The sequence below is a fragment of the Oryza sativa genome, chromosome 5, assembly GCF_034140825.1.
Source record: "Oryza sativa Japonica Group chromosome 5, ASM3414082v1".
Taxonomy (NCBI): domain Eukaryota; kingdom Viridiplantae; phylum Streptophyta; class Magnoliopsida; order Poales; family Poaceae; genus Oryza; species Oryza sativa.
The window spans coordinates 24,564,415-24,672,996 of record NC_089039.1 but is presented as its reverse complement, the minus strand read 5'-3'; the positions used below and the strand labels follow the sequence as shown (position 1 = coordinate 24,672,996).

At 42.8% G+C, this 108,582-nt stretch overlaps 8 protein-coding genes across 20 annotated transcripts; 4 read left to right on the top strand and 4 right to left on the bottom strand.

The window, feature by feature from the left end:
• The first annotated feature begins 2,840 nt into the window (after window positions 1–2,840).
• Window positions 2,841–5,506, top strand: LOC4339218 (B2 protein). Of its 2 annotated transcripts, none has more exons than XM_015784763.3 (6): window positions 2,841–2,953; window positions 3,165–3,792; window positions 3,927–4,027; window positions 4,706–4,789; window positions 4,873–4,983; window positions 5,105–5,506. In XM_015784763.3, the coding sequence occupies exons 2-6, from the start codon at window positions 3,186–3,188 to the stop codon at window positions 5,144–5,146; spliced, it is 945 nt and encodes a 314-aa protein (XP_015640249.1). In that variant the 5' UTR covers window positions 2,841–2,953; window positions 3,165–3,185; the 3' UTR covers window positions 5,147–5,506. The 2 variants fall into 2 exon arrangements, with proteins under 2 accessions (XP_015640249.1, XP_015640248.1); XM_015784762.3 differs by having other exon boundaries at window positions 3,050–3,792.
• An 8,006-nt stretch (window positions 5,507–13,512) lies between these two features.
• Window positions 13,513–17,057, top strand: LOC4339217 (uncharacterized). Its single transcript, XM_015783879.3, has 3 exons — window positions 13,513–14,044; window positions 15,045–15,149; window positions 15,235–17,057. The coding sequence occupies exons 1-3, from the start codon at window positions 13,664–13,666 to the stop codon at window positions 16,780–16,782; spliced, it is 2,034 nt and encodes a 677-aa protein (XP_015639365.1). The 5' UTR covers window positions 13,513–13,663; the 3' UTR covers window positions 16,783–17,057.
• A 1,045-nt stretch (window positions 17,058–18,102) lies between these two features.
• On the bottom strand, window positions 18,103–20,157 carry LOC4339216 (protein translation factor SUI1 homolog). Its single transcript, XM_015783880.3, has 5 exons — window positions 20,070–20,157; window positions 19,148–19,252; window positions 18,612–18,823; window positions 18,479–18,532; window positions 18,103–18,375 (listed from the first exon to the last, which is right to left on the bottom strand). The coding sequence occupies exons 2-5, from the start codon at window positions 19,182–19,184 to the stop codon at window positions 18,331–18,333; spliced, it is 348 nt and encodes a 115-aa protein (XP_015639366.1). The 5' UTR covers window positions 19,185–19,252; window positions 20,070–20,157; the 3' UTR covers window positions 18,103–18,330.
• A 3,471-nt stretch (window positions 20,158–23,628) lies between these two features.
• LOC4339215 (DNA mismatch repair protein MSH5-like) lies at window positions 23,629–35,069 on the bottom strand. 6 transcript variants are annotated; one of them, NM_001420688.1, is made up of 34 exons: window positions 34,736–35,069; window positions 34,143–34,174; window positions 33,957–34,051; window positions 33,683–33,763; window positions 33,538–33,610; window positions 32,908–32,971; window positions 32,159–32,310; window positions 31,820–31,921; window positions 31,718–31,745; window positions 31,612–31,643; window positions 31,471–31,528; window positions 31,284–31,370; window positions 30,691–30,747; window positions 30,372–30,473; window positions 30,187–30,231; window positions 29,082–29,159; window positions 28,375–28,425; window positions 28,219–28,300; window positions 27,819–27,892; window positions 27,655–27,751; window positions 26,995–27,091; window positions 26,813–26,902; window positions 26,631–26,695; window positions 26,487–26,545; window positions 26,319–26,395; window positions 25,997–26,083; window positions 25,860–25,921; window positions 25,703–25,764; window positions 24,853–24,906; window positions 24,666–24,748; window positions 24,540–24,571; window positions 24,438–24,461; window positions 24,031–24,146; window positions 23,629–23,952 (listed from the first exon to the last, which is right to left on the bottom strand). In NM_001420688.1, exons 1-34 carry the CDS (start codon window positions 34,784–34,786, stop codon window positions 23,872–23,874), a joined length of 2,430 nt encoding a protein of 809 aa, NP_001407617.1. In that variant the 5' UTR covers window positions 34,787–35,069; the 3' UTR covers window positions 23,629–23,871. The 6 variants fall into 6 exon arrangements, with proteins under 6 accessions (NP_001407617.1, XP_015639364.1, XP_066166371.1 ...); XM_015783878.3 differs by lacking the exon at window positions 30,372–30,473 and having other exon boundaries at window positions 23,684–23,952; window positions 34,736–35,054; XM_066310274.1 differs by lacking the exon at window positions 34,143–34,174 and having other exon boundaries at window positions 23,684–23,952; window positions 34,736–34,866.
• A 33,836-nt stretch (window positions 35,070–68,905) lies between these two features.
• On the top strand, window positions 68,906–74,276 carry LOC4339212 (glyoxysomal processing protease, glyoxysomal). The gene is made up of 14 exons (XM_015785116.3): window positions 68,906–69,063; window positions 69,179–69,225; window positions 69,337–69,517; window positions 69,596–69,646; window positions 69,821–69,895; window positions 70,774–70,890; window positions 70,968–71,099; window positions 71,203–71,306; window positions 71,954–72,039; window positions 72,139–72,233; window positions 72,312–73,005; window positions 73,151–73,352; window positions 73,639–73,727; window positions 73,827–74,276. The coding sequence occupies exons 1-14, from the start codon at window positions 68,998–69,000 to the stop codon at window positions 74,054–74,056; spliced, it is 2,169 nt and encodes a 722-aa protein (XP_015640602.1). The 5' UTR covers window positions 68,906–68,997; the 3' UTR covers window positions 74,057–74,276.
• A 590-nt stretch (window positions 74,277–74,866) lies between these two features.
• On the bottom strand, window positions 74,867–77,214 carry LOC9268339 (uncharacterized). The gene is made up of 7 exons (XM_015785122.3): window positions 76,847–77,214; window positions 76,575–76,658; window positions 76,249–76,389; window positions 76,026–76,091; window positions 75,727–75,894; window positions 75,311–75,640; window positions 74,867–75,206 (listed from the first exon to the last, which is right to left on the bottom strand). The coding sequence occupies exons 1-7, from the start codon at window positions 77,186–77,188 to the stop codon at window positions 75,108–75,110; spliced, it is 1,230 nt and encodes a 409-aa protein (XP_015640608.1). The 5' UTR covers window positions 77,189–77,214; the 3' UTR covers window positions 74,867–75,107.
• Window positions 77,215–79,113: 1,899 nt separating this feature from the next.
• LOC9272357 (putative E3 ubiquitin-protein ligase RING1a) lies at window positions 79,114–84,916 on the bottom strand. Its single transcript, XM_015785121.3, has 10 exons — window positions 84,473–84,916; window positions 84,217–84,325; window positions 82,084–82,142; window positions 81,556–81,637; window positions 81,295–81,415; window positions 81,154–81,195; window positions 80,498–81,025; window positions 79,945–80,052; window positions 79,645–79,842; window positions 79,114–79,551 (listed from the first exon to the last, which is right to left on the bottom strand). Exons 1-10 carry the CDS (start codon window positions 84,657–84,659, stop codon window positions 79,519–79,521), a joined length of 1,467 nt encoding a protein of 488 aa, XP_015640607.1. The 5' UTR covers window positions 84,660–84,916; the 3' UTR covers window positions 79,114–79,518.
• A 3,480-nt stretch (window positions 84,917–88,396) lies between these two features.
• On the top strand, window positions 88,397–104,742 carry LOC4339210 (zinc finger CCCH domain-containing protein 36). Of its 7 annotated transcripts, none has more exons than XR_003242345.2 (8): window positions 88,397–88,774; window positions 91,291–91,474; window positions 91,596–91,765; window positions 91,874–93,306; window positions 93,391–93,521; window positions 101,542–101,624; window positions 101,837–101,964; window positions 102,887–104,742. XR_003242345.2 is itself a non-coding variant. In XM_015784737.3 (5 exons), exons 1-5 carry the CDS (start codon window positions 88,651–88,653, stop codon window positions 93,418–93,420), a joined length of 1,941 nt encoding a protein of 646 aa, XP_015640223.1. In that variant the 5' UTR covers window positions 88,397–88,650; the 3' UTR covers window positions 93,421–93,708. The 7 variants fall into 7 exon arrangements, 1 of the variants encoding a protein (XP_015640223.1); XR_001546193.3 differs by lacking the exon at window positions 101,837–101,964 and adding an exon at window positions 98,810–98,921; XR_001546192.3 differs by lacking the exon at window positions 101,837–101,964 and adding an exon at window positions 98,775–98,921.
• The last annotated feature ends 3,840 nt before the right edge of the window (window positions 104,743–108,582 follow it).

Genomic DNA, 108,582 nt, shown 5'->3' with positions numbered 1-108,582 from the left:
CGTATTATGCACCCTACCTTGCATTGCATCTACAGCTTACCTAACAATTAAAATGGAGCAAAGCAATTCTGCAACTAACTCATTTGTCTGAAATAAAAGAACAAATCAACATCAACCATCCATGTATAGCTAAGCTAGCCCATGGATGCAGAGATATATATTTATGACCAAAATGAATACTCCTACTACACAAGATCTAATCCACATGCATGGCATATCAATTCAAAATTTGAAATTTATGCATCATAAATTTTTATATTATAATTTGTGTACTTGGTCGGCATCATTGAAGGGCATCAGCTCAACCTCAAGCAACAACCATCACCCATCCATCCATCCAAGCCGACCACCAACCAGAGCAAACAAACAAATGGTAGTACACCACCAGTGGCAGTCCACGTAAATAACATCCAAATCGAGGCCCCATCTCGCCGCCGCTCTCTATAACTAAAAGAGGAGAGGACACCTCACCCCTTTCCTCTCCCTGGCTCGCTGACAGGAGCAAGGTGGGAGCCAGCCAAGCTGCCAAGGTCTCCTCCTCCTCCTCGCTCGTCGATTCTCCTCCCATCAGCGGCGGGGGATAATTGATAGCGCAGACCCGTCGATCGATCGACATTTCGGAATTTTTGATCAAAATTTAGAAGTTTTCGTTCAAGGCTATTTCGATTATTACGATAAAATTATATAATATTAACGGAGGCTAACCGAACGGCGATGGTATATTATACTGTGAGTTAAGCAAAATGAAATGATATATTAGAACTTGACAAACTCAGTGACATATTGTAAAATATGGATAAAATTATGGTTGTTCACTTAACTACCTATTTACTACTCCCTCCGTCCCAAAAAAAGAATCTAAGACCATATGTGACATATTCTAATGCAATAAATCTGGACAAAGGTATGTCCAGATTTATAGTACTATGATGTGTTACATGCAGACTACGTTATTTTTTAGGATGGAGGGAGTATGGTGCAACATTTTTAGAGAAAAAAACCAAATATTATACTATAAGTCCATATCTTACACGTTAAATTACATACACTTATAATACAACTTTCAAATTATACAATGCAATATTTCACATTTTAATGGAGAAATATGGAAAAACGATCTGTTTACTATTTAATTATGAGAAAAAATATTAGTCCAAATTAACATATAAAAACTAAAAAAACAATATGAAAGAATTAGGAAAATACCAATATAATTATATACATATTGATGAGAGATAGTCATCATATATCATGCAATGAGGAAATGAGACTATTGATGGTATTATTTTTATCCTTTTTTAGTCAGTTCTATCTTATCATAATTAATGAGCCTGTGTTAATAGAATTAACCATCCCGTATTAGTAGAAGTTTATATCGTCATGTATCAATATATCATGAGATTATTAGTAATAGCTAAGTACACCGATCCAACCATACTGTGCAGAGATGATAAAACTGCAGTGGGCTTAGCATATCACGAGACTATCGGATAATAGATAACTCATCGTTAATTGTGCTAAAGAAAAAAAGGTAAATTACAGTTTGTACTGTATATTCTTAAAATTTTTCATATTATATCACCATTTAACCATTCTTTTCATTTACACAACATCTAACTTTATATTTTAATTTGGACCTTCCCATTCTATCCATCTTCGGATCCGGTGACACTACAACCATTCCGCACACTAACTCTCTTTGCCTTTTCTTCTTTCCTTCGACAGTTAGGGAATTGTCAAATCCAGCAAGGAGGAGCCCGATCTAGCGTCTCTGATCTTCATCGGGTCGACTCCTACCTTCCCATGTCCCGACAAGCCCGACACCCCTTACCTCAACGACGACCATGACAATAGCGTGCATAAACGATGGTGGAGGAGAAAAGACATCTCAGTGACTAGGGGGTGTGGTTGCGCATGTAAAGGCGGAGAGGAGGAACGTTGGTGGCTCATGGAGAAAGAGCGATGGTGGCGGTGCGTGGAGTGTCAATTAGTGGTTATTGGTGGTCTAAGGAGTTTGCTCTTGACACAATCCCCAACCTAGTTTGTTGGATTTTTTTTCTCTGAGTACTGCTGATATGTTGGTCATCAGTCATCGTAAATAAATAGCTAGTTTTAAAGTAGTAAAAAAATTGAGATAAAAGGTGGAGTACTCGAGTAAGGATGAAAACGCTTTAGAAACGGAGGAAAACCACTTTTATTGTTTCCGTTTTCCATATTCATTTCGAAATCGGAATTAGAATCGAAAACCATGGATACGAAAACGGAATCGAATATTATCGAATAAAAAAATGAAGCGAATACGATATCGGAATATAAAAACCCCTTAAGCTGAACTTCTTAAAAAATGAATGAAGACATGTAGCTTAATATATTTTTTAGACAATAAATCGATATTTATAATTTATGTCTTGAAGCTAGAGCCGTGCCAAACAAGCCCTAAATCGATACTTCTAATTTTTATTAATTAATAATAATACAATTAGGTGTACACTTTATTCTTTTTTGAAAAAAGAACTATATTCATCTATAACTGCATTAGTACTATGGCACGTAGTATAAATCTAAATATTTGGAGCAGAAAAGTATGGAGCTAATCAACTGAGAAATACTTCATTTCCAGTTAAAAAAATTCTAAATTCGTTTCCTGAAATTTTCCAAATTTGTTTTGAACGGATAGTAGCATTATCATATTCGTTTACATTTTCGAATAAAAAATTCGAATTCATTCGGTTTCTCGGATCCAGATAGACTTGGCAAATACTGTAGTTAAATATTCCCTGTAACTCTCCCCATTCCTTCCCTTGGCGTAAAATAAAAGAGAAATCTCCCCCCGTCTCGTCGTCTCCTCCGCTCCTTGCGCCTCCCCAAGACGAGTCGCGGCTGAACAGAAGAGGGGGAGTAGGCGGCGATCTCCATCTGGCGACTCGCGAGCAGAGCAGGGGAGGGGATCCTGGTGAGCATCTACATCCTCTTTCTTTCTGATTCATCTCTCTTACTTTTTTTCTGGAATTTGCTTGCGTTTGTTCGTTAACCCTAGCTTCTCTTCTAGATCTGGAAGAAGCTCTCCTCTTAATTTCAGCGCCTTAACCTTAATACAAGTACCAGTTTGAGTTTGTTTGTTCCCAAGTTGGATCCGGCCCTGGGTAATTTCTTTCTTGCTGAAGGTGGAGAGACTGAGCTGAGCTATGGACAACTTGTGGCATCTCGGGGATGAGTTCCGTGGGCAGTCGAAGGTAGTGGAGGACCGTCAGTGGTCTCTCATGACATCGAAGTTGGCTGAGATCAACAAGTCCAAGGCGGAGAGGACGAATGAGCTTGACTATGCGCGGATGAACACCATCCCTGATGTCAAGCAATGGGATAAGGTATCCTACCACCAAGATGAGAGCAAGATGGACCACCTCAATCTTGGCCTTATGAATCTAGATCTTAAGATGAACGACATCAGGATGAATGACGCAGCTATGAAGAATCCTTTCCGCGGCATGGCCTACAACATGAATCAGCTGTACCCCAAGGGAGGCAATGGCAATGTTAACTCGTTCAAGATGAATGTTGGGGTCAACAAATATTTGCATAGTCCAAATGGCAAAGATGTCAATGGCAAAAACAGTGGTGCCAACAGCAATGGAAGTAACAGCAGCGGGAACAACAGCAGCAACTCTGCTGTTGACAAACGATTCAAAACATTGCCAACAAGTGAGATGCTACCAAGGAATGAAGTGCTCGGTGGATATATCTTTGTTTGCAACAATGACACCATGCAGGAGGATCTCAAGAGGCAGCTTTTTGGTATGTGATCCAACTTACCTTATCTTCTGAATCATCACTTGGCATATTGTTCCGAGAATAAATTCATGCTGCTATTTACGATGATCAATATCAAATAACCTTCTGATATATAATCATATATTGCTGTTCTGCAGGGTTGCCAGCAAGATATCGTGATTCAGTCCGAGCAATTATTCCTGGTCTACCTCTTTTCCTCTATAACTACACGACCCATCAGCTTCATGGGGTATTTGAGGTGTGTTAATTTCCTTTTTCAGATACTCATAAATCATCTTATGAATTTCATAAGGAGCTCTTTACTTGAAAACGAAAGATCCATAAGCAGCCATGAAATTAAGTGCAAATGTTCACTTATAGATTGATTATTCTAGCATCTTTTTAAGTATTTATATCATTGTTTTGGAAAACATCTGATGCTTCAGCCTATTTAACCAACAAGTATGAATATAGCTTTCGAAGTTTGAACACCTCGCCCCTCACACTTTGTGAGGCACTCCAAATCTATGTTACTATGTACCATACTCTTATAAATGAGCCAGATTACTGTTTCTGTGCATCATTTGACTGGCCTACTCCAGTTTTCATTACGCACATAGTATTTCACTGCATGCATGTTAATTGTTATACTGTTACACAACATTTCTGGGGTATTCATCATTGTTCTGTACTGAGCTACTACTTTTTAACGCTATCTGGGTTCTCATTTTTATGCTGCACTGTTTCTGCCTGAAATTGTTTTTGCCTAATTATTATGAAATACTTTTGTCTTTAAATGAAATTTGTGGAACTTTTCTGTGACATGATAATACTTTTGGGACTTTATTTTGCTCATAAACTTCTATTTGTAATCAACAATGTACCCCAATAGAAACTAACAGGTTATTGTTGCTATAACTGTTTTTGCTCATATCAGGCTTCTAGTTTTGGAGGATCTAATATTGATCCCACTGCATGGGAAGATAAGAAGTGTAAAGGTGAATCTAGATTCCCAGCGCAGGTAATGGTTACAGCTGGCGTGTGTTTATTTCTCATTTACTTTTGGTTTCATGCACTGATATTCTGCTATATTCATTCTACTAGGTGAGGATCCGCATTAGAAAGCTCTGCAAGCCTTTGGAAGAGGATGCTTTCAGACCAGTGCTGCACCATTACGATGGTCCAAAGTTTCGTCTTGAGCTCTCCATAGCTGAGGTATGTAGGTTATTACTATTACTGTGCACATGGTTTGACTATAATGTTACTATATGCAGTATTGAATTGCACAACAAAAATGTGGCCATGCAAACTGAGCAATATCATCTTAAATTTACAGACCTTATCACTGCTAGACCTTTGTGAGAAAGAAGGCGTCTGAACTGTTGAAGAGGTGGTTGCTTTGAGGCTTTAGTACATATCGCTCTTGTATGTTGTGGAAGGTGGTTCACTATGTTCTCATGTTCGTTAAGCGCAAGCTGTTGGTTGCCCCCTGCAAGGACCTGGTACTTGAAGGCCTCTAATACGTGTGCCTGTCTGTATTGTGCCGTCCGTAATCTTGAAAATGTGTATGTTTTGCTATTTATGTATTTTGGTAGAGTACACCCAGAAGGGAACCCCAAAATGGGGGGATACTGTAATGCATCATAATGCCCTAAATAAGGGCAGTTGATGTTCAGAGTGTATTCGTGTTGTATCTTAAAAACCTTGCATTTGCCTTAATGCTGCTTTGCACTTCAAAGTTGTGTTTTGCTCAAGTTTTGCTTAGTAGCAACGTAGCATGCCTTTTATTTACTCCATCGCTTGGCAATTTGGCATGCCTACTGATGATTATTTGGCTTTGATATTTTATTGGTCTTGCATTACTGTTACTTTGGCTGGATGCTGTAGAGTGCAGACACAAGAAACGACCTGCTGCTGCACTCAACTAAAAATGTTTGGTTGCACTGGTTTTATATAACATTGAATGACGATTGAATTGTGGTTGCGCTGCACCAATTTGTTACACAGCTGTTGATTGCATCAGTTCAACTGCTCCCAAACTGACAAGGAGTATCACCTGATTTATTGGTGGACTGTCTCAACCTGTCTCAGTTGGAACCTCGTGTAAAGAATGCGACAATCGATAGGTATAATCTCACCAATTGTCAAAGTTCAGTTGTAAAACCATTAAACAAGCTTGGTATGTCAAAACCCAGGATCAATATATTCTGTTCATATCTTAGCTAGAGCAAATGATAAATGATTCAATGCACAAATGTTTGTTCATTTACCAACCAAAAATGTTAGACCAGTGCTTGTTCATCTATCAACCAAAAAATGAGTACATGAATTGTACACCAGCGTGATCCATCATGGCTCGCCGGCCTCCGGGATGCTTTGCAGCGTGGGCTGCCAGTGCCGTTGTTGGTGGTGATCAACCACCTCGCCGGCGTTGATGATACCCGCAATCACCTTCTCGTCGCCGGCGGCGGTCATGGACGCCATCTCCAGCAACTCCTGCAGCTGCCTCTTGCTGATCCTGATCCTCACCTCGACGCCCGTCATCTCCTCCCTCTCCGGCGACCCAAGCTCGCCGTCGTCTGACGGCGCGGCGGCGCAATTGCCCATCTTCTTCTTGCAGTCTTCTGAATATCGAAGAGGCCGTTCGTGCGAGAGACGACGTATTTGTAGCTTCTGAAGAAGGCAGAGAAGCGGGTCAGAAAGGGTGGCTGCTGCAACGTGCAAGCTGCGGAATTTATCCACTGCAATACAGTGCAAACTCTGAATTCCAATGCCAGGTTAGACCTGCTATTTTCTCTCTCTCTCTTTCCTGACCCACAGAAACTGGGTTTAATGCAACTGTTCATGCACAAATGAGAAATGCGCACTCAATTCCAAATTTGTGCTTTTAATACTTGTTTGTTGTTTCAAAAGTGTACATTTTTTGTTCAAAAATACCTGTTTCAGTCTGAATAAAAGGTTGCAGTTCTTGCACGGAGTAGATAGCAAAAACTGGGAGTTGCAAACCGCAGCCATCATCGTGTGAACTTTATGGGGGAAAAACTATGGCAGATGCGATCAGGCAGTCTGATTTTCTTAATGTTTACAGTTTAGTGTTGAATTTTATTGATGTTTTCTTGGAAGCATACAGACATTTCACAGCATATAAACAATGTTTTACTAAGTGGTAGAAACACGAGCATTTAACAAATCAAACAAGGAAGCACTCGTAGTTTCTTTCTGAAGCATTTCACCTTAAACAAAAGAACACCACACGTGCATCTTTGAAATACAGCGTACTTTCCTCTGATAAGTTGTCACAAGATGGTCACAAGATGAAATTCTTGGACAAGGAGGCAAATTTGACCATGCTGACAAATTGTCCTCTTAGATCATGGTTACAGGATGAAACTCTTGGACAAGGAGGCTAAATTGTTTACAATGATAAATGAATGCTCAGCGTCAAAAAAAAAAAAATGAATGCTCAGTTTCAACTTTTACTGAGTTGCACTCCGTTCGTGTACAAAAGTTGATTTATTTTAGAACAGAATGAATACTATATTGTATTCGTCGGTACCCACCTTAAACAATAGGATTTGTTCCTGTGTGAAAGGAACTGTTCATCATCAGAAATATTTGTATGCAGTTCTAGTAATCTCAAAGCTTCCAGGAAAGCAATTATATAGTTGGCTAAGCCCATAACTGCAGGTGATGTGACTGTACCACCTAACAGCAATCTTTGTCAGATCCAATTTTTATTCGGTTCAGGAAAAGCCCATCAATTCGATAACCACTAATCTTGAATCTTTTGCAACTGCACAGTGGTTGAAGGAAGTCAAAATGGTTCGAATTTATTGTCTGAAAAAAATGGTGCTAGGATCGTATAGAAGGACCTTGCTTCGTCAGATACTTAAACTTGGAAGTCTTATAACTGGGACTTTAATTTCTAGTAACAAATTGATCTAGCAATAGAGCTAGTAAAAACAATGGTCTAAGATTATTGTTTGCAGTGATCCTTGATCTGATGACCTCTACCAGTATCAACTCAATTGAAATTCCAAACTTGAAATAGTAGTATATATTAGAATGAGCGTACACTGCAGTACCAAAAGTGAATAGTATCCAATGCTGGATACATCTGACACCTGATAAGATTAACAATCCGAAAATGCAGGTTCTTTACAAATATGATGAGCACCCTGAAATAAACAACTATTACAGCAGCCACAAGATTGAATAAACTCATGTGCACAACAAACTATAGATCTTTGACATTCTAAGAACCAAGAGAATCTTAAATATCAGCAGAAGCATCTATGTAAGAATCCAACAATGCAACTGATTACTGATCAATTAACCACACTTACTAGATACAGCCAGTGTGTGTGTAGAGTCTAGAACTGCCTATACAGCGAAGTTAAGAGCTAGCCATGTTCATATGCCCACCATTTTGTTTGTGCCAAACTACAAGATAAGCTCCAATCAATGGAGCTGAAAATGAGATACAGTTGCAGAATCATAATTTATGCTTCGACCCAACTGCCTCTGATCAACGAATTTAATTGCACCTTTTGATCCACATAATTGATAGATAGGAGAGTACCACCGTACTAGGCTTGGTGATCAGATGCTAGTATTGCCAACGCAGATATTATCTATCTTTATGGACTACTGATGGAACAGTAGTTGAAGATCTCTGAACATTAACTGTTTGTAGAGGATCTCTGAACATTAACTTGTGAACCAAATAAGTCAGGAGTTTACGGCTCGACATTAACGACGACCAGTAAGTAGAATACAGCCTGCATGGAAATTTTCAGAATAAACACTCGTACAGGTACAGCAAGTGACTTGAATCCTTCATTAATTTCCTGAACTGCTCTGCTTAGTGTTTTCTGAATTTACAGTTAACCTAGTACTCTACTATATGATCATCTCACGAAAATCAAGGTCAAAACTACACATGAGCATTCAGACATCCAAGCTTCCTTTCCCTCCTCCCAATGACATATATAGCCACCGTGATTAAACATTATTCCCAACTTAATTAATTCATCCATTGATTAATCAAGCTATTGGAATTCTAAAGCACTACTGGATCGATCCAAAACATCCGCGATTTTTCCCTCATCCCAATGGTCCAAGCATCGATGCTCTGAAGTCTGAACTTGGCCCAAAAAACCCCCACATTTTCAGATCCCTACGCAGCATCAATCACAAGATCCAAGAAAGAGAAACAAGAGAAATAGTGATACAACTCCACTACTCCAGAAACAATGAAACATGCAGTGTTCAGATGCTCGAGCTCAGATCACTATGCTTCGAGCTTGCAGCTTCCATGCAAACCAAGAGCAAGCTCTGCTCAGCTGGCAAGACTGAACTTTCTGAAACTTCACCACTCATTCTGAAGCTCTAGTTAATCCTACACACTATAATTTATTTGGCAGCAAGGATCATGCTCGGATTTTGTATATTAGAGAACTATATCAATCATCCCAAATGGTCTCTGTGGGGGCCAACCAGCCACTGTGCTGCACACATGGTGGCGTGATGCTCTCCTTGACCATGCCAATGGGAGCTGCACATTGGGTACCATTTAATTAGGGTGGTCTGGCTAATTAAGGGAGTGTGCTGACATGATTGCAATGGCTTCTCTTTACGATTATTCATCTCCCCAACTTGGAGCTTGCGGCTCCACTCAACCAATATGCTGCTGATACTAGTAGATGTCTAGAAGAAAGCAGCAGCATCCTGTATGCAAAAGCTTTGCATCTGCTTGCCTTCTCTGGTTTTTCATTTGAGGCAAGTTGATAGCCCCCTCGTGCACTCACATTATTAACCCCAGTTTGCACCAAAGGAGAAACATGGCTGATTAGATTAGTTTTGTAGGGTTCTCTAAAGATGTACTGATAGGTTGCTACCTGCTAGTAACTTTTTATGAGATAGGAGATATTGGTGTCCCCAGCCAAGTATAAAAATAATCCTCCTACTATCAGATGTAAGACATTTTAGAGATGAGCATATGAGTCAAGAAGAAAATTGAATCCATTTTACTCCCTCAAACTTATACTATCGGAGCACTTAACATTCTAAACAATTTTTCGGCTCAGTTTTATACCTTAAACTATTCACCTCACTCCTGGTATTTCTCTCTTTCGCTATAAGTCGTATTTTACACTAAAATTATGATAATGCATTATAACACTAAGACCAATTTAAACATCGAGGTTTTACCAAGCATATAATCATAAAAAAAATACTCACTCTATCCTAAATTGTAGGGCGTATATCATCAACGACTACAAAGTTAGCATCACATGAAAGTCAGTAGATAAACAAAACTTGCGCAAATCAATTAAGTCACTTCTTCGGCTTCTTGAAAACTCCTATCAATGAAATTGATACGTTCCAAACAGAAGTATACATAACATGCACTATTGTCTAAGCTCAACTATACGAAGAACTTTTGCTCATGGTGACTTTGTTAATCTTACGATATACCGGTCCGGTCTCTGGGGGTGCACGTATAAACGTGTGTTCATAGAAACGAGTGTGTACACGAAAAAGAAAATCCAAAATATGTAAGTATTTTTTAATTAGAAGTAGATGAGAATGATTGTAGAATTGATTGATAAGAGAAAGTAGATAAAAGAGAATAGTTGTGATTGATTGAGACGAGAAGATAGGTGAAGAAATAATTTTATTTGAAATAAGGTAGTACTAAAAATAGCTATAATTAAGAACAGTGGTAGTACGTGATTTTCAATACATATTTTTCCGGGAAATTATAGGTGGACAGTGGGCTGGCTCCACCGGGAGACCGGCGGCATAGTGATAACTGATAAGGCACACGCACAAGCAGCCAAGCACGGCATCGGGCATCCCCAACCCCAACCCCCACCCCACACCACGGCGCAACGCAAGCAATTCGTCCGCCCGCCCCCGCCCCCGCCCCCGCCCCGCGGAACCGGACGCCGCGGCGCCATGTTCCCCGCCCTGTGCGCGTGGCCCCGCCGCCCGCACGCCGCGTTGCGCCTTCGACTCGGCGTCGTCTTCACCCTCCTCCCACCAAGGGGTAGAATCGAGCCACGATTTTGGTCGGTCTTTTGGACCAGTGGCGTACGAGCTACCACCACGATGCACGCGTCGGCATTTATGCAGAGGCGCTTAGCCAGCCTACCACACACGTCGGCAGCCGACGGCGTCCTGATGACCACTTTCATGTGACGGGCCAGCTCTCTACTCTTCCCCCCGTACTAAAGGGACACGCCACGAACTCCGTGATCCACCACCAACGATGTCGTTAGTTGGAGCTTAACCCATCTTGATATTTGGTCTCGATTAATTAATTACTCGTGATGATCTCAATCAACACGTTTGCTGCATGATTTTGCTACAGGAGAACGAAAGGAATGAACGAACGAACGGCAATGCATATATATGCTACAGTACAGGCACAGTTTTTCTGTCCCGTGGCACGTGCGATTTCACCGTGACATATAGTATTGGCTGCCATTTGGGTACTACTAGTACTAACCGGTTGAAGTGTGTCATATGGAACTTGGCAGTTTTGACAGGACACGGGCGCATGTGCTGCGACGCGAACGTGGGCAGCACGTCCTCCTGCGCCCGCCCAACACCCGGTTTGTTCGCCGAGCTGGCACGCTCAGGCGTTCCCAGCTGTGACGTGCCGTGACAAGCTTAGATCCTTATATTCTGGTTAGGTGGGGGTAAAACTTTCCAGGCCCTATCACATCGGATGTTGGATATTAATTATAAATATTAAACGTAGATTATTAATAAAATGCATCTATAATCTTGGATTAATTCGTGAGACTAATCTATTGAGTCTAATTAATTCACAATTAGCCTAGTAAACATTCTCTAATTATATATTAATTAGACTTAAAAAATTTGTCAAGCGAATTAGCTTTTATTTATGTAATTAGTTTTATAAATAGTCTATATTTAATACTCTAAATTAGTATCTAAATACATGGACTAAAGTTAAGTCCGTGAATACCAACACCACCTTAATCATGCGATGTAATTAAGGATGAAAAAAAGAAATTCATGTGTGGTTTATCGACGCAGGATGAGAATTATGACGAGATGAGGTGATCGATCGCTTCATGCACCGCAGATCTATCAATACTGCCTTACCAGCGTTTTTGCCCAGTGAAGTGAATCCATGTATGCCAATGGAAGGGAAAATTAGAAACCTAAAATAAGGCGGAGGAAGACAGGTTTCGAAGTGATATTTTGCCGATACATTTCTTTGGTCAAGGGGCAGTTAAGGCCTACACATAACAGCATATTAGTTTATTGGAGTGACATGTAAGGGGTACTACCATTTTAGAAATGATTTTAGGTTGGTTTCTTACTTTACTCTATCAAAGAAAGGAAAATTGAACAAGTGCAATGCCCAGCCAAAAAAGTCATAGGGTTGCTAGCATATCTTAGGACAAAAATTGAAGGTTGCAATAAAAGCTCATCCATTACAACCAGCAGATATGGCATCATTCCCTCTTAAACTCCGCTTTCATCCTAGAAAAAAATATATCGGTACTTTTTTAATGGATAGTAGTAATTTTTTAAGTATACTTAGCGTCGTTTTACCTCAACTAAAACTAATGTTGTTTCGTAGTACTCCAGACCTTTAAATATAGAAAACCACTCGAAGCTTGCTAAAATAATATTGATTATATTTTAAAATATAATCTACCAAGAACAATATATACCTTTAAAACAAGATTTCATACTAATACATTTTATAGTTATTTTGATGAAAGAAATATATATATGTTTGAACTGATAATGTTTTTTTTGTGTGTGAGAGAGCAAAATGTTTTAGTACTAACTATTTCGCCTTTTAAAATTTTTGAACGTATAACTTTTTGAAGTATTCAGAACTTAATGTTCCCTACATGGGGCACAATGTTTCAATTAGTGTTCCACTCAGATACTAGATCAGCTACTGACGGATTTACGCCATTCCCAAATTCTATCTTGTATTCTCCTTCGAAGCCAGAATGAGAAATGGATAGTGTCGGATATCTCATCATTTATCTCTTATCCTATTCATATTTTTTTAATCAGACAGAAGAACAAAAATCTATTTGCATATCTAATCCATACCATAGAAATTAAATCTAAGGAGACAATTAAAACATAAAAAACTGCATCAAGAAAAATATGTTATATTACTCGTTAGCTATTTTACCATGTTTATAAGTGGACTCATAATATATTTTAGTATATATTTGATAATAGGGGACACAGTCGCTATTCTTATACCCTAAGCCCATATTTTTCGGTAGATATAGAGTTGGATTTTGGATAGTATCGTGTATCTTTTTTCTCTTCCATATCCTTCACGTGAGCTTCAAGTCTGGTGGGCAAAATATTCATCTCATTTTATCCACATCTATTTATCTATAGTGTTATTTTGCTGCATACTATTTTTATCATATATTTTCTTTCCAATGTTATAGTAAGTGATCTTTCACTGATGGTTAACTGAAACATTTTAAGCGCTTGATTTTTATACTTATATCGACATCTATGCTCAAACAAGGCTAATTCAACTCAAACCATTTCTCTCACATATCCTAAAAATCATAATAACAATAGTACTAACAAATAAGGAGTACATCAAAATACTTGCAACTTGACAAAACCCAAATAATTCCAGCCTCCTTTTCACTTTCCCTTTCCCTTTCCCATGCATGTTCTTTAGCCTCCTCACAGGCCTACAGCTACACTAGAGAGGAGTACTCCACTGCCCGTATCAAAACCACCACTGCCTGCTGCTTAGATCTCGCTCCGCGCGCTATTCACGGGAATGCCACTGCCCTCGCCGCCGTCTCGCCGTCCCGCCGCCGCCGCCGCCCAGTGACCCGCGCGCGCCCCGGCGATGGCGCGCCCCCGCCCGCGCCGCCCGGCGCCGGCGAGGTCCCCCGACCCAGCCGCCACAACGCCGCGCCAGGCGGCGCCCGGCTCCCGCCACCGGACGCCGCGCCGCGGTGGCCGTGGCCGGCTGCTCGTCCAGAGCCCCTCCCTCGCCTCCGCGCGCCGCGCGGCGGCGGCGGCGGCGCCGTTGCCGGTGGCCCCGCCCCCGGACACCCCGCCTCTGCGGTGGCCCGCGGCCCGCGGCGGGGACGCCGTCGCGCCGTGCGGTGCCGGAGCGGGCGCGGGCGCGTCGGTGAGGAAGATTGCGGCGGCTCTCTGGCGCGTGCATCCGCCGCAGGCGCCGCCGCCGACGGAGTCCCGGGAGGCGCCGCGCCGACGGTTCGAGGTAGGCGGCCTTGTCTTTCAGATCCGTGTGGATCTTTTGTTGTGAGGTTGCGGTAGACCTTGATGCGTTCTAGGGTTCTGATTCGGCCGCGCGCTGTTGGAATCTGCGATAACGTCGCCGCCTTGCTCCCCTTTCCTTGTGCATTTTCCGCAGCTCAAACTTGTAATTTTGCAGAGTCGCTGTTGAGTAGTTGGGGAATCGAGTGGTCTGGTGCTTTGTCATACTTGTTCTTTTGTTGTTCTTTGGAATGTTGCAAATTTGGAGCTTTTCAAAAAGTTTTTGAGCTGATTCTTCTGAAAGCTATGAAAACACTCGCGCATCCACGGAGCGGATCGAGTGTGTTTTGGATGCGAACTTTTTGCGCAATATGTCGCTATCTCCCCTAAAGAGTGGAAACTTCAACCGTGTTGCGCCACCAATTCAAGGGACCTCATGTTAATGATGAAAACCGGAGCTGGAAGTCTAGCATCTTGCATCCATTTTGAAGCTAGAACTCACATCTTGCCTTGATTCGGGACTTTAGGATTGCATTTTTCAGCATTTTTTGCTTATTAGGTTGGAGTCTTTAGTAATTCACGCATTATTTTGGCTGGGACATTATGGTTTTAGGGCGAATGGCAGTGTTCATCTCTCCAGATCTGTCTGAAACAGTTGGCTTGCACGGTATCATGCTGGATTTTTGTAAGTTCATTTTCTGCATCGTTCCAATTAGTGATCCTAATCGTTTCCAGATTACTTCTATTTGGCTGCTTCTCCATCAATTTGGGGCAGAATATGTGATATCCGCATATTCGATATGTTATCTACATAGCTGTTGTTAGGACATAGGACGCAATCCATGTGGTCCCCGGATATTAGCTGCATCTAATGCTATTGGGCAATGCAATCCTTCAAATGGAGAGTTTTGGACAAGCAACATCATTTTGCATACGATTTTCATTGTTCTGTTTTCAGTTTTCAATTGTTGTTGGTGAACTAAAAGATATAACAAATTTTGCAGCCTAGCCCAAAGCAACCGCATACGCCTGATCGTTGTAATTATTATAAAGCGCTTCTTGAAGGTAGGACAGGAAGTAAGCCTCTTGGCAACGACATCATTCAGGAGGTATTATTTGTTCGTGAATCAGTACAATTTGTCACCTTCCATGCTGTTTGGTTTGATTAATGAAATGCTTGTGAACCATTATTAGGTGGGAGCTTACTCTCCATCCCCTCGAATTGAAATGGAGGTGGCAACAAAGTGGGACCGTCGGGGCCTCAACAATTTGAGGGGTACTGATGGTGCTTTGTGTGACCGTTATCCGGTATCTGCCGATGCAGAAATCTCTGCGTTAAAGGCAGAGCTTTTGCAGGCCCACAACCGGATCCATGAGCTTGAAGCTGAGAGTCGATCTGCAAAGAAGAAGCTTGATCACCTGGTGAGGAACCTTGCTGAGGAAAAGGCATCCTGGAGGAGCAAGGAGAATGATAAGGTTAGAAACATCTTAGATGCTGTTAAAGAGGAACTGAACCGGGAGAGGAAAAATCGTCAAAGGGCAGAAATCATGAATTCCAAGTTGGTCAGTGAGCTATCTGAGTTGAAATCAGCAGCGAAGCGATATTTGCAAGATTATGAAAAGGAACGGAAGGCTAGGGAGTTAATGGAGGAGGTTTGTGACGAATTAGCGAAGGAGATTGCGGAAGACAAAGCTGAGGTTGAGGCCCTGAAGAGTGAATCAATGAAGATGAGAGATGAGGTGGAGGAAGAAAAGAAGATGTTGCAGATGGCAGAGGTTTGGCGTGAAGAGAGGGTACAGATGAAGCTTGTTGATGCAAAGCTGACACTGGACAGCAAGTATTCACAGCTAAGCAAGCTTCAGTCTGACCTTGAGTCTTTCCTCAGTTTCCACCAAGGCAACGGTGTGAACAAAGAAGCATTAAGAGATGGAGAAAGGCTCAGGGAAGCAATTTGCTCCATGAAGTTTCATGACATCAAAGAGTTCTCTTACAAACCACCACCTCCTTCAGAGGACATTTTTGCTGTGTTCGAGGAACTCAGAGAGAGGGATGATGCTAATGAGAAGGAGATTGGGCAGTGTAATGGAGGTACCCCCAAGAGGCATGCAACGAAGATCCATACAGTTAGTCCGGAAACAGACATCTTCTTGGAAAAACCATTGAACAAATATTCCAATCAACTGTGTGATAGAAATGAGGAGGAAGATGATAGTGGATGGGAGACTGTCAGCCATGTTGATGAGCAGGGCTCTAGCAATTCACCGGATGGAAGCGAACCATCGGTAAATGGGTTTTGTGGTGGAAATGATGCATCGGTGAGTGGAACAGATTGGGATGACAACAGGTCAAATAGCGAGATCAGTGAAGTCTGTTCAACAACAGCAGAGAAGTACCGGAAGAAGGGGTCTTCATTTGGCAGACTGTGGAGATCGTCGAATGGTGATGGCCATAAGAAGACGGGATCCGAGTTACTGAACGGCAGGCTCTCAAGCGGTCGAATGTCAAATGCTGCACTTTCTCCTAGCTTGAAGAACGGAGAAGTGTGCACAGTTTCACCAAGCGTCGGAGAATGGAGTCCAGACCTGCTAAACCCTCATGTGGTTCGTGCCATGAAAGGATGCATAGAGTGGCCCCGGGGCGCGCAGAAACAGAACACGCATAACCTCAAGTCCAAACTTCTGGAGGCAAAGCTCGACGGGCATAAGGTCCAGCTGCGTCAGGCACTGAAGCAGAAGATATAAGCAATGCCGAATCAAGCAATCTCATGTGTTCAGTGGTTCAGAAGGAGAACATTTCCATGCCTGATGGACGGTGTATCCTCTTCTGGAGCAGGCAGGCACCCTACCGGGTATATGGTAGAGGAGGAAGTGTTGCAGCACTGATCCTCAAAGGGGGTGCTATCGGTGGCTGTAACTAATTGATGATCCGATAGCACATTAGCTTGTTTAGAAGAATCAGGTGCTCCATGTAATCAAATGTAAAACTAGTAATTTCAATCAAATGCATTATTCAACCATGTTTATTACTACTACTAACTTCTTGGGCTACATACACCTCTCATGTGATTCAGATATGTAGCATGGCTATGTTAATTATACTCCTTGATGATATATGTCAGGTGAACCAAACCGATCAATTTGCATGATGGATGTGGCCATCTATTGCAGGGAGCTCATCATCACTCTCCGTAAGTTCCCACCGGAAGGAATGATAAGCCTTCGGGTGGCAACTTGGGCAGGGGGGGTCCAGGAGGTTTACACTTGCTCAACCACAATGATGCGTAGGATGGTCTGGTTCGCCACGCTTGCGAGCGATGTCGCCTCCGTGAACGGCACGAAGAATGCGTGACAACTCTCACAGGCGTGCTGCTCATGACGTTCTCCGTTGCCGAGAGCGTGTTTGCATGGCCAGGCGTGGTGGATGAGCTGAGCCGAGTCGCCGCCTCGCCGGTTTGACGCTCAAAAATCTACGTCGTCGTTGCTGCTTGCAATCCTCGTCACTGGCTGCATTGGCTCTGGTACTTGCATAGCATTGCACAATCCTCGTCACCATCACTCTGCAACAGCTGCTTGTTCTGGTACTTGCATAGCCAGCAAAGATAAGCTTTCTTTTCCACCAAGTGTCTGCCACTGCGTACAGTATAATTAAAAGCACAACAAATCGCAGGCAAAAGCACTCTTCACCTGCGATGTAAATTGGAAGGGGAGAAAACAATCTTTACATCACATGGACATTGCTTCCAAGATATTGGATCCGTGGGACGGAGGAAAAATTTGATGGCTGTACTTAGGAAAAAATTCTCAATATTCTGGGACGGAGAGGTAGTAGAAATTGCCTTCTCCTAGCACTACCGGCGGGACAAGACGCACAACGGCACAGCTTACACTCCGATACAATTGAACCATAGGAAAAAAAAGCAAGGACATCACGGAAAATTAATACCGATACAAGGAAATTCAAAATGGCGCCAGATGTTGAAATATTACTATGACAGATCAACAGGTAGCCAGCATGTTGGAAGTAACCACGATGATAGCAGACACAGGAACCAAAACCAGATGTATAGTCAAATAGCAAGTACTTTTATTAGATTGACAATATCCCAGACAAACCATACTCATAATATGCCGGTAGTGCATAATGAGGACACAACTTGCATCAAGCAAGAATCGCTTTAATAGCAACAAATAGTCTTATGACTTCAAATATAGAGAACAGTAACTGGTAGCTTCAGAGGCTTCCCAATATCTGGCAGCACACGATATTGCATACGAGCATCTATAGGCAGCTTAGAAACCGTGAATCTTGATGTTGTCCTTCTTAGCAATCCCAGCCTAGCAAAAAGAGATAAAAAATCAGATTCAGAATATAAATAGGTCAACTTAGCAGCATTAATCTCTTGAGAAGTCATAGCTCTGCTCTGATAATTCTCAATACCTGAACTAGGAACGTGGCAACATTCTTACGCTGATCACCTTGAAGCTGAATGACCTGCAACCACAAATTTACGTTACCAGCACATCCTCATAGCAGAAAACTGAGAACCAGTTAAGCATTGCTAAGTGCATACCTGGCCAAGCTCTGGATCTTGGACTACAGTACCATTGCAGCAGAACTCCTTTTTCAGATCCTTGAGGATCTTGTTGTAACTGTACTCCTTCTTTAAGCCCTGAACAGTAGTTAGACTCTTTCTGCCGTTGCGCTGCTGGATGCGCACATGCACATAATCCTTTGCTCCAGGGCCAGCGCCGGAGTCCTCAGCATTTGCCTCAGCAAACGGATCTATCAAAACAATGCAACATCATCAGAACACAGATAGGATATCACCAGAGAACAGATAGGAATTTCAATACAGCTCATCACATATGCTATGTACGCTGTTGATCATTTTACAATAAACATGAACCTCTATGCCATGCGCACATTTTGGTAAATTAATTCATGATTCATTAATCCAACGTTGACAAGTTAGAAGCCCATTAGTTTGTATTACAACGAAACAAGAAGTGATCAAACTATACAAAGTTTGCTTCATTCAGGAGGAAGTGATCAAATTATACAAAGTTTGGTTCATTCAGGAGGTAGCATAGATGAACTGAAGCGTACCGAAGGCAGATGGAAGCTGAACGTCGAGATCAGACATGAAACTTGTTTGTTGATTGGTTGGCACCGGACAGATCAAGCTTTTACTCGTTGGTCTTTATGTGGAACCTGCACAGATCACTCACATCAATATGCTATACCAAAGGCACAATGAAGAAATTAAATTGCAGCTAGCACAGAACAATATCCAGCAAGCCCCCCAACATAAAATTTTCTATAGCAGAAGCGCACAGCCTAATCATGTTCTTCGTATTCGATCAACCCCTACACATGGAGTTCCCCCAATTTCTCGGCGGGAAGGGGCGATGAATTCAAGGTCATGGTTCCCAAATCGTTATTGTACGGGGCTTATTCCCTTCGATGCCCGTACCTTCCATGCTAATAAATCAACCACCAAACATGAGTTCCCCCAATTTCTGGGCAGGACGAGGCGACAGATTTTCAAGGTCACGATTCCCCCAAATCTTACTCATACGCTGCACAAATCGTAATATGAAACTCCAGTGAACGGATCACTATATCTAACCATCTCAAGGTTGTTCATGAATTCCCCAAAGCAAGGAAGAACGAATCAGATCGTATTAGGGTTTCCACCCCACCCCAAAATCGCGAAATTAACCATGAGACTCCCCAAATCCCCCCAAATCAAACCACCCATCACCCCCAAACGAACACATCCAACCCATCTACGCCTCCTCCGACGCCCCAAACACCCCTGAATCAAAGCAAAATCGCACCAAATCCGTTCCGCCCAAAACCTCCACACCCACGCAACAACTCCGAAGCTACGAGATCCGTTTCTTCACCGGGACCAACGACCTATCGAACCGATCGAAAATTCATGACCAGATGCGACCGAACACCCAGAGATCCCCAAATCTGAGACATGCATGCACCTGATTAGGAAGAGAGGAAAGGGGAATACCTGTCCTTTTTTTCGGTGGTGGAGCGCACGCGAGGCGGAAGGCGAGAGGAGGGAGGAAGGCAGATAAGACTTGACCAGGAGCTGCGTTGTACCGACGCCTCCGGCCGGGTTGCTTATATAGAGGGGAAAACGTGTAATTAGGCAAACCGCCAACGCTAGAGACGCTAATTATACATGCCCACTTTGTACACGGTTCTTGGGCCTCTGGATTCCAGCCGACCTATCGAGATGGAGTATTTCCTTCTTTTTTTTCCCTTCTAATATACTTGTATATACAACTACTAATACTATATAGTAGTAGTATAGTACTGGGACCCACAACAAAAGTGTTTAGTATATTCATCACGAGATACATGACCGACAGTTTATTTTTGTCTGTCATTTTTTCCTCAGCCTTAAGATGTATCCAACGGCAGAGAGTGGGTAAGTAGCCTGTAGCTGATGTTAGGCTGCTTTGCACCGATCGACCTGGACTAAAGGCTGTTCAGATTGATAACATTTTCAATCATATTATTTTTTTTTGTCATAGTTGATAAAAATGTGTCTACGTTTAATTTGTTGTCAAACTTTAGTAAATACATCAGAAATCCTGCTAAAATTTTAGCAATATTATCAACTTGCCAAAATTTTGACAATGTTAAAATTTGATAAGGTTTATTTTGACTACAAAATAAAATCCAATAGCCATGGGCCAGCCGCCAGCACAATTCTCAGCTACTAAGGCCATCACCAATGCGGTGCTTCAGCCCGTCCCCATGGCGCCGGCCGTCCCCTTTTCCGTCCGCGTCGTTCCCCTGGGACGGAACGCGTTCCTCGGTTGGGAAAGGGTCGTTCGCCGCGCCTCGCCAGCTTTTCGTGGGGAGACGCAGCCAGGCGCCGCGCTGTGCGCGTGTGGAGCTCGTGGACACGGCGTCGTCCCCCCAAATTTCCCCTCGCACCCTCGCCTCTCTCGCTCTTCCCTCGGTCTCATCGCGCCGCGCCCGACACCGCCGGGACCGCCACCGTCGGCCTTAGAGTGAGAGAGAGAGAAGATAGGCAACGGCGACGACCGGATCTGGCCACCGCGCACCGCGGCAGCCGTCGGCCACCAGCCGGCGACGAGCGGAGACGGCTTGAGGCGCCCATGCTCGCCACCTCGCGCGCCTTGCCCGCCACCGCCGACGCCGCGGGGGGCCCAGATCCGCGGCGGGAGAGAGGGAGAGAGAGGGGCAGCGGTGGACACCAGCAACGGGAGAGGCGGCCCTCCTCGTCGTCCTCGCCGCCGCTCCCCGGGTCCGACGAGGCCGCCGCGGCCGAGGACCGCGCCATCGCCGAGCACGCCTCGCGTCTCCGGCGAGCGGCGGCGCGCTGGATCTGGCGCGGCGCGGCGTGGGATTGGAGGGGGAGCGTGGGATCTGGCGACGGCGGGGAGAGTGGCGAGCGGCGAGAGGGAGAGGAGAGTGGTGAGCAGCGGCGGCGAGAGGGAGAGAGAGAGAGGCGAGCGGCGGAGGGGACGAGGCGAGCACGCGTGGAGGCTTTTTGGCTAGGGAAGAGAGAGGGAAGAGAGGGATGTAAATGAGGACTTCTTTGGCTAGGGATGTAAGGGTGCGTTTGGTTGCTCGTATCCCCCTAGCCTGGCCCATCTCTCTCATCCAGGCTGAGTTTGGTCTGGTTGAGATGATGCACATGCAACTGTTTGGTTGTTTGCATTAGACTAGCCAGGCTGACACGAGATTTTGTTTGGTTACTCGCATATGAGATTCGCATATGAGATACAGGTTGAAAGAGAATTTGTTTGGTTGGTTGCATGGACAGTAGGGGTAGGTATCTCTTTTTCTAAAAGGTGAGATTACCACCTAGAACTTGTGGACTACCATTTAGATAAGCTAAAATTTAACTCAAGAAGAGTGTAAATTTCTAAGTACTAAACATTTGATTTTATCTTCTATATTAATTATTGATATTGAAGTTCGTGGCAACAATTATTTTAAGAATCGTCAAATGAGCAGGATATATATACACCGGTACATCTGCATGGCACAAAGTTATAAAATAAGTGAAATAATTAGCAATGCATACAGTAAACATCATTATATTCCCACATTTCATGGTCATGGTTTGCCAGTCGGTGAAAAAAGAAAAGAAAAAAAACAGAAAAAGAAACGGAGAGGAGAGGAGCTTCGTTCATGTCGCTAGGCCTGCCGCTCCGCCGAAGCCCCGACCTGCCGCTCGCCGTCGTGTGTGCGCTCTGTTCGGAGCTGTCAGGGCAACAAGATCCGGTGGCCATGAGCCCGCGGCTGCCGGATCTGGCAGAATCCAGCTCGTGGCCGCCGGATCCACTGGTATTTTGGCTGATGAAGGAAGGGAAGAGAAGCAGCCAAGATGGGGAATCCGTGACCAGTGAGGAGGAATCCGGTGGCCGGCGAGGTTGGAGGCGGTGGCGCAGAGAGGGGCAGTCGCCGAAACCTCCAGCGAGCTCCTTCACGCCTCCCTCTATTGGATATGGCGGCAGTGTCCTCCGTCGAGCCTCTATCTGCTGGATCCGATGGCGAGTGGCGACGTGCTCGAGGCCGTCGGTTCTAGCCCGTGAAGTAGAGACGGAGACGGAAGCTGTGGAGAAGTCGGTGAGGGTTAAGGATCTCGAGGTTGGAGACAATGGTGCGCGGCGACGACGACGGAGACGAGGGCGAAGAGCGGCGAGGAGCAATCGGATGGGCGAGAGAAACAAATGAGAGATGGGGGTGAGCAGATCGACCGACCCCTACGCGTTGCCTGCACCCGCTCGTGCGCACCTGCATCCGCTCGTCCCCACACGCTGCACAAGTCGAGCCTGGACGAGGAGCTACGAAGGAATCGGGCGTTCCCCCTCAGCCTGGCTGGGAGGCGGATTTTGCATCAGCGCATCCTGGTTCGCGCGTGCAAGCAGGCAACCAAACACATGCACCACATCCCGCTGGATGCGAGCCACCCTATGTACAGGCAACCAAACACACCCTAAATGAGCACGCGTGGACTTTTTTGGCTAGGGATGTAAATGAGGAGAAGAGAGAGAGGGGGGGAGAGGGGTAGTATAGTTAAATACCTACGTAGACTTTTTGGCTAGGGGTACTCGTTAGGCTATCAGGGTATCTTTCCTATTCTTAGAGTGTCCCTGATTGTAGATATCCTAATAGTGTCCATTAAAACTCAAAAGTCCGGCCCAACCCTTCCATCTGTACACCCCTAGTATCAGTCCATCTCATCCGAGGTTGCCAAGGAAGACAAGGTTAGTACTCCCTTCATCCCATGATATAAGGGATTTTGGATGGATGTGTCACATTTACCTAAAATCTCTTATATTATGGGAGCGAAGTAGTATCAACTAAGCACGAATCTCTCAACCGCAATATCCAAGTTGAAGAACTGGTTGCAGCCTTGCAGGCGGTACGTCGTAAGATGTCCCAGTGTATCACCATTACTGGCGTAAGATAGCACGGTGCACAAAAAAGGCACTACTAGTATAAGCAGTTTATTCTACAACCTTTGCCTTCTCACATCATGTCACAATGTCATGTGCAATGTCGGATGAAACACAGGAGTTACGAAACTACAGAATATTCGTTTAATGGCGATGACAAGTCTCATCCAAACAGAAAAGACGCAAAATTTGATTTCTCATTGCCAAGCAAATATGTACACAATGTCCCAACGCCACTGATCAAGTGAGGTTCAGCATTTGTTTTGTAGGTTCCTGGAGCAGGTCGCGTATGATCTGCCAATTCCATGTTTTAAGCAACTCTTTTACATCATTTGTTTTGTAGGTTCCATGCAGCCTGGTCTACAGCTAGGACGGAAAAACTTCCTGGAAGAAGTTGACCAGATCACCTTTGTGTGGGTCGAAGGCCAACAGTTTAGTCACTGCATCCTGAAATTATTCACACAAAGAATAGATCACTTTCAGATTCGCGTGCCTATATTGCATTTAAAACCAGCGGATAATAACCTGGTATTGTTGGTCCTTTGCTGCTAACTTCTCCCAGACCATGCGCCTTATAGGTCTCTTTGAGTGGATGTCCCCCAAAACAGTAACAGCTCTCTGAACAACTTCACTCGGAACACCTGTAAAAGAGTTGGAAACATGATGATCCTATTCGTGTGGACAATCTGGAGTAATATGCCATCTAGTTTCACTATATATATCTCCTAGAACCATCCACGTTCCATGTTACAGAAGGAACTTTTAGTAAAAATGATGCTACTCTTACTGCATAACATGTCAATTACTGAATTATAATGACAGTAACTATATCAACATGATATTTCAGCAGTTTATGTCTGCCTTGGAAAGAATCGGAGTAACTTATCGCTGTTATCATAATGCCAGCTGACCGCAGTTTGTTCTGAACATACCAGCAAGCTGTGCACAGTGTAGTCCTGCGAGAAGATCAATTTTAGTTGCATTTGACTTGAAAAGATGGAGTACATGTGTATAAATGTAGTGCATAAGCTTACCAAAGCTCAAGAGCGCTTGCCCAGGTACAAGTCTTCAACGTTTGCATTAGAATTTAAGATAGAAATTAGTACAAAACATGACATAATGGGTATGAGAAATACATAGCAGCTTCCATATCCACTTACCGATAAAGGAATATGACATCTTCGTTGTCTGTTTGTTCATCAGGATTCAGAACACTCATGGTATAACATTTGATATGTTCAGACTGCAAATTTCCATGTCAAAATTTTTTTATGAACAGGGTAAAAAAGGATCCAACAAAAAATAAAATAAATTGCTTTTACACAGTAATAACTAGATATTTGCTACCTGCGGCAGGTAGCTTTCTGTGAAAATCTGTGTCAGATGTGTTGACAAAAGGACCTGCAAGAGTACCATATCCCAACATAATACACTGGTAAATGTTAAAACTGCAAATTGTCGGTTCTTGTAGCATTATTGAATAGAAGTGGCTTATTGCATATCCAAGTTTGAGTAAGCTATTTATGAGATGTAGAAGAGCAATGAGCCAATAACTGTTGCTTTTACTCAATAAAACATAATATCATCACAAGGATTTTTTCATATATGATGCAGGTTGGAAGTAAAACCACATTCCCTCATGTTTGGAGAAGGTAATGTCAAGTTGATTGTTATTTGTAGAAGTATGGAGCAAAATAACCATTTAAGGGTATTAAGGCTGTGTTATTCCCCCACCTTTCCCAACTCACCTCCCTCGTGTTCCGCGCGCACGGGTGCGTTTTTTTGCAAAAAGTTTTTATACGAAAGTTGCTTTAGAAAATCATATTAATCCATTTTTCAAGAAAAATTAATAAATACTTAATTAATCATAAGAAAATGTGTCGCTCCATTTTGCGTGCGCGGGAGGTGAGTAACATAGCCTAAGTGATTTAGTATGATTTCAATAAACCTATAGTCTTAACTAATTATAATATACTAGTCAAGCAATACTTGGATGTATACATATCCGCTTGAGTTTAAATAATAGTAGTCTCCACGAAAAGGTTTAATAACGTATGAATCAGGCAGGCAACCCTAGCACATTTACATTTATACTTCTTTTTCGAGAATATGCAGGAGAACTGCGTATTATTTTTATTGAAGTATGGAGAAAAATAGCACATTCATGCTCAGTAGCAACATTTTTCCAAGCTAGCACCTTTGGAGGACAATCGTAGTCTGTAAAATGGCTGATAGTTCCTCCAAGCAGACCAATACCATCTAGAAAGGATCAGAAAAGAAAAGCCCCAACTGTTACAGTGGTGATGGATTTAGAAGGGGGAAGGCAGCGAATTTAAAATTTTATGTACTCTTGCCTTCTGTTAGAGTGCCTTTTCCGAATTCATCCAATAAGCATAGGGATCTCGATGTTGCGTGCCTGCAATACTTAGCTGCATGTTCAATATCATGAGGCAACAAAACCTTAGGTTGAGATTACCGTGTTAACTCTTACCTGAGCATTGTTCCAACTTGATGTAAATCAATCATAAAAGTTGACTGTTCACTTGTCATGGATTTGCTGCCCATTGCACAGAAAATCCTGCAAAGCATTATTTGCAATGTCAAGGATGCCATGTGTTAGTCTAGTATTATCTATTATGTATTAATAACAGATAATGTTTGATTCTAATTCATTGTTCAGCATACTCAACAAGTCGATACATTATTGGCATCTGGTCAAAGAATATTAACACATCAATTGTTTCCTAGTTTCTAGTTTGTAGCATAGGCCATATGCGACATATAGACGGTGTGCTTTTAAGTGATAGACAGACCTATCTGTCAATCCAACAATGGCAGAATCAGCAGGAACAAAGCTTCCAATATGAGCAAGAAAAACCACCAAAGCCACCTTGAAGGCAAATGTCCAACATAGTTAGATCGTTGTCGTGCAATTCACTGGTTTATGCTTCAGTAGGAAATATACACAATATCAAAATTACCTGCTTGATGTAAATGCTTTTCCCTGAGTAGTTAGGTCCAGTTATTATGTTGATTCGTCCTAGTATAAAAATAGTATTAAGTCAGAAAGTTCAAAACTATTACAGTGTAAACTTGTTGGTATACATTTCACGAGAACTAATTACCTGAACTGCGGATTTTAGTGTCATTTGGAACGAAGGTATCAACAGTCATTTCCTGCAAAGCATGTCTAAAATTGATTCTGGAGTAAGTTTACGAACTTTTGGATAAAAATATCTAAACCATACACTGTTAGTAATACCCATCAAAGATGTAACATGAGAGTATACTGTGGATAAATACTAACCTGCCATTCTGTATCTCAAGTATGGAATCCTCAGTTAAGATGGGCCTCACATAATTGTTTTGGCGAGCAACAATTGCCAACGATAATATGCTGGTGTAACGGTAATAATAAGAACACATTAGATAAGCATGAAGTAACTAAGTTGAACAATACCACTATATGCACAATAATTGCACGCATACCAATCAAGTTCTGCTGCAAAGTTTACTGCTTTCGTCAGTTGAGGTATAAACTGGCAAACACGACACACTAAATCCCTTATAATTGCTCTCTCCATGTCTGTATCAATATGACCCCATTAGAGTAAAAAAAATCCATTGCATCTATAGTGATAATAAATACTTGGGAGTGTTTTCTAAGAAATTCTACATTATGATTTTGGACAAGTAACTAATATTTCATGAAGCATTAATATCATCGGAAGGTCATTTGAGATTGATGACATACCAACGGGCTTATGCAACCAAACTGAAGCAGTCCATAGAGCACAGAAGAAAAAAGCCAACTAAACTTTGATAAAAACTGTACAATCTACCTCTTAAAGTACACCAAGTTATGGAAAATATGGTGATTACTGGAGTATAGGAGTAATTCTAAAAATCCTTTTGCAATTAACATTTTGGGTGTAACTGGAGTATGACAGGATCTGTTTGTAGGTAAAGTACTAGCTGCCTTTTTATTCACGGACTGTAACATTGAAGGTAAACTGTTAAAATACCCTAAAACTACCCCCAAAAAAGAAAGTTCACACAACATTCATTCGAAGAAATTAGGATGGTTTTGTCTTCATCATCAGCAAGACAGAAAAAAAAAGAAGTAAACAAATCAATGAATGAAACTACCAAGAATTTTATGGTAAATATCGCCCAGAAGATTGTCAAGTTCTCTCGTCTTTTGAGTATGATAGTAGAACCTTCTCTCCTCTCCTTCCTCAGAAAACTGATAAAAAGGGAAATTATTACATACTCAAAACTTAAACCCAAAATAAAAATAAGACAGCGCATACCGCAAATTCAAAATCTGGAAGTCCTATCAACAAGGCATCACTTATCTTCTCATCGAAAAAACACATTAAATATCCTGGGAACAGCAAGCATGAAATACATAAATAGTGGTGAATACGAATGTTCAGATGCAAGATTTTTTTCTCAAAAAGAGCATGTTGAACATTACCATCATTATTTAGCAGCTACATATTTCTAACTAGCTTTTGCCTCTATTTTCTTTTACTTGACAACTATCAATGTCAAATAAAAAAACAGAGGGAGTATATTTCAGGTGGTAGTGATGATAGTTGGTTCTACATCCATGCTAAAATCATATATAGAAAGGTAGGTAATATCAAATTAAATAGCACAATAAGAAAAAGGCGGTATGAAAATGCAACAGATGAGGGAAAAAGATACCTATTTGGTGTACATAGACGATTAGAGGAGCTTTTCTGCATTCAAATGAGAAAGGGAAGGAGGCAATTTCATTGGCTGACACCTAGAAACAACTAAGTTATTAGAAATTATGAAATAAAGGATTCAAATTAATTTTTGGGTCTGAAGATTCATTACCTGCTCCAAAAAATCAGGCAATTCTTCATAGACCATCCTCAGTTCGTCTAACTATTTTTCATTAAGAGAAATAAATTTAGACAAACCTTTATAATTATGATCATAGCAACAGGAAAATGTAGACATTTCGAAGAACCAAACAAGTTCAATAATTTAATAGCAGTAAAATAAACATAATCTGGCGAATATTTTTCTAAACAGTTCAAATTTACTAGTTAATACGAAGCACTAAATATTAGTTATAGACGAACAGCTAGGAAAACCATAATGATGAAAGCATGCAACCACCCTCCCACTCTCCCACACCCAACATGTGCATTGTACAAATTCCAAACCATGACCTGCGCCTGGTCTCCCCAATATGACTAGATCCCTGTGAACAACTGAACTATAAGTCCATAACCAGGTTTGAAAATTTCATATGTAGAACCATTGGTAGATAAACAGCATTTGAGAACAAGGGAATACACTCAGCAGAAAGTAGCACCATGGTGAGAACTACAACTGGAACATCTGAGGATGATAATGGCAAAATCTATATTACTTTAAACAGGAGTTGCTGGTACTGATGATGTCTGCCCCCCCCTCCCCCCCAAATCCTCACAATACCTTTAAAGTGATGCTTAATTACATGGAACGAGAACCTAAAAATGTAATTCAAGAACAGAACATGACTCCGGCATAAAGAAAGAAGTGCAAGGTCCAACCTCCTCACATAATCCGTCTTTCACCAGTGTGTCGTAGCCTTTTTCTTTACCCCGTTGCACATCAATCACACCAACTACCTATGGATAACAGATGTATACAACCATTGACCTCATATATGAGAAAGAAAAAGGGCTAAGTAAAGCTCCACAGAAGCCCAGATAAATATGCGCCTTTACGGTGAAAAAGTTCTGGAATTATCAGCATTAAGTCCCATAGGCTCAATATTCCTTGGAAAAAGTTGCCAGTTGCAGAAATAGCCATTTAAGTCAGGAAGATATTGATGACAATACCAAAGTGGCAAACTGCATACATGGCATCTGACAAACTAATAATATGGGAACAGGTCTCTAGCGGGACTGTGCATATTTGCATGGAAACGTGTAGCTCACTACCAATACCAGTATGAATACATCTAGGACCTCCATAACACTGCCAAATTTTTAATCTTAATACTTCAAAAGAATAAACCTGCAAATAATCATGCTCTCTTAATATTATCAAGCATCAGTCCACTACACAGTCAAGGCCCACACTTTATGGTGATAATCTCCATACTGCAGTATGCTGCATCGTTAGAGATAAAAACCCAGGAGATGAGCACATGCATCTGTATAATTCACTGCTAACAATTGTCTCATCAAGCTATCAGGAGAATAAGCTCAAGCAGTCAAGTAAAACTATATGGTCTAACACAGGCTACATAAATCAAAAGTTCCATTGTTGGTATTGTTGTATCCAATGATCTAATGATCTATCACACTACATTCTAAAGGCCTGTTCACTTTGATCCCAAAATAAATCCTACCGAATTTTGGTAAAGTTTGGCAAATGCTAAAAAATGGTAAGGTAGAGGTTTGGCGCCTTACCAATTCTTTTGTGTGGAGCTATGTGAAGATTCTAGAAAATTACCAAATTTTGGCATGGTATAATGTGGTACGTTATTCGAGACACGTTTAGACTGCTATCTTACCAAAATTTGGCAATGCCAAAACTTGGTAAGGTTGAAAATGGTAGCAAAGTGAACAAGCCCTAAGTTAAAGGCAAAACAATGTATCCGAATTTCCTTGTTCATTTCAAGTAAGATGCAATTGTGTTGCAACTGACCAGATCTGATACATAATCCAGCTCTTCTGTAATGGAAGAATTGGCCTGAAAACATTAAAGTTTCATGAATGTGGAGAAAGCATTATTATAAAATAAGGTTTCATGGATGTGCAATAACACTATTGTACCAAATTTCTATTATTTAAGTGATGATGAAAATTAATAGCCCCTACTTGGAGGCATACCTTTCCAACCAAGTCAATGTTCATATGTTGTAATTTGATTGCCAAATGCTCTGATATTCCTACTTCAAAAATCTTGTTTATATGCAGAAGAGAGCAAATGCACTGAAATAAGAGAAGTGAAAGAAAAGGGATATTATCAGCAAGAGAAATGAAAGAAAAGAAAATCATGCACGTATGGGTGCTTCGTATCTTGCACTTAGGGCAGAGCTTCAAATATGGAATAGCTAAGTGGGAGAAGGAAAACGCAGGAGCATATTCAAAGTGATTGTGCATTTATAAAGTAATAGCCAGATCCATATGCATCATTACAGGTAGGTACCTTCAGAAATGCATGCCAGTCACTGCTTGTACAGAATGAACTTGGAGAGTTGAATTTCTTCAGAAAAATATAAAATGTCAGTTATGCACATTAGAAAAACTGTGAAGAAGAATAATGTGTGCTCAAAGAGAATAAGAATAACCACGACATGTTATGATAAGCATATAATTATCATGATCCGTTGATTCAATTATTTCACAGTTAACATTACTCTTGAGTCTCTTCTACTTCAAATAGAATAATTGCTAACTTAAAAAAAGCAAGGCTTTGTTCCTTCTTATATGTACAACAACGACAACATATATATCATTGAGAACAAAACTCACAATGTGTGCGAGTCCAAGAAAACAAAGCCATGAGCAATGACCAAATACTAAAAGAGAACTACAGAATTTATACATTTATGTGAAGGGTAAAACACAAGCAACACCAACATACTCAACACAAAAGGCAGGTTTAACCTCTGTTTTTCAACAGAGGACTGTGAGATACTATCATTTGTTTACTTTATTTCAGCACACCTCTCTTTTTATAACATGGGGAATGATAAGAAAAGGAGGTACAAGTAACATACAGAGTAAAGATAATAGCACCTTGAGCATGTGGGGAATATCTCTGACAGACTTCAAAGTCCCACGCAGTGCAGACATTACATCTTCACAGCAAAGAAAGAATGATATCTAGCATGTCTAGGAGAAACAGTTCAGAAATCTACTGGTACCTTTTTGGTATTGAGCATTGGGGAAATTGAGAAATGTGTATTCAACAAATTAAGGATACTGTATTGAGGCGATTATTTATGACATCAATATCGATTATAGGACGTAAAAACCATGTCCTGGAATGAAGCATAAAATTAGTTAAGACGAATGCCATTCTTACTGCAAATCTGCAATCATGATTATAGAAAGTAACAGTGACCTCAAGAGATGTTTTCCCATAGGAGTGACGCACTACAATCCACAAGACCACAACATAATCAGTAAACTGGTAGAAACGAAGAATAGAAGAGAAATATCTCATTTACCTTATTGAGCATACCAAAAACTGAGAACCTGTAATTTTTTGTTACTATTACAAATCAGAACCATGGCTATGAGAAAGTACAAGGTTTAGACAAAATCCTTACCCTTCTTTAGCCCTTCCAATTCCCATGTAACTGGGGTGTTTATCTACTTGAAAAATCTGTAGCGCCTCGTGAGCTGTTGCATCAAGTTTCAGGAACTTGTCCCTGAGAGCGTGTCAAGGAATATAATACTAAATACACAAAAACATGAGAATACCAGCCTGTTAAGAATGCATCGAACACTATGCAACAAATTGTCAAGATATAACTTTACCCTGAAGAGTACCTACAATCCTACATAAATAGCTTTCTAACTTGTTTCCAAAGTAAAACCACAAAAACATGCTGATCAGTACATTAGCACATTTAGTCCGTATAATATCATTACGGATAAAAGGATAAAATGATATCTGTGCCACAGAATCAATAGCAATGGATGCTCCACCTTCCATCTGATCAAGGGTATCAAGAAGCCTCTCGTTGTCTAATATAGCAAGAAGACCTCCAGCAGCACGAACTTGAACGTCACTTCCAAGATCCATCATGGAATTAAGCTGTAAACAAATCCTAAAATTATTACCACTGCATAATAACAAAACTTGAAAGACAAATCTGAGTGACAGAAACAAAAAATTGAGCCAGAAGGGCGAGTGATAGAAAAGGAAATAGAAAGAGTGTAACAGCAACTTGTGTGAGACAAATAAAGGATGTCCAGTGGAAGATGCAAACAGATCTTCACACAGAAAATGCTACTCAACAGCTCATTACAATGAAGATAAAAGATCTGTTTCTAACTATGCAATTGAGCATAATGGACATGTACTTTCTTCACCGTAAATGAGAGTGTGGGTCCGAAGGTTCCACCTATCAGCTCAAAGGTGTATCAGAAATTAAGAGATGAGATATGTAAGTGATAGAAAAACGGGTTGATGACGTTATTTTTTTTAATTCTGTTGCAACGCATGGGCAATATGCTAATATTCATAAATTGTGCATGCTATATGTGACAATGAAGAAATGTCAGAAAAGGAATATATGGCTTTAGCAGTAGTTTGAACAATAATTCATAAATGCTTAAGCTCGTGCCAATGTAGATGATCTAAAACATATAAGTACAAACGAGTAGAGGCAATCTCACTTAAATCACTTACAAAACAGATCCTTTCTTTTACACTTAACCCTTCGTCCATAGCTGCGACTTTCAAGTACATTAATCTGAAATTTACAAACACAATGATATTTCATCATCACATCATCAGAAATATAATGATTGACAGGTGAAGGTACTATTAGCCTACAAGGTTGTTGCTTGTAATGAATTTTTCCCGGAATTGATAATTCTTGGTTTCCTCATTGAAAAGGGATCGGCCAACATCTATGCATCACAAGATCGCGGTATGTAACATAAGTTACCAAACACCTCTGTTAATGAATACTCCCTCTGTTTCATATTGTAAGACTTTTTGGCCTTACCTAGATTTATCCATTGATCAATGTATATGTTTTCTATATATATCTAGATTCATTAACATATATATGAATCTAGGCAATGCTAGAAAGTTTTACATTGTGGAACGGAGGAAGTAGTACTTTAGAAGTTTCCAAACCATGCACATTTAGCTTTGATTGCTCACTTGATCAATGTGGTTGATTTCATATGCAGATGCAACATGCGACACAATTTAGCATTTGTGTATTAAGTCCTATCAATTCTTGCGAATCAGGTAAAGCATATTATGTGGTGTGGAAATCGCATGTATCACTTTAACAGAGCTGCTAACCTGTGCCAGGCTTGCTCATAGCTGAAGGTTGAGCTTTTCATGAGCTTCACAGCAGGGGCCTCATCATTACAATCTGAATGATTTTAACCAAAATCATTAAAGGAGAACTGAAGATATTGGTTAAAGAAATTGTTGCAGTTCAAACCATTTCGTTGTAACGCCAACAAAAGTGCCTCATCTGTTTTAGTACTTGTGTATATTGTGCTCGGTTTGGATTGATATTTCACTGTGACAGCAAAAAACACCACAGATTGTCAGCTATATAACCATGTTTCCTCTATTCGAAGTGTTCAAAATAGTTGACAGTGGACATGATGTAAATTGTTTGTTACCAAAAATGCATTATATTACAAGTAAATTTCCGTTTCATATAGATAGAGAAATTAGTTGGTATAAGTGTGGTCATATGAGCACCATACCAAGATCAATCAAAGGAAAATCTTCAGTTATGTCTTCCCAGATTTCCAATACAAAAAGCTGGTGCATACTTGAATCATAGTATGCTATTCCAACTCTGAGAATCATTAAAGTAGCATGGATTAATGTTAGATAGAGAAACAGTGGTATCTCAGACTCAACAAATCAAGTATGCATCAAAATTTTACCTGCGTCCTTGCATTACACAAGCCATATGAACCTGAAATGTAATCCTTTGACACTCAGTACGTACAGTGCATTAGAACAAAGACGTGCAAAATTTTCTACAGCTATAGGACCTGTTCGGCTGTTCCTCTTAAACTCAATACATCGATTCGTCTCATCATGAGAAATACAGAGGAATGCATTTGCATATCAAAATGTGCATCTGGTCGGAAGGTGGTTTGAGGCTTGTACAATGAACAACATTACAGAAATCATCAACTAAACTAGCAATGTTTGATTCGCCTTTCCTAAGCATCACCTGAACCAAATCTGAGCATGGCGCCGCATCCGCATCAGATAAAAGGAAAATGTGTGACGCTCGGGAAGGTGCCGTAAAAGCAGTACAGCTGATGTCTACAACTACTAAGCTACATTCCAGACTAGAACACGACATTTTCGTTTAAAATAAAATAGAACCCGGCATCGCGCGGAACTGGGGTTTCGGCAACACGATTCGATCGGATTGCAGCGGGGTGGGGGAGGGGGGGGCAGAGAAATCTACTCCGTGTGGCGCAATAAGAGGCGAGGAACTCGGAAGGATCGGGCCAATACGCACCTGGGAGTCGACCTCCCTCTCGGACATCTCCTCCTCCTCTTCCTCGTCCATTTCGCCGGCTCGATCGCTCGCCCGGAGTTCCACCGTCAACCCCCGGCGAGAGCACCGACTTCGCCTCCCCCTCTCCTCTACTCGGCGGCTCCTCGCCTCCTGCTCCTCCTCCGAGAATGCGGTACAAATAGAGCGCAGATGCGGAGGCTGGAGGAAGCTAGGCAGCGACGGCGACGGCGAGCGCAGCTGCGCGGGCGCGGAGGATGGAGCAAGCTAGGCGGCGAGGGGCGAAGTGCGGCGGGAGCGTGGCTCGGGCACTGGCTTGTACGGGAAGGAAGTTGTTGGTTCCAGGCTTCCAGCCTCTTCCAGTTCCAGGGCAGGAGCGGTCGAGGATTAGCAGGCCAGGCTGCATTGAACCAGCTCTACGGCCCACCTCTGTTGGATCATCTAGGGCAGGAATAAGTTCACCGGAGGTCCCTCAAATTGACACCGAGATTTTTTAAGGTCCCTAAACTAGAATACCAGAAACGTGTGCCTCTAAAATTACTAAATCCATCCGTAGAAGGTCCCTCGGCAGTATTGACTCAGTTTTTGCCCAGTTTTGCTGACGTGTCGCGTTGTGGGACCCACTGGTCAGTCCGCCGTTGGGGAGTTAATAGACGGGGCTAAAGGCTTTGTCCTCGCCGTTTCCAGGCGTTGGCGCGACATTTTCCTCTTCTCGAGCTAAAACCCTAGCTTAGGGCGGCGGCGGTGGGGGCAACAAGAGGAGGTGAGGCTAGGCGATGGCGAGTTATTGCAGTGACCGGTCGTCAGGGTCGTCGCATCCCAGCAGTCGTGCTCCCATCCCGGCGTGAGTTGGGCCCTATGATTATCAGCCGACGGTGATGTGCCGGTGTGGTGCGAAGGCGGCGCGGTGGATTTCCTGGAGCGTGGACAACCCTGGTCGACGGTACTACCAATGCCACAATCAGGTGAGTGATGAAAATTTCGTTTGCTTGCTTGTTTTTTGTTTGAGCTTGCCATATTTTTCTGCTATCCTAATAGATGAAACATGTCTACTGTCCCTCCTTGGTGGGCATGCATGCATACTGTCATAAGTGGCAATCTGCCAACTATCACTTCTTGTAGTCTTGGATAGCAAACACACCCAAGGACAGCTAGCCCAGTCACACTTTGCCCTCACCCACTTGTGATCATCTTTAATAAAATTAATCACTTTCCTTTCAGCCAGGGCATATTTTATAATGGTCTTCTTGAACTGATGCTTAGAGCTGAACTTCATTCCTAGCTCAAAAACAGGAACCCCTGGCTGCTTCTGAAACCTTGGGAACTTGCCATTTCTTCTGACAAGCTCACCATCACTGCCAACCTCATCATATGAGTCTTCATCATCACTATCTGCATATGGGGTGTCATTGCCATCTTCTGGACCTCCAGCAGTTCTAGCTGACTGACTTTTAAACCCCTCAAACACAACCTCATCTAGCTCATGAACCTTTCCAGCTCTCATCTTCCTCTTCAACTCTTTGTAGTGTCTTTCTATCTCCCTAGCCTCTTCATCATCCTCAGAAGGGCAATCATCTCCTCCTACATAATCACTATCATCCTCACTGTCAGAAGGCAGGACAGTGTTTATGGGTGAGGTATCCCTAGAAGGTGAGTTCTCCCTCATAGGTGCATTTTCCCTCAAAGGTGACCTTTCCCTATAAATGACAATCCTCCCGCTGCTGACAACGCCCTCCCCTTCTCTTGTGTCGTGGCCGGCGCCGCCGGCAGCCGAACCTCTCGTGGCCCGTGGGCCGTGGCTCCGTGCTCGTTCGCCATCCGCTCCGCCCGCAGCCCGCCCACCAATGCTCTGCCCGCCATCGTGCTCGCCCGCCGCCCGCTCCGCCCGCAGCTAGCCGCCGTTCCACTGCCGTGCTCGCCCACCGCCGCTCCGCCAGTGAAGAGAAAAGTAAAGAGGAGAAGAAGAAAAGTGAAGAGGAGTAAACAAAGATATGTGAAGCTGACATGTGGGCCCCACAGAATTTTTTTAATTTTTTTGCTGACTAGGATGCCACGTCAGCAAAACCGGGCAAAAATACTGCCAAGAGACCTCCGGCGAACGGTTTGAATGAGTTTAGGGGCGAACATTTCTGGTTTTGTAATTGAGGGATCTAAAAAAAATCTCGCTGTTAAGTTGAGGGACCTCCGGTGAACTTATTCCTCTAGGGCACATGTGTGAACTTTCGCCCCATTCTCTTCAAAGCGATTCAGAATTTCCCGATCGGGAGACGTTCTCATTAGGGTACAATCTTTCGTATTTGGCATTTTGTAACGGGTACCAATATAACAGATTATTTATTTTTTATAAGAAATATTAGTTAAATTTGAAAAAATATTACCAAACTTCTTTAGAAAATTCAAAAATTCTGGCCAAAATAATATGGGGGTGGTTGGGGGCGATTGATAGAACCGAAATTTTGTTATGGAATTTTAAACCATGCTCGTGGCACGCTGGCACACATCTACAAATATTGTTTCTACAAACAACCTTGGGACTACCTATTAATATTTTGATAGATTTGGAGCTTCAAATCTTATACTCCCCCCGTTTCACAATGTAAGACTTTCTAGCATTACCCATATACATATAAATGTTAATGAATCTAGACATATGTATGTGTTTGAATTCATTAACATCCAAATAAATGTGAACAATGCTAGAAAGTCTTACATTGTAAAACGGAGGAAGTATAATTTTGAACCAATAGATACAACCAATTTTGCATAAATAAAAAAAAAGATAAACTTGTCAAAAATCATAAATCTAGAGAAAAAAGTTGTGAAATCTAATTTTGATGCACTGTAACTAAGTATAAGTGCACTGTAACTGAGTATAAGGGGTTGTTCAGATTGATGCCATTTCAAACCATATCAATTTTTTGGTAAAGTTGCCAAAGATGTGTATCCATTTAGTTTTTTTTTTATCAAAATTTGGTAAATATATAAGAAATGATGTCAAAACTTGATAATATTTTTTAGCTTTACAAAACTTTGTTTACGCCCTCAATTCAAAACCCAAAAAGGGGATGTGCAACCTCTAACAATGTTACATTTCGTCATACTTCCTCCGTTTCATATTATAAAACTTTCTAGCATTACCCACATTCATATATATATATTAATGAATCTAGACATATATGTATGACTAGATTCATTAACATCTATATGAATATGAGCAATGCTAGAAAGTCTTATAACCTGAAACGAATGTAGTAGCGTTTCAATCCGTAAAAATATTGCCATGGAAAAATGTATGGAGTGCGCATGCCGCAGAGTTGTTTTCCACTCGTTCCGAAACTCGATGTGCATGCATTGGAATTTGCAAGTATGCAACCGTTCGGCGCGCACGCCGGACGCGCTCCGCGCCGGCCCGGCCGGCGGTAGCCAGCGCCCCTCTCTCGCCGTCGCGTCGTGCGACTACAAATACCCACGCAACACAGCGTCAGCGTGGCCATCGCGTCCGCGCACACGGCACAGCCAGCTTAGTACGTTTGGCTACCTATCACGCGCGCGCTAATCTCCCGCGCTCCCGGCATGGCTCTGTCGACGCGGCGCGTCTGCGTGCTCCTGCTGCTGGTCCTCCTCGGCCTCGCGGCGACCTCCAACCGCGCGCGCGCGGCGCGAGTAGTCCCCGCCGCAGGCGCCGCGGCTCTTCGTCGCGAAGAAGGCGAGGCGCCTGCGGCCGTTCACCGCGGACGCCGCGGGGTTCCTCGCATCGGCCGCGGCGGCGGAGTCGGTGGCGGTGGCGTCACCGTACCCGTCGAGCATGTCGCTAGACGGAGACTCCAGGAGCACGAGCACCTCAACGAGGAGATGCTGCCGTCGTTCAGCGGCGGTGGCGGCTCTCGCGGCGGCGGCGTCTCTTCCGGTGGCTCTTCCCGTGGAGGCGGCAGCTCGATCGGCTCCGGTGGCGGTTCACGTGGCAGCGGTGGCGGCTCCAGCTCAGGTTCACGCGGCGCCGGCGGCACTGAATCCGGCCGACGCTTCATCCCGCCAATTATCCCCGCCGTCCCGGGGGGCGGTGGCGGCGGCTGCAGCGGCAGCGGCAGTAGCTCTGGCCGCCGCGGCGTTTGGAACGTGGGAGTCGCCGCAGCCTCGGTCCTCGCCGTCGCCTGGCTCGTGTAGGATGCTGCTGCGTGACTCGGGCGGTAGCTGCGACGCCGTCTCGCCGATGCAGAATCATCAATAATTGTGGTGTGATCGCCGTATTTAGGTTTGCCATGCACACGGGCAGTGTACCGACGTGCATCGGTGCATGTAGTGGTTTTAATTTTCGCCTGGTCTGGATGTGGCTGGGTAGGTCATATCGTTAGTGCGTCGATGTGGTTCGGTAGGTCATATATATATTGTTAGTGCGTCGTTGTGTTAGATTAGTGCATGTGTGCGTGATATATAAATTTTACTCTAAGAATTTTGGTTTCTCGAGTTATCGAGTATTTAGAAGTATCATATTTTATAATAGAAAATACGATACCTCCTGATACTTTTTAAAGTATGCTAAAAGCATACATCGGGTACGTACCACAATATAACCATAAAAAAGGTCATAAACCTTTATAGCCTAACCTTATAAGAAATAGCCTAGCCCTTAAGTTTAAAATTGGCCTTTAGCTTTTACAGCCCATTCACAAGAAATAAAAAAAAATTGTTATTTCTCTCACTTCTTTTCACCATGTTATGGTTTATATCTACAAGCTTCACTGTTGTAGTGATGTGTGGTAATTTTTTCTCGTAGGACCCATCCTATGGTGAAAATTGGCATCAAACACTGATGCTTGTTTTATCTCTTAAATAACAATCAAGGTGGGAATGGGATACACCTTAAGATTGGTATGACCTCCATATATACATTGAGGATGCTCTAAGAAGGTACAATAGTCCTACTCTCCAAAAAAATTTATATCATTAAATTCATGCATGAAAGAGAGAGAATTGAAGAGAGAGAGAGAGAATGAAACGGACGACTAATCTATCACCCGGCGGTAGCGCAGTTGCACAGGCGATTCCGCGATAAAAAAAACTAGCTTTGTGGGGCCACACCGAACCCTATAGATCATGTGTGACTTTTTTCACTGTATCGGCTCTCACCTCTCTTGCTCTAGATCGCTTCTTTCCGCACAAATCGCCTACTTCTCCACCTGAGGCCCACCACTGTTCATCGGAGTCAATTTCCACCGCCATCGGAAACCGCGTATGCCGCGGAAGCTCCGCCACCGTTGCCGGATTAAATCCCATGCACCTTATGAATCCTATTCCTCTCATGCTCAGCCATCAGATCGATGCCAGATCGATGCTCTCCTTATGAAGAATGCATTGTTGCCATGCGAGATCTCCTGCCGCCTTGTGGCTGTTCCGTTGATTGAAGCAAACAAGCAGCTATGAGAACCACGAGAAGTGGTACGAGAACCATGAGAAATGGTTCTGAGTTTTGCTGTGTCAGTGGATTTGGGGATCTTTTTTCTCTGTCCTTTTCCCTTCTGCTCTTGATATATGCATGTCCTGTTTAGTTCAGTCCAAACTTTTCCCCAACTTCCAACTTTCCATCATATCACATCACATCTAAAACTTTCCTATACACATAAACTCCTAACTTTTTTTTTAAACTACCAACTTTCTCCAAACTTCTCCCCCAGAAACTAAACAAAGCCGTTGTTTATTTACACAAAGTAGATGGAATTTTTAGGAGTGATGCAATTGTGATAAGATTTGGATCTTCCCATCAACATTTCACTAGCGGTAGTTATGTAAAGCCTAATCAATTCTTTTACTAGTTCTTGTTGATATCACAAGTTCACAACATACAGATGGCTACACAGGTATAGTTTAGTTTTGATCGTACACATTTATGTGGACATGTATGACTAATTATTTGATTAATAAGGTGCACTCTACATAAGAGCTAATCTATTGTACTAGTTGTCTTTAGCATTAGCTACAAAATAATATAAAGGTAAGAGGATCTCATGTGCATTATCTTCTCCTCGTTGTTAGCATACGGTTGCAACCCTTGTAAGGCCTCCTCTAACAAGGGTGAGTCAGCTAACTCACAAATCTCCACATCAGCTTTTGTATGATGTGGAAGAGAGAGAATATAAGGAGAGAGAATACACTATCTCTTCTTCAAGAGCTAAGCTCTTAAAAAATGTGAGAGGGATTGTGAAACCCAAAGCATTTTGAACAATATGCTATGAGACAATCTATTAAAAAGATATACTTTTTGCTATCTCTTGTATGAGGTGTACAAACATGAGCTAGTGCAGGAGGCCTAAGTCGTAATCTCCCGGCTGTCTCTGAGTTTCCACATGTCGAAACAAGATTTCGGCAATACTTAAAAGGGGGTGGCTATCAAGCTAGAAAAGTGAATGGGTTTGAAGACAAGGAATTTTACACAGGTTCAGGCCTTCTTATTCAAGAAGTAATACCCTACTCCTGTCCGGGGATGATTCCGCCGAGTATATATTGATCGTATGATCTAGGGAAAAAGAAGTGTCCCGAGAGGAACCCGGACCCCTCCTTATATAGGGGAAGGGGTCCGTATTACAAAATACAGTCCATATCCCTAACGGAATATATGATTACAGATGAAATACAATCGTAACCGACTAAGATCTCGGGTATTTCCTTGATGTACAAGTTTAGAAACTAACCCGAATCCTCATAAAGATATTCTATCTATATTTGGTATCGTGTACCCAACTAAACTATAACTGCCATGTAGATATGGGATATCCATAATCTCCACAGTAGCCCCCGAGACCTTTGCAGTCGACGAAATAGCTTTTTCAGAACAAAAAGCAATAATCTGAGTGCTTCAATTCCTCTTGCTCTGGCCCGCCGAGTACTAAAATCAAAGACTGTGAAGGACAAAAATAAAACATGGTGCATCGAGTAGATGCACCTAATTAGGTATAACCCCCGACTATGTGGTTAGTTGAAAAACTAAACGTGTAGTCAAGAACCGAGTGGTTTTACAACCAAACATCATATAGCAAAGCACGCATGGTATTCAGTAAAATACCCAGCCGACTGCTTCTCAACTTGAATATATCAAGAATAAAAACATGAAAAGGGCCCGAGTGATAAACACTCAAAAGGTCCACAAAAAGACATATTTGACAAGAATCCGAGTAAGAAACTCTTAAAATGATCTACCAAATATGATAAAAATCATGGTAATTAAGAAGTTTAATAGCCTAGGCTATAACCCTTACCATAATCAAAATAAGCATATAACATGCCAAGAGAATGACTCTTAATAAACTAGCCATCTCGAATCAACCCAAACAGCTTTTGCAGCCTAATAAAGCTTACAAAAATAGTATAACACCTTTCTGTCGGGCACCTTTTTATTTGCATCGTGGTAATTCCAAAGAATTATCAAATTGCGCTAAAAAGGATTTTAACAGCATCGGGTCACATCATTGTGAGCACAAATTGCCAAAGCAAAAAGCGCCTAAGTCCCTAGGGATCACAACGGGCCACGCTGGTAATAATATTGGGCTGAAGTACTGTATAGGCATAGACCCATTAGCACTCCCGATACCCTAACAAAACACCGAAGTCCAAGCGACGCTTCGTCTTCCCCGCCGAAACTCTCTCCATTTCCCCACTCCTTGCTACAGTACAAAGCTGCGCCAACGAAGCTAGGGTTCATCAATCCGCCCCAATCCATTCTCAAAAATCCACGAAACTTCTCCACGCGTCCACCGCACCGATTCCCCGTTCCCCTCCAGCTACTTTTCAGACCGAATCAGACCGTTCGACTCGCATCCATGGCGGAAGAGAGAGATAGTTTCGAGAGTCAGTGGGCGCCCTCCGACGTGACGGAGGAGAATCTGAAGGAAATGGTGGCGCACGGCGTTCTTCCGGCAAAGGAGATCATCGGGTGGCGGCCAGCGTTTGGCGAAGCGTTCCCAACCCCCGATACACACGAGGTCGTGGTATTTTCTCACTTCTTTTATGGTGGATTTTCTCTTCCAACTTCAAGATTCTTCCGAGGAATTCTGAGCTTCTATGGAATTAGCCTGCATCACCTGAATCCAAACTCCATAGTGCACATTGCCAATTTCATTCATGCCTGCGAAGCTTTTCTGGGCATTAGGCCTCATTTCGCCTTATTCCGCCGAATCTTATTCCTCAAGCCCCAACCGAACAAGAGCAAACCATGCGTGGTTGGGGGTGCCGGCTTCCAACTCAGAGGAACACTAAGCCAAAAGTATTTCTCCATGCCCTTCAAGACCTCAAACAAAGGCTGGCACACAAACTGGTTTTACGTTCAAAATCCTGAACCCGTACTCCCCGAGTACTCTTGTCTTCCTCCGATTTACCAGGACACATGGAATTCATTGCCTATGGGAGATGAAGCTGCTCAGGTAGTGGAATTGATGGAATGCATGCTAAAGCTGAAGGAACAGGGTTTGCAGGGAGAACAAATCACTCGGCACTTCATCAAAAGTTGGTTAGCTCCAATCAAAGAGAGGTCCCGCACGGCTTTTGAGTTTGACGGCAAGTATGATCCAAATCGTGAAGATCCAGACTCTCTTGACTTTAAGGTCATGAAGGAAAGAATGTACAAGATCTTCTCAAATGCCATTGTCGTCAGCTATTCACATTTGTTGCCAGTTGTGCCATATAATGCATCCAACCCTCCTCCACCGGTATGTACTCAAACACTTCAACCTTCCTCAAAATATGATATCGTCTTTTTGTTAAATCAATTGACAGTGGAAGATATTATGTCTAGCAATTTGCTCAGCGCCGATCACCTCGCCGTCAGACTGGTCAGGGGAGCGGGGGACCAAAGATCCGGTCCGAAGCTTAGCCCAACACCTCTAATCCAGCCGGCCAGTCAGATTCCCATAAGAGGAAGTTAGTGCTGAGTGACGACGAAGGCGAAGACGGTGAAAAGCCTGGAGATAGAGAAACAACCAGAAAACTGCCGAAGCAAGCCATTCCAAAGAAGAAAACATCCAGTCATCCTATGCCGAAGATCAGGAGGTCTTCCAGGTATAAATCATATAACATTCTTGTTCTGATGCTCACTTATCATGAAAACAACGCTGACAGTACAACTCAAACTCGTAGGAAACCATCTGATATAGACCCTTCTGTGAAGGACTCTGATCCGACTAACATGGAGACGAGTTCTTCCAAAGAAACCGGGCCGACTGCCGCGGATCACCCGAGTGACAATCAGCCGGCAACCAATCGGCCGAAGCTGAAGCCGGAGTTAATCAGGAGCCCCCGACTGGAAACCAGTCAGACACAGGGCCAAGCCAAGAGATCCCAGAAGTTGAAGTCCGAGCAGACAGCCCTCGCGGTCAAGATGCCAGCAATGACCGAAGGTCTGGATCTCCTTCAAAGGCATCTGAGTCCACTCGTCCTCGTCCAGAAATCATCACGGGTAAACACTTTGTCCGAAACCACATTGATCTAACTGACTCTATTTGATTGTCTGACCTTTATCCATGGATACATTAGGACCAATGATTGGTGATGAAGAGGAAGTTCTCCGGATACGTGCGACTGAAGACTCGCGCCCTCCCATTCTGGTCAAGTGGTGGGATGATGACTTGCAACCTCAAGGAATTGTAATAAACCGGCAAAAAGAAGACGAAGAGGTATGCCTACTGAAAAAGGCGCTCGGCCAAGCGACTCGTATTGTAAACGTAAGTTCCTTGATGCCTGACCTCAACCATCTTGTTTGCCATCTAGCTCGAGCGCTGATAAAACTGTTTTGCAAAGGATTCACCTTAGGAACGAAGCGAAGACTGCAACCCTAGAGAAATTAGTTCCTCATCTTGGAACCCTTGAAGCTGTCAGAGATCAATTGCACGAAGCAAAAGAGCTTGCCAAGAAAACCGAGCACGATCTAAGGGATCGGATCGCCGAGCTCCAGGAGTCTAACTTCGAACTAAGTGGTTCATCAAAAGGTACACACAAAATCCGTCCGACTAACTTGTGCTGTCATCTTTGTAGCTTCAATTAACCGGAGTTAATGTAGTGCAAGCCGTCAAGATATCTCAATTGGAGAAGCAGATTCAGGCTCTAGAAAGCGACAAAGCAGAGCTGGCAAGACAGAGGGACTCGGCTTTGAAGGATGTTGAAGGTACCATCAATTGATACTCCGAAAGCCATTGCCTTCTATATGCTGACTCATTAATATGAATCTGTTGGTGCAGACCGCAAGATCAAGTCGCAGGCTCAATTCGACGTCCTGGTTGGCAAAATCAAAAGACTTGAAGGGGCCAGGGATGAAGTTGCTAATGTTGCTACCCCACTCGTCCAAGCGATCTTCTTCAATAACAATGGCCCGAGTACACTTGATACTTCCGAAATCTTCGACAAGCTGAGAGTTGCTCCGGATACATATTTCAAGAACATCAAAGAAGCTGGAAGTATGGGAGCGAGTCTGGCGTTAGCGATGACCAAGTCCCTTTACCCAAAAATTGACATTGATGCCATCGACGGCTTTGCAGACGGGACAAGCGAAGAAGCTGCTCTCAATCTTATCAATGATGCACAGAAGGTTGCTGACAAGATAGCAGTTGATGTAGTGGAGAGATTCCAGGACACCGATCTTCGACCGACTGGTCCTGATGACTCTGATGATGAGAAAACTGATACTGATTGATGTAATGTAATGACAATGATTCTGATGATGATGATGATGATGATGGAGGCACAATTTGTACAATACTGATGAATTTATGTTGTGCTCAATGTTTCATACTTAGCTTCTGATTTCTTAAAAGTTTTTGTCAAGCCTTATTGAGCCTAAAACCCGCAAAAGCTATTTAAAAACTTTCAGTCCTCATGGACTAAGCCAAAAAATTAAGCAAGACAATGATAAATCGAGTAAGCAAATTGGACTTATAAAAATCACACTCCATTATTATGACAATAGCCCCCGACTGATAACTTCAAGGGGAAGCTTGATGTTGTCAGTCAAGACAGGGAGATACAGAAGCAAACTTAAGCATAAAAACGACGAAGATGTTCGATATTCCAAGAGTTGTCGATAGGTGTACCGTCTTCACGCTTGAGTCGATAGGAACCTGGCCGAGTGACTTCAGAGATTATAAATGGCCCTTCCCATAAAGGGGATAACTTGTGCCGATCCCGTGTACTTTGAATTTTTCTCAAAACCAGGTCGCCGACTAAGAAAGCACGCGATCGGACGTTACGATTGTGATAACGACGCAACCCTTGCAAGTATCGGACCGACTGAATTAAGGTTGCTTCGCGGGCCTCTTCCAGTCAGTGTAGGTCATCCACTCGGTCTTCCCCGTAGCGCTCTTCACGAAAATTGCGAAAACGCAATGATTCAAATTCTACTTCACTAGGCAACATTGCTTCTGCTCCATAAACTAGGAAGAATGGCGACTGGCCCGTAGCCCGACTGGGGGTGGTGCACAAGGACCAAAGTACAGATGGCAGCTGTTCCACCCATTTGCCGGCATAAGAATTCAGTCGGTCAAAAACTCGTGCCTTTATTCCTTGGAGTACCATGCCGTTGGCTCGTTCAACCTGCCCATTGCTCATAGGATGCGCTACGGAGGCGTAGAAAATTTTGATGCCGAAGTCTTCACAAAAATCTTTAAATACTCCGCCAGTGAATTGAGTGCCATTATCAGTAATAATCTGATTAGGTACCCCAAACTGATGCACAATGTTGATGAAAAAATCTCTAGCTTTGTCTGCCGTGATCGTGATGACCGGTTTAGCTTCAATTCACTTGGAGAATTTGTCGATAGCCACAAAGAGATGTGTGTAACCGCCGACTGCCTTTTTGAACGGGCCGACCATGTCAAGCCCCAAACCGCAAACAGCCAGGACAGCGGGATGGTTTGCAACTCTTGGGCTGGCAGATGAGTTTGTCTGGCGAAAAATTGACAACCTTCACATGTCCGCACGATCTTGTCGGCATCGGACACAGCGGTGGGCCAGAAAAAACCTTGCCGGTAAGCCTTGCCGACAATGGTGCGTGCAGCAGCATGGTTGCCACAGATACCAGAATGTATGTCCTTCAGCAATTGTCTCCCTTCTTCTAAGGATACACAGCGTTGCAGAATTCCTGATGGACTTTTCCTGTACAGCTCGGTCTCATGAATAATATAAAGCCTGCTGCTCCTGGAAATTCGCTCGGCTTCGTCTTTATCTTGAGGGAGTTCTTGGGAGGTCACAAATCGTATAAGAGGCTCTCTCCAGTCGGTTTCGACCATAGCTATGTCTTGAGTGTCCGCGGCTTCAGCTATTTCTCTCTTGGGTACGGTTGGCTCATGAAGATGTTCGACGAACACATCAAAAGGGGCCGCTTCGCGTTTGGATCCAAAATTCGCTAGTCTGTCGGCTGCTTCATTATTGTGCCAAAGAACGTGAGTGAGTTCGAGTCCATCGAACTTATCCTCCAACTTTCGTACCTCTTGTCGATAAGCGATCATATTGTCGTCGAGGCAGGACCACTCTTTCATAACTTGGTTTACAACTAACTGTGAATCTCCGCGAACTATCAGATGCCTGATTCCCAAAGAGATTGCGATCCGTAGTCCGTGAAGGAGAGCCTCGTATTCTGCCACGTTGTGAGATGCAAAAAAATGTATCCATAACACATAGCTCAGTCTTTCTCCAGTTGGGGAAATTAAAAAACCTCCGGCCCCAGTGCCTGAAAGTCTCTTTGACCCGTCAAAATGCATAGTCCAATACTCCATCTTTTCCTCGGACGTGTCCTTTTGGCACTCGGTCCACTTGGCGACAAAGTCGGCTAAAGCTTGGGATTTGATCGAAGTTTGTGGCTTGAACGATATATCCAAGGACATTAGTTCTAAGGCCCATTTTGCGATTCGCCCGTTTGCTTCGCAATTATGGAGTATATCGCCGAGTGGAAACGATGTAACCACCGTGACCGAGTGGCCTTGGAAGTAGTGGGATAATTTCCTGACGGTGATTAGAACACCGTACAACAACTTCTGAACCTGAGGGTATCTCGTCTTGGAGTTGGCCAAAACATCGCTAACGAAGTAGATCGGTCGCTGGACTTTCTGAACATGGCCTTCTTCCTCACGCTCGACAACCAGGACCGCGCTCATAACCTGAGAGGTGGCCGATACGTATAGTAATAACGGCTCTTGTGGGTGTGGTGAGGCCAAAACTGGTGGAGTAGTGAGAAGTTTCTTGAAATCTTCAAAGGCTTTCTGTGCTTCGGGTCCCCACTGGAAATTGTCTATTTTCTTTAACAGTTTGAAGAAGGGCATCCCCCGCTCGCCGAGTCGTGAGACAAACCGGCTAAGCGCCGCCATGCATCCAGTCAGCTTTTGAACGTCTTTCTGGGAACTCGGCGGCTTCATGTTGAGGATGGCGTTGACTTTCTCCGGGTTGGCCTGTATGCCTCTGTGAGACACCATAAATCCAAGCAGCTTCCCTGACGGTACTCCGAAGGTGCATTTTTCTGGGTTTAGTTTCATCCTAAAAGCACGGATGCTCGCAAAGGTTTCTTCCAGATCCGTAATCAAATCATCCTTCTGCTTGGTCTTGACGACTACATCATCCACATAGGCTTCAACATTGTGACCAATTTGAGTCGAGAAACATCTTTGGATCATGCGTTGATAAGTTGCTCCAGTGTTCTTTAGTCCAAAAGGCATGGTGATGTAGCAGTAGGCCCCGAAGGGCGTAATGAATGAAGTCTTCAAGCAGTCGGATTCCTTCAATCGGATCTGATGATATCCCGAGTAGCAATCCAAAAACTAAGCAGCTCGCAGCCGGCGGTCGAGTCGACTACCTGGTCAATGCGAGGCAGCCCGAAGGGATCTTTGGGGCAAGACTTGTTGAGGTCGGTGTAATCGACACACATGCGCCATTGCCCAGTCTTCTTCCGAACTAGGACTGGGTTAGCCAGCCAGTCGGGATGAAGGACTTCTTTGATGAAGCCTGCTGCTAACAGCTTGGTCAATTCCTCCTTGATCGCGTCCTTCCTGTCTTGTGCAAAGCGGCGGAGTCGTTGTTTGATGGGTTTAGCGTCTTCCTTAACATGCAAAGAGTGCTCAATCACCTCTCTAGGAATACCAGGCATATCAGATGATTTCCACGCAAAGATATCTTTATTGTTTTGAAGAAAGGTGATGAGCGCGCTTTCCTATTTACAATCTAACTCGGCGCCTATTACAACAGTTTTAGTAGGGTCAGAAGGATCTAGGGGAATTTTCTTGGTCTTGTCTACGCTTTCTCCACTCTTTGAGATCTTGGCCATAGGCACTTCTCCTTCGCTTGCCGTGGTTGCAGCCAGTCGGATGTCTTCTCGAGCAATCGCGACCTCGCGGGTTTGAGCCATCTCGCAACTTTCCTTGTCACATGTGACGGCTTGCTTGATGTCGCTCCGTAGGGATATGACTCCTCGAGGACCGGGCATCTTCATCATCATGTAGGTGTAGTGCGGGACGGCCATGAACTTGGCTAACGCCGAGCGTCCGAGTATGGCGTGATACGCTGTCTCGAAATCAGCGACTTCGAAGTAGACGTTCTCTGTGCGGAAGTTCTCCCGAGTACCAAAAGTGACCGGAAGAGTGATCTGGCCGAGTGGTTTTGCCGATAGCCCTGGGATGACTCCGTGGAAGGGTGCATTACTCGGCTTTAACTCGGTGCGAGGGATTTGCATGTCGTCCAGGGTTTTGGCGAAGAGGATATTGAGTGCGCTGCCACCATCGATGAGAGATCTGCGAAGCTTGACGTTGTGAACCACTGGGTCTAGTACTAGGGGGTACCGCCCCGGGTGGACCACTCGGTCAGGGTGATCCGAGCGGTCAAACTTGATTGTTATCTCCGACCACCGAAGATATTGGGGCGTATCGGGCTGGACAGCATTGATCTCCCTTTCAGTCAGCTTTTGCTTTCTTTTAGACTCGTAAGCCAGAGGGCCGCCAAAGATGTGGTTGAGCTCCTTACGGTGATCCTGAAAACCTGTCGGGGGATCATCATCATCATCCTTCTTTTTCGACGTACTTTGTTCTCCGTCAGGGGTCTTCCGTGCATTCTTGGCATATTGCTCTGCAAACTGCTTGTAGACGAAGCAATCCTTAGCTGCGTGGTTGGAGTTGGGATGATGCGGACATTGGGAGTTCATGATCTTGTCAAAAGTGTTGACGCGCGAACGTTGTCGGGAGGAGTGTGTAGTAGTCGCGACGAATTCCTCGGGCTTACGCTTGCGGTCCTTGTGATTGTTACTTCCACCCCCTCCCGTAGTCGGCACATCTTTCTTTGGCTTCCAAGTAGGACCCGACTGCTTGGATGCGATAATGGCGTCTTCGGCTTTGGCATACTCGTTGGCTTTTTCGAACATCTGTTTGACTGTCTTGGGAGGCTTGCGCCCGAACTTGTCGACTAGATCTTCGTGACGAATTCCTTTAGTGAAAGCGGCGATGATGACGTTGTCGGTAATGTCGGAGATCTTGTTGCGTTGTTCAGAGAAGCGTCGGATGTAATCTCGAAGGGATTCTCTAGACTTCTGAATGACGTTGTAGAGATCAAACTGTGTGCCGGGGCGTTCAAAGGTGCCCTGGAAGTTGGCGATGAAGTGGTCACGAAGTTCTGCCCATGATCCAATCGTGCCACGGGGTAATCCATGGAGCCAGGACCGGGCAGAATCCGCTAGGGCCACAGGTAAGTAGTTTTCCATGGCCTTACTGTCTCCTCCTGCTGCGCGGATTGCGAGACCGTAGACGGTAAGCCAAGACTCCGGATTAGTGGTGCCGTCATACTTCTCGATTCCAGTCGGCTTGAAGCCGGCTGGCCAATCCACTCGACGCAGGTCGTTAGTAAAGGCAGCTACTCCATCCACGTCGTTGTCATAGCGATCTGGTGAATGGCGGTGACCTCGTGCTGCACGGCGCTGGTTGATCATATCGCGAAGATCGACAGGGCGCTGGCGAGGTGGGGGGGCGAGGCCGTTCAACTCGGCGCTCCCTGTGTCGCTCAGGAGGCGAGTGAACATATCGCTCGTCGTGGCCCCTGTTCCTGTGATTGGATCTTGTGCCGGCGATGCTGAGGCTTGGCTAGTGATAATCATGAGATCGGAGATGGGGAGCCCGGCTGCCAGTCGGCGTACAGACGCTTCCAGAGTTAACCGGGACCGAAGCGGCGATCATGGTCTTGGTCTGGTTCAAGATGTTGACGACGTGATCAGCTTGATTGAGTGCGTCTTCCTTGAGGAGGGTGTCGAGAAGGGTGATCGCAGCGACAGCGTTCTGTTGAGGGGTGCGGAAGACCGCTGTCCCCTCGACGTCTTGCTGCCCGATGAGATCTCGGGCTCGTCGCCCTGCGTCCAAGGCTCATTGTCGTCGGTCCTCGGCCTCCTTTGTAGCCCATTCGCGTTCTTGTTGCTCTCGCCGCAGCCGTTCTTACTCTTGTGCTTGGCGCTCCTCTTCCAGTCAGCGTCGCTCGGCTTCCTGCTGTACACGTCGTGCCTTTGTTTCTCGGGCTTGGCGTTGTTCTTCTGTCTCGTTGTCGGCCATGAAGACGCCGAAGTAGAGAGGGGTGTAATTGTCTTCAAAGCTTTCGTCGAAGTCGTCGAGGTCGCGGTTGTCATAGCGGTAGCCGAATTCGTCGTACTCCACGATCTCTGTTGGTCGTGAGTCGACGCCGGGGGAGCTGAAGTAGCCTTCCAGTTGATCTGTCGAAATCGTGCCGAGTGGCTGGAGTATGACGCCGACTTCCCTGGAGCTAGGCATGATCGGTGTTGACGCCGACTTCCGCCTAGGCCTACGGGGAGAAGACACCCTTGTAGTGAAAACGGCAGCCAAATCGTCGGGGAGTTTCATTAGGATTGGCGGGTAGGCCCCATCATCTTGATCTGGTGGTGTTGGAATAGATGGGATTTCGTCCGAGTAGTTTGAAGCCGACTCGATCGAGATAAGCTTGGAGTAGATCTTGGCCGAGTTCGGAATACCGAACAGGGCTGAGACCTGGTCCTTCCCTGACTGGATTGAATCCGAGTCAAGGAGAGAGATCTTGCCGAAATCGTTGGTGATGAAGTCAAGGCTGCCGAACCGAAACGCCTGCCCGGGAGGGAAGACGAGGTCGTCGATGCCGGAGACGGAACCCATCGCACTAATCGGCGAAGAACTTGACGCTACCCCTACCTGGCACGCCAACTGTCGAAACAAGATTTCGGCAATACTTAAAGGGGGTGGCTATTAAGCTAGAAAAGTGGATGGATTTGAAGACAAGGAATTTTATACAGGTTCATGCCTTCTTATTCAAGAAGTAATACCCTACTCCTGTCCGGGGATGATTCCGCCGAGTATATATTGATCGTATGATCTAGGGAAAAAGAAGTGTCCCGAGAGGAACCCAGACCCCTCCTTATATAGGGGAAGGGGTCCGTATTACAAAATACAGTCCATATCCCTAACGGAATATATGATTACAGATGAAATACAATCGTAACCGACTAAGATCCCGGGTATTTCCTTGACATACAAGTTTAGAAACTAATCCGAGTCATCATAAAGATATTCTATCTATATTTGGTATTGTGTACCCAACTAAACTATAACTGTCACGTAGATATGAGATATCCATAATCTCCACACCACACGTCGATCCACTTGTTTTCTTTATCTGGCGCCGTTGCTGATCAACTCAAGGGCTATATGTGTACGCATCTGCACCGTGCAACACGTACCGAAAAAAAATGAAGCGACACACGTGAAATGAACCGTGTGTGTACAATTTAGTTACAACGAAATGATAAATCAAATTTAGAGCTGGTTTTGCGTAAGACCGTTCGCAATGTATACAGATCCAATGGCTGTTTTGAGGAGACCATACATTGCGATCTTTACACGCATGGAAACCTCCGGTCCGGTATACCGTATACGTATACGGTGTGTTTTCCACGAACCCAGTGCGAGGCGGCAAGCCAATGGCCATTAAATTGGGAAGTCAAGTTAATTAAGCCAGGGTAGTCGTGTACACCGACTCGCAATGCTTCGAAGCCCGGTACAAATAAAAGATGTAGCCGGTGTCCGACGCACAAATATTTTTCAACACGCTCGCAAGATCGTTTTAGCCATCACGTACGCCCAGCAGTCTCTACGCACACCGGTACGTGAACCCAAATGGATTTCTCTACTCGTCGTCTCCGCGTTCTCCTGCTGGTCCTCGCCGTCGTCGTCGCGTCGGCCGTCCAGTACTCCGGCGCCGGCGCCCACGCGGCCAGAGTCCCCGCCGTTCTCCGGGAAGACGAGACGACGACGACGGCCACGGATGGCCTCGCCTGCAGGCATCGTCGTCGTGCCAGCGCCGTCGTCGTCACTGCAGCAGCCGCGCCGCCCCTCGTCCCCGTGCACGCCGCCGCCGGACACGGTGTGCCATCAACCAAAAGCTTCAACGAGGGCCCCGCACCTTCGACGACCGGCGGCGGCGACGACGGTCATGCCATCTTCGCCGCCGCCGCCGCCGCCGGGCGTGTCAGCTCACGCCTCGGCGGTGGCGGCGTCGGCGGCCGCGGCGGCGGTGGCTATGGTCGTGCGGGTGGTGGTGCCGGCTACGCCGCTGGTATGTACACAGGCGGCGGCACTGGCTCGGCGAAGGCTGACATCATAATCGATGTCCTCCTTGTCCTCACTTTGGTAGGAGGAATCATCACGATCGTGTGGAGTTTTTGCTTCATCTGTACTAATCAACAGGCGGACAGTGGTAGTACGGATCAAGATCCCAACCCTCCCCTGCCTAAACAATGAGGAGCTTCTTCGTCCTTCCCCCAACGCGTAATAGATTAGATCAGGGCTCGTTTTTAGATGGCCCAAAATTCTAGGCATATCCAGATGTGAAATACCTGTTTTTTAGCAATGTATTTTTTTCTATATAGCGGTATACATTTTATAACGCTAGTTAAATTGTTTCCATGTTGAATGAGCACGTTTTTTCTTTGTTGATAGTTGGGCGCCCATGTTTACACAACATATCTTGTACAAAATATGGCTGCATTGAAAATTTATCAACTATATATTATATTATATATGCACTGACTCATCCCATTCGACTAAAACCAGGTATATACGTCTAGAATAGACTATATATTAAAAAATGAAAGTTATCTCGAGAGCGGAGAGGCGATACGGCATGCGGCGAAGTGTGACGTCTAGCGGAAGGGTGCGACGGCAAGAAGGGATAGTGGAGCATATCTAGGGCACGGTGGATGGTACGATGGGGCTGCGGTGGCATAGAGCGTTGATGGAGAGCGGGGGCAATGAAATGCAAGGGAGGAGGAAAGAGATTGGTGCGGGGGCGCGGCGAAGTGTCGATGTAGAGGAAGAGAGACATGATCTGAACTATTGGATTTGGTGATTTGACGGTCCATATTTTGCTCGTTTTGCGTGAGTTAAGACTTAAGACCATCACTATGTTTTTTTTAAATAGCAAGGATAGATGAAAAGATGGATAAAAATAACTGGAATATTTTGTTTATGTTCTGTTCTAGGCCATCTTTTGATGATTTTCCCATTAAAAGAAATGTTGCCAGTGGAGTGTTGATAGCTGTTGCTTGTGAGCACTACTCCTTTCTTCCTTCCCTACCCTCTAAAAATGGCCAGTGTCAAATAGCTGTTTCTTGTGTTTTGAGACGAGTACAGGGTGTGTGTATAGGTATTATTAATCCTGAAAGTCGTAAGAGGATATGGTCCTATAGGCTATAGGGACATCTTAGGTGTTGTTCAGATTACTGCCAAAATCAACTTTTTCGAAAAAAATTGGCAATAACAAAAATTTTATGTTGTTTACGCTTCCCTTTTGTCACAAAATTTGGCTATAGGCCATATGGTATAAACATTTGTTCTATTGCAGCTAATATGGTGTAAACATGATGTATTAACAGTAGTAGAACAAATGTTTGTACCATATTTACACGATTTATCAATTTTAAGTCATGTTCTCCACATAATTACATAATATTATAGTGCTTCTATCCCATTAGAATGGTTGAGTCAATTAAAGTAACAACATAGAAATGTGTCATCCGATTTATTTTTTTAGAAACAAAAGGAAAGTCTACATTGTTCACATCAGCATTTTTGTTAAAAAAAAGGGGGGGTGGGGGGAAGGTATGCATTTGTAAACTAGTGATTTTTGAACCACAATCTTTCATCTAAATAAATTGTTTTGTTCCTAATTAAGCACTAAAAAAATTAAAAGATCAGCCATAAAAAAAAGTAACCATCTAAACTACGTGGAGTTATTTACTCAAGGATTAATGCTCGTGATTATTAGTCTCCTGAACTACAGTAATGCATAAGTACGGAGCATCTGAATCCTTACAAGTGAGTTGATCACTGGAAAGTATTTTCATGACACCTAGGTGTATGCATGTAATTTAAACAGTTATATAAAAATTTTATAAAATTTAATAAGATAGACCATGATAATATAAGACACTATACAAACATGCAAGAGTCTAAATTCGATCGATATATGAAGAAACAAAAATAATAAATTTTATCTGTACTGTACGGGTACTATTCACCGGATTTTATTATTTTGTTTCTCCAATTATAGATCAAATTTAGTCATGCATGTTTATGTATAGACTTGTATCATCACAAATGATGTTACTATTTTTTTTAATTTTTTCTATAACTATTTGAGTTGCATGCAAATAATGGGTGCCATGGTACCTAGGTGTAGAAAATCCTTGTCGAACACTTAATATGATCGAGCTTGATCACTTATCAATCCTCTACAACAAAGATATTGTTTCCATGAGCAAATTTTAAATCACGCTACTCAGATTTGTACAATTAATTCGACAATGGAGATATCGTCTAGAGAGAGAGGCGCAATGGAGGATGAGAGAGGAAGAGGTGCTCGATGCATAGGAAGAAAAACACGATATGAGCTGTTGGATATGGCGATCCGATGGTACATATCACGTGTGTTTGGCAGGTTAGAGTCAGAGTCGCACTACGTGGATATATAGTTTTGTGGATACCGAATTTTGCTATACTGGGTAATTTTAGCTTTATATACTTTCTTAAAATTTCTCTTGCTATGCTAGTTCAGAGAGGAAAGGAAAGCGTCCGTCGTTGGATCCTTCCTTGCAAATTAAATAACAGGAAACTTGCTTTCGGCTACGCACGGTATACAGATCTCGATGACAGTTTCTAAGGCATGCAGGGTCTTCACATAGAAACCTATGATCCACTGCTGCTATACGGTGCTTTCCACGAACTATACAGGAGTCGTACACTATGGAATGCAAGGTAGTACCGTACACGCCTATCCCTCGCAAATTCGCAACGCATCGTGATAGTACATCTTATCGAAGTCGGGCGGCGTCTACGTATGCATTCTTTTTTTTTTGGAAACGAAATATACGTATGTATATGCATCCGCTATAAATACAAGTGATCTACCGGAGCCTCTCGCCGCCGGAGTCCCACAAATAATCTATAGCTTAGCTAGCTACGTACACCTGCATTGGTCCATGGCTTTCTCTACTCGCCATCGTCTCCACGTCCTCCTGCTGGTTCTCGCCGTCGTCGCGTTGGCCTTGCACTCCGGCCAGTCCGGCGCCCACGCGGCCCGAGTCCCCGCCGCTCTCCAAGAAGACGAGACGACGACGACGACAGCGGCGCCCCTCGGCGTCGAGCACGCCGCGGGCGACGGACACGGTGTGCCATCAACCGAAATCTTCAACGTGGGCGACGCCGCGCCTTCGCCTTCGCCCTCGCCAGGCGACGGCGGTCATGCCATCTTCGGCGACGGCGCCGAACGTGCCAGTTTACGCGGTGGTGGCGGCCACGGCGGCGGTGGGCACAGCAGTGGCGGGCACAGCAGCGGTGGCGGCGACGGTCGTGCTGCGGGTGGAGGCGGCTACGTCGGCGGCGCCGGCGCCGGCGTTCCGCACCGCCGCTCCGGCAGTGGTTCGACGAAGCCAGCCATCATACCCGCCTTCGTATCGTTGCTAGGAGGAATCGCCATGGTTGTCTAGACGTGTTAAATATGTAATCTGAATTTTGGGTCCACAATATATTCGGATTAGTTTCCTAGTAGGAGTCCTATTATGTGTCTTTCTTTTATCCTCTATATATACTCTTGTAAGCCGTACGGGAAGGGGTGACGTTCTCATTGTGATTCCCCTACGTTTGTAATATCTCCTCTATAGTGATCATTGCCGGTCGGCGTCCGTGGTTTTTTCCCGCAAGTGTTTTCCACGTAAAAATTCGTGTCTCTGTTATGCATCTATTTTTATAACAAGTGGTATCAGAGCATTGGAGATCGATCTACTGCAGTCCCGACTACCGGCGATTTTTCCTGATCGAAGAAATCGATCTAATCGGTGGCACGCGTCGTCGTGTTCGTCGTTCCGTCGAATCAATCTGTTCGGCCCCCTACCTGTCGACTCCGAGTCGGCCTCGTCCCACGCCTGCGCGAGAAGAAAAGGCAGCACCGCAGCAGCAGCCGCTCAGGCGTCGTGAGAGGAGTACTACAAGCAGCGCACGCGTCACGAGGATTAAAACAATCAGCCGAGAGCTTGGCTGTTCTGTTCAGGCTTTTTTCCAGGGAGGAAATTGCTAAGCGCACCAAAGCTTGTGTACCAGGAAATCTACATACTTCGCTTTGTGCACACAGGAAGTGCACCGAGGTTTCGCGTTTTTGCTAGTTTACCCTAATTTCTTACCAGCAAATTCAGGATTAATTCCCATGGCGAGTTTGAAATATGATCTACCGCTCCTGGACCGAGACACAAGATTCTCACTTTGGCAAGTGAAGATGCGAGCCGTTCTTGCACAGCAAGACCTCGATGATGCGCTTTCTGGATTTGACAAGAGGACTCAGGATTGGTCCAACGATGAGAAGAAAAGGGATCGTAAGGCTATATCATATATTCATCTTCATCTATCTAACAATATTTTGCAGGAGGTGCTTAAGGAAGAGACAGCCGCTGGGCTGTGGTTGAAGCTGGAACAGATATGCATGACTAAGGATCTGACCAGTAAGATGCACCTGAAGCAAAAGTTATTTTTACACAAGTTGCAAGATGATGAGTCTGTGATGGACCATCTCTCCGCTTTCAAGGAAATTGTTGCTGACCTTGAGTCTATGGAGGTAAAGTATGATGAAGATGATTTAGGCCTTATTCTATTGTGTTCATTGCCTAGCTCATATGCAAACTTCAGGGGTACTATACTTTATAGCCGTGATACTCTAACTTTGAAAGAAGTTTATGATGCTTTTCATGCCAAAGAAAAGATGAAGAAGATGGTAACCTCTGAAGGTTCAAATTCACAAGCAGAAGGCTTGGTTGTTCGGGGCAGGCAACAGAAGAAGAACACAAAGAACCAATCAAGAGATAAAAGCTCAAGTAGCTACCGTGGGAGAACAAAGTCCAGAGGCAGGTATAAGTCATGCAAATACTGCAAGAGAGATGGACATGATATCTCTGAGTGTTGGAAGCTACAGGACAAAGACAAGAGAACCGGAAAGTATATACCAAAAGGTAAGAAAGAAGAGGAAGGTAAAGCCGCAGTTGTTACTGATGAGAAGTCTGATGCAGAATTGCTTGTTGCTTATGCTGGTTGTGCACAAACTAGTGACCAGTGAATTCTTGATACTGCATGCACCTATCACATGTGCCCGAATAGGGATTGGTTTGCCACCTATGAAGCTTTGCAAGGTGGTACTGTTTTGATGGGTGATGATACACCATGCGAGGTTGCAGGTATTGGAACAGTTCAGATCAAGATGTTTGATGGCTGTATCAGAACATTGTCAGATGTGCAGCATATTCCAAATTTGAAGAGAAGTCTCATCTCTTTATGTACTCTTGATCGCAAAGGGTACTAATATTCCGGTGGAGACGGAATTTTGAAGGTAACTAAAGGCTCTCTTGTTGTGATGAAAGTTGATATTAAATCTGCCAACCTGTACCATCTGCGAGGTACAACTATATTAGGTAATGTTGCAGCAGTTTTTGATTCATTATCTAATTCCGATGCTACTAATCTTTGGCATATGCGTCTTGGGCATATGAGTGAAATTGGTTTGGCAGAATTGAGCAAGCGAGGATTGCTAGATGGACAAAGCATCAGGAAGCTCAAATTTTGTGAGCATTGCATATTTGGCAAGCATAAGAGGGTGAAGTTCAACACATCTACACATACTACTGAAGGTATTCTTGATTATGTGCATTCTGATTTATGGGGGCCTGCTCATAAGACATCTTTTGGAGGTGCTCGTTACATGATGACTATCGTTGATGATTATTCGCGAAAAGTTTGGCCTTATTTCTTAAAGCACAAATATCAAGCTTTTGATGGGTTTAAAGAGTGGAAAACTATGGTTGAAAGACAAACTGAAAGAAAGGTGAAAATCCTTCGTACTGACAATGGGATGGAGTTCTGTTCTAAGATATTTAAATCATATTGCAAGTCTGAAGGCATTGTGTGTCACTACACCGCTCCTCACACACCTCAACAAAACGACGTAGCTGAGCGTATGAACAGGACAATTATATCAAAGGCCCGTTGTATGTTGTCTAATGCAGGTTTGCCTAAACAGTTTTGGGCGGAAGCTGTTTCCACTGCTTGTTATCTTATCAATCGATCACCCGGTTATGCCATTGATAAGAAGACTCCAATTGAGGTATGGTCTGGTTCCCCAACAAATTATTCAGACTTAAGAGTATTTGGTTGTACTGCTTATGCTCATGTTGATAATGGTAAATTGGAGCCTAGAGCTATTAAGTGTATTTTTCTTGGTTATGCGTCTGGTGTGAAAGGCTATAAGTTATGGTGTCCTGAAACCAAAAAGGTTGTGATTAGTAGAAATGTTGTCTTCCATGAATCAGTTATATTACATGACAAACCTTCTACTAATGTTCCTGTTGAGAGTCAGGAGAAAGCAAGTGTGCAAGTGGAGCACTTGATCAGTTCAGGGCATGCACCAGAAAAAGAAGATGTTGCTATTAACCAAGATGCACCTGTTATTGAAGATTCAGATTCTTCTATTGTTCATCAGTCTCCAAAACGTTCTATTGCAAAAGATAAGCCCAAAAGAAATATTAAACCTCCTCGAAGATATATTGAAGAAGCGAAGATAGTTGCTTATGCTTTGAGTGTGGCAGAAAAAATTGAAGGTAATGCCGAACCTTCTACATATTCTGAGGCTATTGTTTCTGATGATTGCAATAGATGGATAACTGCTATGCATGATGAGATGGAGTCACTTGAAAAGAATCATACTTGGGAATTGGTGAAGTTGCCAAAGGAGAAGAAACCTATCCGTTGCAAGTGGATCTTCAAAAGAAAGGAAGGTATGTCTCCAAGTGATGAGGCAAGGTACAAAGCAAGGTTAGTTGCTAAAGGTTATAGCCAGATTCCAGGTATTGATTTCAATGATGTCTTTTCCCCTGTTGTGAAGCATAGTTCAATTCGCACTTTACTCGGTATTGTTGCAATGCATGATTATGAACTAGAGCAAATGAATGTTAAGACTGCATTTTTACATGGGGAGTTAGAAGAGGACATTTATATGGAGCAACCTGAAGGTTTTGTTGTTCCTGGAAAAGAGAACCTAGTCTGTAGGTTGAAGAAATCTCTTTATGGGTTGAAGCAGTCACCTAGACAGTGGTATAAGAGATTTGACTCTTTCATGCTTTCTCAGAAGTTTAGAATATCCAATTATGATAGCTGTGTTTATCTTAAAGTTGTTGATGGTTCAGTTATATATTTGCTTCTTTATGTCGATGATATGTTGATTGCTGCAAAAGATAAATCAGAGATAGAAAAGTTGAAGGCACAATTGAGTAGTGAATTTGAGATGAAGGATTTGGGTGCAGCGAAGAAAATTCTCGGTATGGAAATTACTAGAGAAAGACATTCTGGCAAGTTATATCTTAGTCAGAAAGGTTATATTGAAAAAGTTCTTCGTCGTTTCAATATGCATGATGCAAAACCAGTGAGTACTCCTTTAGCTGCACATTTCAGATTATCTTCAGATTTATGTCCACTGTCAGATTATGATATTGAGTACATGTCTAGAGTTCCTTATTCAAGTGCAGTTGGTTCACTTATGTATGCCATGGTATGTTGTCGTCCTGACTTATCACATGCATTGAGTGTTGTCAATAGATACATGGCTAATCCTGGCAAAGAGCATTGGAAAGCTGTTCAATGGATTTTCAGATACCTACGTGGTACATCTAGTGCTTGTTTGCAGTTTGAGAGATCTAGAGATGGACTTGTTGGTTATGTGGATTCAGATTTTGCTGGAGATTTGGATAGGAGAAGATCGATCACAGGTTATGTTTTCACTATTGGAGGATGTGCTGTTAGTTGGAAGGCAAGTTTGCAAGCAACTGTTGCCTTATCTACTACTGAAGCAGAGTATATGGCTATTTTTGAAGCTTGTAAAGAAGCTATTTGGCTTAGAGGTTTGTACACTGAGCTTTGTGGAGTTACGTCTTGCATTAATATATTTTGTGATAGTCAAAGTGCAATATACCTTACAAAGGATTAGATGTTCCATGAGAGAACAAAGCACATTGATGTGAGATATCACTTTATTCGAGGTGTGATTGCTGAAGGTGATGTCAAGGTATGCAAGATAAGTACTCATGATAACCCAGCTGATATGATGACAAAGCCAGTTCCTGCTACTAAGTTTGAGCTTTGCTCAAGCTTGGTTGGTGTTACAGTATAGTCCTAGAGACTATTTGGCGCGCGGTGATTTTACCTACATGAGGTATTTTTGGTGATTGATGTTTTTATGCTACAAGAGGAAATTCGTCTCAAGGTGGAGATGGTTAAATATGTGATCCGAATTTTGGGTCCACAATATATTCGGATTAGTTTCCTAGTAGGAGTCCTATTATGTGTCTTTCTTTTATCCCCTATATATACTCTTGTAAGCCGTACGGGAAGGGGTGACGTTCCCATTGTGATTCCCCTATGTTTGTAATCATCTCCTCTATAGTGATCATTGCCGGTCGGCGCCCGTGGTTTTTTTCCGCAAGGGTTTTTCACGTAAAAATTCGTGTCTCCGTTGTGCATCTATTTTCATAACAAGACGTTTTCACGTCATTTTTGTTCTTTAGATTCGGAACAAAAGTTGCTGCTGATGAACACGACAGGCGGTGCTACAGATCAAAGATCTCAGCCTGCTCTGCCTCAAAACACAGGCGCACGATAGCTTATAATTAAGCAGCTCCATTGTTACGTAGAGAACTTTACATATCTTCAAAGAAACGGCTCATTTCCTCTTTTTTTTTTTGTAAAATTCCTTCGTGGGAAAGAAACTTCAAATGGGCTAAAATCTTAGCATATCCACGTCATGATCTCATTTCCCTTTTCTTTTTTGTATATGATGTTATTTTATTTTGTCTATAGCGGTAATTTCTATTGTTTCCCTGTTGACTTCTTAAAACTATAAAAGTACTCTCGTATATCAATATCTACCTTTTATAGTTACCCTGTTTAAAATTAAATTTGTAGTAAACAAATTATCTGCTCTACAAACTTGTCTCGTGACACGCCTCCCCTTTTGCTTTATTGCCTACGTGAGCCCACCTTAACAAATCACAAACCAATTCGAAGAAGTTTTTTTTTAAAGAAGGGGGCAATTGCACATTTGACCCTGTTTAAAAGCTAAACTATAAAGCCAAACTATAAATCTAATGCTTATTTGATATTGTTTTTCAAAATCAAAGATGAAGGTTGACCCTATTTCATTAAGGAACAAATAGTCCATTTTACCCTGGCTTATTTGACACAAGTTTAGCCCACACCGCCCCCTCCCTCCACTTCCTCTTTGCCGGCGCCGCCAGCGTCTTCCTCCTTGCACCGACGTCACCTCCCTCCCTCCGCGCCAGTGCCACACCTTCCTTCCCCGTGGCTCGCACAAGCGCCACCTCCCTCCCTTGGTACGTTGGCGCCGTTGCCGGATCCGCCCGCCGTGGCCCGAGTGCCGCTGCCGGATCCGCCCACCGCAGCCTGAGCGTCGTCGCCGGATCCGTTGACCGCAACTCGAGCTCCACCGCCTATACCCGCCGCCGTTGCCCTTACCCCGCCGGATCTACTTGTCGCCACCCAAGCTCCACCACCCAAACCCGTCGTCGCCAGGCACCTCCCTCCGTGCGGCCATCGCCGCTACTCCACTGTGCACCAGCATCGCCATCCTTCCACGCGCCGCCGCCGCTGCTCCTCATCCCTCCACGCGCCAACGCGGGCCCTCCCTTCGTGCGCGGCAGCAGCTGGCGGCGCTGCTCCTCCACGCATTGGCACCACCGCCCCTCCGCATGCCATCGCCGCTACCGCCAACAGCCGATAGAGATGGGATTAGGGTGAATGGATAGGGTTGGGAATGAATGGATAGGTCATGAAGGGGATTTTGGTCCGTTCCGTTCAAATAATACTTTGATTTTTTTTTTCTAAATGAAGCCTAACGGTGTGACAAAAAAATATTTATGTGCATAAATTTTTGTTATATAGACTTTATATATAAAAATAAGGACAATTTCGTTTTTGCCCCCACTTTCATCTCCAATATTGATTTTGCCCCTACTTTTTAGGGTTTTCGTTTTTTCCCCCACTTTTTTGAACTAGAAGAGACGTTTACCCCTACTTTGGATGGAAGTTATTGGAACCGGGTATATGTCAGTAAAAAAAATATAGAAATAAATGAAATGAAAAAATTTTGAATTAGTGTTTTACTTTTTTACCCCTGGCACTAGTCTAATAGAGAATCGATTCTTCCGTCGGCGGCGGCAAGCGGCGGCCAGGCGGCTGCGAGCGGCGGGGAGAGGGATAGGCGGCGGCGCCGACTAGGCGTCGGCGTCGGCGGTGGGGGCACAGGCACAGCTCCTCCCGGCGGTGGCGGTGGCTAGGGCGCAGCTCCTCCCGTCGGTGGCGGCGGTGGGGACACGAGAGAAACAAAGAGGAGACGTCATCACTGTCGTCGTCGTCGTCGCCGCCGAGCTCCCTGCCGGCGGCCACCACCTCGCCCCTCTTTAAGTTGTAAATCCCGTACCGATGGGAGAGGGGTATAAATGTCCTATTTAACACCGTTAACTCCTCCATCTAAAACAGCGGCAAAAGCCTCTTTCGGTTAAAAAAGTGGGGGCAAAAACGAAAACCTTAAAAAGTAGGGGCAAAATCATATTGGAGATGAGAGTGGGGGTAAAAACGAAATTGGCCCATAAAAATATATACAATGCAACTTTATGTACATAAACTTTATTATAGAGACTTTTGATATAACAACCTTTTATATAAAAATATTTAATCTGAATCTGAATCATTATATACAACTTTTGACCTATAAACTTTAAGTGTACAAACTTTAGGTGTACAGGTAAACTTATAAAAAAAATAAAACTTTGTACGTAACTACATATAAACTTTTGTGTCTAAAATTGAAACAATTTGTAAAAAGAACAAAATAATACGTATGTTATAAGGTGCTAGATATCCCCACCCACTAGGATTCAGCCCAGTTAAAAAGAAAAAAAAAAGCATGCTCGAAAAGAAAAACAACCAAGGCCAGAAAAGGAAAAAAAACTAAGCCAAAAAAAAAAAGGAAAACGGACTGGATCTCGCGAGCCGGCGAGCGCCATCGATTGATCACTTTCAGGCCATTGGATCCCCTTGCAGAATAACAGGAAATTGCTTTCAGCTACGTACCGGATACACATTTCAGGCCGTGCCTTTAGCTCGCCCAAAAAAATAGTCAGCCTGACCCAGACGCGACTGATTTCTGGTTCAGGTGCACGCATACGTTTTGCGTAGTCGCCCACGGCCCCACGCGCCCACACACATTACGCAGCAGCCAAAAGCCGTCCATGTCGTCGTGTCGATCAACCCACTACTCCTACCCACCCACTCGTACGGCCGAACGTCTGGCACGCGCGGGCCGTGGCCTCGCCTCGCACGAACAGGCTAGCCGCCCGCAACGCAACAACCACCCCCAGATTAGCCGGGCCCCACCCCTGCTCCGCCCAAACCTGCAAAGCGCCACCGCCGCCTACGCCGCACGCTGCTCTGCAAACGCCAACTTTCCTCTCTCTCTTGGCCTTCCCATTCCTTCGGTACGAGCAGGAGTCAGACCAACGGCGGCGGTCGAGGAGAGAGGCGGCGGCGGCGATGAGGGGAGGCGGGAGGTGGGCCATCTGCGCGCTGCTGCTGGCGGCGCTCTGCGTGGCGGCGCAGTTCGAGGGCGCCCTGTGCCGCGGCGGCGGGAGGGGAGGAAAAGGAGGAGGAGGAGGAGGCGGGAAGGGAGGGGGCGGGAGAGGTGGCGCGGGCCGCCCGATCGCCGGCGCGGCGGCCGCCGGCATCGGCTCCAGGGCCGGCTCGGGGTCGCACAGGCACAGCGCCGCCGCGGCCGGCCCCCATGGCCGTGGCGCGTGGAGGACTTCCGGCGGCGCCGCCGCCGTGGCGGCCGCGGCCCTCGTCTGGTGGTGCTGAAGTACTGGTGATCGACCTACGTGGCCACGTTTCGTGCGGCAGAGTAATTTTTTTTAGGAAGGCGATTGAACCCTTAGAGCAACCGCAATGATTATCTATAGGCTCTCTACAAAAGATTCATGTCATTATATTTTTCTATATGAAAGAGATTAAATGAAGAAAGAGAGTAAAGCTATCTACTAACCTGTAGATAGTCTATAGAGAAAAACGAGGCAATGTATTAGAGAGCTATAGATACCCATATAGACATATTATTGAGGTGGTTTTCTTTTAGTCTAGCATATTACTGATATGTACATGTTTTATAGAGAGCACCTTACTTTCCCATTCTGGGTACCAGTACAGTGCTTGCATGTGTAACAGTGTAATTAAGAACGGAGTGTTACGTGCGGTGCTCCCTTGACCTGGGTCCCTTGTGTAACTTGTGTTTTTCATTTTGTATTGAGTACTTTTATTAATGGGACATCATCTAAAATATGCTAAATGATGGGGCCAGCCGTATGATGATTGTACGGAGTATATAGGACCACATGATTATGGCCTGAATTTCTGAATTTCTGCTGTGTTGCAAATTGGTTAACGGAGACAGTCAGATGATTAGATCGTTAAATACTAGTAATTACAGTACTCGTATGTTCGTGTATTTACAATAAGTCCATGAGATTGGGATAGGTTTGGGGTGTGGATCTAAGTGGTTTTTTAACTGAACGCTCGGTTTTTCTGGTTTTGTTAGGGATAAGAGGTGTTGGTTTGTTAACCAAACTTGAGGGGAGGGGTGGACGGACGATTCCGTTTTTCAAGTAGTAGAGATATGGAGGCATTAAATAAGTCGTGTAATAGCAATGCCCTATAAAAGAGTGCTCTTAATTTAGCACCGTTGCTTGACAATAGATATGATACAACCATAGGACGCAATGCAACATACACAAGAAAGGAAAAATGAGGTGGAGGACTAGGGATACCGTTACACTAGAGACGTGCTCATGTTATTATCGTCTTCTTGACGGTGACATCTCATGGCTCCTTCTAGTTGTCGCCGCCATATCTTAGCTAATTGTTGTTGTCGATGGAATTTGGTGATGAAAGAGAAGAGCGTTAATGCCTCAGCCTCAGAGCCAACTCCGCTCTATTGTGGCCAAAGCCATTAGAAGTCATCAAGCCAATAAATAAACATGATGAAGGCATGAATATGGCAAAGTAGTTGAGAAAAGGGGGACACTGAATAGGACACCGAAAGACGTTGGGTAATACAGAATTGAGGTCCCTACGATATAGATAGGGATTAAGGACACAATAAGAGCAAATGGATAAGGTATCATAAGAGGTTTTTGTACAATGAAGTCTTGTAATCAACATAGCAAGACGAATGGTTTGGCTACAGTGGCGGATACATGATTTTAAAATTGAGTATTCACTCAACCATTGCAAGTTCCATTTTTCTAATGTTTAGTAGGATAGAGTTGGGGGATTTGAGCTAATGGGTTAGAAGTGATGTGTGATAGGAGTAAAATAAATGGATTTGTTGAGATAAAAGATCGAGAATGAAGTATTGGATATAATTAAATATATATTCTATGTATATCAATTTAATTTCACATGAATACTCGGGATCACTCAAATACGCCTTTTTAGGTGGACATAATGGAGATCCCAATTTATGCCCCTTTTGGTACAAATTCAAATCCATATTTTTTTTAGCCGGATAACCATGTTGGTACAATTTAGATAAGTCATCTTATTATGATTTTTTATGAAATTTAAAATTTTAAATCACTATAATTTAACCAACAAACTTTAAATCTTTCGTGGATTTAGATCTGGATTGTACTAAACAGGATCTTAGTCCTTTTCTTGCCGCTCCCCCATTCTCTTCCGTGTACGGTGATCTTCGCCATGTCCAGTGGTGCTCAGCTTTGACCGAAGGACTTACAAGTTACAACTTGCCTAGTTGTCTCTAAGGGCCCGTTTAGTTCCCAAAAAGTTTTTCCTAAAAACATCACATCGAATTTTTAGACACGTGCATAGAGTATTAAATATAAATAAAAAGAAAAACTAATTACACAGTTATAGGGGAAATAGCGAGACAAATCTTTTGAGCCTAATTAGTCCGTGATTAGCCATAAGTGCTACAGTAACCCATATGTGCTAATGACGGCTTAATTAGGCTCAAAAGATTCGTCTCGCGGTTTCCCGGCGAGTTCTAAAATTAGTTTTTTCATTCGTGTCCAAAAACCTCTTCCGACATCCGGTCAAACGTCCGATGTGACAACTAAAATTTTTCTTTTCCCCAACTAAACATGCCCAAGCTGGAATGAGCTTCACTATTGTACACGCCATGTGTAACGAGCACATATATTTATTATCATTTTGCATTATCATTATTGGCTATGAACCTCATCAAATAAAAAAGGAACCACGTTATATTCGATTAAACCTTGAACTCATATCATAATATAGGTTTTTTTAATTCTTTCTTAAATGAAATATGAATCAATATGAAATAGAAAATTCATAATTTTTTTAGTTGTTGTAAATCTATTAATTGAATATTGAGTAATCAAATATTTTAATTCATAATTTTTGAATCTTTCAAAAAGTAGATTAATTGGACGAGAATATAAAGAGAGTTTCATTTTACATGTCAATGCTGACAACAATTTAATTTCTATTAAAAAGGAAAATTTGATAACTTTCTAAAGTTGTGAGGGTTCAAAGGGGGGGGGCTAATGGGCGATCGCCCAGCGATCGGATCTGCCCCCCTCCCCCTATAGGCCTCCCACTTCTCCCCTTTTTCTCTTCCTAATACAGTACACTATAATTTTAAAAAAACAAAAGTTAGAAAATTTTATGTATAGAAATACTATATATAAAAAATTTGAATTCAAATTTAAATTTGAATCGGGTATGTAAACTTTTGACTTATAAACTTTGGATCTATAAACTTTAGGTGTATAAACTTTAGATGTATAGAAATACTATATATAGAAAATATTTGAATTTAAATTCAAATTTGAATCGAATATAATTCAAATTCAAATTTAAAACGGGTATATAAACTTTTGACTTATAAACTTTAGGTGTATAAACTTTATATGTATATAAATACTATATATAAAAAAATATTTGAATTCAAATTCAAATTTGAATCGGATATATAAACTTTTGACTTATAAACTTTTGGTCTCTAAACTTTAGATATGTAAATTTTAGGTGTATAAACTTTAGGTGTATAAATTTACTAAAATAGAAAAGTAATGCGGTGCCAAAAAAGGAAACCAGGTGAAGAGGGGGAGGGGGGGAGAATCTGATCGCCCTGGGCGAGGGAGGGCGATTGCTCGCCCAGTAGCATTTCCGGGTTCAAAGTCCTGTAGTCCCTCTTTTATTGGATATAAATATTTTTCACCCTTGGAATTATTCACGTGAAATTATTATTTTTTAAGATAATGGTACGAAATTATTGAAAACCATTATAGGTTGTGTTTAGTTCAGCGCAAAGTTTAGATTTTGGTTGAAATTAGAGATGATGTGACTGAAAAGTTATATGTGTATGACAGATTGATGTGATGGAAAATATCCAAACGTTGGATCCAAACACAGCCATAGAGTCCATGGGATCCAAACCGGGGAAGCGAGCCCAAACGGGAAGCTGCCCAACAACTCAGCAACAGCAGCCAACAGCAACATCCTCCTTCCCTGAAACGAAGCGTGAGTTCTTGGTCTTCCTGCGCTGCCTCTCGCCGTCTCGCGGATCATCGTCCCCTACTCCGACCAGCCATGGCGCCGCGCGAGGTTGCCGCAGCCGCGCGCGGCTTCTCGGCCATGGCGCGAATCGTCGGCCCGGTCAGTCCCCTGCCTCCCCACCACCACCACCACCACCATCACCTCATCTATCCGCGTAAGCTGTTCTCCCGAGTTCTCTCGCTGAACGCCACGCTGCTCTCCGCTCTTCCTCCAGGACCCCAAGGCCGTCAAGATGCGGCGGCACGCCTTCCACCTCCACCAGTGCGTCGCCGCCTCCCCTCCCCTCCCCTCCCCCGAATTCCTCGGCTTTGCTCGCGAGAATTTGAATCGGATTGACGAATCGTGTGCTTGCTTGGTTGGTTTCTCGTCCAGGTCGGGGTCAACCACGCTCTCCGCGTCGGCGCTACTCCTGCCGCCGGGATCACTGGCGGAGCCGCCGCCACTTCTCGATCGCATCTGCGCGGCTCACGGCCACGCAGGGGGCGTCGCGCTTACCTCCGCGTCGCTCGTCGAGCCGTTCTTGGTCGAGGAGCAGCGCAATAGCCCCAGCCAGGTTGGGTTCAGCTTACGCATCAGTGCGATTTGAGGTGTTTCTACTTTCTAATGATAATTTTTTTTTGGTTGCTTGCAGGAATTGCAACCGAGGTTGGTACCAGAGGCTCATCTTGATGTGCTCGTTGAGGTGAGGATAGTAAACTGATGCATATCTTCGGGAGTATTAAGACTCAATATCAATGTTTGTTAAATTAAGGATACATAGGATTGAATATGCATTGTTGACTCTTCTGAACTGAAGACTTGCACATCGAAATTCTAGATTCAGGAAGACTTACTGAATTTACTGTGTCATATGCAGCATGAGGAATCAAGGAACATTGGAGGCGGGAAGACTGGAGCTCCACGGTGGCTTTCAGCTCGATTACTTGCCATAGTAAGTAGTTCTGCTGGTTATAACTTGAAAGTATATACTCTTTACCATGGATTTTAGCTTTACTTCTCTCAGCAAGATTCTACTGTTGGACTGTTAGTAGTAAGTGTGTAAACATCTACCGGGCCCTCACACCACAATAGGGTAGATTATTTGTTCTAGAGCTCATGGATTTGAAGGATGTTTTTTGGTTTCAGAAAGAATGATGATAAACGAGTATAGTTCACAGTTTAAAATTCTAAATGCTCTCTCGTGCATTTAGTCCCATTTGAAAGGAATGGATATTACAACAGACAGTGGCGGATCCAAAAATTTTCTTGACCTTGGGCAAGCGTGACGATAAATAACAAGTACTCCTACAATAACATACATATAAACTGTGAGAGAGATTAGATTGATAGGATTATGTTTATTTGTATTGTCAATGGACTAGGCTAGTATTGACTCACCATTTTGGCCTTAATTACTTTGCTATTTTGCATTGTTAATCTGGCCTCCAGTAGAAGCAGCAAAGCAGGATCGTACTGGTTCATTTGGCTGAGCCCAGGCACCGGCCCAAGGTGGCCGGGTCTGGGCTCCGCCATTGACAGCAGAGTTGTCTTGTATATACCAGTGATTTATGTGTTATGAGTTGTGACTGAACATTCCTAGCACTGCCCTATGAAAAATGATAAGAACTTTGGCAAGTTTGGACTGTTCGTTAGGAATGTTGTAAGAGCAGTAAACAGGATTTTGTTTATTGGATAATAATAAGTGTTACAAGTGATATACAATTGTGTTTTATCAGAAGAAATGTGTTTCATGTCTTCATCGACCTATAATAGAATTCTGTAAAAGCTATAAATGTTAATGATTGATCATCAGGCCCTTTTGTTTTTTAGGTTGATGTCCAAGCATCTGCTGATTCTGTATTATCCTTACTGCAACATGAAGGTTCATTGATTCGAAGTTCATCGTGGGATGTCTGCTGGTCATTGGCTGATGTCAACCAGAAGCAGGTCTGTTTGTTCATCAAGTCAAATTGTTGCCCTGATTTTATGTTGGACAAAACTTAACAGTTACGAGGTTTTATCAGGTTGATAATGATGCCAGATATTCCCTTGAGTGTAACAGGAAAAATGCTTATGCTGAGTCAACAGAGCCACCAATGTTGGCCAAGTCTGCCACAAGAATTGCTATTCTAGGAGTTTCAAACTTAAATTCAAGTGTGAGGCTAAGCTTGTCATTTCAATTCATGATCCTTAGCACCCTCGGAGGTGCAACTTATACTGCTGTTTGAGTTGTACTTAGTAATCTTGGTCAATGATCAGAATACAAGATGTATCAATGTTTCACTGATGCAACAACGAGGGGACTCCTTGCTGATAATGGGATCTCCATTTGGCATATTATCACCTGTCCATTTCTTCAATAGGTAATTTTAATTCTACTCCTTTAGTTCATTTGGGTATCTTGTTACCAATTTATAGGGGCCCATTAGACTGTTTGTTGAAACTCAGTATGTCACCTTAACTATAGAGCAAGCATATGTAACTAGCATGTTTGTAACATCAACGGGTGTTTAATTAAGGTGGAAGTGTTCGAGATTTCTTTATGTTGACCGGTGACTCGGTATAAATTTATAGACTTTAAACATTTCAAAATTTTGAAGCAATTGCCTGTCTGTTATGGGGATAATATTGAAGTGCCACTCTTTAGTCACCTATTAACTCACCTGATTTGCACACTGTTGCTAAAAATGAAAAGTGAAAACAGACATGACCTAGCATTTTTTGTCACGACCTCCCAGGGTTATAATCTTGTAATTTTTTCCTGCTCTATCAATAGAACTTTGCACTGTCTAGTGTGAGTCGTTAAAAAAAAACATTTTTTGTCAAGTGACCTACAAAAGCTAGTTGCCTTGTTAGTTAACAATTGGCTGTTGTACCTTATGGTGTTGGGAAAACATGATACATTACTATTTAATTTATAATACCACATTTATTAGCAGATAAGGAGGTACTGTCAGATTAATCCATAATATGCATTAATCCATAATATGCACCTGTGTTCTTTAAGCAGTATATCAGTTGGTGTTGTTGCAAATTGCCTCCCTCCAGGCACTGCCAGGAGCTCATTGCTGATGGCTGATGTCCACTGTCTTCCTGGTATAAATCCCTGTGCCTACTATTTATGTGGTACATTACAGAATTGGATTATGTTAAAAAAACATTAAAGCATTGGCTGTTAACAAATTCTCAACTAAGGTATGGAAGGTGCTCCAGTGTTTGACAAAAACTCTTGCCTTGTGGGGATGCTGATGAAGCCATTAAGACAGAGAGGCAGCAGCACAGAAGTTCAGGTGAGTTTACTAGTGTCAGTGAGATAATTTTTGCAAATAGAACGGATATAAAAACTGATATCTGCAACTGCAATACAGCTTGTAATTACCTGGGATGCAATCTGCAATGCATGGAACAGTGACAAGCTGGAAAGAATTGGCCATCCCCCAAGTGAATTAGTTGATGACAAAAGTTCAGATTGTAAATATAAGGAATCATGCGTTGCAGATAAGCATAGGAGGTTTGTCCCTAATTCAGCCAACAATCTTAATCAGTATGACGTTTCACCTTCACTCACAGAAGCTATATCCTCAGTTGTTCTTGTCACGGTTAGTGAGACATCTTGGGCTTCAGGGATTATCCTCAATAAAAATGGCTTAATTATGACAAATGCACATCTTTTGGAACCTTGGAGGTTTGGAAGAACTTCGCCGTTAGGCTTGCAAAACAAAATTGCCTCATTTAGTGAACACATCTGTGGAGGAGAAAACAATCTGCTGCAGCCACAACAATGCAAAGTTTCAAATGAAGATGCTGTAAAACATGAACTTTCATTGTTTAATTTTGGATTAAAAAAGGACAGGGCAATATCGGTTCGTTTGGATCATGGAGAGAGGAAGACATGGTGCAATGCTAGTGTAGTTTTTATCTCAAAAGGTCCACTTGATGTTGCCTTGCTTCAAATGGAAAAAACTCCAATTGAATTATGTGCCATTAGACCAGAATTTGTTTGTCCAACAGCAGGCTCATCTGTATATGTGGTTGGACATGGCCTTCTTGGACCTCGATCAGGTAACAAACATAACCAATCATAGTTTTTCAAGATAGCATTGGAAACAGTTTGATGCTCATTTTACCACGTGCTGATGTGCATGAGTACATTTCAGTTCATATCGTTTTTTTATTATGAAATTGATATCCAAGTATTTGACTGTAGGACTATCCTCCTCCCTTTCCTCTGGAGTGGTATCAAAGATTGTCAAAATCCCATCAACTCAACATTCCCAACTGTCTAGCGTTGTGGAGGTTAACAATATGGACATACCGGTAATGCTGCAGACAACAGCAGCAGTTCACCCAGGGGCAAGTGGCGGTGTTCTTCTTGATTCGCTTGGCCGAATGGTGGGGCTAATAACAAGGTATAAACCAAATTATTTTGGAGCCTCACATCATAGTATAATTGCATTTTTTTTGTGCTGTTACATGACAGAATTGATAGACAACTGAGAAAAAGATGTGCTGCTTAATTAATTGTGCCAGCTATACCAATTTTTGTGGTAAACATGTGCTATTTACGATACATTAATCATAATTTAAATGCTCCATATATGCAGTGACCACTTTCATTATGTAATGGTTCTAGATCATAGTGAGTAGAGTACGAATGGAATATAAGCTCATCTTCTTTTATTCCCACGTGTCCAGCAATGCTAAGCATGGTGGTGGGAGCACAATACCTCATCTGAATTTCAGCATCCCCTGTAAATCTTTGGAAATGGTCTTCAAGTACTCAGGTACCTTATTTTGTTCAAATTGTCTTCTTAATCAACATTGAATCAATCAAACTCCTTTAGTATATAGGACTTCTCAACCTTCTTGTTTTTCTTTAACAGCAAAAGGAGACTTCAAAATTTTGGAGCAGTTGGACAAACCCAATGAAGTGCTCTCATCCGTATGGGCACTGGCACCAACATCATCCCCTTTTTTCAGTACCTCCCCAGAAAATGGTAGAGGGGGAAAAGTTCTGGAGTTCTCAAAGTTTCTTGCTGATAAACAAGAAGGTTTGAAATCTATAAAAGATATAGAGGCATTCCTTAGAGACAGGATTCCCAGCAAAATTTAGATGGGAATGTTTCGCAAAGCACAGGTATAGAGGTCCGGTGGTTACTTCATTGGGTATATGCTGAAAACCTGGTTCAGATTACCCCTTCCAAACTGTTAGCTGCATACACCATTTTGAAACATATAAATTGACAAATTGTAACGTTGAAGCCATCTCCAGGAATGTAGTTAAATTTACAGGCATGTACAGTTTGTACTAATTGAAAAGAAATCTTTGTGCATATCGTTTAGTTATCCATTTAAGTTGTAGCGGGGGGGGGGGGGGGGGGGGGGGGGGCGGGGGCGGTATTCATCATTAATCTAGAACAAGCAATCAGTATTTTCTGACTTCTGTTGCCAAAAATCGTTTAATCACAATGAATAACAAGCTTGTATGTTGATATCCTACTGCAGTTTAGAGCTTTTGCTCTTCCTTGAATTCCTTTTTGCTATCCAAGATGTTATTGGCAGCATAAAACATATCTAAAATCAAACTTATTTCAATGCTCTCCCAAAGGTGAAAAGCACAAGGTTTAGATTACCTCAGAAATTGTCAAATTCATACCACTCCCTACTCTATTAAGAATGTTGCTTCAAGATTTCTGTGTATATTTTGTGAAGAACATGGAGAAAATCATATATTAATTTCATCATGTATTCCTGTGAATCTGTTTTGCTTCTTGTAGAAAAGAACATTATTGGTCGCCCTTAGCCAGGTCGAGTATATATGGATGTTTGAACAGTTCCAACACGTGCTACCCAGAAAGTTATGCACGGTAACCTCATAAAAGACTGCATATGATCAATTACTACAGAGCAGTGAACAGTAGTATTGCTTCAAAATAAAAGGCATGTATCAAGATTAAAATTGCAACTGTTATTTAGAGTCATGCATTGGGCCAGGGTACAATGAAGAGATCTTAGTCCAAAATAGCACATAAATATAAATATTCAAGTACTGTCACCAAATTGTGTCAAGAAGTTAAGCGAAACTGTCTATTAAGCGGAAAATTTCTCTTGAATGTCAGAAGTATGGTCAATCTGCTTCTGAAATGGGAAAAATAATTGCACCCCTATGCTCTCCTGTTTCCCCGAAGGCAGGCCCATCCATCAATTTCTGACACTGAGATGTTCTCCAAGTATCTGGAGTAAGCTTCTTCAACTTTCGGCACCTGAATGAGATAATAGACAGGTGAAGTGATACTGAGAGGAACATTTAAGTTTAAAAAAAAACACTTAACTCTGGCATATTACATTTGTAGTTCCTTTCCTTTACCTGTTCACTTAATATCCCTGAGACAGCAACTATTCCACCAGATTTTGCATAACCAACAATGTCCTCAACCAGCTCCAGCAGGGGATTCAGGAGTATATTTGCGGCAACAATGTCATATGATCCTTTTGACGACTTCAACTCAAGGTTACCAGTGGGCCTGTTCTCTTCTGATTTGTCAATATTACTTGGAAAGCATGCAGACTGAGCATTAGTTGGTACCAAGTAAACAAGCATTTTGTTGGAATCTATACCATTCAACATCATATTTTCACAAGCAGAGGTTACAGCTTGAGGGTCTATGTCTATCCCATTGGACAGTGCCGCACCCATCTGCGTAGAAACGAGCACATGAATTAGGGTAAGATTGCATTTCATGATACCTACCAGTAGTAAACAAGAACAGTACGAGATGGCACCTTCAGAGCTGCAATTCCCAAAACTCCGGTGCCTGTTCCATAGTCCAAGAAACGTTCACCCCCTTTAACTGTTTCCCGTAGAAGCAGAAGGCACAGTTTAGTTGTGGGATGCTCCCCAGTCCCAAAAGCCAGACCTGGATTGATGATTATATTGATAGCCTGTGGATCCTGTGAATGGAAAGGATGGACACAATCAAAATGGTAATTTCAGATCAACTAGATTATCAGTTATACATAAATTTCCATAACATTCATTTGTAATAAATCAAAAGAAAACAGCATGATGTATGTACACATACTGGGGGAGTTCTCCATTTAGGAATTACCCAAAGACCATCAATGACTTTTGTGGACTCGTAGGTTTCCTGCAAACACAATCAGAAATCCTGTCAAGTCATTTCAAGAATCTGCCACTACCATGACAACATGGAGTTGATAACATAGAGTATATCCAGATTTGTCACATCCTAGTACAGGTTGGGTTTTTTTTTGGGACGGAGGGAGTACGTCCTAACTCCTAACCTGCACAACCGTCACCCAATCACATTGCTTTCCTACAGAGCTTTCATACACCGGATTGTACTCCAATCCAGCTGAGCTTGCAGCACTCGATACGCACGAGCCCACATCTTCCCCATGAGCAAAAATGGAGGTAATGGTGATCTGCAGAAAATTAACACCACTATTATACTAGAGAAATCTCCTGTGTCATCTGCAGCAACTAGGCCAACAAGAGACCTGAAATTTATATTCAGCTAGAATTAACCAAATGTTCAATTGCAGTGTCAAGCATCTGAGTAAATACCAGTTCTACAAATGAAAGCAAGAGAAACTGAGAAAAGGCTCACCTCATCGAGATTTCCGGCAGCGGCAATGTCATCCACGGTGACGGAGGTAGCACCAAAGCACAAGAGGGACTCAGAGAGCACTTCCTGAATCCGCGATGCCACATGGAAAACACGGCGAAAAAACTCGTAAATCGACTTGGAGAGAGAGAGAGAGAGAGAGAGAGAGAGAGAGAGAGAGAGAGAGAGAGAGAGAGAGAGAGAGAGAGGGTGAAAGCGACCGCACCGGCCGAGAAAATGGCTGGCCGCGCGCGGAGAGGGGAGTGGGTACCGACAGCGTCCTCCTTGCGGCAGCGGATGCGGACGGAGAGGTAGGGCGAGGAGAGGTCGGAGCCGGCGGCCGCGGGGGAGCCCGACGACGACGCCGCCTCGTCCCCGACGTCGACCGCGCGGGTGGCGCCGCACGAGCTCACTCCTCGCCAGGCGCCGCGATCGCCGGCGCGGGACGGCGAGGGGCGAGCCGAGAGGAGGAGGAGGAGAGGCGAGACTTTGCTGCTGCTGACGCTGTACGGAGAGGAGGAAGGCGACGGGGTTTGGGGCGACGAGAGGAGGAGGAGGCGGCGGCGGAGGCGGCGGAGGAGAGGGGCGGCGCGGCCGGGGCGCACCAGCGGCAGCATCTCCGAACAGCACCAGCGGAATGGACGGCTCAGCGCGGCGCGCGGCGGTCGAGAATTTGATCTGCAGCCGTTGATAAGGAAGTTTTTAGCTGCCGAGTGAGTGGTACTGTGGTGTAGTGGTCCGAACGGCTGAAAAGGAAGTTTTGGTCGATCTCATTTTTCACCTGCATGTTTCCAAACTGCTAGACGAGATGTTTTTTAAAATATATATAGAAAAAATACTTTAGAAAATTATATTTATTTATTTTTATAACTAATAATTAACTAATCGTACGTAAATACATCACTCTATTTTGTGTGTGGAGGGGAGGGACAACCCAAATCAGGTGGTAGTAGTATTTTTTGGACTATTTAGCGAATCTTGTTAAATGTAGGCAATGGCACTATTAGTACTTGACAAGTTTTCAATCACGCTACGAGGTATGAGCATCATACTGACCATGAGTAAAGCAATCAAGCATCAAAAGATGGTAAAGAGATACCCAGGGAAGAAGAGAAGCATCCCAAAAAAAAAAGTAGTTAAGGCTGATTTAGTTTTAGAATTTGGAAGCGGTAACTTTATGATACGTAAAACGAGACAAACCAGTATTAATTATTATATTTTAGAAATTTCGGCTTAGTTTTCTATGTATTTCTTTTCAAAAAAACACATGTTTAGTATTGTAAAATAAGGAAGTTGTCATTGTCAAACTCGCAAGCGAACTGGCCCTAAAAGTTTAACAATCCATCTAATACTAGGCAACGCCTCACTCTTTGCTTCCTCGATTTCTGTTAGCACATTTTTTAAACTACTAAGTGGTACGTTTCGTTGCTTTAAAATATTAAATATATCCATCTATCAAGTTTATAATGATTAAAGCTTAATTAATCATGTGCTAATAGTTTTCTTGTTTTACGTGCACAAACTTAATCTTCACCTCAAACACCACCTAATTTGGATGCTTCTCCTTTCTTGGGTTTTTCTCTTTACAATCTTTTGATACTATCTCTGTCCCAAAGTATAGCTATATCTAGCACAGTATCTTGCCCTAAAATAAAGTTATTTCTTCACTTACCTCCTCCTCTCAATCAATCGCAACCATTCTTCTTCCCATATTTTTTTCTTTTCAATCAACCATACACTTTCTCAAATTATTTTATCTACTTTTTTAATACTCATACAAAAAAAAATACTTAAAAAAATGTTTATATTTTAGGTCAGAGGAAGGACCTTCTTCTTCCCCTGGGGCCTGGGCCTGGAGAAGCATCTTCTTCATCAGGGCCAGGCTGGTCCAATTAGTCCTCTATTCGGTACTCCTGTCCTGACTAACGCAAGTCACCCCACCGGGCTTCCCTCGCTCAAATCTCAAGTACCAAACTCATCGGCCAGTTTGACTGGCAGCGGGACTGCGTGAGCGTCGAAGGCCAGTCGGCTAGTTTCAGCGGTAACATGGCATGGCAGACGGTCAGACCTGCACCGGTCAACAGCAACTTGATCACTTCACGATTCTTCCTGCAACCCACCATCTGTTCATTGTTCAAGGCACCGTACCGAGTCCATGGAGCCTGCATTGTCAAAGACTCAAAGCTGACAAAGACCCAGAAAACACTTCCAAAATCTGATCCGCTGATGCGTGTACGGCGTATTGTCATTCTGCAATGGGGAGAAAAGAAACACCGATGCATGCAGACATCAGAAGTGAAGGCATGCACGTCGATACTACTACCTTCCCAGAATCTAAAACCTAGAATTGGATTAAAGTTAAAGATATTCTTGCCTCTGTTCAGATTTATAGTATAAAAACAAACTAAAATGAGAGCAATTGCAAATCCACCATCTGCACATCGAGACATGTCCAAATTCGTAGTACTAAGGTATGTTTTATCTGGTATTAAAGGAGTAACATGAAAACAAACTAAAGGAGTAGCGTGAAAACAAACTGAAATGGGAGCAATTGCGATTCCACCATCTGGGAATCGAGCTACCAAGTTAAATCAGTTGATATCTCCATTTAAAAATCAGTTCAAGTTGGACAGGCAACACCAATATCACAACGAGCAGTCACCAGACTATATGTTTGGCCTTCTTTTACGACTGCTACTTAATTCCATCCACCCATGCATTTCAATTCCTCCAATTTAAATGAATGAACCATGTACTATATCAGAAGACCAAGAGCAAATTTAACGAGTCACAACTAAGGAAGAGCTAAGTTTGCTGATTCTCTTTTTTCTTTTTCTATACTGGATAACTTTGTACAGGCTTTCATCGGATGATCCCTGCATGCCATCATATTCCCCGCTATTTGATCAGATTGATACTGAAGGAGAACTTGTGCCATTAATTTGATCTACACTTCTGCTTTCAGGGAATATAATAATTCCTGGAGGAGGTAACAAAGCAATACAATATAGTATTAAAAAGAAGCAATAGCGAAAAAGTAAACAGCTAGACATAATTAGAAACTGAGGAATACCAGATCCCCATGGCCAGAGGCAAGTGAAGGGTACAGCTCTGAAAGAGATTTCTCTTCCTCCAATCTTTCTAAGGCGTCATGATTCAGTTTTATCTCATCTGCACTAGTATCTATGGATGCAAAGCATCCATTGTTGGGGTTCTTCCTGATGAATATCTCCACTTCTTTCGCATGGCGAGACAATTGGAGAGCAACAAACTGAAAAGTTGTAGAAGTAGAGTCTTTGCTTATTCATATTGAGCCAGGTAAGCTAAAATTGCCTAAGAACCAACCAATAGTATACATTAAACAAGTGATCACCTGGCAAAGATGGCGAACAGAGAATGTCGGTTGGCAACTGAGATAGGGCTTCTCCAATTTAGGCATGCTTTGTCCATTAAGTGGAAGTAGAACAAGATATAAGTTGAACTGCAAAACACAAACAAAAAGTTCAGCAAACCTAATGGATAAGAGGCATGGACTCCATGTACAATTTATCAGGTCCCTCCTAATAACTTGCACAAGTTCATGCATGCGGTAACGTATATTGCATTCATGGCACTACAAAAGCACACTGTGAGACACAACACAGGGACACATCTGGCATGCAAAGAAACAAGAAATGCCATGCGATATATCATAGTCCTAGCTTTTTATAAAAGCTGGGTCCAAATGACCTATTTTCTAAAATGTATATATATTATAGTCCCCTTCGCACCTCTGTATCTCCTGAAGAATAAATAGAAGACAGAAGGTGGTAATCTGTTCAATTATATTTGACTAAAGGAACCCAGGCATATCCCATATGGAAAAAGAAAAAAGTAGATGGAACTTTGAAGTTCGAATATTACTGCATGTTATGTACTGTTTTTACCTTATTATCGAATTCATCGGTATTACGTAGGTATTCAACCAACTTGGTAACACGACCACCCTTTGCCATCCTTCCACTGGAACCACCAGAATTGCCATGCCGGGTTTGACTGCGGGTGCCATTTTTTCCCCAGGCAAGCATCTCTCCGCGTAGTGGAGAAGTACTCATGATATCTCTGCCACTTCCTAAGTCATCAATATCCTCAAAGCTACTATCAATACCCCCAATGCTCTTAGCAGGGGATGATCGTGGCACGGGCCACCTCCGAACTCTTTTCTGCCTTACATCTGGGGAACGGTCATCAACAGAAGACGACTCTTTGCTGCCCTCATTGCCATTTTCATCTCTATCCTCATCCTCATTGTCAGTTGCAACAATATCAGGGGAACTAGTTCGTCCCCTCCTTTTTGCGCGCATATTACCCCTGGTCCTTCTCGTAATAGTTGAACCTGTTGCTTTTGCAACGGAACGCTTCTTCACGAGTGCTTCTGATTGTCTTCGAAATGTTTCAGCGATGGATGCTTGGATCTTCCATGAGAAATGAAACCAATGTCAATAACAATATAAAGAGACAACTTATAAATGGGCAGGGGAAATTATTTCCTTTAAACATCAAATGCATCTATGGTTCCATCTAGAATTCTAGATAACCCCACCTTTTTGTTGCGAGTCCTCTCCTCTTCGCTGAAAGCAAGTTCCTGTAGTATCAAGCAAATTATAATCCTTGGCACCGGAACTAAAACGGAAGCTAAATAAACTAAACTACTATGTGTCTAATTGGAGAATTTATGCATCACCTCTTCCTCGTACTTGTCAATATCTGGATACAAAGCCAAAATTAAAGCATCATAATTAGGATCATCCCTCAAAGAACGTCTACTTGCACAATGGGTGCGGCATGCTGGGCATTCATTATTTCTGCAAAAACACAGCATTGCTTAGATTATCATAGGAATGAAGTATCTCTTTGGATTTTGAAACTCCAGTCATGTTACATCTCAACTTTCTGAAAATGACACTGACAGCATTTTAGACAATAACAATATCAGAGACCATACCCTAGTCGCATGGATTTATCTATGCAATCCCTACAAAACCGGTGCAAACACTCCATAACTGTCCTTGTCTTCCGGATAATGCCTGCAATAGGACCATAAGACAAGCAAATGATCAGGTATGCACAGTTTGCACAGAGGTGCTACTTAGAGTTGTACATATGAGAATCTTGCTCAGCCTAGATTCATAATTAGAACTAGCTGGTTGCACTTATATAAAATTTTGCAACATGTGAAGAATATAAGCTTCTTAATGTAGCTTTTTCAAAGTAAAATCAGGTAAAATATTCTCTATATATCTCCTTATTTATCAGAGGACAATAACTATATGCATACTTGCATTACAAAAACATGTAGATCATTGACTTTGATGGTTTCACCTTCTATAGTAGATAGTAGGAGAAAAACTTAGCATCCAAATAATAACATTGAATCAAATTACAAGTAAAGCTGTAAAGAGGAAAATGCACAGAACAATGTAAATATATTCTCTCTAGATCTGAAAGTAACTAGACAAAAGCACATCCTTACCTAAGCATATAGGGCACTGCACTTCTTTCCGTATATCCATTAATTTCACTAGTATAAACCTGTATGAGAAAAACAATATTCATACATCAGTTTCAAGCTTTGATTAGCAGCAAATTCAAGTCATTCATTATCCATCATCACATCGGTTTCAGAGAGAAGTGTACAACAAGATTATTTTCTGTGAAGAAAATAGTTACCATTCGTGGAAGCCTAGAAGGCAATGTTCATAATAGGATTATACCAGAAGGCTAAAAAGGAATATTAAGTGAGAACTTGTTGACTCATATTTGACAGACTAAAAAGAAAATGCATACTTTCAGAGCAGACACCTATGCAGGACCAACTATTTTATATATAAAAAAGAACATGCCAATAGAAGGTCTAAAAAAAACCACTGCATTGGCTCCTCGAAAAACACTAAAGTAACTATGTCTGCATAATTATCGGGAGTGAATCTGACAATGTGTGTATCAGGATCTATCAAGCATCTCTAATAGCAATATGATTTTCATGTGCACTGTTCATAGTGTAATTGAGGGGCCATTTTGCAATTAACAACTACAATTAACAGCAGTGGGCTTAAAAGGAATCTTAAGTGAAAACTTGTCGACTCATTTGACAGATTGAATAAGCACACTTCTACATTCAAAGCAGGCACCTATGCAGGACCAACTATTATAGAAGGTGTAAAAAGACTACCCCTGCATTGGCTCCCTCGAAAAACACTGAAGTAACTATGCCTGCAAACCTATTGGGAGTGAATGTGACAATGTGCGTATCAGGATCTATCAAGCATCTCTAATAGCAATATGCTTTTCTAAGTGGAAATTGCACTGTTCATAGTGTTATTGAGGGGCAAGTTTTGCACCTAATAACTACAGTTAACAACAGAGCACAGGCATTCATAGTTCAAAACGGGGGAAAGAAAATAAAAGGACTCTGATCTACTCTACTATGCAGTGATCCTTACGGTTTTGGAGGAGGAGCAGAGGAAAGACTCTTAAGAACAGAAGATGGAATAGTAAATTATATGATATGTCATAGAGCCTAAGAGAGAGATCGGCAACAATTTGGTGCCACAAGCTTAGTTAAGGCAATGGAACAGTGTAAGACTGATGGCAGCCATAGAGGTCAGGATATAGCAATAAAGACATCAGAAACTCATATTCTGACATCACAGTTCATAACCAAGAAAAACACGGACTCTTCCAGTGCACTGAAGGAAACATGACGAACAGGTACCCAGTACAGACGAAGGCAGCAAACGTGACACAACTGATAACGCCATAGGGAGATCTTGGCTAGACGATGCCATTTGCCTATTGTCATCGAGAGCTTGGCATTTCCATGGAACTTACGCAGGTGCACGGGCAGCAGACTGGCTGTGGAGCTCGCACGGGCGCCTAAGCATGGTAAGATCATTGCGATCCTGGATGTCAGGCCAGCACTAACAAGCCCCAAGCACACGATAGAGTTGACCGTCGTCGCGCACGATTCAGGAGAGAAGGACGGCGAACTGAGTACAGAGCTGAAACCGAGATGAGCAGGGCTGCCGGTTCAGATGCCGCAGGCGGCTCCGGCATGATAATAAGCTTTGGCACGCGGCGGTCCACCCTGGATGCCGCTCCCCGCACTTGCCGTCACGAGCACGGCGCCTCGTCGGAGCCGCGCGACACGACGAAAGCATGCATGCTACGGCAAGATCCCATGCCTCGGCGGCGATGGAAGCGGGACGAGGCGGCGCGGCAACCGCCAGTGCTGCCAGCTCGCCGAACGAGAACAACTCACAGGGACCGACCGACCGCCGCCGGCACATGAGCCGACACGAAACCACGAAAGATCCCACCGCTCGTACGCAGCAGCAGGAGCGCTCACGCCGACGCGTACGAACAAAGCAGCCGCCGGCTGGGCCAGGCACCTCCCCACGACGTCCGCTCGCTACGCCAGGCACCTCCCGACGGCGGCCCCCCTCCGCCACCCCGCCAAACCAGTGGTACCACGCAGGGAGGGAGGCGGCGCGATGACGACGCCAAATCGTGACGGAGGCCAGAGGAAGCCCAGGGCCAGGAAGATGGGAGAGGGTGGGGGGGAAGGAGTCAGAGAGAGCAGAGGGAAGTTCCACGGCTTACTTACTCGTCCATGTCGCCGTCGCTCTCCGAAGACGGGCTGTCGCGGTCTTCGTCGGCCCCTCCACCACCACCGCCGCCGCCGGCCTCCTCCTCCTCTTCCTCCGCATCAGAATCTGCCAAGCCCACCAAACACAGAACCCACTCAGCGACACCCGAACCGAAACAGAGAACGCGATGCGCGCGCATCGCGGAGTCGTCGGCGCCCCGCTCCCGCCGCAACCGGGGGCCCGCCCGGGACGACGTCGTCGTTGGGAACTCACCAGCGTCCCGCCGCTCCTTCTCCTTCTCCGGCCCGCCACCGTTCATCACCTTCGGGGAGCGCTCCCCGCCGCGGTGGGCGTCCTCGTCCGCGCCACCACCACCACCAGCACCTCCTCCTTCCACGTGCCCGTCTCCCCCCGCTGGAGCCGACGCCGCCTCCGGTGCCGGCCGCTTCTGCGCGGGCATTCCGGCCTCCTCCCCGCCTCCCCGCTCGCCGCGCGCGCGCCCCCTTCTCCGCGACGTCGTGGAGCAAGCACGAGGAGGGGGAAGGGAGGTGAGGTGGGTGGAAGCGACTCGACTCGCAGTCGGGGGCAATAAGAGGAGGAGGAGGCGGAGAGCGAGAGGAAAAGAAAAGCAAAGGCAACGCAAACGCAATGCCGCGATGGTGGTGCTGGTGGTGGGGCGCCCTCCCTGCCCTTTGCCTGCCTGCCTCTGTGTCGTGCAATTCTCGGGACGGCTTGCGGCGCGGCCTATGTACGCGCGTGCCTGCGTGCGTGCGTGCATCCGTCCGTCCACCGCCGCCGCCGCGGTCTCCTCACGCGGATGTGCGGCCCCGATTTCATCCCGGCGCCGCCGCTCGTAACCGCGGGGGTGTGTTTGGTTTGGTTTGGTTCACACTCCCCACGAGATTTTCAACCCAGATCTAATCCAACGTGGAGCTGGGGATCCACATCGAGATGGGCTCGAAATTGCGTTCAACGGATGAATGTTTGAATCCTCCGAGCGAATTTTGCAGGGTTTCCTTGTAATTTGAAAGTTGAAACTCTTCACATGAGGCAGGAGCGGTTGGTTGTGTGATGTCCACTATCCAGCTTGGCAAAAGTAGAGAAGCATTTATGGGATGTATTTACATTTGGCTGGGCTGTACCTGGCCGAGTAAGATAATTGGACTTTCAGGCCTAATGGTTAAACGGGCTAGGCCCAATAGTTTTTTTCCAGCTCCAAACTTTATTTTATACCAAGAAAAACAGGAGTATCATTGCTTCTCTGAATATTGTCGATTCAGCTGTTTTCCATAAGGAAAGTTGAGATGATAAAGATTATTCAAATTTTCTTCTGCCTTATTCAAATTTTGTTAGTAGTTGACAATGGTGGCAGCAGAAACTTCGATTGGCAGAGCTCAGGCTTCAGAGTCTGAAGAGTGAAGATCAGCAAAAGGACCACAAGAAAATGAATTCCGCCGAATAGTGAAACAGCGATTCTGCTACTTGCATAGATCAAACAGGAAACATCATTGTTGTAAATTGCAAGGGCGTAACCAACATCTTCATAATGACGGCCAAATGTAGATGTGCTTATGAAAACTGAGGCTCGTAGCTCTCGCTTCAGAAATATGCAGATCCATGGTGAAAGATGGAAGAGTCAGACAGTCAGTTGATACTCATCAAGTTAGCGAGATCTTTAGGGCTTTGCTTGGAATGAAGGAAAATCAAGTGCTCCCTCCGTTTCACAATATAAGTCATTCTACCATTTCTATATTCATATTGATGTTAATGAATCTAGACATATATATCTATCTAGATTCATTAACTTCAATATGAATGTAGAAAATGCTAGACATATACATCGTGAAACGGAGAAAGTAGGAATTGTGAAAAACACATCAATGTCACATGAATATGTATGGAAGACTCGAGAATGTAACAAACCCGTAAAAGATAATTGGATCGAAGGCATATGAATGCATGTCTTAAATGCTATATACGCGTCAAAGAGAGATGGGTTTGTATTGGAGCTTTCAGAGTAAGAGCAAGTTTAATAGGACAGCTAACTACTAGAGGCTTCACCATTTGGCTTTTTTCTTATTAGGGAATAAAAATGATTTTGGAGTTAAAACTTTTATATATGTGTTCTTGGTGATTTAAAAGCCAATGCTAAAAAAGAAACCACGTTGAAAATATCTCAAATTAAGTTTGAAAATTTAAAATTTGGCTTTTTCTTTGGGGCTTATTAGGCCATCCGATGGGAGCCTAGGTTCAAATCACCTATAGTCAACTTAATAGCCAATTCATAACAATTAACTATAAACATATACTTACATGATCTCACCTATCATACACACATTGTATCTTGGAGTCTGTGCTACAGCTGGCTACAAATCTGTAGCCTGCTGCTCTTCTCTCGCCTCTTTTATCTTCTCGATACGTGTTTATAGCTGGCTTATAGTCTGCTATTGTACCTGCTATAACAGACCCATCGTTTCATTTATTCACGGAATAAGCCAAACGGCATATTTACAAACGGAAAGTAATTTGTGAATAAAACTTTTATATACGTATTCTTAGCGATCTAAAAGCAAATGTTGAAAAATAAACTTCGATGAAAAAACCTCAAAATCAACTCCAAATTTAAGGTTGAAAATTCAAAATTTGGCTGATAAGCATGAGCATAAGCAAAAATATGAGGCCCTAAAATTTTGTCGAACTATTGTCTCGTTTCTCTCTCTCTCCCGAAACCATAAGAGGATGATTTAGATTTACAATGGACAGCCAATGAACCAATTCTCCGTTCCAAAAACCCTAATGGCAATTTCTTAGACTTCCGTTGGAATGTAGGATTTTCACCGGAAACTCAACTCCCTTTTTTTTTTTGTTTCCTTTGATTCAGATAGGATCTATAGTGAATTTTAGGGGCTTTATGGCTGAGATTCGACATAGAAAGTCGGAGTTGCTTTTCTTGTGCCGAACTTATGACAACACGCATCAGGTACTAGGTACCAGTCTTTTAGTTCACACGGTGATATGTCGTCTATAATTATTTTCTTTTTGTTCTCCACATTGGTTTTCACTTGTGTTTCTTGAGTTAACCGAGTTATAAAGTTTCCGGGTTCGGTTTTCCTTATAATTTTTGACAATCCTCTTCTTCAACACAAGAGCGGTTTGGCCTAAAAAATAATTTGGCGTATGAAATAAAAGAGCTCTTACTCTTTTTTCATTTGAGTCCTGTACCACCGTCTATCCTACATTAGCTTGATTATTGGCTTGGATTTGTCTATTACTTGCAAAATTAATAATCGATAACTTCTCACGTTACTTAGTATTTTTGTGCTTTTAAATATAGCTCATTATCCACCATTATGGTTAAAAGTCCATCGCGCTAGTCCTATAGTTAAAAAAGCCCTAACTATCTTGCAACAGAACAATGCTCTATGGTTGAGCCTAGTTGAAAGCTATTATATGTTCCCCTAGAGTTAGCTAGTGTTGATGTCGAAAAGGAAACACCAAAAGAATCTATGCTTTCAATCCAATAATGCAACTAATGTGAAGAGTTAACAATAAACATAAAAATCACAGAACAATATATAAAGTTACCTTCACATTAAATGATCACCAAGTCATTAATAAGGTACGAGTAATTGTATATAGTACTGTAGTTACATTATTTAATATTAAAACCAGTAGTGTCGTTTCAACTCCCAGTAAGTTTGGTACATAGGAACTTCCTTCTTAGTCGCTAGCTACACAAGTAACATCATAGCACAAGTTTTATCATTCTTAACGGGTCAATCAATAGCTACCCTTTTACTAGCGGTTCTACTTTGCGCTAGTGAGTAACCGTTTATTCAACCCTTGCCCACAATCTCCACAGGCAATAATATCGTATGCTACATAGACTATTTTATGCTTACACCCTCCCCTTCAGTAGCACCGGATATCTTAAAACATGTATATATATACTATTTTCCCCATATATTCATATTTGATTGTAACATGCTTATATCTCAATATTCGTCTTTAACTTGTATTTGGAAATATTTTATTTCGAAACATGTTGCATAACGAAAAATTATTCAAAAGTTATGGAGATGGTACTTGTCGAGAGTACTCCACAATTCACTCCTATGTATTTTTACTACAACATTGTTACATTGGCAATAAATGGGCCCCTCTATATAACAGCCGATGGATCCGAGTGGGAGAGGCGACATCATCGCCGCCGTGGCAAAAAAAGCCCAAGGAAGCAGCGAAAGTAACGTGTGGAAAGGGGAGCGTCTCCGAGAGCGAGAGCGAGAAGAGCGAGGGAGAGAACTGAAGCGGACGGCGAGGTTTTTGCTCCCAATCCCCTCCTCCCCAAACACCTCGCCGCCGCCGCATCGGGTCGCCGCCCCTCCATCCACCCGAGCCCTTTCTCGCCGCCGCGGCGTCGTCGGCCGCGGCCGCGGCTGGGAAGCATCCGGATGGCGGGCGGCGGGCGGGGCGCCGGGCTGCCGGCGGCGGGCGAGGCCGCGAAGGCCGGGCGGGTGGGCGTGGGGACGACGAAGAGGGCCAGGGACCCGTCGCCCAACTCCAAGGATCCCAACGGTATACCGCCGTGATCGCCCTCCGCACGCACGCTTCAATCGGTTCATCTGCTGTTGATTTTTTTGGTTGGATTGCTGTGTGATTATCCAGAATGCTAGATTTGTGCATGCATGGTGCGGGGTAGGAGATGCGGATTGGGGATGCGCGCTCTTCGCTTAGTATCTCGTCCGGATGATGTGTTCTGCTAATGCTTGTTTTGTTTTTGTGGAAGGGGATGAAGGGGAGATGATGGTAATGCTTGTTTTGTTTTGTGGAAGGGGGTGAAGGGGAGTTGATGCTAATGCTTGTTTTGTTTTTGTGGAAGGGGGTGAAGGGGAGATGATGCTAATGCTTGTTTTGTTTTTGTGGAAGGGGTGAAGGGGAGATGATTTGGGGACATGTTGGTTGATAGCTGTGGGTTATAAGAGGAGGGAGGGGGGGGGGGCTAGTACTTCGGCGTCCTGTTATTTAGGACAATAAAATTGAGCCTTTTGGTGTGTATCCATGCTTCTGGGTTTGCTATGCTGCTCTAGATAGATGGATGAAGTCCTGCTGCTGAGTACAATTAGCTTGGCTTGTTACAGATGCTTTGCATATGATATCCTCGGTACTATTTACGGATATTCGCAAATAGCGATTAGATGGTAGCTGGGTGTAATAGTAGCCCGGAAGCATGCATTGTGCAATGAAGCAGAATGGCATGATCTTTGAGGCATTTAGTTGCAGTTGTAATTATGCTCAAGATCATGGTTGTTAAGGTGTTGTTGCTAACTTGCTATGGCGTCGCTATAGTGGTAAGGTGGTAGCAGAGGTCAAGGCATCCATTCTGCCTTATGTTGCCTCCACCTTAGAGGCGAAGCAAGTGGAGAAAGGGAAAGAAGAAGGCCTTACAGGCAAAACTAGTAGAGAAAGGGAAAGAAGAAAAGGGGGTAAGGTCATCCTAGAAGGCTAGAACCCTAGTTGGCTTGCAGTCACCTTCTTCCTCGCTGCAGCTGGCTTGCTGTTGCAAATTCCATGCCACTGCCTTCAGATTTTGTTGCAGCTTGCTGCAGCCTTTGAATCTCTGGCGACACCATCAGCGGTGGACAACGAGGCGAGCAAAGGCATCAAGCTCTAATGGCGGTGGTAGCAGGCAGAGATGTTGAGGTCATGTGGAGGTGGCCAGCGGCTAGTGCCTCATCTGCTCATCATGGCGGCTGGTGCCTGGTGGAGTACGATGCCTTTAGGGCATAGAACACGTGGGTATGAAGACCTATGATGGGCTTTATTTGGCTGGCTGCCTGGCTTAGTGGGCCTTTTACCAATTTCCCCTTTTCTCTTCCAAATTTCTCTACCATATTCTCCACTAATCAGGCGGTCACGCCTCAACCATCTCATATGGTGTCCCAACGCCTTACGCCTCAGCACTATAGTGCTAAGGCAGTGGTGGGTCGCCTTAAACGGCCATGCCACCTTAACAACACTGCTCAAGATTACACCAGTTTATTTCACCATGTCGCAAGCTGCAGTCAATCCAGGAGACAGTGCACAGATTTCTTTGTATGTCTCTCTTCCAAAAGTGTCCTGACATAAGCATCCTCAATCTGTGTTTGTTTGGAGGAACTTTATCAAAGATGCATCTGTTTTCTTTGTAGCCAAATATTCCAACATCCCAAGGTAACAACTCCTTGCTAGCTTAGTGAAGAATCCAACATTGTTTGTTTATTGAAGGTGCATAATAATTTATTATGGTTGATTTAGAGTTGACTAACACTGCAAATAGAACAAATGTGTACCCTCATGCCTCATCGCTGCAATACATTCCCTTATGTTAATCAAGTAATTACTGTTCAAGTGGTGTAATGGAATGGTTAACTGTTGTGCAACCTTGTGCTCAACAGAAAACTTGGAAGTTCCCCTAGACTAGTGTACTGAGGTTTAGTAGAATTGCATGGCAAGTTTCTGTATAATAGTTTCATCACAAGAAGTTTGCTGGTTTATGTTTGAATAGCTTGTGGTTCACAAAAGATGATGTGGACAAATCTAATAACTTGACCTATATTACAGTCTCTTTGGGATTATGGGAGTTGTAGATGTATAGTCCCACTTGAATAGTGCTATTGTGCTATACCAAATTTAACCCATATTCCAATTATTTATATTTTATAGTTCATCGGATTTCTTCCTTCATGCGATCTTCCTCCATCTTCAATTATATCCATCTTTGTTTTTTTTTAATCTGTTGCCATTATAGCGATGCTCCTCTGCATTGAACCCCAACCCCCCCCCTCATATGTCCATTATTATTTGTGTATCGTCCACTCCATTTTTATTTGTGTAACACCCACTCCATTTTTATTTGTGTAACACACACACGTCCATTTTTTTATTTGTGTAACACACACACACACACACACGTCCATTTATTTATTTGTGTAACACACACACATCCATTTTTTTTATTTGTGTAACACACACGCGCGCACGCACACACATGTCCATTTTTATTTGTGTAACACACATGCACACACATCTCATACTTACCACTCATCATCTAGGTTTTGTTGGAGTGATTGCTGCTGAGAAGAAACCAGCACTGCAGCTTCATGGCGATGAAAAATATCAGAAGAAAGCTGGGAATGATCCTGTACCTCCTACCATTGATGATACATCCAAAACTGGAGGTCTTCATTTGCATGGTGGTCATGTATCACAAAGCCCACCTGATTCTAATGCTTTGAGGTATGTGCTACTGCACTAGGAATTTTGAAATTTAGAAGAAAATTTCTTATTTTCTGTGATGTTTGACTAAAACATACTTCTTTCTGTATCACATCTTAAAAATAATATATTTTGTCACTAGTTCGCAACGATTTGGGAGTTCATCTCCTGGTGGAGATATGAAGAACAAAACCAGAAAGCGTACCTGTACCTTTTATGCTCAAGGGCGATGCAAGAATGGGAAGAGTTGCACTTTTCTTCATGAAGGGGAGGTATCTGGTTCTGATAACCAGGTTTATGGAAATCATGGAGGTATGAACTTTTTCATTAGAATAAGCTGAAGAATATCATGTAGCTGTGAACTTATGATCACTCTGTCAATCTAAACACTTTTGGTTGCTCCTTATCTGCTGTGTTCAGGCACTGGAGAAGGATCTGAAATACAACATCCATCCAGCTCAAAAGAGCACCAGTTCAAAAATTCAGCGGGGTCATCCCAACATGAGATATATAGGACCCTTGTTCATGCATATGGTGAAGATAATAGGGGGTTGACACATCCCGTTGTTAAACATAGTTGTCACATGCTAAAGGCTTCGCATGGTTTCAAAATTGGTGGTTCATTGACTGCAAATCCTACTAATGAGGTGGTTCAGCTTCCAGTAGTTCAAGAGAAGAATCATGAACCTTATTTCATGGGACATCAAATTAGTTTGGGCACTAACAACTGTTTGAATGACATGGGTGCCTATTCTAGATTGCGCCTAGATGGAGGAAAGCTGCAGTTTGAAGTGGCCAAGGGTGACAGTCCAAGGGATTCACATCTATCAAGATCTTACCTTGAAAAGAACCCCTTAAAGCCTGATTATCGGTATCAACCGTTTGACTCAACTATTTCATTAGATCCTCACCAATATAGCAAGAAGTTGTCAGCTTATGGTGGAGCAACAGAGAATCTTCCTCACAAACATCAGGAAGAAAAAAGTTCAAGCCATGTCTCATACAGTTTGAATAGTTATACAGGATTCAGAAAGCAAGGTCATGACAGCTCTGATTTTTTCTTGGTTAATCAGTCTCTCCGAGCAACTTCTCACCATGGAACCCTGCCTCTTCATCAATTAACACCTGATAAGGATGCCAGTCACCATAAAGGTGCTGATTTTGACAAGGGTGGTACCTCTAGGTCTACATTACATGTGAGCAGTTCATCTCAACCTGTGGTAGCATCGGCTGGGAAACTTTCCCCAATCAAGGATGAGGTTTGGATAACTTCAGTGCCTTTTGTACCTTCTTTTAATTTTCCTGATTTTCCTGGCAGTACATCACCTTCAAAAAGTCAGTATGACCCACTTGTCGACAGTATCGACCCTCCCAAAGTTGAAAGTTTAAATAATCTGAAGACCTCAAACATATCCTGCAGCATTTCAAGCCAACATGTAGATACGAATGTTATAAGAGGGGGAAGTCTTGAAAAACCATTGACTTTTGCTGACAAGTTGGCAAGGAATGTATCTGCTAAAGGATCAAATGATTTTGGTTTGATTTCATATGATAGGGGACACAGCTCTAGCCTGGATGGTGATAATAGGGTGAAAACCTGTGAAAGGAAAAATGATGCATCACTTAACAATGAGAAATCAGACTTTCGTTTTCATTTGGTGGAGCATGTAAAGGAGCTGGTGAAACCAATCTGGAAGGAAGGCAATTTGAGTAAAGAGGCTCATAAACTGATTGTGAAAAAATCTGTTGATAAGATTTTTGCTTCACTTGAGCCAAATCAGATGCCAGAGACTGAGAAGGCGATAACTACTTATATAACAGCCTCTGCACCAAAGATAGAAAAACTTGTGAAGGTAAAATATCTTGAATTTGTTGGTGAATGGCACATCTTCTGATTATTGATTATATGTTTGACTTCTGTATGATTTTTGCCACAGGCATATGTTGATCGTTATCGCACATCATGAGATCCAGGCTTCTAATTATGAGCTACAACATTGAAGAGATGGGGTTTGAGCCTGCTGGCCTACCAATGCGTTTTGTTGCTGTGCTAGATGTTTTGAGTAAGGTACTCTGTTACATGAACCTGTTTGGTTTTGTAGACTTCAGTCTGGGCTCCCTAGCAGCATCTTAACATGGTGGATGTTTAATTTAATATGTTTTTGCATGTGAGCTGAGAGGAGATCTAATGCAACCAAGACAGAATCTTTATTGCATGTGTGGTTAATCTATGGGTTAAGGAATGATGCTTCTAATGCTGTTTGTTCTGTTTGGTGAAAAAAATGTCTTGCTTAAAATGTAATACCCTGTTTAAATGTAATGTCCACATAATTTGTGTTAGTAAAGTGGACAAGAGGGTGTGGAAAGAGAAGTGTAGAAATTGGCCATATGATGCCCTAGCCTCATTTTATAGGGTGAGCATATAGTATATATACAAATTTAACCCCATGGTGCAAGGGATTGAAAGTTAATTGGCGAGATTCTTATCATGTGTCCAATACATTCCACGTGTTGTGACTCAGTACACCACTTCCAAGTTCCAATTTTCAATTGGTATTTGGTGCCAAAGTACAGCATGGGAGAATATCTTCTATTTCCTTTTGTGCTTAGAGCCCTTGTTCATCCGATGGCGATTACTTGGTTGGTCCATTGAAATCAAGAATCTTGCTCCCTTATGTCTTTCTTCTCTAAAATACTTGTGTAGACCCTTAACAAGAGCCCTCTTACATGTAGACGTTAGTGTGGTTGGTAGGGTATTGTGAGATATGTGAAGCATGATGTGGAACTCTTAGTCAATAATAAGCATAGTTATTAGGACCGGACCGGACCGGCGGTTGGACCGAAAAAACCGGACCGGTTGGGCCGCCTGGTTTTTTCGAAAACCGCTTAAAAGCCGGTCAGAAAACTGGCACTAGAGCGCTCAACCGTGAGATGCTACTCTGAAGACCACGTGCACGCATGGATGAGGAGAAAATATAGGAAAAATGGGTGTATGGTGGGATTCGAACCTAGGATGGGTTGAATGGAGTCATGGCGCACCAACCACCAAGCCATGTTGTTGTTTGTGTCTAGAGTGAATCAGTTATATATTTACCTTACTGAACCGCTTTGAACATACGGTTCAACCAATCAAACCAGTGAACCATCGAACCGAGGGCCTGGCCGGTTTGATGGTCGGTCTGGTCTCAATAACTATGATAATAATATCCTCAAGGATGATTGCCTAAAAAATAGGTAAAGAATTCTATTGAGCTAACTTATTTGAAAAAAAAGGGTTTGGGGGCATTTAATGCTTTTTAATTCGGGTAAAGGTAAACACCGATATGGCCATATGGGTGTTGTAAGGAAGGTAGAGATTTCCCTAAGGGGAAAGGTATATATGTCTTCGTCACTCGTGGATATTTTGCATGGTACGACGCTGTGATGAATCCGAGCAAACACCAAGATGGTTTAACCTTCTTGCGTAAAATTAATGTGTGAAGTATGAATAGACCCTTTTATGGTATGAACTGAAAGTAATAGTCCTTGAATGTAGGATTTTGCTTCGTTTGTGCTTTTCTTTGTGTAGTATGTGTAGATGAATCCATATCAAGGAAATGTTAAGTTGTGTACCTTAATGGCTAACGTGGTAATTTAATGGACTTCACATGAAAAGATTGCCTCAAGAATATGAATATATCTATTGATTGTATATGTGTGGATTTAGGTTGGGGCACTTTGTAATTTCCACTTGGGCATTCATATGATCATTACCTCAAGTAGTAGGGATCTCCTAAAGTTTTATGCGATACTTTGTTAGAGTGGGTACAATAGCAGACTATAAGTCAGCTATAAACATATTTTAAGGAGAGAAAAGAGGAGAGGAGAGAAAAGAGGAGAGAGAAGAGCAACAGACTACAAATTTGTAGCCAGCTGCAGCACTGACTCCAAGACGAAATGTGTGTATGACAGGTGGGATCATATATTAATAGTGTAGTAGGTAACTATTGTATGAATTGGCTATTAAATTGACTATAGATGATTTGGAGCTAGTAGTTGGCTATACTATTAAACTTGCTCTTAAGTACAACTCAAACAAGATAGGTGGTTGATGGACCATAGCGACCCTTGTCATGACCAAGGGGTTGATAGACCAAGTGATAGGCGATTTGCTCCTAGATGAAATGATGTGAAAGAAAGATGGGGTCAGCCCTGTACAAACTTGTGTTCGTATAAAATTATGGTGCAACAGTTTGAGTTGAGTTGGATTACTGTATTTGTGGTATAAATGTAACCTAAAACAAGTTGAACCCAAGCATCGAATAAATCGAAGGGATGAAGTCGCCTATCTCAGCTCTTGGGGGGTGTAGCCATCTTGTTGAACCTTGTCAACAAAGGTACGCGCTTCCGAATTGTTTGCTTCAAGTGTTGCTAGATCAATTGTACAAATCTAGGCGGTCTAGATGTCATTGGGTGATACCACCAAGATTGTATAACATAGTTGACTCTAGTTAAACAACTTATTGGTAAGGTCAAAATGGAATCCAAATGTTATTAGTGACTATTGCATCTACACACAAGTGTACAATGAGCAACTCCATGCCTACCACATTCCACAAAGAAAGAGGTTGGCTCATGTTATGTGTGATGCCATTCATTGCAACGTGGACAAGGGTGGAATTGACGACGCTCACACTACCTGATCTTCTATTGAAGGGATAATTCTCACTTTGATCAAATATGATGTTGATGACGACAATGATGGAAATACCTAACCCTAATGTAACTAAACTTGGACATGATGAGCGGGCTAAACTCAACCAACGCAAAACTGTATGAAAATTATGAGGTTCGGAACTAGGGTTTGGCGATGAGAAAAAGCGATACAACTATATATGGTAGACGATGGTAGATGAAATATACATAACTAAAACTTTCATCATGCAACAAAGTCTTTGATCCAACTAATGATGCCTTTTGTTGTGGCCTGGTTGTTGACGTAAAATTTCGTCACTCACACGAAGGCCCGAGAGATTTGCTTGACTCCAGTGCAGGTCCTAGATTTAGATGAGGTGCGGGCGTGCCAGTCAGTTTGATCCTGCAACTGACAAGATGGATAAATTGATGATCAAAGAGCCGATCGGCCAATAAGTTGATGTAGCGATACTAACCGACGTTGATAGGGTTTTGAACAATCGGCTATATATTCAATGTAGATTCTGACACTTAGATAATGACAATGGAAGAACTTTAACAAACAATCCAATCAACCGATTATAATATGATGAAGTAGATGTCTAATGAGCCAATCGACCAATATTGATACAGAATATTAAATGTAGGCTCGATGGTTAAAACATACATCGGATGGAAGTCCAATGCAAAAATAACTTATCGGATAGCACTCCGATAAAAACGTAGCACAAATATATGAATTTAGCAAGACTTAGATTATCAGCAGTCATATAGAAGATCGGACCCAACCGAGACAGTTCTAGATTAGTCTGATCAAATAAGCTAGATAAGTCAATTTGATCTATGCTAACATGATGGTTATAACAAATCTATTTAAAACAATATTGTGGTTGTAGAGATATATCGAATAAGACAGAAAATCGGACCTAACGGAGACCATCCCAACTATACCGATGCATCTCAAAACACAGTGCAATTAAAAACAGAATTGAAATATAGGGTAGACAAATATACCAACTGAACCAGAGCAATTGAAGAGATCGAAGCATAGCCTTGAACAATGCCAATATAGCCGATACAATTGCCAGGGCCAGCGGAACTTAAGGGCTTACCCCTTCGCCGGAGATCGAAGCGATGTAGCCCCGCGTTTGGTGCCATGTTCCGCCGGTGATAATACCTCGGAAAAGAGGGTGGCAATGCGCTGAAAGTTGGATCGAGAGATAATTTACATTGTCCTTGGGTGTACATATTTATACCCATCGGTAGATACTTGTCCTTATTGGATACAACTCAGACTTTTTTAAAGATAAAGTAAAAGATACAAGTCCTGATCGAACACTAAACACTTTTCTAAGCATAAAAAGGAAAATTACTAAACCCTACCTAATTATTAGATAAATCAAGTTGCCATGTCATGGTCTTCACGATTTCTTCTTAAACTCGGTCTCTTCTGGATAAACTTTGCATCGGCTGATTGTATTCTTTCCCTGACCGAATCCACTAAAGAATCTTACCAAATTTTGGTGTTAACACCGTTCTTTTGGTGAGGGGATAACTCTAGCTTGGATTGATGAATGCATAGTTGATGAAGTGGCTGTAACATCCTTCCCAAAAAAAGACTTTAGTTCTAGACAAGTCAATAGCCAGAAATCTAAGTCTTTTTGGGATGTAGGGAGTATATATAATGGAAAAAAGAGACCTAAACTTCCAAGCCACTACAACCACTTCTGGGCCACTTCAGCCAATACAACTACTTTGTTACAATTATCCCCCTTAAGGGCTAAGGCCTCATAAGCGCACTGCATGTAGCCCGGAAACCCTTCTGATGCAGACTGTAGCCCAATGAACATGAAACATATAACGAAGGTTTATACTCTGATGTCATCTATGACACCTAGCCTCCAAAATCCGCATTAGTCCGCTCTCACATAGAGCGAGCCCATGTTCACATAGTACCTCACTTCTACTTTTGTCATCGATTCGTGTAAAAGGATTAACCTAGGTTTACCATAGTTAGAGCACCAAGGCTTATAAACTGACCGGCACCCACCTAAACATCCAAGGTGGTACTAAACCACCACTTCTAGGCCACACCACTCCTATAGGCTTCAAACAAGACAAGCTGGGGTGTTACAGATGTGTTCTAGGTCATGGAGGTGTGGCATTGCATGCATAAGGTGGGTAGTCTATTACAAGGCATAAGCCCTAAGTTTGACTTGTTCCATCAACAATATTGTTTTTTTAATGACCTTGAAGTGCTAAAAATGAATTTTGAGATCAGACCGGTTGTGTAGGAAAGATGATGAGATAAGATTTACATGAAGTCAAAGATCATCCAATTTGGAGTTTTCATGAAGTTGTGCCCATTAGAAATTAGTATCATCTTAGGAGACCAAGATGACGTGTTGAACTTGAAAAATAGTTGAAGGTATTGACAAGATCCTCTATTGCCTTTATAGATTATCCAAGCATTTGTCGCATCCTTGATCATGAGAGCCTCTCTTATTATTTAAAGATGACACAATCATAGCTCAATATCATTTGCTCAAACAGATAGAATATAAATCTAACATAAACCGGGTCTAGCTATGGCAAAGTTTTGTACTTCTCATGCTTATTATGTGCAAATACTTGATGACCATACCAGGAATTATGTTTTAACCTTTCTGTGGGGTAGGGCAGCTTAGGCCCTAGGAGAGTGTGGCATCCCTTGCAACTTTTATTGTGCATAGAGGACATGAAGGCAACAATTTGGGACTAAAGAGATATGGATGGAACCAATGGAGCTTAGCAGGTAAGCTCTTCATTTGATGATTGGGCTAGCATCTCAATCTAAACTAACATGGCAAACCAGCCTTATATTTGACGTCATGGCATCAATTGGCAATAAGAGTGAACTGGAATCAAGTTGGTGAAATGTATGATGTCTAGTTATAAGGTCTAGGAATTTAAGTAGACTTGTTCCTAAATGTAAACACTTTGCACTCAAAATTCTTAACATGGCCTTGCATGGTGATGATACCATGCCAAGGGTAATATCCTTTTTTTCCAAAATGAACATACCTTTAAACATGCATATATTGCAAAATGGTGGGAGTATTTGTGATGACCATATTAAGTACCTTACTTTGAGCCAAAGAGTATAATTTATAGAGCAACAACGAGACTTAACTTTTTTGGGAAGAGGATGAAATTATGTTCCCTCCTTTCATTTGACTAAAGCTAATATATACCATCATTTTTAGTTAGAGAATAATATGTGGAGCCTTAGTTACACTTAAAAATTGACTTAACAATTTCCATCTAGCTTCGAAAGATTTGATTGACTTGATGTTCAAGTGGTGAAATATCTTTTTTTTAAAAAAAAAGAGAGTAAATTTCACCTAATCACAGGTATTATGGTCTGAGTTGCACAAACCACATGGATTTTGACACGTGGCACATAACCCTAGATATTTTGGCCATAAAGTTTTACAAAACTACACTATTGGTCATTTTGACCTTAATGCACCACACTTTTTAGTTCTACAAGTATACCGCAATGTCCCTATAGACAAGGGGACAAGTGAATCATCGCTTTTGGGCATAGGCCTTTGTCAATGGAAATACAATGGTAAGAAAAAAAATAGATAGAAAAACTCAAAATAAAAAAAATGCATATGTTGGATTGGCACGACATAAATCCAGTCAAAAATAGGATTAAGTTACATCTCAAATTTATGAGTTCTATATCCATCATATGAATGTTACATCCATGTAAGTATGATATTTTTAAATTTTAACGTGGGAGTATGTCAAATTAGTTAACAACGTGCTTCTGTAAAACTTTAGGACCATAAACCTGGGTTATGTGCTACGTATCAAAATCCTTGTGGTTTTGTGCAACTTAGATCATAACTAGTTGATACTCTGCGCTTTGCTGCGGGATATGTGGATGAATGCATGTTATATAATATAGAAATGATAGATGTTATGTTTAAATGATGTGGAGATAATGATTTGTCATTGCTTACATATTGAGTTCTAAAAATACAATAAAATTGTAAATGATATGTCATGTTTGCATGATATTTAAAATACTCTAGATAATAATTGCTAGTGAGTGATGATGTGGCACACTTGCATGTGATTTAGAATACTTTAGATAATAATTGCTAATGGGTGATGATGTGGCACGGTTGCATACTGGGTTTTAGAAGTTAGTAAGATAGGTAGGTGAAGTTTTATGAAATTTACTGTTGCAAAAGCAAATAGTACCAATAAATTTAGTGAACCACTTCATTGTCTTCCATTACCCATTCTCATTTCACCTAAGAACTTCCCTTCAATTGTATTGATTGAAATGACACTTGGACCTTCATATTGCATTTCACTTAATATATTTCTTAGCATTCTGCTCAAAAAATATATTTCTTGGCATAATTTGAAGTTGATGTGAGGATGATATCATATCTAAAGCGCTATCAGAAAGTTATAGAAATAACTTCCATTAGCTCAGAAGGTTTAAGCAAATAATGCCAAGATTGGTGAATAGCCCTTTGATCCTCTGTATTCCACATTTAAGTACGAGTGCTAGATACTATCAGTAGTAATAGGAAGTTCTGAGCTAATGGCATTCCAATGCGCACACTACTCATTCAATTCGCTGATTTGATTCCATTCCTCTCTCATAATATCTTGAATGTTTGTGCAGAAACCATGTCTCATGTAAGACCTAGTTTCCTTCTCTTCATTAAATCTCTTGCCACATCACAAATCCTACGTGGCTTCTCATTTAATACTGTGGAAACCATCCTAGGTGGAGTATTGGGACTGCCCTAATAATAACTTCCCTATATTAGCTCCCATCAATTTGAATAGCCGTTGGCCTTCCATATTATTTCTATCACTTAATATGTTTCCTATTATAATTGCAAAGAATTTGATGTGAGGATGAGATCATATCTAAAGCATTATGGATAAGTTTTAGACAATTTCCATTTAGCCTTGGAAGATTTGAGCAATCCTTGTTCTTGAGGCAATTTATGACCCCTCCTTTTTTGGGCAAAGACCAAATAATACCATTTAACAACTTTCTATCTTACAACATGTTAAACTTTACCAAATTTTGGTAGGGGTATTTGGAGCTTGTTTGATTTGCTGATGAGACAATTCTGTAATGTACGACAATGACAAGTATATCTTTTGTCCCTTCTTCGAAGAGGATATTCCCTGATATATAACAGTTTGGTTTAGATTCAAACGGTCGTACCTTGCAGTCTTGCAGCTAACTGAATAGATACTCAAATACAGTTGAGTTTTGCTTTTAAGTATCATGTGGTGCTATTGTTCTTCTTAGTGGATTGAGTGTTATTCCCTGCACATTTTTTTTTCTTTTGTGCTGCACCTGACATGTTCCACTTTCTTGCTTTCAGTACACAACATAGTCTACATGGAGCTCATCGGCACTAACAAGCTGTCATCAATGATAATATTGTTTTCTTGATCTCCCTAAAAGGTAATTTCTCATATGGCAAACTAGATTGTTTATGAATTTCTGTAGCCCTATGCATCCAAGTAGCATTTTTTATGTACTTTCTATGGTGGTAAGTGATGCTATACAGTGAAATTCACAAGATATTTTATTGTCCCTTTTGAGGTATAATAATGGTTAGATTCGTTATTCCAAAAGAGGTTGTTTAACCTGCTTAACCTAGGATTCAAACCTAGGTCACACGCTTTGGGAGGTAGGACAAATTTCTTTGCTGCGGCCGATGATTACATGATGGGGGCTAGTAGTATGATGTGGTACTAGGGAAGGCCAGGGCCCTTGGTACGACGGGAGTAAGTTCAATATGGTATGAGGGGAACTTATTTGCTGTTGGCTTACTAGTTAATTAGCTTGGAATTACTGAAATCATGTAGAAGTTTATGTACTTGAAGTTCAGGTTCCTCTATAAGTCTATATACAAGTCAAGCAGACATATCAAAGAAAACATCATCACCCGTGTAAGATGAATACTTAGTGCTGAAATTATATACTAATGAGAAATAATTTTGTGAGATTTTGTTTAGATTAATATGGATGGAAATATTTTAATTAAATGTCTTTCAAGCTCAATTCAATCCAAACTACAAATGCACGCAACATTAGCTTATATTCCAGCACTGCTTTCTGGATATAGAGTGAGGTTCTAGAGTTGTGCCCTGAAGGTGTTTGTACTTGACATATCATGTATATAATATATTCCCTCCATTTTCAAATGCATGTCATTGCTGCTTTCAAAATTTGTTGCCAAATACATGTCTCTATGATTTTGAATCTGATTAAGATATTCAATGTTGTTATTATGGTTTACTTTTTACCCATGACAAGCTGAAATCACATGGTGCTAATTAAGATATTCAGTGTAGGCACTATGGCTTTTGCAGTCAGTCGATGTTTGTGCAAGATCCTAAAAAGCATGTTTTTGGGTAACTAATAATATAGATAAAATACTAATTATGCTTAGCAAAACTTCCAATGAGATCCTGAGACTACATATTTCATCCTTCATAGTTACTGTCCCAGAGCTTCAAATTATATCCCTCTAAAAGAACATCAAATTATTAACAAATAGTTATGATATTTCCCTTCTTCAGTTTGTAAAATGTTTTTTTCCAATGCTTGTAGCCTATCAGCAATTACAACTCGCACAAGTCCAATTATCATGAGGTAGTTATTAGGCCAACAACTACACTTGTTATGTTGATTTGTAACTGTAATGTGATTTGTTTCAGGCACCATGGATTATATGTTTGATCTGGTTATGCTATGAGTGGAACATTTGCCCTAATGAGCACTGCTGAATTGCTCGATAATTACTAGAGTAAGATGGCATCTTGCTGACTGCATCTGCTTCCAATAATTCTTAATGAAGGCACGAAACATGGTACTTGTTTGCACCAAGATGATTATCAAGTGTTCAGTAAATCAGTTCCCTTTGGCTACTAATTCTGTGCTCTGAGAGATGTTGCTCTCGAGATTCCAGTGGAGTTGATGCTGATCCCCAGTCTTTATTTAGTAAATTGAAGACCGCGATGGTCCACCTGAATATATTACTTCTCAAAGATAGCAGTACTGATACAAAGCCCAAGCACAGGCGTGAAAAATAAGTGACGAGGAAGGGAAAAGAGTACGATGAGGTTATGTTTCATGATTTTCATCTTGTTGATGACAGGGCAGAATGGGGGTCAGTTTGTGTAGGTTCTTGGGTAGGTTCTTGGGTGCGCATTGAAGCCATAACTTGATGATCCGTTGTTTATTATTCCTTCATGATATTAGCTTGGTTGGTTAGAGGGGTTGGAGAGATATCTTGGAGATCTTTCAGTTCTTTGGATCTTACCTTCACTTAGAGGAGATGTGATTCGAGTTGTTCAAACAGGGCTGCATGATGTGTTTCTAGTTCACGTGTATATTCATGGGCTAGTAATATATCCAGAAACATGCTGCAAATATTGATGGGCAAGTAACACATTCAGAAAAATACTGCAACGAGGGTGTTGGTGATTCACTAACTTCACTTAATGATGGAAGTGACCAGGGTTTTTTCCTCTTGTGATTCAGAATAACATAACTACAGTTCTAGCTTACAAAGTGTTTGACGTGAACCATAAACATGGCCGTTTGAGCCATGCTGATTAATCATAAACCCTCTTTCTGAAGGATGTAGACCATGCAGTGTTTGCAGTCTTCTGCTGTTGGGTCGGTGCATCGCAAATAGACCTTGGCAGAATGCAAACCCTACCTGCCCTCTGCATGCTCACTCATATTGGACCATACATGATACATGTATGTTGGTTGAGTAATTTCAATCCACTGTCACGTGGTGATTTGGTCCTGGATCAGTGTGCTTGGATGACAAAAACTATATCCTTGCTTTTATTGTATTTGTTGTGCATCAGAGAAAGGGAAGTGAACAGAAGCACAAACTCTACTATTGCTTTTATTGTATATCCATTGAGCATCAGAGAAGGGGAAGTGAACAAAACCGCAAATGAATTGGTTTGTTGGCGAATGCTACCAGAAGTCGAGCAGATAGTATGTTAAAGCGTTCAGGGTGGAGAATTAGAAAGTTAACGAGATGGGGACAAGATGGCAGTTGCCGGGTCAGGGTATTCTCACAATAAATCTTGATGGCGTGTCTTCCTTTCAGCATCTTGAGTTTGTTTTATGATCCGTGATCACGTTTGAGTTGTAATCTGGTTGATATCCTGTATCAAGGGTTCGGAAACAGCGACGAATCTGGGCGTTAGAATATTGTTAGTTGAACCCAATTCTGTGATCCTGAAGAATGCGACTGAAGGGGATTCTTTTGATATCTCAGCTTAACGACGCCCTGTTCGTATTCAAAAGGTGCTGAATATGTTCTTCAGTTTACAGTAGTTCTCGTGTTTTCTATTGTCGGTGCAAGTGTGTAACTGTAACCAAGTGGTTCATGCCATTGCCATGTCCATGTTGGGTTCTAACCCTAGCTCATGAGGAATCTCCAGGTTGCTTTAATGGAGCCCCCTGATGTTGTCCTGGACCTGCTGGCCAGCGATTTCATTGTAATCACAAAAATGAAAAAAAAAGAGAACTTTTTCTTTGGTCCAAAGCACGGTGTTTCCAGACATAAGTATAGATGGAATTATTCATAGCAGCTCACAAGGGACCATTTGTGAAGAGAGAAGGCACCACGACCAGCCTACTGTTGCATCACGCTCGTACCATCATGAGGGGAGGACGTGCCCTGCACAGATCTCACACGCACGCTGATGGAGCAACCGCCAACGAGGCAACGACGGACGAGGCCTCCCCTCAGAACAGGAAAGAACCACATGGCTCCTTGTGAGCCATGTAACGCACTGGTCCGCAGATCCATCAAATCGTCCTATCACGCCGAACCAGAAAACGTGAAGCAATTCGATTGCCCGTATCACACCCTGACGCGTCGACGAAAGCACCGGTCCGCTCGCCTCCTCCTGTGGATCCTGTGTCCCTACAGCCCAACAGCCCCTGACCCAGCAATCGTCAACCTCCAATCGGCAATTACCGCAGTGTGCTGCTACCACCTCAGCTCGTTCATCCACACGACTCCACCTACTACTACGCGGAGTCGTCGTCATGATCCCCACACACTGTCACTGAAAGCCACGAAAAGATACTAGAAGTCTAGAGGAGACTAAGAGCAAGAGCAAAGAGCAAGATAATAATAGTAGAGCTCACTATCTAGTAGACTACTACTCCCTCTATCTTATAATATAAGGGATTTTAAGTTTTTCTTACAATGTTTGACCACTCGTTTTATTTAAAATTTTTTGAAATTATTAATTATTTTATTTGTGACTTACTTTATTATCTACACTACTTTAAGCACAACTTTTCGTTTTTATATTTGCAAAAAAAAATTTGAATAAGACGAGTGGTCAAACGTTGCAAGCAAAATAACTAAAATCCCTTATATTGTGGGACGGAGGGAGTATTAGCCCATTTTAAAGCAACATATAATAGATTAGCTATAAGGTTGGCTATAATTTTTCTTTTCCTATCTCTATCTCTCACTTATACATTTATTATTTTTGTCTTGGAGTTTGTGTTAAGCTAGCTCTTGCATGAGAGCCAACACCTTTGATTTTTTTTTGTTACCTCTCTCCTCCACATAAGTTTATAGTAAGCTTATAGCTCACTATTATACTTGCTCTAATCCCCTCCCCCGCCTGCTAAACGAGAGTTGTAAACGCATGGATTAACTTAGGGTGTGTTTAGTTGGGGAAAAGGAAATTTTTGGGTGTCATATCGAACGTTTGACCGGATGTCGGAAGGGGTTTTCAGACACGAATGAAAAAACTAATTTCAGAACTCGCCTGGAAACCGCGAGACGAATCTTTTTAGACTAATTAAGCCGTCATTAGCACATGTGGGTTACTGTAGCACTTATAGCTAATCATGGACTAATTAGGCTTAAATGATTCGTCTCGCGATTTCCTCCATAACTATACAATTAGTTTTACTTTTTATCTATATTTAATATTTCATGCATGTGTCTAAAGATTTAATATGATTTTTTTGGAAAAATTTTTAGGGAACTAAACGGGCCCTAACAAAAAATAGGGACCAAATCCAGCAGCACGTCACGGCTGCTAAAAGCGACACACGGCGACGCCCCCTCCAAAAGACCAAAAACCCAAGCAGGACTGGGAACAATACGGTTTCGAGCTGAAAAAGAAGAGAAATCGGGTGGATCTGGCCAGTACACCGAACCGCGTACCGCGTAGTACAGAGGAGAGAGAGAGAGCTCACAGTTGTTAGCGACCCGGAGAGCGGAGACTTGCTGGCGGCAGACGCAACGGCGACCGATTCGCCCGAGCGGCACAACCCACTACGTGTACGACCACCAAACCAATCCCCATCACCCCCATCACCCGGCTCCGTTCTTTAATAAAGAAGCATTCCTTCTGTGCCAAAATATAAACATTTTTAGTATAGTGTTAAGTTAAACTTTTTAACTTTAACTATTAAAAATTTTTAAAAAATAATAATGTAAAATTGATGTCAATAGATTTATCGTTAAAAAAAATATCATAATACGCAACTCTTTTTATTTAAAATATCTTATTTTTATAGATATTATTAGTTAAAGTAGCACCTTAAAAACCGTGTCAGTCTAAAAATACTTACTATATTTTAGGACGGACGAAGTAGATTTTAACTCGGTTTTTTTTAAAACCGTTAAATAGTGTATTTCGTGTAAAAATTTTATATAAAAGCTATTTAAAATATAAAATAAATTTATTTTAGAATTTATAATAATTTATAATTGATTTTCTGGTTTTTACGTGTCATCTTCATCCGTTGCAAACAAGGCCTACGTCGTCTCGCGCGCTCCCGGGCCGCCAAAACCCGCACGAAACGATCGAACGAGAGACGCCGCCGCCGCCGCGATGCGCATGTTCCACGCGCCCAGAGATTCGCGGCAACCAAGACGTGACCCGAGCGACAAGGACCCCGAAACCGGCGGCACGTACGCTCGCAGCCACCCGTCACCCTCCTCGCTGTCCCCGTCTCCGCGCCGCGGTCCCGCGGATTATTCCGCGATGGATCGGATCCCATCCAAGACGCCACGGCGTTTTTAGCGTAGCGTAACCCGCCAGCCCGGTGGAGGGGCCCATCCCCCACGCCACGAGACCGCGCGATCCGGCGGCGTCGGTACGAGTAGTACTAGTCCTCCACTAGTACAAGGAGTAATACTCTAGCGGTAGCCGTCCGTGCTTTTTTTAAAGCGGATAATGTGTCGGCCGAGGTGGATTAGCGGCTAAAATGCCGATACTAATCGAGATCGGGCGGCGTGCGGGCTGCTTTGTTTCGCGTGGCGCGTCGTTGATGAGCGGCCGGCAGCTGCCAGCCCCACCCAGCGTATCAGCCGGGGGGAAAAATTCAATCGTGCCTCGCTAGCAGCCGGTGATGGCGCATGGAAGCTCAGAGAGGCACGTTCGTGCGCAGTTCAACATGAGAAATTATCACGAAGATCGCTGTCCGGAATAGTTGATGACAGTAGTCGTTCCAGACTTCCAGTAATTTCCTACAGCCCACGCGGAGCATACGGCGGCTGCCTGTCACCGTCGTGGCAGATTGATCGTGCAGCACGGCAGCAGACCTTGGTCCGCTGTCATCGTCGGAAATAAATAGTGATTTCTTCTTAACCAATTGCTCTTTCAAGTTTGGGGTATTGGCTGTGTTTAGATCCAAAGTTTGGATTCAAACTTCAGTTATTTTTCATCACATCAACATCTTATACACACACAACTTTTCAGTCACATCATCTTTAATTTTAACCAAAATTTAAACTTTACGCTGAACTAAACACACAGCTGTCGTCGTACGAATAACTTCTGTCATTCAAACTCATATAGTAGTAGGAGTATTTTAGAACCTTGAAGCTTTGGTGGCTACAGTATAGTCCTTTTCTTGTACTACTAAAGATATAGAAAAACTATCCTTTATTACTTTCTAACCATATAAAAAGAAGAAAAATGAAAAAACTATCACTGCGTGCAAAACCATCATTGTGCAGTCCAAACTCCAAACGATTGCTGCCTGGGTCCAATTACTTCTATTGTCATCAAGTGATGTGTAGTTCTTTTTTCAACACAAGATCAATATCCAATTACCTATACCTATGTTTTTCTTTTTTAGCCAAACGATACTCTGTTCAAACATTTCCTATGACCTATATAAACATAAAATATATCTGGATTTATTGAATTAAAAAGATAAAGCAAAATAGAAGTTAAAGTTCATCTTTGTTTGGATTCGAACCATTTTCTGCGTTACCAAAACGTTGGCAACTTTAATCATATGAAATAAATAGCACTGACATTTGTCCACGGTAGTTCAAATTCTATATTATCAAATTTGGCTGTGCTAATACTTATTAAGCTTCTGTTAGTACCAAAAT

Bases quoted from the DNA above. Each gene is read 5' to 3' on its own strand.
- LOC4339210 (XM_015784737.3), top strand. From the start codon at position 88,651: ATGGCGGGCGGCGGGCGGGGCGCCGGGCTGCCGGCGGCGGGCGAGGCC. The intron at 88,775-91,290 runs GTATACCGCCGT...CTCATCATCTAG, and splicing joins CAACTCCAAGGATCCCAACG to GTTTTGTTGGAGTGATTGCT. The intron at 91,475-91,595 runs GTATGTGCTACT...TTTTGTCACTAG, and splicing joins CCTGATTCTAATGCTTTGAG to TTCGCAACGATTTGGGAGTT.
- LOC4339217 (XM_015783879.3), top strand. From the start codon at position 13,664: ATGGCGCGCCCCCGCCCGCGCCGCCCGGCGCCGGCGAGGTCCCCCGAC. The intron at 14,045-15,044 runs GTAGGCGGCCTT...CAAATTTTGCAG, and splicing joins CGCCGCGCCGACGGTTCGAG to CCTAGCCCAAAGCAACCGCA. The intron at 15,150-15,234 runs GTATTATTTGTT...AACCATTATTAG, and splicing joins GCAACGACATCATTCAGGAG to GTGGGAGCTTACTCTCCATC.
- LOC4339216 (XM_015783880.3), bottom strand. From the start codon at position 19,184: ATGTCTGATCTCGACGTTCAGCTTCCATCTGCCTTCG. The intron at 18,824-19,147 runs GTACGCTTCAGT...TTGTTTTGATAG, and splicing joins TCAGCTTCCATCTGCCTTCG to ATCCGTTTGCTGAGGCAAAT. The intron at 18,376-18,478 runs GTATTGAGAATT...TCTTTTTGCTAG, and splicing joins TTGCCACGTTCCTAGTTCAG to GCTGGGATTGCTAAGAAGGA.
- LOC9272357 (XM_015785121.3), bottom strand. From the start codon at position 84,659: ATGCCCGCGCAGAAGCGGCCGGCACCGGAGGCGGCGTCGGCTCCAGCG. The intron at 81,416-81,555 runs GTATGGTCTCTG...GTGTTTTTGCAG, and splicing joins GATAAATCCATGCGACTAGG to AAATAATGAATGCCCAGCAT. The intron at 79,552-79,644 runs GTATTCCTCAGT...TACCTCCTCCAG, and splicing joins CCTCTGGCCATGGGGATCTG to GAATTATTATATTCCCTGAA.
- LOC4339212 (XM_015785116.3), top strand. From the start codon at position 68,998: ATGGCGCCGCGCGAGGTTGCCGCAGCCGCGCGCGGCTTCTCGGCCATG. The intron at 72,040-72,138 runs GTATAAATCCCT...TTCTCAACTAAG, and splicing joins TGATGTCCACTGTCTTCCTG to GTATGGAAGGTGCTCCAGTG. The intron at 73,728-73,826 runs GTACCTTATTTT...TTTCTTTAACAG, and splicing joins AATGGTCTTCAAGTACTCAG to CAAAAGGAGACTTCAAAATT.
- LOC4339215 (NM_001420688.1), bottom strand. From the start codon at position 34,786: ATGGACGAGGAAGAGGAGGAGGAGATGTCCGAGAGGGAGGTCGACTCC. The intron at 34,175-34,735 runs GTGCGTATTGGC...ATTACATTTCAG, and splicing joins AGAGGGAGGTCGACTCCCAG to GTTCATATGGCTTGTGTAAT. The intron at 32,311-32,907 runs GTAAGTGATTTA...ATTTGTTTACAG, and splicing joins TAAAAGAAAGGATCTGTTTT to CTTAATTCCATGATGGATCT.
- LOC9268339 (XM_015785122.3), bottom strand. From the start codon at position 77,188: ATGCTGCCGCTGGTGCGCCCCGGCCGCGCCGCCCCTCTCCTCCGCCGC. The intron at 76,659-76,846 runs GTCGGTACCCAC...TCGCGGATTCAG, and splicing joins GCTGCCGCAAGGAGGACGCT to GAAGTGCTCTCTGAGTCCCT. The intron at 75,207-75,310 runs GTAAAGGAAAGG...TATCTCATTCAG, and splicing joins CAGGGATATTAAGTGAACAG to GTGCCGAAAGTTGAAGAAGC.
- LOC4339218 (XM_015784763.3), top strand. From the start codon at position 3,186: ATGGACAACTTGTGGCATCTCGGGGATGAGTTCCGTGGGCAGTCGAAG. The intron at 3,793-3,926 runs GTATGTGATCCA...GCTGTTCTGCAG, and splicing joins TCTCAAGAGGCAGCTTTTTG to GGTTGCCAGCAAGATATCGT. The intron at 4,028-4,705 runs GTGTGTTAATTT...TGCTCATATCAG, and splicing joins AGCTTCATGGGGTATTTGAG to GCTTCTAGTTTTGGAGGATC.